This window comes from Hordeum vulgare, chromosome 5H (genome assembly GCF_904849725.1).
Source record: "Hordeum vulgare subsp. vulgare chromosome 5H, MorexV3_pseudomolecules_assembly, whole genome shotgun sequence".
In the NCBI taxonomy this organism is placed as follows: domain Eukaryota; kingdom Viridiplantae; phylum Streptophyta; class Magnoliopsida; order Poales; family Poaceae; genus Hordeum; species Hordeum vulgare.
The window spans coordinates 66,375,073-66,519,251 of NC_058522.1; the positions used below are offsets into that span (position 1 = coordinate 66,375,073).

The following is a 144,179-nucleotide window of genomic DNA, read 5'->3' on the forward strand; positions in this document are numbered from 1 at the left end:
ATGAAAATGCCATAGTAGGTAGGTATGGTGGGTGTTTTGAGGAAGGAATTTGGTAGGTTTGTGCACCGGCGAGAATTGCGTGGCACTAGAGAGGCTAGAAATGGTGGAAGGTGAAAGTGCATATATACCATGGACTCACATTAGTCATGAAGGACTCACATACTTGTTGCGAAAGTTTTTATTAGTAATCGAAACAAAGTGCTAAACGCATACTCCGAGGGGATGGGTTGGTAGGTGTTAACCATCGCGCGATCCCGACCTCAACACGTAGGATGACAAACAATAGATCAATTATGCTCCGACTTCCTAACATAGCGGTTCACCATACGTGCATGCTACGGGAATCACTAACTTCAACACAAGTATTTCTAGATTCACAACACCCTACTAACATAACTCTTAATATTACCGAGTTCACGTCTCAAAACTATTTGAGAGGAATCAAAACTTCTCTTTCAACTCAATGCACATGAAGATGGAGGTTTTTGCATCCTCTTTGGGTACCTATCACATTTGGGACTACTTTCATAGCATAAGCCAACTACCAACTCATGCACCGCCGTGCTCTAAAGATATAACTGAAGCACAAGATCAAAAGTATCTAGCTCAAAAGATATAAGTGAAGCACTAGAGCAAAAGTATCTAGCAAAATCACGATGAGTGCATGTCTCTCTCTCTCTCAAAAAGGTGTGCAGCAAGGATGATTGTGACATCACAAAAAAAGACTCCTATGATACAAGACGCTCCAAACAAAACACATATCATGTGGTGAATAAAAATATAGCTCCAAGTAATGTTACCGATGGATTGAAGACGAAAGAGGGGATGCCTTCCCGGGGCATCCCCAAGTTTAGGATTTTTGGTGTCCTTGAATTTGGCTTGGGATGCCTTGGGCATCCCCAAGCTTGAGCTCTTTCCACTCCTTATCTCTTTTTCCATGAGAACATCACCCAAAACTTGAAAACTTCACAACACAAAACTTAAGCAGAAACTTGTGATAACATTAGTACAAGAAAACAAACTACCACTTCTTTTGGTACTGTAGCAAACTTGAATTATATCTATATTGATGATGGGCTACTTTATTCTCACTTTTCCATGGCTAGTACCCCCCGATACTAACCATATTTTCATCAAAACAAGCAACCAACTCAAGAAAAACAGAATCTGTCAAAAACAGACCAGTCTGTAGCAATATGTATACTTCGTATACTTATAGTACCTCAAAAAATCTGAACAATTACGACGGCCTGGGAAAAAAGCATATTAATCAGCAGGAAAACGAATCAACTCGAAATCTCTTTCTGAATAAAAATGAAAAATCATCTCGTGAGCGAAAAGTTTCTGTCTTTTTCCAGCAGGATCAAACAACCATTACCAAGACTAGTCATAAAGGTTTTGCTTGGCTCAAACACAAAAAGAAACACAAAAGACACAATCACAACAGAATTATGAAAGTGTGGACGCAACAAAACAAAAATAAAAATATAAATTCGTTGGGTTGCCTCCCAACAAGCGCTATTGTTTAACGCCCTTAGCTAGGCATAGAAGCGATAGAATCACGTATCGTCGGCTTTGCTGCTCATACCATAAGTGGCCCTCATCATGGATTCATAAGGCAATCTTATTTTATTTCTAGGAAAGTGTTCCATGACCTTCCTTAAAGGAAACTGAAATCTAATATTCCCTTCCTTCATATCGAGTGTGAGAATCGCAGCCCTGCGGTGGAGCTTTTCATGGCCGGCTCACACGAGGGCCTGCCAATGACCAATCGGGAAAAGCGGGAAACCGGGGAGACTTCGGGTGCGCGTCATCATCCACACCCTCCAGCATCCGGTCGACGTTCTCATCATGACAACATCGAGGTATTCCGCACGCCTATCCTCAACTTGGCTGCGGCCGCAAGGATTGCAGTCTCCATCTAGCCATCAAATTCATCAGCGGACAGAGGAGTGCAACAGATCCGTGCCATGTTGCTGGCGGCACGTTATTAGAATTCCGCTGTATCTGAGTCTCACAACAGACTGCACAACAATTCCGTCCAAGCAGACACAATTTGGTCGATTTACAGCCCAGGTTCTCCCCAGCGTCACCGAGGAGGAGATCACCGAGAAGATCGGTACAGAGACCAGGGGCGGAATCCACTTCCCCCCCCCAGTTCAATCATGAAGATCGCCATCGCTCATGCTCTCCTCTGTGAAGTGGTTCGTACGCGCCTCGGCGCAACGACGAAAGGCGATCAGTGGGCAACGACCGCGACCAAAGGCATGATGTAAGGGACTATCTCACTCAGAAAAGAATTGATAGAGGCAGAGCCCATCGTGATGGATACGATGGTGATCGTCCGAGTGGAAGTAGCTCTGTCATCTCCGGACTCGAGTGTTTCAGCCGAGCAATCCGCTCTGCTGATATTCCCCCCAACTTCAGATTGGCGGCCGAAATAAGCAAGTTCACTGGAGAATCGAAGCTAGAGACGTGGCTAGATGATTACCGAGTGGCAGTTCAGATCGGCGGCAGCAATGACAACGTCGCAATGAAGCACTTGCCTCTGATGCTGGATGGTTCGGCCCGTGCCTGGCTGAATCAACCAGCTCCATCAAGCATATCTGGGCAGATTTGGCCCGAGTGTTCATCAAGATCTTCAAGGGCACCTGCAAGCGCCCTACTGGTCTCTCAGATCTACATCATTGTATCTAGAAGTTGAGTGAGTCTTTGAGCGATTATATCCAGCGTTGGACCACTCTTCACCACACTGTGGAGAACGTCACCGAGCATCAAGCAGTCTGCGCTTTCAAGGCAGGTGTCACGTACTGGGAGTTGTACTTGAAGTTCGGTCGGACAGGAGATATGTCTATGAGCAAGATGATGGAGATAGCGACCCGCTATGCCAATGGAGAAGAAGAAGACCGCCTCCGCAGCGGCAAAGGCAAAGCAGTCGACGGAGATGCCAATTCCAATCGAAAGCAGAAGTAGAAGGTGGAGCGTACACCGCCGGCAGAAGCAGCCGCTCTGGAAGCGGGAAAGTTCAAGGGAAAGGGAAAGAGCCAATTCCCCCCAAAGAAATTCAAGAAGCAGTCGGGACCAGATGTCCTTGATCAGCTATGTGCAATTCACACGAAGATAGATGAAGAAGGCAACACCATCGTACCTAAACATACCACTGGGAAGTGTAGGCTGTTGATCTAGAGATTTGAAGAGGATCAGTCGAGTGAGAAAGACTAAGAGAAATAGGACAAAGAACAAGAAGATCCCTTCCCAAAGGTCCATGCCACTCTGAAGATCTTCGCTGATGTCGAAAGCAAGAGTAGACTGAAAGTGGTCAACCGAGAGGTCAACATGGCAGCTCCTTCCCCCCCAAAGTATCTCAAGTGGTCACAAACTGTCATCACCTTCGACCAGTCGGATCACCCGATCCATGTCCCCACTTCGGGACATCAAGCTCTTGTTGTCGATCCAGTGGTAGAAGGAGTTCGACTCCGCAAGGTGTTGATGGATGGCTGGAGTGGTTTGAACATCATGTACTCTGACACTCTCAAAGGGATGGGCATTCCGATGTCCAAGCTCAGCGACAACAATATGCAATTTCATGGAGTGATCCTAGGGAAGAAGGCCAAGTCACTCGGCCAGATCGCGTTAGATGTCGTCTTCGGCTCTGACAAGAACTTCCGCAAGGAGAAACTCACGTCCGAGGTGGTGGACTTCCAGAGTGCCTACCACGCCATACTCGGTCGACCAGCGTATGTACGTTTCATGGCCCGACAAATGTTACGTTTATTTAAGATGAAGATGCCAGGGATCATCGTAAAAGGTTACGTCGACGCAAGTTTATGGAGGTGGACGGCGGTCAAAAATATTCTAAAGTACCTGAAAAGGACTAAGGAAACGTTTCTCATTTATGGAGATGACAAAGAGCTCATCGTAAAAGGTTATGTCAATGCAAGTTTTGACACCGATCCGGATGACTCTTAAGTCGCAAACCGGATACGTATTTATTCTTAATGGGGGTGCAGTAAGCTGGTGCAGTTCCAAGCAGAGCGTCGTAGAAGATTCCACATGTGAAGCGGAGTACATGGTTGCCTCGGAGGCAGCAAAGGAAGGTGTCTGGATGAAGCAGTTCATGACAGATCTTGGAGTTGTGCCGAGCGCACTAGATCCATTAACTCTGTTATGTGACAACACTGGTGCCATTGCCTTAGCAAAGGAATCAAGGTTTCACAAGAAGACCAGACACATCAAACGACGCTTCAACCTCATCCGCGACTATGTCGAAGGAGAGGACGTGAATATTTGCAAAGTGCACATGAATATGAATGTAGCAGACCCGCTGACTAAACCTCTTCCACGGGCAAAACATGATCAACACCAAAACTGTATGGGTGTTCGATTTATTACAATGTAAATCGCATGGCGATGTGAGGACTAGATTATTGACTCTAGTGCAAGTGGGAGACTGTTGGAAATATGCCCTAGAGGCAATGAAAAATAGTTATTATTATATTTCATGTTTAAAGATAATAGTTTATTATCCATGCTATAATTGTATTGAATGAAAACATAGATACATGTGTGGATACATAGACAAAATAATGTCCCTAGCAAGCCACTAGTTGGCTAGCCAGTTGATCAATGATAGTCAAGGTTTTCTGGCTATGTGCAAGTGTTGTCACTTGATAATTGGATCACATCATTAGGAGAATCATGTGATGGACTAACCCAAACTATGAACGTAGCATATTGATCGTGTTGTTTTATTGCTATTGATTTATGCGTGTCAAGTATTTGTTCCTATGACCATGAGATCATATAACTCAGTGGCACCGTAGGAATACCTTGTGTGCATCAAACCTCATAACGTAACTGGGTGACTATAAAGGTGTTCTACAGGTATCTCCGAAGGTGTCCGTTGAGTTAGTATGGATCAAGACTGGGATTTGTCACTCCGTGTCACAGAGAGGTATCTCGGGGCCCACTCGGTAATACAACATTACACATAAGCCATGCAAGCAATGTGACTAAGTGTAAGTGAGGGGATCTTGTATTACGGAACAAGTAAAGACACTTGCCAGTAATGAGATTGAAATAGGTATGCGGATACCGACGATCGAATCTCGGGTGATGGGGTTGTGGTCCCAGGGTAGGGTCATAGTTCTGCCCTATAGGTCTTACCCAAGGACTACTCTTCATAGAGGACAAGGCCCTTAGAGAGATCCGACTGAACTAAGGATGCCCCCATCATCCAGTCGGCGACGATCCACTCGGAGCATATATAAGATACCGACTAGAATCCACTTGGTAAGTCGTAACCTCCCAGGAGGGCAACGGTCATACGTTTTCATACACCATAACTAGCATTTAAGGCTTACGTTACCAGTAACGCCAGCCTTTAATCGCCACTATTCCACCCCTGTCCACCGGACCATTATGAAGGGCAGCGCACTCTATATAAGCCTCCCTTCACCACTAGTACAGAGGTTGGCACTTGCTGTAATCCCACAATTCACTCGACACAAAAATCCCAAGAGCACTGAGACGTAGGGCTTTTACCTCCACCGTAGAGGGGCCTGAACTCATACAACCTCGCCGTAGCTAAGGCTCTGCCCATATACTTTCGTACCCCATACTTCTACTGTCAGACTTATACCCACGACAGTTGGCGCCCACCGTGGGGCACGCGTCTAAGCGACTTCCGGCGAGTTTGCGATTTCATCTTTTTCGTCATGTCATCCGCCGGAGATCTGTGCATGGGTCATGAGATCCTCTTCGGTGCACTCTCCTTCATCGCCAATGATTCGGCATGGCTTCAGGATGCGCCCCTCGACATCGAGACGCTTTCGAGTCGCGGCGCTACGCACTTCCGTGCCAGTTCCTGCGGCGTTCTTCTTCTCCAGCCATCGACCCCGGTGTCAATCTTCGCCCCCGTCACGCGCCGCAACAAGCGATCCGGTCGTTCGCGGCTCCAGCGTTGGGTGCGACACGCCCTAGCGCGACAAAACATGTCCTCTCAAGTGGTGGTGCTCGAATCGGTTGTGCTCCCGCCGTCATCCCAGTGCTTGGAGTCAGTTCCGACTGGACTACCTTCCGAGTATCAGGGTCACGGGCCTGCAGCTGAAGTACTCATGGCCGATTCCCACGAAAGTCCCCTCGGGACTGGTCGGAACGAGCGTGAGTTCGGAGAATCATCCGGCGCTCGTCGTCAGCACCTTCGTTCTTCCAGTCGACGCACTCACCAGAGCAACGTCGAGGTGTTCCGCACACCCATCCTCAAATTGGCTGCAGCCGCCAGGATAGCTGATTCTCTCCAGCCGACTGATTCGGAGGCTGGTAGAGGAATCAAGCAGATCTGTGCCTTGTTGCATACGGCGTAGCAGCAAAACTCTGCGGTCTCCCAGTCACACAACAAGATCCAGAACAGTTCCATTCAAGCGAACACACATCGGTCGGTTTTCAGTCCCGACTCTCACCCGCGACGCAGAGGGGGTAGCCGTTCCACGGACCCGAGTCGGAATCCGCTTTCCATTCGGTGTCATCTTGAAGATCGTCGCCGTTCGTGTACTCCTCCATGGAGTGGGCGTTACGGACCCCGGCATTACGATGATCATCGTTCGGGCGGTGGCGCGCATGATCCAAGGCCTGATGCAAGAGGGTATATCACTCAGAAGAAGGTCGATAAAAGTCGAGCCCACCGTGATGGTCATGATAGGGACCGTCCGAGTGGAAGCAGGACCGTTGTTTCTGGTCCTGAGTGCTTCAGTCGGGCCATCCGCTCGGCTGACATCCCTCCCAATTTCCGATTGGCGACGGGAATCAGCAAATTCACATGAGAGTCCAAACCAGAAACTTGGTTAGACGACTACAGAGTGGCGGTCCAGATCGATGGCGGAGATGACCATGTCGCCATGAAACATCTCCCACTGATGCTCGACGGTTCTGCTCGAGCTTGGCTAAACCAGTTAGCTCCATCAAGCATTTACAGTTGGGCAGATCTATCCCGAGTCTTCATCAGGACCTTCGAGGGTACGTGCAAACGCCCCGCTGGTCTCATAGAGCTTCAACACGGTGTCCAGAAGAAAAACGAGCCCTTGCACGATTTCATCCAGCGCTGGACGGCCCTCTACCACACGGTGGAGAATGTGACAGAGCACCAAGCAGTCTGTGCCTTCAAGGCAAGCTTTCGGTACAGAGATCTATACCTGAAGTTTGGTCGGACATGCAACATCTCCATGAGCAAGATGATGGAGATAGCCACGCGCTATGCAAATGGCGAAGAGGAGGACCGCATACGTAGCGGCAAGCATAAGTCAGTCGCCGATGGAGATGGGAATAGCAGTCGGAAGCAGAAACAGAAAGCTCAATCCACTTCGCAAGCAGAGGCGGCAGTCATTACAAACGCTAAGTTCAAAGGCAAGGGGAAACAACAGTACACCCCCAAGAAGAAACAGTCAGGAAATTCCATCCTAGATCAACCGTGTCCATTCTACACGAAGACGGATGAAGAAGGCAATGTCATATTGCCGAAACATACCACTCGGCAGTGTCGTCTCCTGATCCAAGGATTCGGTGAAGGACAACCGTGTGAGAAAGACTCCGAGCAAGATGATGAGGACAAGGAAGATCCGCTCCCTCAAGTCCATGCAACGTTAATGATTTTTGCTGATGTAGAAAGCAAAAGTCGACTGAAGCTGGTCAACAGGGAGGTAAACATGGCAACCCCATCCACTCCCACGTTCCTCAAGTGGTCACAGACTGCAATCACTTTTGATCAGTCAGACCACCCAGCACATGTACCCACCCTAGGGAGGCAAGCTCTGGTCGTCGACCCGGTGGTGGAAGGAGTTAGGCTGCGCAAAGTTCTCATGGACGGCGGCAAGGGCTTGAATATCATGTACGCCGATACTCTCAAGGGGATGGGTATTCCGATGTCCAGACTCAGCGAGAGCAGTATGCAGTTCCATGGAGTCGTCCCAGGAAGAAAGGCCAAATCACTCGGCCAGATTACGTTGGATGTCGTTTTCGGCTCTGACAAGAACTTCCGCAAAGAGAAGTTAACATTCGAGGTGGTAGACTTTCAGAGTGCATACCATGCCATTCTGGGTCGTCCGGCATACGTACGTTTCATGGCACGTCCATGTTATGTATATTTGAAGCTGAAGATGCCTGGTCCCAAAGGTGTGATTACTGTCACCGGCATTCGGCAGCGGGCCGAGGAGTGTCTGCAACAGGGGTCGAGAACTGCAGACCATCAGATGGTTGTACTCGAGTTGGATGAGTACAAGAAGACTGCCAACCCCGCTGACCTGATGCGTTCAAAGAAGCCAGCTTCCGAGTCCGCATTCCAGTCGGCGGGAGACACGAAGAAAGTAAGCATCCACCCGACGGATGACACCGCCGCCCCAACAAACATCTCCACCACCCTTGATCCAAAATAGGAAGTCGAGCTCATCCAATTCCTCTGTGAGAACTGGGACATTTTTGCATGGAAGCCTGCTGACATGCCAGGTGTACCCAGGGAGTTGGCTGAGCACCGACTGCATGTGGACCCTGCTGCTCGGCCCGTCCGAGAACGCCTGCGTCGGTCCACCGCGCACAAGAGGAAAGCAATCGGAGAGGAGGTGGCTAAACTTCTGGCAGCCAACTGCATTCGCGAGGTACACCACTCCGAGTGGCTCGCTAATGTTGTCTTGGTGCCCAAGAAGGACAAGTCTCTCCGTATGTGCATCGATTTCAAGCACCTTAATAAGGTCTGTCCGAAAGACCACTTCCCGCTCACCCGCATTGATCAAATCGTTGATTCGACTGCGGTTGCGAGCGCTTATCCTTCATTGATGCCTATTCGGGCTATCATCACATCCGTATGTATGGTCCAGATGAATTAAAGACCTCCTTCATCACCCCATTCGGGTGCTTCTTTTACATCACTATGCCATTCGGTTTGAAAAATGCGGGAGCAACTTTTATGCGAATGATCCAAAAATGCCTCCTACACCAGATTGGTCAAAATGTGGAGGCATACATGGACGATATCGTAGTCAAGTCACGCAAAGGTTCTGACCTGCTGACTGACTTGGCAGAAACATTCGCCAACCTACGTAGGTACGATATCAAGCTCAACCCAGCCAAGTGTTCATTCGGCGTTCCCAGTGGGAAGTTACTCGGTTTCTTCATTTCCGAACGAGGGATCGATGTCAACCCTGAAAAGATCGGGACCATTGTTCGAATGGAGCAGCCGGTAAGAGTACATGACGTACAAAAGCTCACAGGTTGCCTAGCGGCTTTGAGCAGGTTTATCGCTCGACTCGGCGAGAAGCCATTACCTCTGTACCGACTCATGAAGAAATCCGATACCTTCGAGTGGACAGACGAAGCCCAAACCGCATTCAACGACCTCAAAGCCCTGCTTTCCACCCAGCCGGTTCTTATTGCCCCGCTGAGTAAAGTACCCCTTCTTCTGTACATCACGGCTACAAATCAAGTCGTCAACACCGTTCTGACAGTCGAACGCGAAGAAGAAGGCAAAGCGTACAAGTTTCAGCGGCCAGTATATTATGTTTCCGAAGTCGTGACTCCTTCCAAGCAGGGGTATCCCCATTATCAGAAGCTTATTTATGGGATCTACATGACTGGAAAGAAGGTGGCTCATTATTTCCAAGACCACTCGGTATCTGATGCTCCGTTGTCGCAAATTCTCCACAATCGGGATGCATCAGGCCGAGTGGCAAAGTGGGCAATGGAGATGCTATACTGCGACATCAAGTTCGAAGCCAAGAAAGCTATAAAGTCTCAAGCTCTTGCTGACTTCATAGGAGAATGGGTAGAACAACAGCAACCGACTCACATCTACTCGGCTCATTGGACCATGTTCTTCGATGGGTCCAAGATGTTGAATGGCTCCGGCGCCGGCGTAGTGCTCATATCCCCGAAAGGTGTAAACTCAAGTATGTGTTGTAGATCCATTTTGATTCTTCCAACAACGAAGCAGAGTACAAAGCTCTCCTTTATGGGTTGCGCATGGCCATCACACTCGGCGTTCGTCACCTGATGGTCTATGGCGACTCAGATCTAGTGGTTAATCAAGTAATGAAGGAGTGGGATGTAAGGAACCCCACCATGACTGCATACTGCAACGCAATAAGGAAGCTCGACAAGAAGTTCGAAGGTCTGGAACTTCGCCATGTTCCCCGACTGAAAAACCAAGCAGCAGATGAATTGGCAAAACTTGGATCGACACGGAGACCTGTCCCGAGTGATGTCTGCCTCGAGCACCTACACCTCCCCTCGGTAAAAGAAGATCCTTTTGCAGAGGAACCTGTACAACCGAAGAGCTCAATAGATCAGACTAAAGTCGAGGTTCCCACTGTGGTTGACTTGGTCATGGAGATTCTAGCTGTCATTCCCGAATGGATTGTGCCATTCATTGCGTACATCCTGAGGCAAGAGTTACCCGAAGACGAAGTCCAAGCTAGGCAGATCATTCGCAGGTCGAAGTCCTTCACCGTCATTGATGACCAGTTATACAGGGAAAGTGTTTCAGGCGTCCTTCAGCGGTGTATCTCTTCTGAGGAGGGGCAGTTAATTTTGGAAGAAATTCACTCGGGACCTGTGACCATCATGCCTCCTCAAGGGCAATCGTCGCCAAAGCATTCAGAGCTGGTTTCTTCTGGTTGCAGGCGAATGAAATGGCAAAAGATATAGTCGACCGTTGCGAAGGTTGTCAGTTCTATTCAAACAAGTCCCACAAGCCTACGTCCGCGCTGAAGACAATTCCCCTTTCTTGGCCATTCGCCGTGTCGGGATTAGATACGGTCGGACCATTCAAAACAGGCCAAGGAGGATTCACCCATCTGCTAGTAGCAGTCGACAAATTTACCAAGTGGATTGAATCCAAGCCAATCAAGAAGTTTGATGGCCTTACGACCATCAAATTTATCAGAGACATCATCGCCAGATACGAGGTTCCACACAGCATAATCACCGACAATGGCACAAACTTTGACTCGGACTGGTTCAAAGGTTTTTGCGCAGGCCAAGGTATCCGAGTGGATTTTGCATCCGTTGCGCAACCCCAAACAAATGGACAAGCGGAACGAGCGAATGGACTCATTCTTCAAGGGTTGAAGCCGCGACTCCTGCGGGAAGTTGGACATGCCACCGGCGCATGGGTCACCGAGCTACCTTCGGTGTTGTGGGGCCTCCGAACAACTCCGAATAGATCGACGGGACGATCCCCGTTTTTCCTCGTTTATGGAGCAGAGGCAGTCCTTCCGAGTGACTTGCTTCACAACTCTCCACGAGTCGAACTTTTCTCCAAAGCCGAAGCAGAGCAAGCCAGGCAAGACGGAGTGGACCTTTTAGAAGAGGAGCGCGAGATGGCATTGATCCGTTCAACAATTTATCAACAAGATCTGCGGCGATTTCATGCGCGGCACGTCAGGAGCCGCACGTTCCAAGCAGGCGACCTGGTGCTCCGAGTGGATCAACAGAGACCACACAAGTTGGCTCCCGCCTAGGAAGGACCATTCATCATTTCTAAGGTGCTGAACAACGGAGCGTATCGACTCTACAACCTCGATAGGGAGACGGACGAGCCGCGAGCATGGAATGGAGATCTACTAAAGCGCTTCTACACATAACCACCGACACAGACAATGTAAAGAAAAAATGTCATCGAAGTAATACAAAGCGGATTAATTTCTTGTTAATTCAAAATTCTTCCGCGCTTGCAGACTCCGGTCTAAAAAACTTGCTCCGAGTGTGCACCAAGAGTCACACTCGGGGACTTAGCTGCGACCCAGAGTCACCTAAGTAAACAACTTGCTCCGAGTGTGCACCAAAAGCCACACTCGGGGACTTAGCCGCGACCCAGAGTCGCCTAAGTAAAAAAATCGCTCCGAGTGTACACCAAAAGTCACACTCGGGGACTTAGCTGCGACCCAGAGTCGCCTAAGTAAACAACTTGCTCCGAGTGTGCACCAAAAGCCACACTCGGGGACTTAGCCGTGACCCAGAGTCGCCTAAGTAAAAAAACTCGCTCCGAGTGTGCACCAAAAGTCACACTCGGGGACTTAGCTGCGACCCAGAGTCGCCTAAGTAAACAACTTGGTCCGAGTGTGCACCAAAAGCCACACTCGGGGACTTAGCCGCGACCCAGAGTCGCCTAAGTACAAAACTCGCTCCGAGTGTGCACCAAAAGTCACACTCGGGGACTTAGCTGCGACCCAGAGTCGCCTAAGTAAAAAAAACTTGCTCCGAGTGCGCACCAAAAGTCACACTCGGGGACTTAGTTGCGCCCAGAGTCGCCTAAGTAAAAAACTTGCTCCGAGTGCGCACCGAAAGTCACACTCGGAGACTTAGCTGCGACCCAGAGTCGCCTAAGTAAAAAAAACTCGCTCCGAGTGTGTACCAAAAGCCACACTCGGAGACTTAGCTGCGACCCAGAGTCGCCTAAGTAAAAAACTTGCTCCGAGTGCGCACCAAAAGTCACACTCGGAGACTTAGCTATGACCCAGAGTCGCCTAAGTAAAAAACTTGCTCCGAGTGTGCACCAATAGTCACACTTGGGGACTTAGCTGCGACCCAGAGTCGCCTAAGTAAAAACTCGCTCCGAGTGTGCACCAGAAGTCACACTCGGGGACTTAGTTGTGACCCAGAGTCGCCTAAGTAAAAACTCGCTCCGAGTGTGCACCAAAAGTCACACTCGAAGACTTAGCTATGACCCAGAATCGCCTAAGTAAAAAACTTGCTCCAAGTGTGCACCAAAAGTCACACTCGGAGACTTAGCTGCGACCCAGAGTCGCCTAAGTAAAGAGCTTCCTCCGAGTGGGCACTCGAGTTACACTCGGAGGCTTAGCTGAGTCGCCTAAACAAAAACCACGAGCCAAAATCGTGTAAAAAAACTCAGCGAAAGAAGAGCAAAAGATACGGTTCGAATTCAAATTGAGTTCTACGATCAGTCGGCTCGGTGTGAATCAAGTTTATCCACACTGAGCCACGAATGTACCGGCCAACAACAGTTGCCAAAGTTTAATACAAACTCCACTCGGCATACCGAGGTGAATGTGCGTTCAGCATAAAGTCAATCAAGCATCGACGGGGCTGGCAGGCTCCACGAAGGTGTCGAGGTCGATTCCATCTGCAATCCGAGTGGGCGTGTCGAGGAAGGTCTCCATGAAGTCTTCAAATCGAAGCTTCTTGGTGTTGGCGACCTGCAACGTCTTCAGCTTGTCATCGCGGGCTTCCTTACAATGCACTCGGACCAGAGACAGCGCCACGTCCGCGCCACACCGAGCGACAGACTTCTTGCATGCCTGTACTCTGCTTGGAACATCCTCCAGTCGAGTCATCAACCCCTCTATCTCATTCCGGGAGTCATCTTCAGGCCACAACTCTTTGTCAATTCGGCCGACAACTCCCCTCAGACGACCAATGAAAGGACCCGGCTTGTTAAGGCGGGAATTCACTCGGAACATGTCCCGGTTAGCTTCATCACCGAGTGGAACATTCGGTTGCCCAAGCGACCGTTCAATTTCGGCAGTTTCGGCTTCAATGTCCCGACAGAAATCTGCAAAGAAAATACAGGGAGAAAATAAGCGCGGAGTGAACCCCAAAGTCAAAGAGAACTGAGCAAGCAACTTACCACCAAGCAGTGCGACCATCTTCTTCGCCCAGTCGCCGACTTAGTTCTCCCGCGCTCTACACCGAGTGTTCATTAACTTCAGCTGGCCCATCCATTCAGATCTCTCCTTCTTCATTTTTTCAACCTCGGCTAGTAGTGCCTTGTCAGTCTCCCGAGATTCCTCCAAAGATTTTTCTCGTTCATCGAGAGCCTTCTTCATAACAGCCAGATCATTCGCAGCTACCTCCAAGTCAGCAGCAAGTTGAGTCTTCTCAGCCTTCAGAGCATTATAGGCCGATCCCATTTCACAAGTCTTCTGTCAAAGAGACACAAAGGGAGGATCAGCCAGATTCAACAAGGAAAAATTCTCGACAGATATGACAAAACAATCAAAACTCAAGATTCTTCAGACCCCTGCCGATGCAAGCAATCGACAGCGGTCTCGGGGACTACACCCAGTGGGTTCACTGAGAGTGACCCCACTGGTATGAAGCTCGAATAGGTCGGTCCCATTGAGCTCCATAGCAAACCAACAACACTATGAGATTACTATTACTCAACCCGAGTAACACTACTCTTGGGGACTACACCCAGTGGGTGCACTCGGCGTGCCCCCACTGGTACCATTCGGGCAGATTAGCTCTGATCTGTAGAGATTATGGGAAATACATATAAAGACAAGTGCCGGTGCAAGCACTCGGCAGAAGTCTCGGGGACTATGCCCACTGGGTTCACTCGGAGTGAACCCACTGGAAAAACAACCTACTGTATCCGAGTATCTCGCTGAAACCTCCAGTGGGCACCAACAAGAATGTAAACACTTCCTAGCGCACTTACTCGGATATCATCCCGAAGCTCCAAGCTCTTCTTGTACAGGGACGCAACGGAGTCATATGCTCCCTTGGCATTGCCCACCATCAGCTCCACTTGTACCATGGCGTCCTTGGCGGCTCCTACTTGATCTTCCGGGAGGCGTCGGGCATCATATTGAACAGCTGACGGACCCGGCGTGGCAGAAAGCGCCCTAGGTATCCCGGGCTCCCTGGGCATCCCGAGCTATGCTCCAGTCGATTCCGCCATGAGGGCCACCGTCTCTGTCGGTGACACGTTCATGGCGGGATTGGCAGCAGGTTGGATAACCCCAGGGACAGGCGCCAAAGCTGGTTCCGACCTCCTTTGGTCGTCGTCGTCTAGATGGATCAGCTCCGAAGGAAGCCCGACTGAACAAAATAAAAATATAGAAAAAGGTCAAGATCAAAGACAGCACTCGCGAAACGGTAATACAGCTCTCGGAGTCGTGACGACGTACCTTGCTGGGACCTCGCGACGTTATCAGTGTCCATGGGATCATCATCCTGACGCGGCAAAGAGGTGGCGGAGGTAGCGGGTCTGTTGAGTGAAATCCACTCGACGGGTAAACTTGAATTCCCAAAAAGAAGAGTCCAATCGGATAATAAAGGAAGATGGAAGAGCAAAGACACATACGCTGAGGTGACCGTAACAGCGATCCTCATCCGGGGCAAAGTTTTCCGAGGTTTAGACCCGCTGGGTTTAGCCACCTTGGACGGCTGATCCACGGGCTCGACAGAAGCACCCCTGGTTCTCTTCACACTGCGAGCCCTCGGAGCCACGGTAGGAGCCGGCGGGACAGCGGGGTCATGACAGTGCTTGGTTCGGTGTTCTAGTGGTGAGGGTGACGAGATCTGCTCTTCACTCTCCCCCTCCTCCTCTTTTGTTTCATCCTCCGTCTCCCTACTGTCAGAGACGTACTCGGCACTACCCGCGCTACCCTCCATGCTGCCTTCTTCTTCCTCGACCGGATTTCCATTTGAGACTGCAGAATGCCAGTTCGTCCACTCCTACACAAAACACACTCGGCAATGTCAGTCAACGAGACAGCAAAAGCAATAAAACTGAGAAGGTTAAAAGCACTCGACAACATGTACTCACCTCATTCGGAGGAGGATTTTCGGCGCGGAAGGCCTTCACCCGCCGAGCTCCCACGGGGTTATCACATATGCCCGTGATGCTGCGGACCCACGCACTCACGATCTCCTCGCTCACGTCTTCAGGATGGGACCGAGTGGTGTCCGAAGGCCCCGTGTAATGCCACATTGCGTGGTCTCGGGCCTGGACCGGCTGGATGCGTCGACCCAGAAAGGTCTCCAACAGGTCCATGCCGGTGACTCCCTTCCGGACGACGGCTATCAGCGCGTCGACCAAAGGCTGGATCTGAGTTCTTTCTCCCTTAGAGAGCGCCAGCTTCCTGGGAGGGCCCGGATGGTCTAAACTGAAGGATGGTAACCCACTCGAAGCATTCGGGCAGGCAATGTCCTGACAATAGAACCAAGACGATTGCCAGTTCCTAACCGACTTGGATAGCTGAAGGGAGGGATAACTACTTTCCGTTTTCTTCTGAAATCCTAAACCCCCGCAGAGCTGGAGGATGTGTGTCTTATCATCAGACTGGCTAAGCTTCTTAACAGTTTGAGATCTAGCGGAGAAAACATATTTGAAGAGCCCCCAATGGGGAGGACAACCTATGAAGCACTTGAAGAGGGTGATGAATGCGGAAAGATGAGCTATCGCATTCGGCGGAAAGTGATAGAGCTGCGCCCCGAAGTAATTCATGATACCTCGGAAGAAAGGATGGGGAGGCAAGGAGAAACCTCTAGCCACGTGGCTGAGCAGGAGAACGCGCTCCCCCTCCTTCGGCGCCGGCTCCGTCTCGCCTTCCGGCAGCCTCCAAGACTTGTTGACGACCATGCCGTGCTCCACCAGCTCCAGCACGTCGTGACCCGTCACCATGGAGGGGAGGATATCCCCCTGGATCCAGCTCGCCGGCAACGCCCGCTGCCGCCGCTGAGTGGAGGCTGCCCCCTTCTTCTTCTTCTTCGCCTCGAGCTTGCTGGTCAACCCCTTCGTCATGGCGAGGGCGACGGATCCGTAGAGGAGGAGAGGAAGGAGGTGGCTATAGGTGTGCAGGGAGTTGCGGGGAGGCGAGATCGATGGGAGGAAAACGAGCAGCACAACAGGAAGGACCGCCGGGAAAGCTTTAATAGGCCTCCGACTGAGTCACCTACAGGTGGGCCCAGGATCTTATCCTCCCAACCGGCCGCTGCAAGATTAGTGGAGAAGATCGCGGCGCGGTAATCGAGGAGGCGAAATCTACTCGATGGCGATGTCGTCATCCCCGCTGAGCGCGCGGCAACCAAAATTTGAGGATCCCGAAAAATTCGGCGCTGTCAGTATGACCGATCACGTCGAAAGATTCCGCGGAAGCAATCGGTCCCTCACGGTTCGTTTCGCTTGTATTTTCACTCGGATCACTTGCCGCAAAGATAAAATAGATCGAGACAGACAACGCTAAGATCACCTCAATACCAGTCGGCTCCAAACTCCGGACTTCACTTCATCGTTCCAACCCCGATCCATTCGGGGACTAATGATGGGGTTGTGGTCCCAGGGTAGGGTCATAGGTCTGCCCTATAGGTCCTACCCAAGGACTACCCTTCATAGAGGACAAGGCCCTTAGACAAATCTGACTGAACTAAGGACGCCCCCATCATCCAGTCGGCGACGATCCACTCGGAGCATATATAACGTAACGACTGGAATCCACTCGGTACATCGTAACCTCCCAGGAGGGCAACGTTCATACGTTTTCATACACCATAACTAGCATTTAAGGCTTACGTTAGCAGTAACACCAGCCTTTAATCACCACTATTCCACCCCTGTCCACCGGGCCATTATGAAGGACAGCGCACTCTATATAAGCCGACCTTCACCACTGGTACAGGGGTTGGCACTTGCTATAATCCCACAATTCACTCGACACAAAGCTCCCAAGAGCACTGAGACGTATGGCTTTTACCTCCACCATAGAGGGGCCTGAACTCATAAATCATCGCCGTAGCTAAGGCTCTACCCATATACTTTCGTACCCCATACTTCTACTCTCAGACTTATACCCACGACATCAGGCAAGTAACATATCGAAGGATAAAGGGAATGACATACGGGATTATATGAATCCTTGACACTGAGGTTCAACCGATAAGATCTTCGGAGAATATGTAGGATCCAATATGGGCATCCAGGTCCCGCTATTGGATATTGACCAAGGAGTGCCTCGGGGCATGTCTAAATAGTTCTCGAACCCGTAGGGACTGCACACTTAAGGTTCGATGATGTTTTAGTATAGTTGAGTTGTATGTGTGGTTACCGAATGTTGTTCGGGGTCTCGAATGAGATCATGGACATCACGAGGGTTTCCGTAATGGTCCAGAAACGAAGATTGATATATAGGATGGTTCCATTTGGTTACCGGAAGGTTTTCGGGCATTACCGGCATTGTACCGGGAGTGACGAATGGGCTCTGGAAGTTCACCGGGAGGGGGGCAACCCACCCGGGGGAAGCCCAATGGCCTTAGGGGTGGCGCACCAGCCCTTAGTGGGCTGGTGGGACAACCCAAGAGGGCCTTGGCGCCAAGAGAAGAAAACCAAAGAAAAAAAAGGGGAGGTGGGAAGGAAGAGAAGGACTCCACTTTCCAATCCTAATTGGAGTAGGATTCCTCCTCTCCTCCCTGGCCGGTGCACCCTTGAGGGATTGGCCCTCAAGGCAAGCCTCCTCCCCCTCCCTCCTATATATAGTGGTGATTTAAGACTGATTTGAGACAACTTTTGCCACGTGCAACTCAGATCTAGACACCATAGTTCTTCCTCTAGATCGTATTTCTACGGAGCTCGGGCGGAGCCTTGCAGGAGTAGATCATCAACACCACCGGAGCGCCATCACGCTGCCGGAGAACTCATCTACTTCTCCATCTTGCTTGCTGGATGAAGAAGGCCGAGATCATTGTCGAGCTATACGTGTGCTGAACACGGAGGTGCCGTCTGTTCGGCGCTAGATCGGATCGGATCGTGGGACGGATCACGGGACGGTTTGTGGGACGGTTCGTGGGGCGGATCGAGGGACGTGAGGACATTCCACTACATCAAACGCGTTTCTTAATGCTTCCTGTTGTGTGATCTACAAGGGTACATAGATCCAAAATTCCTCTCGTAGATGGACATCACCATGATAGGTCTTCGTGTGCATAGGAAATTTTTTGTTTTCCATGCAACGTTCCCCAACAGTGGCATCATGAGCTAGGTTCATGCGTAGATGTTATCTCAAGTAGAACACAAAGGGTTTTGTGGATTGTGATATTCGATTTCCTGCCCTCCTTAGTCTTTTCTCTATTCAGCGGTATTGTTGGATTGAAGCGGCCGAGACCGACATTATTCGTACGCTTACGAAAGACTGGTTTCATCGATTGACATGCAACCTCGTTGCATAAAGATGACTGGCGGGTGTAGGTTTCTTCAACTTTAGTTGAATTTGTTTTGACCGAGGCGGTCCTTGGAGAGGTAAATAGCAATTTGAACATCTCCGTTGTGGTTTTTGCGTAAGTAAGATGCGATCATACTAGATACCCATAACAGCCAGGTAAAACATGCAACAACAAATTAGAGGATGTCTGACTTGTTTTTGCAGGGTATGCTTGTGATATGATATGGCCAATGACGTGATGTGATATATTGGATGTATGAGATGATCATGTTGTAATAGTTAATATCGACTTGCACGTCGATGGTACGGCAACTGGCAGGAGCCATAGGGTTAAACTAACATTTGTGTTTGCAGATGCGTTTACTATATTGCTAGGATGCAACTTTAGTAGTAATAGCATAAGTAGCACGACAAACCGGATGGCGACACGTTGATGGAGATCTTGGTGTGGCGCCGGTGACAAGAAGATCGTGTCGGTGCTTTGGTGATGGAGATCAAGAAGCACATGATGATGGCCATATCATGTCACTTATGAATTGCATGTGATGTTAATCCTTTCATGCACCTTATTTTGCTTAGAACGACGGTAGCATTATGAGGTGATCTCTCACTAAAATTTCAAGACGAAATTGTGTTCTCCCCGACTGTGCGCTGTTGCTACAGTTCGTCATTTCGAGACACCATGTGATGATCGGGTGTGATAGACTCAACGTTCACATACAACGGGTGTAAAACAGTTGCACACGTGGAACACTCGGGTTAAGCTTGACGAGCCTAGCATGTGTAGACATGGCCTCGGAACACATGAGACCGAAAGGTCGAGCATGAATCGTATAGTTGATATGATTAGCATAGAGATGCTTACCACTGAAACTATTCTCAACTCACGTGATTATAGGACTTGAGTTAGTGAATTTGGATCATGTACCACTCAAATGACTAGAGAGATGTACTTTTTGAGTGGGAGTTTAGCAAGTAATTTGATTAGTTAAACTCTAATTATCTTGAACATAGTCTAAGTCTACTTTGAAATATTTGTGTTGTAGATCAACGGCTCACGCGACAGCCACCCTGAATTTTAATACGTTCCTAGAGAAAGCTAAGTTGAAAGATGATGGAAGCAACTTTGTAGACTGGGCTCGTAATCTTAAGTTGCTCCTGCAAGCTAGGAAGAAGGATTATGTCCTTAATGCTGCGCTAGGAGATGAACCACCCGCTACGGCTGACCAAGATGTTAAGAACGCTTGGTTAACAAGTAAGGAGGACTACTCAGTAGTTCAATGTGCAGTCTTGTATGACTTAGAGCCGGGACTTCAACGTCGCTTTGAGCGTCATGGAGCATTTTAGATGTTCCAGGAGTCGAAGTTTATCTTTCAAAAGAACGCCTGGATCGAGAGGTATGAGACCTCCGATAAATTCTATGCTTGCAAGATGGAGGAGAATTCGTGTGTCAGTGAACATGTGCTCAAAATGTATGGGTACTCAAACCGTCTAGCTGAGCTGGGGATTGAACTCCCGCAAGAGGCTATCACTGACAAAATTCTTCAATCACTGCCACCAAGCTACAAGAGCTTTGTGTTCAACTATAACATGCAAGGGATGAACAAGTCGCCCGGCGAGTTAGTCGCGATGGTGGAAGTCGCAGAGTCAGAACTCCGTAAGGAGCATCAAGTGTTGATGGTGAATAAGACCACTAGTTTCAAGAGAAACGGCAAAGGAAAGAAGGGTAATTCCAAGAAAAGCGTCAAGCCTGTTGCCAATCCGACGAATAAACCCAAAGCTGGACCTAAGCCTGAAACAGAGTGTTATTATTGCAAGGGTATGGGTCACTGGAAGCGCAATTGCCCCAAGTATCTGGGTGATAAGAAGGCGGCCAAGGAAAAATCAGGTATATTCGATATACATGTTATTGATGTATACTTAACTAGCTCTCGTAGTAGTGCATGGGTATTCGATATTGGTTCTGTTGCTCATATTTGCAACTCGAAACAAGAACTGCGGAATAAGCGAAGGCTGGCGAAGGATGAAGTGAACATGTGCGTGGGAAATGGTTCCAAGGTTGATGCAATCGCCATCGGCACAGTTTCACTTCAGTTACCATCAAGATTAGTTATGAATTTAAATAATTGTTATTTAGTGCATCCGTTAAGCATGAACATTATATCTGGATCTTGTTTATTGCGAGACGGTTTCTCATTTAAGTCAGAGAATAATGGTTGTTCTATTTCTATGAGTAATATCTTTTATGGTCATGCACCCAATGTGAGAGGATTGTTCATATTGAATCTTGATAGCGATGATACACATATACATAACATTGAGACCAAAAGAGTTAGAGTTAACAATGATAGTGCCATGTTTTTATGGCACTGCCGCTTAGGTCATATTGGTGTAAAGCGCATGAAGAAACTCCATTCCGATGGACTTTTGGAGTCACTTGACTTTGATTCACTTGACACGTGTGAACCATGCCTCATGGGAAAGATGACTAAAACTCCGTTCTCCGGAACAATGGAGCGTGCAAGTGACTTGTTGGAAATCATACATACCGATGTATGCGGTCCAATGAGTGTGGAGGCGCGCGGCGGATATCATTATTTTCTTACCTTCACTGACGATTTTAGTAGATATGGTTATGTCTAGTTGACGAAGCACAAGTATGAAACGTTTGAGAAGTTCAAGCAATTTCAGAGTGAAGTTGAAAATCATCGTAACAAGAAGATCAAGTTCCTACGATTTGATCGTGGGGGTGAATATCTGAGTTTCGAGTTTAGTGCTCACTTAAGACAATGTGGAATTGTTTCACAGTTAAGACCGCGTGGAACACCACAGCGTAATGGTGTGTTCGAACGTCGTAATCGTACTTTATTAGAGATGGTGCGATCTATGATGTCTCTTACCGATTTGTCGTTATCATTTTGGGGTTATGCATTAGAGACAGTTGCATTCACTTTAAATATGGCACCATCAAAATCCGTTGAGACGACACCATACGAACTGTGGTATGGCAAAAAAACCAAAATTGTCGTTTCTTAAAGTCTGGGGATGTGATGCTTATGTCAAAAAGCTTCAACCTAAAAAGCTGGAACCCAAAGCGGAAAAGTGTGTCTTCATAGGTTACCCAAAAGAGACAGTTGGGTATACCTTCTATCTCAAATCCGAGGGCAAAGTGTTTGTTGCTAAAAATGGAGCTTTTCTTGAGAAGGAGTTTCTCTTGAAAGAATTGAGTGGGAGGAAGATAAAACTTGATGAGGTTGTTGAACCTCTAATCCCTCTAGATGGTGGCGCAGGGCAAGGGGAAACCCGTGTCGTTGCGACGCCGGTTGCGGATGAAGTTAATGATGATGATCATGAAACTTCGGATCAAGCTCCTATCAAACCTCGCAGGGCGACCAGATCACGTACTGCTCGTGAGTGGTACGGTAATCCTGTCTTATCAATTTTGTTGTTGGACAACAATGAACCTCCGAATTATGAAGAAGCAATGGTGGGCCCGGATTCGAACAAATGGCTGGAGGCCATGAAGTCCGAGATAGGATCCATGTACGAGAACAAAGTGTGGACTTTGGAAGTACTACCTGAAGGCCGCAAGTCTATTCAGAACAAATGGATCTTTAAGAAGATGACGGACCCACACAGTAATGTGACCGTTTATAAAGCTTGACTTGTGGCAAAGGGTTTTTCACAAGTTCGAGGAATTGACTATGATGGGACATTCTCACCGGTAACGATGCTTAAGTCCGTTCGAATCATGTTCGCAATAGCTGCCTTTCACGATTATGAAATCTGGCAGATGGATGCCAAAACGGCGTTCCTTAACGGTTTTCTTAAGGAAGAGTTGTATATGATGCAACCCGAAGGTTTTGTCGATCCAAAGAATGCTAACAAAGTATGCAAGCTCCAGTGATCCATTTATGGACTGGTGCAAGCATCTCGGAGTTGGAATAAGTGCTTTGCTGAGGTGATCAAAGCATTTGGGTTTATACAAGTGGTTGGAGAATCTTGTATTTACAAGAAAGTGAGTGGGAGTTCTGTGGCGTTTCTAATATTATATGTGGATGACATATTACTGATTGGAAACAACGTGGAGCTTTTGTAGAGCATAAAGGATTACTTGAATAAAAGTTTCTCTATGAAGGACCTAGGAGAAGCTGCTTACATTCTAGGCATTAAGATCTATAGGGATAGATCGAGACGCGTGATAGGACATTCACAAAGCACATACCTTGATAAAGTTTTGAAGAAGTTCAAAATGGATCAGTCCAAGAAAGGCTTCTTGCGAGTATTACAAGGTATAAAATTGAGTAAGACTCAGTGCCCAGCAAATGTGGAAGATAGAGAACAAATGAGTTCCATCCCCTACGCTTCAGTCATAGGTTCTATCATGTATGCAATGTTGTGCACTAGACCAGACGTCAGCTTGGCCATAAGTATGGCAGGAAGGTTTCAGAGTAATCCAGGAGTGGATCACTGGACGGCGGTCAAGAATATTCTAAAGTACCTGAAAAGGACTAAGGAAATGTTTCTCGTTTATGGAGGTGACAAAGAGCTCGTCGTAAAAGGTTACGTAGACGCAAGTTTTGACACCGAACCGGATGACTCTAAGTCGCAAACCAGATACGTATTTATTCTTAATGGGGGTGCAGTAAGCTGGTGCAGTTCCAAGCAGAGCGTCCTAGCAGATTCGACATGTGGAGCGGAGTACATGGCTGCCTTGGAGGCAGCAAAGGAAGGTGTCTGGATGAAGCAGTTCATGACAGATCATGGAGTTGTTCCGAGCGCACTAGATCCATTAACTTTGTTATGTGACAACACTAGTGCCATTGCCTTAGCAAAGGAACCAAGGTTTCACAAGAAGACTAGACACATTAAACGATGCTTCAACCTCATCCGTGACTGTGTCGAAGGAGAGGACGTGAATATTTGGAAGTGCACACAGATCTGAATGTAGCAGATCCGCTGACTAAACCTCTTCCACGGGCGAAACATGATCGACACCAGAACTGTATGTGTGTTCGATTTATTACAATTCAAATCGCATGGCGATGTGAGGACTAGATTGTTGACTCTAGTGCAAGTGGAGACGGTTGGAAATATGCCCTAGAGGCAATGATAAATAGTTATTATTATATTTCTTGCTTAAAATAATCGTTTATTATCCATGTTATAATTGTATTCGATGAAAACATATATACATGTGTGGATACATAGACAAAACAATGTCCCTAGCAAGCCTCTAGTTGGCTATCCAGTTGATCAATGATAGTCAAGGTTTTCTGGCTATGTGCAAGTGTTTTCACTTGGTAACTGGATCACATCATTAGGAGAATCATGTGATGGACTAAACCCAAACTATGAACATAACATATTGATCGTGTCGTTTTATTGCTATTGTTTTCTGCGTGTCAAGTATTTGTTCCTATGACCATGAGATCATATAACTGACTGGCACCGAAGGAATACCTTGTGTGCGTCGAACGTCACAACGTAACTGGGTGACTATAAAGGTGTTCTGCACGTATCTCTGAAGGTGTCCGTTGAGTTAGTATGGATCAAGACTGGGATTTGTCACTCCGTGTGATGGAGAGGTATCTCGGGGCCCACTCGGTAATACAACATCACACACAAGCCTTGAAAGCAATGTGACTAAGTGTAAGTCACGGGATCTTGTATTACGGAACAAGTTAAGAGACTTGTCGATAACGAGATTGAAATAGGTATGCGGATACCGACAATCGAATCTCGGGCAAATAACATACCGAAGGACAAAGGGAATGACATACGGGATTATATGAATCCTTGACACTGAGGTTCAACCGATAAGATCTTCGGAGAATATGTAGGATCCAATATGGGCATCCAGGTCCCGCTATTGGATATTGACCAAGGAGTGCCTCGGAGCATGTCTAAATAGTTCTCGAACCCGTAGGGACTGCACACTTAAGGTTCGATGATGTTTTAGTATAGTTGAGTTGTATGTGTGGTTACCGAATGTTGTTCGGGGTCCCGAATGAGATCATGGACATCACGAGGGTTTCTGGAATGGTCCGGAAACGAAGATTGATATATAGGTTGGTTCCATTTGGTTACCGGAAGGTTTTCGGGCATTACCGGCATTGTACCGGGAGTGACGAATGGGTTCCGAAAGTTCACCGGGAGGGGGGCAACCCACCCGGGGGAAGCCCAATGGCCTTAGGGGTGGCGCACCAGACCTTAGTGGGACAGCCCAAGAGGCCCTTGGCGCCAAGAGAAGAAAACCCAAAAAAAAGGTGGAGGTGGGAAGGAAGAGAAGGACTCCACTTTCCAATCCTAATTGGAGTAGGATTCCTCCTCTCCTCCATGGCCAGCACACCCTTGAGGGCTTGTCCCTCAAGGCAAGCCTCCTCCCCATCCCTCCTATATATAGTGGTGATTTAGAACTAATTTGAGACAACTTTTGCCACGTGCAACTCAGATCTAGACACCATAGTTCTTCCTCTAGATCGTATTTCCGCGAAGCTCGGGCGGAGCCGTGCAGGAGTACATCATCACCACCACCGGAGCACCATCACGCTGCCAGAGAACTCATCTACTTCTCTGTCTTGCTTGCTGGATCAAGAAGGCCAAGATCATCGTCGAGCTGTACGTGTGCTGAACGCGGAGGTGTCGTCCGTTCGGTGCTAGATCAGATCGGATCATGGGACGGTTCGTGGGGCGGATCGAGGGACATGAGGACGTTCCACTACATCAACCGCGTTTCTTAACACTTCCTGTTGTGGGATATACAATGGTACATAGAGCCAAATCTCCTCTCATAGATGGACATCACCATGATAGGTCTTCTGTGCGTAGGAATTTATTTGTTTCCCATGCAACGTTCCCCAACAAAGGCCTTACCATTGTACCGACTCATGAAGAAGTCAGATACCTTCGAGTGGTCTCCCGAAGCAGAAGTTGCATTCGTTGAGTTAAAGACTCCGCTATCCACCCAGCCGGTTCTTGCTGCTCCGTACAGCAAAGAGCCACTCCTCTTATACATAGCGGCTACAAATCAAGTTGTCAGCACAGTCCTGACAGTCGAGTGAGAGGAGGAAGGCAAGGCTTAGAAGATTCAGCGCCCTGTATATTATGTTTTTGAGTTATTGACTCCTACACGACAAAGATATCCCTACTATCAGAAGCTCCTTTATGGGATTTATATGACTGCAAAGAAGGTAGCTCATTATTTTCAAGATCACTCGGTGTCTGTGCTCAATGATGCCTCATTGTCTGAAATCCTTCACAATCGGGATGCATCGGGCTGAGTGGCGAAATGGGCAATGGAGCTATTATATTGTGACATAAAGTCGAAGCCAAGAAAAGCCATCAAATCTCAAGCTCTGGCGGATTTCATGGCTGAATAGGTGGAACAACATCAACCAGCTCCAACTCACTCGGCACATTGGACTATGTTCTTTGACGACTCGGAGATGCTGAGTGGTTCTGGTGCACGCGTAGTTCTTATATCCCGGAAGGGTGACAAGCTCAGTTATGTATTGCAAATTCACTTTGATCCTTCTATCAATGAAGCAGAGTATGAAGCTCTCCTTTATGGGTTGCGTATGGCCATTTCACTCGGGTGTCCGTCGCTTGATGGTATACGGTGACTTAGATCTAGTAGTTAATCAAGTAATGAAAGAGTGGGATGTGAGAAACCCTGCCATGACTGGATACTGCAACGTAGTAAGAAAACTTGAGAAAAGGTTTGAAGGTTAGGAACTTCATCACGTTCCTCGACTGAAGAATCAAGCTGCTGATGAGTTGGCAAAAATCGGGCCCACTCGGAAAATTGTGCCTAGTGATGTTTGTGTGGAGCACATACATACCCCTTCAGTCCAACAAGATCCATTCACTGAAGAACCTCCTCAACCTACAAGTGCAGTTGATCCGACTGAAGTTGAAATGCCGGCAGTTGTCGACCTGATCATGGAGATTCGAGTGATGAAGTTCTGAGGCAAAACATATATTCTGAGGCAAGAACTACCGAAAGACGAAGATGAAGCTAGACAGATTGTTCGCAAATCAAAATCTTTCACAGTCATGAGAGATCAGCTCTATAAGGAAAGTGTGTCTGGCGTAGCTCAAAGGTGCATTTCCCCTGAAGAAGGCGGACTGATTATGGAGGAAATTCATTCGGGAATCTGTGGTCATCATGCATCCTCTAAAGCCATCGTTGCTAAAGCATTCCGAGCTGGATTCTTCTGGCCACGTGGAGGTGAAATAGCCAAAGAGCTTGTAGACCGCTGTGAAGCATGTCAATTCTACTCCAACAAATCACATAAGCCGTCATCTGCTCTAAAGACAATCCCCCTCATATGGCATTTTGTCGTGTGGGGCTTGGACATGGTTGGACCCTTCCGTACAGGGCAAGGCGGATTCACTCATTTGCTAGTTGCTGCCGACAAATTCTCTAAGTGGATAGAAGCCAAGCCAATCAAAAAGTTAGATGCTCGCATTGCAATCAAATTCATGAGAGAAATCACTGTCAGATTTGGAGTCCCACACAACATCATCACTCACAATGGATCAAACTTTGACTCGGGCGAATTCAAGAGTTTTTACTCCAACCAAGGAACCCGAGTGGATTACGTATCTGTTGCTCATCCCCAAACAAATGGCTAGGCTGAACGAGCGAATGGACTCATACTTCACGGGTTAAAACCTCGTCTCATGAGGGAGAATGGACACGCTGCAGGTGCTTGGGTCATTGAGTTACTCTCTGTGCTCTGGGGGCTCAAAACGACCCCGAACAGGCCGACTAGGTGGTCTCCATTCTTTCTCATGTACGGTGTGGAAGTTGTCCTTCCGAGTGATTTGCTTCACAATTCCCCCAGAGTTGAGCTCTTCTCAGAAGTCAAAGCTGAACAAGCCCGATAGGACGGAGTAGATCTCTTGGAGGAGGAGCGCTAGATGGCTCTGATTCGATCAACGATCTACCAGTAAGACTTGCGACTATTCCATTCAAGACACGTCAGGAGTCGGACGTTTCAAGCAGGCTATTTGGTGCTCCGAGTGCATCAGGAGAGACTGCACAAGCTGGCCCCCGCCTGGGAAGGATCCTTCATCTTCTCCAAGGTGCTGAACAACAGAGCATACAGACTGTACAATTTGGAGAAGAGGATCGACGAGCTGTGATCATGGAACGGAGACTTACTTAAGTGTTTTTATGCCTAATTTACGACTGTTCTGATGTAACTAACAAGATTCCCTAAAGCAATTTACTTGCCATAAATTTTGATTACCACAATATATCTGTCGACTCCGGTCTAGCAAACTTCTTCGAGTGAAGAGCTACCCCCTCACTCGGGGGCTTAGCTGCGAACCAGATTCACCTAAGTTAAAAAAAACTTCTTCGAGTGAAGAGCTACCCTCTCACTCGGGGGCTTAGCCGCGAACCAGATTCGCCTAAGTTAGAAAACTTCTCTGAGTGAAGAGCTACCCTCTCACCCGGGGGCTTAGCCGCGAACGAGATTCACCTAAGTTAAAAAAACTTCTCCGAGTGAAGAGCTACCCTCTCACTCGGGGGCTTAGCCGCGAACCAGATTCGCCTAAGTTAAAAAACTTCTCCGATTGAAGAGCTACCCTCTCACTCGGGGGCTTAGACGCGAACCAGATTCGCCTAAGTTAAAAAACTTCTTCGAGTGAAGAGCTAACCTCTCACTCGGGGGCTTAGCCGCGAACCAGATTCGCCTAAGTTAAAAAACTTCTCCGAGTGAAGAGCTACCCTCTCACTCGGGGGCTTAGCCGCGAACCAGATTCACCTAAGTTAAAAAACTTCTCTGAGTGAAGAGATACCTTCTCACTCGAGGGCTTAGCTGCGAACCAGATTCACCTAAGTTAGAAAACATCTCCGAGTGAAGAGCTAACCTCTCACCCGGGAGCTTAGCTGCGAACCGGATTCACCTAAGTTAAAAAACTTCTCCGAGTGAAGAGCTAACCTCTCACTCGGGGGCTTAGCCGCGAACCAGATTCGCCTAAGTTAAAAAACTTCTCCGAGTGAAGAGATAACCTCTCACTCGAGGGCTTAGCCGTGAACCAGATTCGCCTAAGTTAAAAAAAACTTCTCCGAGTGAAGAGCTACCCTCTTACTCGGGGGCTTAGCCGCAAAAAAGATTCGCCTAAGTTAAAACAAACTTCTCTGAGTGAAGAGCTAACCTCTCACTAGGGGTCTTAACCGCGAACCAGATCCGCCTAAGTTAAAAAACTTCTCCGAGTGAAGAGCTAACCTCTCACTCGGGGGCTTAGCCGCGAACCAGATTCGCCTAAGTTCAAAAACTTCTCCGAGTGAAGAGCTATCCTCTCACTCGGGGGCTTAGACGCGAACCAGATTCGTCTAAGTTAGAAAACTTCTCCGAGTGAAGAGCTACCCTCTCACTCGGAGGCTTAGCCACGAACCAGATTCGACTAAGTGACGAAATCCCTGCCAAATTGCGAATCAAGCTTCGCTTAGGTGGGAAGACTTTGCGTATGTCAAGAGCATCCCCGAAAAGAAAAAGTTCATTCGACAAAGATAAACTCAGAGTTAGTCGAAGCGAGCAAATAAATAATACCTGACGCAGATCAAGGTTATCCACACAGGACAAAAGCACTCGGGTTATTACCCGAACGGAGTTTCAAGTGTTTACATAAACCACTCGGCATACCGAAGCAAATCAATGTATTTTCTCACGATTAGTCATCCTTTCACGCCTCACCTGGATTGGCCGGCTCTACGAAGGTGTCGAGGTCGATGACATCGGTGATGCGGGTTGTAGTATCAATGAAGGTCTCCATGAAGTCTTCAAACCGAAGCTTCTTCGTATTTGCAACATGCAGTGCCTTCAATTTCTCCTCCCGAGTCTCCTTACGGTGGACCCTGACGAGAGACAGAGCAGCCACATCAGCCCCACACCGAACAGCTGATTTCTTCCATGCTTGGACTCTCTAAGGGACACGACAAAGGCGCTCCATCACATCATCCAGATCGACGAGAAACGTGTCTTCAGGCCATAGCTCTTTGTTGATTCTTCCCACAGAAGCTCGAAGACCAGTGACGTATCCTTGGACTTTAACGAGGCGGGAGTTGAGGCAATACATATCTACGACCAGGTCATCGGGAACATGAAACTTGATGGGATCCAAGTATGGCTCCACCTCGAACGTAATCAGGCAGAATTTTGCAGCAGAAGACCAACGAAATATCAGCTGCACGTCAGTTGACAAAAAATGCAAATACTCACTCGGTAAAGGGAACATACCAATGAGAGACTCAAGTATCTTTTCTAGGAAGTCTCTTACAAAATTTCTAAGGTATTTCCTCTTTTCGAAATGGAGTGGAGTTTCTTCGCCTATTCGTCTCTTTCGGTCTTCATCTGTTCATTTTCTGCCTTCAACTTGTCAACGTCTGCAAGCCTCAATTCCTCAGCTTCGGACTTCTTCTTCAGATCAGCAAGGACTACATCCTTGTCTTCCAGCAACTTTTTCATGGCATCACACTCCAGCTTTAACTTGTTCTTCTCAGATTCCACCTGGGCGTATTGCGACCCAATATCGCAAGCCTTCTACAAAGAACATCCGAGTGAAAAAATTACTTTCACTCAACAAGAGTATTCTTCTACTTCCAAATAGGGAAATACAAGTCATTCGACAAATAATGCAAGCATTCAAATCCCAACTCCTGATGATGCAAGCATTCAACAGTAGTCTCCGGGACTACACCCAGTGGGTTCACTCGGCATGACCCCACTGGTTTAACACTCGACAAGGTCTGCCCTGCCGAGTCAAATACACTATACAAGTACTTCAGATTATTATCACTCACTCCCGACTAATAATAGTCTCGGGGACTACACCTAGTGGGTTCACTTAGCGTGCCCCCACTAGATTCAGAACTCAACTAGATTAGCTCTGGTTGATTTTGAACGGCAAAAAAGTCTCTACTGATTAAGACCACTGCCAGTGCAAGCACTCGACATCGGTCTCGGGGACTACACCTAGTGGGTTCACTCAGAGTGACCCCACTGGAACACAAATGAAACAAAGACAATTCTACAGAAAAGTAACACCGAGTGGGTGTCAGTTGGAATTCAAACTTACGGTTGAACTTAATCATACGTTTTCGTGCAGCACCACGCTGTTGTTGTACACAGAGACGATGGCGTCATAGGCTCCTTTTGCTAGTTGCATCATCAGTCTTGCCTGGATCATAGCATCCTTGGTGGCACTAGTCTGATCTTCAGGGACACGATGCGTGGTGTACACGGTCGCGGGGGACATCAATCCTAAAGCCACAACAGAAACAACTGGAACGCTCGACTGCAATCGAGTCGGAGTCGAGGTGACAACGACTGAACTAACAGGTGGAGCACTCACAACAACAATTGTCGCCACAGGCACCTCGGACACAACGGGTTCTACTGCAGCAGCTCGTTGCCTTTGATCATCGTCGTCCACCTGGATTACTTCTCTCGTGGCAGGCACGGCTGGCAGACAGAAACATCAGAAGTTACAGTCAGGAAAACGTACATGCGGAAGAGTGACACGGAATGAGAAATCAACTTCATACCTAGTTGTGAGGTGGCTGCATTCGCGGTGTCAACTTCCATGAGATCTTTGTCTGCTCGCGGCGGCGATGTGACAGAAGTGGTAGCTCTGTCAAGACAGTCTCAGTCAGTCGCCAACAACCAAAATGTTCACTCGGATAAGAGCATAAGATCAAGCACTTACGCGGAGGCGACTAGAATGACAATCCTCATCGTAGGAAGGGCCTTCCGAGGCATGGGTCCGCTGGGCTTGGACACCTTTGCGCGTTGTTCCACTGGTTCCCCAGACTATCTCCTGACAGGCTTGGCAATCCTGCCACTCGGTGCCAAAGATTTACTTGGAGTGCCTATGAGGTCATGACGCTGCTTGGTCTGAGGCTCAGGGAAAGAAGGAGACGAATCTTCCTCCTCACTCTCCTCTGACTCCTCCTCCTCCATCTCTTCGTTGTTGTTGATGTAGTCCTCACTCTCCGCACTGTCCTCCATGCTCCCCTCGTCAAGGTCGAGTGTGTTGCCACTCGGGACTAGAGAACGTAGGTTCGTCCACTCCTGCAAGATACAATCCACAACTCAGTCGACAAGGAAATCACAAGCACTCGGTTCGAACGCAACAATGTTTAACAGAGCAGAGCTAAACTTGTTGGTCGGCGGATTGTCAGTTGAGAAGGGTAGGACCCTTTTCGCCCCCATTGGATTATCGCAAGGACCAGCTATTCCGCGGATCCACTTTGCCACTGTGTCTTCACTCACTTACTCGGGATGAGACCGAGTGGAGTCGTCAGGACCAGTGTAATGCCACATGGTGTGGTCCCGAGCCTGGAGAGGCTGGATGCGTCTACCCAGGAAGGTCTCTAGTAGATCCATTCCTGTCACTCTGTTGCGGACCAGGCCAATCAGTGCTTTGACCAAGGGATCAACCAGAGTTTTCTCCTCCTTCGTGAACGCTAACGTCCTCGGAGCACTCGGTCGCTCTAGAGTAAAGGGAGGGAGTCCACTCGACATGTTCGGGCAAGCTACATCATTGCAGTAGAACCAAGTAGATTGCCAATTACGAACCAAGTAGCTACATCATGGCAGGATAGCTACTTTTGGCTCTTTTTTGAAGCCCTAAACCCCCCCCCACACACACAACTGGATGACATTAGTCTTGTCATCAGTCGAATTAACTTTATTCATTGACTGAGATCGCACGGTGAAGATGGATTTGAAGAGTCCCAAGTGAGGAGGACACCCCAAGAAACATTCACACAAGGTGATAAAACAAGAAAGGTGGGCAATAGCATTCGGCGGAAAGTGATGCAACTGCGCCCCAAAGAAGTTCAGAAAATCACGAATGAAAGGATGGGGTGGCAGAGAGAAACCTCTTTCTACATGAGTCAGGAGGAGGACCTATTCTCCCTCCCGTGGCTCAGGCTCAGCCTCATCTCCAGGAAGGCACCAAGATTTGTCCACCAGCATGCCGTGCTCGACAAGGTTGAGGAGATCCTCCTTCCGCACAGTGGAGGGGAGGAAATCCCCCCTGGATCTAGCCCGGCGGCAGAGCTTGCTTCTTCGACTTGGCGACGCCCTTGGTGATGCCCTTCGTCTTTGCCTTCTCCAGCTTGCCGGTCTGCCCTTTCTTCATAGTGGCAGCGGCGAGATTGGTCGCTTCAGTTTGCGCTGGTGGCTAAGGAGGAGGAAGAATAGGAGAGGAAGAAGACGATGTCGTTCCAAACCCTAGCGCTGAAGGCCTTTATAACCAGCCGACTGAGTCTCTAGCAAGTGGACCCTTGCCCTATCTCTTCGCGAGCTACCGCAAGATATGTGGCGGAGATTGAGGCGCAAGAATCGAGGCGATGGGATCAGCTTGATGGCGAAGATGTCACCACCGCGTACCGCGCGGCAACTGAAATTTTCAAATCCCAGAAAATCCGGAACTGACAGGGTGATTGGTCACATCAAAGATCATGTCAGACGCGTCGTTTCGTTTTCTCACTCGGATCTTTGAATCCACTCGGATATTTTATGTCAAGCAGAATTGATCAAGGCGAATGATGAAGATTGCAATCGACATGCAATTCGGCGAAACTTTGAAGAACATTAGACTACTGTAGCTAATGTCAGTTATAGCATATGTTACTTGTAGCGTATGCATTCAATCCCACTTATTGCACCCTTGAAGGTTGTACACTTATGAGGGGCAGCGCACTCTATATAAGCCACTCCTCCCCTCTGGCACAAAGGTTCGCATTCTGTAACATTCATATTCCACTCGACATTAAAGCTCCAGAGCACTAAGAGGTAGGGTTGTTACCTCCCCCGCAGAGGGGCCTGAACTCATACAACCTTGTCGTAGCTAGGACTCTGCCCTCTACTTTCGTACCCTACACATCTATTGTCAGGCTTATATCCACGATGGATTATGCTAACTTTTTTGTTGTAAAGTTTTTTCCTCCAGGTTTAACATTCTAGCAGCGAAAGAAGTTCTTCCACGACTTGAGGTATTACTTTTGGGATGACCCACATCTTTTTAGAGAAGGTGCAGATGGAATTGTGAGGAGATGCATACCAGAGCATCAACAAAAGGAGATTTTGAGACAATGTCATAGTAGTCCTTATGGAGGACATCATGCCGGTGAGAGGACCGCACACAAGTTTCTCCAATCATGTTTTTATTGGCCTACTCTCTTTAAAGATGCTAGAAATTATGTTTTATCCTGTGATAAGTGCCAGAGAGTTGGTAATATTAGTAGGAGGAATGAAATGCCTATGAATTATTCGCTAGCCATTGACCTTTTGATTGCTGGGGTTTTGACTTTATGGGTCCTTTCCCTCCTTCACACAAGTACACTCACATCTTAGTAGTTGTAGATTATGTGACCAAGTGGGTTGAAGCAATCCCCACCGAGAGTTCTGATCACAAGACATCTTTGAAAATGCTCAAGGATGTAATATTCCCTAGGTTTGGTGTGCCTAGGTACCTCTTGACCGACGGAGGATCACATTTTACACACTGCGCTTTTAGAAAAGGTTTAGCCAAATATGATGTTAATCATAGAATTGCTTCACCTTACCATCCTCAAACAAGTGGGCAAGTTGAGCTCACAAATAGATAGATCAAGTTGATCTTGCAAAGGACAGTGAAAAATTCTAGAAAGGATTGGTTCAGTAAGCTAGGAGATGCCTTGTGGGCGTATAGAACTGCTTACAAAAATCCCATGGGGATGTCTGCGTATAAGATGGTTTATGGCAAGGCATGCCATCTACCTCTAGAGTTAGAGCACAAAGCTTTCTGGGCTATTAGAGAGCATAATGTTGATCGAAAGCTTGCTGGTGAAAAGCGTCTCATGACCTCGACTTCTCTAGATGAGTGGAGAAGTGAAGCTTACGAGAGCGCAAAAATGTTCAAAGAAAAGGTAAAGAAGTGGCATTGTCGTGGTTTTGTCACGGCAGATGTCCTTGTGCAAGGACTTAGGTGTGAGGCCATCACAACTATGAGGCGGCTTGAGAGGGGTTGGTCAGAATCGAGAGACGCGAGTTTACCCAGGTTCGGCCCCTCCGATGGAGGTAAAAGCCTACGTCCTGCTTGTGTTTCATTGATGAAGATGACGATCTTGATTATAAGGGTGCAGACTCGCCACCTCTAATCTCGTAGGTGTCTAATATGTCTATCTCTGGATTTGTCTTGTCTAGACCTAGGTTGTGAATCTTGTCCCTCTTGGGGCGCCTTACCCCTCCTTATATAGGTGGAAGGGGTAGGTTTACATGTAGAGTCCTACTAGGAGTAGGAATAGGACTAGTCTCTCTTGAATCCTAATACAGGTCTTGTTTCCTTCTTATGGGAGTCTTTCCTCTTCTTGGTCCTTCTGTGTGAGTCGGCCCTCCTGGCCTCTCTATGAGTCGCCTTATGCCAGGGTGCACGCTGGGCCTGGGGCCTTTGTCGTTTCTGTGAGTTGCCTGCCGGGTCATGTATGACCCGCCCGCCAGGTTACTGCTGAGTCGCCGGTGAGTTGCCAAGTCTTGGCGGGTCATACTTCAAGTCGGGTCACACCATGGGGTATATCCCCAACAGGCATGAGAAGAGAATTTTAAAACGTGAATTTAATGTTGGTGACAAAGTTTTGTTGTATAGATCTCGGTTCAGGTTTTCTCGAGGTAAATTACTTTCCAAGTGGGAAGGACCATACCATATCGAATAAGTCACCACTCCGGTGCAATCAAGATTAATAATTTGAAGGCACAAAATGACATGTTGTGAATGGGCAAAGACTAAAGCATTGCATGGCTGGAGACCCCATCAATGTAGAGGTGCATGTGATACAGGTAGCCACTCACGAAGAACATATTGCAACACTGTATTAGACACCAGTAGAAGAAGAATAAGAAAAGGTATGAAATATGGTAAGGAAACTTCGCGAACATCAATAAAAGTTCTATATTATGTGTTTTTGCAAAATTTGGAAAATTCCGAGCCGAAGCGGAGCCGGAGAGGATCTCTAGGTCACCCAGTCGACCTGCTGGTGCGGGCTAGGCCCTGGCCGTGCCAGGAGGCCGCCTGGACAACCCGGAGTTTGTCTCCGAACCCACTTTGGCTTGTTACCTTCCTTTTGGTGCAGAATGTTTTCCTATATATTTTCCCAGATCGTCCCGGCTTTGTATCTTGCGATTCCATGCATTTTCTTTTCGATATGTTTGTGCGAGGAGAACTTTCAGCAAACTTAGGTGCCATGGTGTAATGGCCCAAGAGTGTATCTTGCCATATTTGGAACCTTCTCTATGTGGATCCACCTTGTCATTGATATGCGAGCTCAATGCATATGATTGCATGTGATGTCACCTTGATTTGTTTTCATTTGCATGCATGCATCACTATCATTCCATGCCTATTGTGTTGGTTGCTATGTGATCATATGTGGTGTGTGATGACAAGAGTTGTGATGTGCTGATGATATGTGTTGATAAGTGGAGTGAACCGGATGTGGTTGGATAGTAGGGAGAACTATGTAGTGTGCATGGGTTTCAAAAACAACTCCCTCTCTATTTATCTCAAGCCAATATTCTCTTGCCCCATCCCTATTTCAAAAATACCTATATTTTAGCATGTATTATTGGTGTTTGTGAGGATGTGATTTGCTGATTTGAAAATATGTTTTAAAGGTGCTAATATTCACAAAACAGGTCCGATAAATTCGGTTTTGTTAATATTTAATTGCTCCAAATATTTCTTTTCCAATTTATTTAAATAGGTCATAAATCCTTATGACCAGGGGCATTTTTGTTTTGTTTTTAGTCTTAACAGATTTGCCCTTGCTTTATTTTCTCTCTTTGGTTATTTTGTAATTAGAAAACCCCGGGGGGTTTATTTTCTGCTATCTGGCGCCAACTAGTGGGCCTCCTCCCACTAGCAGGCCCAGCTCCCCTCGTGTGTGGCTTACTCCTATAAACGCCATTTCCCCTATCTCCTTCCTCCGTCGGGCTTCTTCAGAGAGCAAGAGGCAGAGCGACGGTAGCAGACGCTGTCACGGACGTCGAGGTGCGTCCCTCGCCTCCTCCTCCTTTTAAGTTCCCCCCTTGGCGTCCGTGCAGCCTAGGGTTCCTCCCCTTGCGCCGCCACCTCTCTCCCATCTCCTTCTCCCTCTGTGCGTCGACAACAGGTAAGGGGATCGACCTCCTCCGCCATGGCCACGAGCTGACGAGGTCCTCGTCGTCGCGCCCGTACACCTGCGGCCTCTCCAACACCTCGGCGAGCATGCGGGATCTTCCAGGAGTCCATTCCTGCAACTACCTTGACGAGATCAGCCCTGCTACAACTACCTCGACGACGGCGGCCTTCCTCCCCGACGATCTTCCCCGAGCGGCTTCTTCCCCTTCTTCCTCTACATCCTCTCCGGCCGACGCGACCACCTCGTCCAGTGGGTGAGCGAGTACCTTCCCCTCTCTTCCCTGGCACCAGATCTAGCGCTAGGAGCCGTAGCCTCGCCGTGTTTCCCCTTCAGTCGCCGGCGCCGCCGTGCCTCGACAAGCCGTTGTTGTAGGCCCTCTCGAGTAGGTTTAGTTAGCGAAATGGAACCGTGGGAGCCTGGGCTTCCTTCCATCAACTAGTCGTAGCTTAATTTTCCGTGTAACGCCGGCGAGCACCTTCCCCTGTTCCGGCCACCTCGGGCAGAGGAGATGGATGAGGGCGTTGCTCAAGAGGGTTAACTCCCCTCCTGTGTTAAGTATCGATGCAGTAGCAGAGTGGTAGTGGTATTTTGGTGCAGTGGCTAGTCGTGGGTTCGAATCCCCCTCGGCACACCCCTTTTGATTTCCTTTTTCAGCACAATAGCTTCAGCAGTGGGCATATACTGCTTACCCTGCTCCTTCTGTCGAACAAACACATTCGATTCTTATAACTATAAATAGATTGATCCACATGCTTTAAATGGATAAGAGAGATATGGATTTTCCGCTCAGCTCAAATTGTATCCTTTTACTTCTGCTTGGACACGAAGAGATATGAAATATTTGACTAAGACTTGATTTCATTCCACTTTCCTATTTCTGAACAACAACTTGAAAGTTAGATGTGCTCCTCCTAAGATCAATATGGATGAAACTTTGAAAGCTATGTGTGTTTCCATGATTGAGAGAAAAGAAAGAACCGCCCAAATTCGTGCTAGACATGAATGGCTTAAAAAGCGTGTTCTCATGATAAGAATCATGAAGATCTTAAAGTGCTTGGTGTGACTCCCATTGAATCGTTGTTTTCTTGTGACAAACCTAATGATTATGGGGCTAGATATGAATCCACTTTGGTTGAAAAGTGCCCCAATGATTCGAAGTCCATCTATCTTGATGCTAAAAGCATTGAAAGTGGAGTAGAAGATATTAAAACTTTAAGTAGTAATGAAATTACTACCTTGGATTTCAAGGAATTCAATTATGATAGTTGCTCCTTGATTGAATGCATTTCCTTGATGCAATCCATGTTAAACTCTCCACACGCTTATAGCCAAAACAAGGCCTTTACCGATCATATCGTCGAAGCTATGATAAAATCTCTTGAAGAGAAACTTGAATTGGAAGTCTATATCCCTAGAAAGCATCATGATGAGTGGGAACCAACCATCAAAATCAAAATCAAAAACTATGAATGCAATGCTTTGTGTGATTTGGGTGATAGTGTTTACGCGATTCCAAAGTCTTTATGTGATGTTCTGGATTTTAATGAGATTGAAGAGTGTTCTCTTAATTTGCATCTTGCGGATTCTACTGTCAAGAAACCCATGGGAAGGATCAATGATGTTCTTATTATTGCAAATAGGAACTATGTACCCGTGGATTTCATTGTGCTTGACATTGATTGCAATCCTACATGCCCTATTATTCTTAGTAGACCTTTCCTAAGGACTATCGATGCTATCATCGATATGAAGGAAGGGAATATTAGATTTCAATTTCGTTTAAAGAAGGGCAAGGAGCACTTTCCTAGAAAGGAAATAAGATTGCCTTATGAATCCATGATGAGGGCCACTTATGGTTTGAGCACCAAAGATGACGATACATGATTCTATCGCTTTTATGCCTAGCTAAGGGCGTTAAACAATAGCGCTTGTTGGGAGGCAACCCAATGAATTTATTTCCTTTCTGTTTTGTTGCATCCACACCATCATAATTCTGTTGTGATTGTGTTTTTTGTGTTTCTTTTTGTGTTTGAGCCAAGCAAAACCTTTATGATTAGTCTTGGTAATGTTTGTTTGATCCTGCTGGAAAAAGACACAAACTTTTCGCTCACGAGATGATTTTTCATTTTTATTCAGAAAGAGATTTTGAGTTGATTCTTTTTGCTTCTGGTTGATATGCCTTTTTCCCAGGCATTAGTAATTTTTCAGAATTTTTGAGGTACCAGAAGTATACGAAGTATACAGATTGCTACAGACTGGTCTGTTTTTGACAGATTCTGTTTTTGTTGAGTTGGTTGCTTGTTTTGATGAAACTATGGATAGTATCGGGGGTTACTAGCCATGGAAAAGTGAGAATACAGTAGGCCAACACCAATATAGATAGAATTCAAGTTTGCTACAGTACCAAAAGAGGTGGTAGTTTGTTTTCTTGTGCTAATGTTATCACGAGTTTCTGTTTAAGTTTTGTATTGTGAAGTTTTCAAGTTTTGGGTAATGTTCTCATGGACAAAGAGATAAGGATTGGAAAGAGCTCAAGCTTGGGGATGCCCAAGGCATCCCAAGACAAATTCAAGGACACCAAAAATCCTATGCTTGGGGATGCGCCGGGAAGGCATCCCCTCTTTCGTCTTCAATCCATCGGTAACATTACTTGGAGCTATATTTTTATTCACCACATGGTATGTGTTTTGCTTGGAGCGTCTTGTATTGTAGGAGTCTTTTCTTTTTGTTGTGTCACAATCACCCTTGCTGCACACCTTTTTGAGAGAGAGATGCATGCACTCATCGTGATTTTGCTAGAATGCTCATAGTGCTTCACTTATATCTTTTGAGCTAGATAATTTTGCTCTATGTGCTTCACTTATATCTTTTAGAGCATGGCGGTGCGTGACTTGGTATTTGGCTTATGCGATGAAAGTAGTCCCAAAGGTGATAGGTACCCAAAGAGGATACAAAAACCTCCATCTTCATGTGCATTGAGTAGAAAGAGAAGTCTTGATTCCTCTCAATTAGTTTTGAGACGTGGATTTGGTAATATTAAGAGTTATGTTAGTAGGGTGTTGTGAATCTAGAAATACTTGTGTTGAAGTTAGTGATTGCCGTAGCATGCACGTATGGTGAACTGCTATGTTAGGAAGTCGGAGCATAATTGATCTATTGATTGTCATCCTTTGTGTTGAGGTCGGGATTGCGCGATGGTTAACACCTACCAACCCTTCCCCTAGGAGTATGCGTTTAGCACTTTGTTTCGACTACTAATAAAAACTTTCACAACGACTATGTGAGTTCTTCATGACTAATGTGACTCCATGGTATAGATGCACTTTCACCTTCCACCGATGCTAGCGTCTATAGTGTCGCGCAATTCTCGCCGGTTCACAAACCCACCACATGCCTTCCACAAAACAGCCACCATACCTACCTACTATGGCATTTTCATTGCCATTCCGAGATATATTGACATGCAACTACCACTATTCCGTCTCATGACTCGTGTTGTCACTCTCATATTGCCATTGCATGCTCGTAAGATAGCTAGCGAGATGCTTCAACGTCATACGCCAAGCTAGATCGTTGCACATCCCGGTACACTGCCGGAGGCACTTCGTATAGAGTCATTTCTAAGCTTTGAGCTGTGAGTAAATAAAAGTGTGATGATCGTCATTATTAGAGCATTGTCCCATTGATAACCCACAAGTGTAGGGGATCGCAACATTTTTCGAGGGTAGAGTATTCAACCCAAATTCATTGATTCGACTCAAGAGGAAGCGAAAGAATATTCTCAAGTATTAGCAGCTGAGTTGTCAATTCAACCACACCTGAAAGATTAGTATCTGCAAGCAAAGTATCAGTAGCAAAGTAGTATGATAGCAACGGTGCCAGAAAAATGTTTGTTGACGGCAGACTATTCTTGACTTGTCTATCAATGGCCCCAGAAAAGTCTTGCAGTAGGTAACAGCAAAGTAGCAAGTAACAGCAGTAGTGACACCAGTAGCAAGTAACAACAGTAGTGACAAAGTAGCAAGTAACAACAGTAGCAGCAAACTAACATAGCAAGGACCAGTAGTAAAAGACTCATAGGCATTGGATCGGTGATGGATGATTATGCCGGATGTGATTCATCATGTAACAGCTATAACACTGAGAGATAAGTAACTACCTCCCGTCCGTCAATCTAATGTAGGCATGTATTCCGTATGTAGTCATACGTGCTTAGGGAAAAGAACTTGCATGACATCTACTGTCCATCCCTCCCGTGGCAGCGGGGTCCTAATGGAAACTATGGGATATTAAGGTTCTCCTTTTAATAAAGAACCGGACCAACGCATTTAACACTTGGTGAATACATGAACTCCTCATACTATGGTCATCTCCGGGAGTGGTTCCGGCTATTGTCACTCCGGGGTTGCCGGGTCATAACACATAGTAGGTGACTACAACTTGCAAGATAGGATCTAAAACACACATATATTGGCGACAACATAATAGGTTCAGATCTGAAATCATGGCACTCGGGCCCTAGTGACAAGCATTAAGCATGGCAAAGTAGTAGCAACATCAATCTCAGAAAATAGTGGATACTAGGGATCAATCCCCGTCAAAACTAACTCGATTACATGATAGATCTCATCCAACTCATCACCGTCCAACAAGCCTACGATGAGATTATTCACGAACGGTGAAGAGCATCATGGAATTGGCGATGGAGGAAGGTTGATGATGACGTTGGCGACGATTTCCCCTCTCCGGAGCCCAGAACGGACTCGAGATGTGCCCTCCAGATGAATAACAGGAGGTGGTGGCGCCGCCGTATCATAAAACGCGATGAATCCTTCTCCCTGATTTTTTTCTGGGCGAAACGGAATATATAGAGCTGAGATTGGAGGCGGTGGAGCCACGTGAGCCCCACAAGCCTGGTTGGTGCGGCCTGGGGAGGGCGGTCACGCCCCCTGGGCTTGTGGCCCACTGGCTCACCTCCTCCGGTGGATCTTTGCGCATGTATTTTTCATTAATTCCAGAAAAATTCTCCGTAAATTTTCAGGTCATTCCGAGAACTTTTATTTCTGTACAAAAACAACACCATGGCAATTCTGCTGAAAACAGCGTTAGTCCGGGTTAGTTCCATTCAAATCATGCAAATTAGAGTCCAAAACAAGGGCAAAAGAGTTCGGAAAAGTAGATACGACGGAGACGTATCAACTCCCCCAAGCTTAAAGCCTTGCTTTTCCTCAAGCAATTCAGTTGACAAAGTGAAAGAGACAAAAGAAAAACTTCGACGAACTCTGTTTGATCTTGTGGTTGCAACTATGTCTAACTCATATCCAGAGTTTCAGCAAGATCACAAGCAAACCACATAAGAAAATGACATCTAGGTCTCACGGTAAACTCATATCAATGGCATAATCAACTAGCAAGCAAATAATAATAAGCCTCAAATGTCAACACTTCAATCAAAACAACATGAAGCAGTGCGAACACATGGTATCTCGCTAGCTCTTTCTGAGACCACAAAACATAAATGCAGAGCACCTTCAAAGACCAAAGGCTGACTAAACATTGTAATTCATGGCAAAGAAGATCCAGTCACAGTCATACTCAACACAGTTAAAAGAAAAGCATAAAAATGACAGAGGTGCTCTCTAATTGGTGCTTTTATAAGAGGAGGATAACTCAAGAGGAACATAAATAGACAGGCCCTTCACAGAGGGAAGCATTGATTTGCAGAGGTGCCAGAGCTCAAGCTTTGAAAACAGAGATAATAATTTTGGGTGGCATGCTTTCATTGTCAACGCAATGACTAAGAGTTCTCAACATCTTCCACGCTACACATGCTATAGGCGGTTCCCAAACAGAAAAGTAAAGTTTTGACTCCCCCACCACCAATCAATCACACTCCACGGCTAGCCGAATCCTCGAGCACCGTCCATACCAACATCAATCATGGGGGAGTTTTGTTTGCAATTATCTTTTCGATTTGGGCATGGAACTGGGAATTCCAATTACCGACCCCTTTCTCGTGAATGATAGTGAATAAACACATATTGAGGATAACACGCCTATCATAGAAGATACTAATAGCCCCCTGTCACCACATGAGCGGTTCGGGCATGCAAAACAGATTATTTCTTGAAGATTTAGAGAGTGGCACATGCAAATTTACTTGGAACGGCATGTAGATACCGCACATAGGTAGGTAAGGTGGACTCATATGGAACAACTTTGGGTTTATGGAAGTGGATGCACAAGCAGTATTCCCGCTTAGTACAAGTGAAGGCTAGCAAAAGACTGGGAAGCGACCAACTTGAGAGCGACAACAGTCATCAAAATGCATTGCGATTAACTAACTTTGAGTGCAAGCATGAGTAGGACATAAATCACCATGAATATGAATACCATAGAGGCTATGTTGATTTTGTTTCAACTACATGCATGAACATGCGCCAAGTCAAGCCACTTGAATCATTCAAAGGAGGATACCATCCTATCATACTACATCATAGTCATCTCAACATTCATGTTGGCAACCAAGGCAAACCATTATAAGCTCCTAGCTAAGTAAGCATGGCATCAGCAACTATGATCTCTAGGTTGTCATTGTAAACATGTTTCTCTCACAACAAAGCTAAACTAGGAACAGTGAGCTAGTCATATTTAAAAAAACAAAATAGATCGAGTTCATACCAGCTTTTCCAGGCTCAGTCACTTCATCATATATCGTCATTATTGCCTTTCACTTGCACGACTGAACGATGTGAAGAATAATAAGCGTGCTCTTGCATTGGACTAAAGCTGGAATCTGGAGGCAAACACAAAGGAGAAGACAAAGTAATATGGCTCTTTGAAAGCTAAACAAGTATGCATGCAAGAGCCACTAAACATTGTAACCATTATCTTCTACCTTGACCCAAAGAAAAAGAAAACTATTTACAAGGGAAAGCTCCCAACAAGCAAAAGAAGAAAAGAAAATATTTTTGGGTTTTCTCAAACTAGACAGACACACGAAAAGAAAACGAGAAAAAGAAAATAAACTAGCATGGATGATACAGTGGAAAAGTGTGAACACCGACGAACAAAGTGAAAGCATAAGCAAGAATGTAAAGTCGGTGAGGAACACGTACTCCCCCAAGCTTAGGCTTTTGGCCTAAGTTGGTCTACTCCCAAGGATGGTCCTGGCGACACCCAAAATCATAATGGGGGTTATACGGGAGCGCTGCAGCCACTGCCTGAATAGCTGCCTCACGGAGACGAGCATCCTTTGCCTCCCTCTCATACTCCTCTTCCTCTCCTCTGGTTATGTAATATCTCCGTTTTACCTGAAAATCAAAGAAGGCAGGAGCAGGAAGGGTAATATGGAAAACACGCTGCTGGTTAAATATAAAACGGTATAGGAGGGATTCATCATCCCTCTCAAGGAACTGGTAGCGTGTCAAAGCGACGCGGTCAAGGAAAGTTGTATGGAGCGGGGGATCTCCTTCGCGGATGGGTACTCCAAGAAAACTTGCTATGCGAGTGGCATAGATACCACCAAAGAAATCCCCTTCATTAGCATTCTTATTCAGCCTCCTTGCTATTATAGCTCCCTTGTTGAAACTCTTGTCACCTGTCACTGCGCTCTTAAGGATACTAAGGTCGGATGCGCAGAGGTGACAATGCTCAATCTTGCCATTAATGCATCTGCCTATGAAGAGGGCAAAGTAATGCAAGGCAGGAAAATGAATACTCCCCATGGTAGCTTGCATAATGTCTCTAGTTTCTCCAACAGTAATACCAGAGAAAAAATCTCTAACCGAGGATTTAGGAGGATCATTGAGGCTACCCCAAGTAGGTATTTTGCAAATTCTATTAAAATCCTCTAAATCCATAGTATACGATTTATCATAGAGATCAAACAGTACCGAAGTGTCACGGCCAACTGAAAATTTGAATCTACGAACAAAAGAGAGAGTGAGAGCAACATATTGTTCACATTTATCGGAGATGAATTCTTCGAGTCAGACGTTGCGAACAAGTGCATCAAACTCATCTTTGAAACCTGCCTCAATCATAAATTCCTCAGAAGGCCATTCACATGGTTGTACCTACGCGTCCCTTGGTTGGTAAGGATGAGGCTCCCGAATCGCAAGACGGGGACCTCACTTGCTTGAGGAACCGCCATGATAGTTTCTCCTGAACATCTTCCTTCTCTGAAATTTTCAGTGACCCAAAGGAAAAATGAACAAGGCACAACTAAACTAGTAGAAACTACTCCCACAAGTGCCTAGAGGCCATATTACGCATCAAAACTACTTGGGACCAGCTAAAATCAACATTCAAAGCTCAAGAACATGGTCACCAAGGCAGCAAAAATACACGGAGTATGAGGCACTAGAGCAAAAACTAATTGGACCAATGTAGGAGTCACTTACCAAGGAGTAATTTCCCCAAAACAGTTCGAAGAATGGTGCTTTGAGCAAAGAGATCAAAAATCCTAGCAAGAGGAGCAAGAACACAGGTTTGAGCTGCGAAACGATATTTTCTGGACGTAGAAGAACCAGATGAGAGCAAGAATGAGTGGAGGGGGTGCCTGTGGGCCCCACAAGCCTAGGTGGCGCGGCCCGGGGGGTGCCCGTGCCCCCTGGGCTTGTGGCCCACTGGTGCAGCCCCCAGACAAGCTCTTCGTCTCAGTATTTTTCAAAAAAATCCAGAAAAAATCATACTTGATTTTCAGGACGTTCGGAGAACTTTTATTTTCGGGGTACTTTTCCACAGGACGCTGAAACAGAAAACAGGGAAAACTAAACTAAATCTATCATTTTTCTTCTAAGCAACCAAAGGTGAAAGCTTAAAACAGAGGTTTGTGACTCCTTGATTCATCCATCTCATGGTCATCGAAAGAAATCTGTCAATGGGGTTGATCAAATCCCCTCGACAAAACTTTTTTGAACCGCAAAAGAAGAGGGAGAATTTTCGAAGAGTCAGTAGGTTACTTCAATGGGGATGTGTATCTCCCCAACAAGAAAATCATACTTCATCTTAACAGGAGGAATAGGGCATTCAAAGCTCCCAATAAGAATCGATGAAGTCTTTTCGATAGCATTGATGCAATGTACTCGATATTGTTTCTTCGGAAAGTGCACTGTATGCTCATTACCGTTGACATGGAATGTGACATTGCCTTTGTTGCAATCTGTAACAGCCCCTGAAGTGTTTAAAAAGGGTCTTCCGAGGATGACAGCCATGGCATCGTCCTCGGGAATATACAGAATAACAAAGTCTGTTAAGATAGTGGTGTTAGCAACCACAACATGCACATCCTCGCAAATGCCGATAGGGAAAGCAGTTGATTTGTCGACCATTTGCAGAGAGATTTCAGTGGGTGTCAACTTATCCAGTTCAAGTCTACGATAAAGAGAGAGAGGCATAACACTAACACCGGCTCCAAGGTCGCATAACGCAGTTCTAACATAGTTGCCTTTAATGGAGCAAGGTATAGTGGGCACACCGGGATCACCTAGTTTCTTAGGAGTTCCACCCTTGAAGGTATAATTAGCGAGCATGGTGGAAATCTCAACCTCAGGTATCCTCCTCTTATTAGTCACAATATCTTTCATGTACTTAGCATACGGAGACATCTTGAGCATACCCGTCAAACGCATTAGTAGAAAGACGGGTCTCATCATTTCAACAAATCGCTCAAAGTCCTCATCATCCTTTTTCTTGATGGTTTTGGAGGAAAGGGCATAGGTTTTTGACCCCATGGTTCCATTTCTTTACCGTGCTTCCTAGCAGCGAAGCCATTCTTATCGTATCTTCTATTCTTAGGCTGTGGGCTATCAAGATCAACAGGTCCAATCTGTTGGAAATATGCCCTAGAGGCAATAATAAATTAGTTATTATTATATTTCTTAGTTCATGATAATCGTTTATTATCCATGCTATAATTGTATTGATTGGAAACACAATACTTGTGTGGATACATAGACAAAACACTGTCCCTAGTAAGCCTCTAGTTGACTAGCTCGTTGATCAAAGATGGTCAAGGTTTCCTGGCCATAGGCAAGTGTTGTCACTTGATAACGGGATCACATCATTAGGAGAATCATGTGATGGACTAGACCCAAACTAATAGACGTAGCATGTTGATCGTGTCATTTTGTTGCTACTGTTTTCTGCGTGTCAAGTATTTATTCCTATGACCATGAGATCATATAACTCACTGACACCGGAGGAATGCTTTGTGTGTATCAAACGTCGCAACGTAACTGGGTGACTATAAAGATGCTCTACAGGTATCTCCGAAGGTGTTAGTTGAGTTAGTATGGATCAAGACTGGGATTTGTCACTCCGTGTGACGGAGAGGTATCTCGGGGCCCACTCGGTAATACAACATCACACACAAGCCTTGCAAGCAATGTAACTTAGTGTAAGTTGCGGGATCTTGTATTACGGAACGAGTAAAGAGACTTGCCGGTAAACGAGATTGAAATAGGTATGCGGATACTGACGATCGAATCTCGGGCAAGTAACATACCGAAGGACAAAGGGAATGACATACGGGATTATACGAATCCTTGGCACTGAGGTTCAAACGATAAGATCTTCGTAGAATGTAGGATCCAATATGGGCATCCAGGTCCCGCTATTGGATATTGACCGAGGAGTCTCTCGGGTCATGTCTACATAGTTCTCGAACCCGCAGGGTCTGCACACTTAAGGTTCGACGTTGTTTTATGCGTATTTGAGTTATATGGTTGGTTACCGAATGTTGTTCGGAGTCCCGGATGAGATCACGGACGTCACGAGGGTTTCCGGAATGGTCCGGAAACGAAGATTGATATATAGGATGACCTCATTTGGTTACCGGAAGGTTTTCGTGCATTACCGGAAAAGTTTCGGGCTCATCGGTAGTGTACCGGGAGTGCCGGGAGGGGTGCCGGGGACCATCGGGAGGGGTGTCACGCCCCAAGGGGTCTCATGGGCTATGGGAAGAGATAAACCAGCCCCTAGTGGGCTGGAATAAGTTCCCACTAAGGCCCATAAGGTTTGAGAAGGAAAAAACACAAGGTGGAAAGAGTTTCCAAGTGGGAAGGTGGAATCCTACTCCAAGTAGGATTGGAGTAGGACTCCTCCACCTCCAATTTCGGCCAACCCTTGAGGGTTTGAGGCTGCCTCTTCCCTCCCCCTCCATCCTATATATACTAAGGTATTAGGGCTGATTTGAGACAACTTTTTGCCACGGCAGCCCGACCACATACCTCCATAGTTTTTCCTCTAGATCGCGTTTCTGCGGAGCTCGGGCGGAGCCCTGCTGAGACGAGATCATCACCAACCTCCGGAGCGCCGTCACGCTGCCGGAGAACTCTTCTACCTCTCCGTCTCTCTTGCTGGATCAAGAAGGCCGAGATCATCGTCGAGCTGTACGTGTGCTGAACGCGGAGGTGCCGTCCGTTCGGTACTAGATCGTGGGACTGATCGCGGGATTGTTCGCGGGGCGGATCGAGGGACGTGAGGACGTTCCACTACATCAACCGCGTTCACTAACGCTTCTGCTGTACGATCTACAAGGGTACGTAGATCACTCATCCCCTCTCGTAGATGGACATCACCATGATAGGTCTTCGTGCGCGTAGGAAATTTTTTGTTTCCCATGCGACGTTCCCCAACAGTGGCATCATGAGCTAGGTTCATGCGTAGATGTCTTCTCGAGTAGAACACAAAAGTTTTTGTGGGCGGTTATGTGCGTTTTGCTGCCCTCCTTAGTCTTTTCTTGATTCCGCGGTATTGTTGGATTGAAGCGGCTTGGACCGACATTACTCGTACGCTTACGAGAGACTGGTTTCATCGTTACGAGTAACCCCCTTTGCTCAAAGATGACTGGCAAGTGACGGTTTCTCCAACTTTAGTTGAATCGGATTTGACCGAGGAGGTCCTTGGATGAGGTTAAATAGCAACTCATATATCTCCGTTGTGGTGTTTGCGTAAGTAAGATGCGATCCTACTAGATACCCTTGGTCACCACGTAAAACATGCAACAACAAAATTAGAGGACGTCTAACTTGTTTTTGGAGGGTATGATTGTGATGTGATATGGCCAACGATGTGATGTGATATATTGGATGTATGAGATGATCATGTTGTAATAGAAATATCGACTTGCACGTCGATGGTACGGCAACCGGCAGGAGCCATAGGGTTGTCTTTATACTAACATATGTGCTTGCAGATGCGTTTACTATTTTGCTAGGATGTAGTTTTAGTAGTAATAGCATAAGTAGCACGACAACCCCGATGGCAACACGTTGATGGATGATCATGGTGTGGCGCCGGTGACAAGAAGATCGTGCCGGTGCTTTGGTGATGGAGATCAAGAAGCACGTGATGATGGCCATATCATGTCACTTATGAATTGCATGTGATGTTAATCCTTTTATGCACCTTATTTTGCTTAGAACGACGGTAGCATTATGAGGTGATCTCTCACTAAAATTTCAAGACGAAATTGTGTTCTCCCCGACTGTGCACCGTTGCGACAGTTCTTCGTTTCGAGACACCACGTGATGATCGGGTGTGATAGACTCAACGTTCACATACAACGGGTGCAAAACAGTTGCACACGCAGAACACTCGGGTTAAGCTTGACGAGCCTAGCATGTGCAGACATGGCCTCGGAACACGTGAGACCGAAAGGTCGAGCATGAATCGTATAGTTGATATGATTAGCATAGGGATGCTTACCACTGAAACTATTCTCGACTCACGTGATGATCGGACTTGAGATAGTGGATTTGGATCATGTACCACTCAAATGACTAGAGAGATGTACTTTTTGAGTGGGAGTTCTTAAGTAATATGATTAATTGAACTAATTGTCATGAACATAGTCTAATGGTCTTTGTGAATTACGATGTAGCTTGCGCTATAGCTCTACTGTTTTTTTATGTTCCTAGAGAAAATTTAGTTGAAAATTGATAGTAGCAACCTTTGCAGACTGAGTCTGTAAAACCGAGGATTGTCCTCGTTGCTGCGCAGAAGGCTTATGTTCTTAATGCACCACTCGGTGTGCTGCACCTCGAGCGTCGTCTGTGGATGCTGTGAACATCCGACATACACGTTTCTGATGACTACACGATAGTTCAGTGCAAAGTACTTAATGGCTTAGAAGCAAGGCACCGAAAACGTTTTAAAACGTCACGGAACATAAGTGATGTTCTAAAGAGATGAAATTGTGATTTCATGCTTGTGCCCTTGTTAAGAGGTACGAGACCTCCAACAAGATTCTTTGACCACAAAGTAAAGGAGAAAAGCTCAATCGTTGAGCGTGTGCTCAGATTATCTGAGTACGACAATCACTCGAATCGAGTGGGAGCTAATCTTCCAGATGAGATAGTGATGGTTCTCCAAAATCACTGCCACCAAGCTTTGAGAGCTTCGTGATGAACTATAACATATCAAGGATAGATACAATGATCCTTGAGCGATTCGCGACGTTTGACACTGCGAAAGTAGAAATCAAGAAGGAGCATCAATAGTTGATGGTTTGAAAAACCACTAAGTTTCAAGAAAGGGGAGGGCTAGAAGGGATACTTCGTGAAACGGCAAAACAGTTGCTGCGCTAATGAAGAGACCCAAGATTGAACCCAAACCCGAGACTAAGTGCTTCTGTAATAAGGGGAACAGTCACTTAGGCGGAGCAACTCTAGATACTTGGGAGATAAGAAGGCTGGCAAAAGTCGAGAGAAGTATATTTGATATACATAATGTTGATCTGTACTTTACTAGTACTCCTAGTAGCACGAGGGTATTGGATACCGGTTCGGTTGCTAAGTGATTAGTAATGCGAAATGAAAGCTACGGCATAAGCGGAGACTAGCTAAAGGCGAGGTGACGATACGTGTTGGAAGTGTTTCCAAGGTTGATATGATCAAACGTCACACGCCCCCTCTACCATCGGGATTGGTGTTGAACCTAAATAATTGTTATTTGGTGCTTGCGTTAAGCATGAACATGATTGGATCGTGTTTATTGCAATACGATCATTCATTCAAAGAGAATAATGGTTACTCTATTTGCTTGAATAATCACCTTCAATGGTTTATTGAATCTCGATTGTAGTGTTACACATTGGTGCCAAAAGATACGAGTTAAATGATGATAGTACCACTTACTTGTGGCACTGCCGCTTGAGTCATGTTAGTATATAAATTGCATGAAGAGGCTCCATGCTGATGGATCTTTACTCACCTGATTTCGAATCACTAGTGACATGCAAATCATACCACATGAGCAAGGCCTTGTTTTCATTGAGATGAAACAAGATAGTAACTTGTTGGAAGTGATACATTTTGATGTATGCAGTCCAGTGAGTGCTGAGGCACGCAGTGGATATCATTATGTTCTTACTTCACTGACGACATGAGTAGATACAGGAGTATTTACTTAATGAATCACAAGTCTGAAATATTGAAAAGTTCAATTCTGTTTCAGAGTGAAGTTCGTCGTAACAAGAGGATAAACTGTCTACGATATGATCATAGAAATGAATATCTGAGTTGCGAGTTTTTGGTACACAGTTAAGACAATGTGGAAATTGTTTCACAGTTCGTGCCACCTGGAACATCATGGTGTGATGATGTGTCTGAACGTCATAGCCACGCACTATTTAGTATGGTGCATGCTGTGATGTCTCTTATTGAATTACCACTATCGTTTATGGGTTATGCATTAGAGACAACCACATTCACTTTAAATAGGGCACCGCGTATTTCCGTTGAGATGACACAGTATAGACTGAGGTTTAGAGAAATCTAAACTGTCGTTTCTTGAAAGTTTGGGGTTTCGAAACTTATGTGAAAAAGTTTTAGTCTGATAAGCTCGAACCCAAAGCGGATAAATGCATCTTCATAGGATATCCAAAACAGTTGGGTACATCTCCTATCTCAGATCCAAAAGCAAAGTGTTTGCTTCTAGAAACGGATCCTTTCTCGAGAAAAGGTTTCTCTCGAAAGAATTGAGTGGGAGGGTAGTAGAACTTGATGAGGTTATTAAAACCATCACTTCAACCAGTGTGTAGCAGGGCATAGGAAGTTGTTCCTGTGGCGCCTACACTAATTGAAGTGGAAGCTGATGATGGTGATCATTGAGCTTCGAATCAAGTTACTACAAACCTCGTAGGTCGACAAGGTCGCGTACTGCTGCAGAGTAGTACGGTAACCCTGTCTTGGAGGTCATGTTGTTGAGCAACAGTGAACCTACGAGTTATGGAGAAAGCGATGGTGGGCCCAGATTCCGACAAATGGCTGGAAGCCATGAAATCCGAGAGAGGATCCATGTGTGAAAACAAAGTGTAGACTTTGGTAGAACTACTTGATGGTCATGGGACTATTGGGTAAAATGGATCTTTAAAAGAAGACAGACGATGATGGTGATAAGTCACTATTAAGAAAAGCTCGACTTGTCGCAAAGATGTTTTCGACAAGATCAAACAGTTGACTATGATGAGTCTTTCTTACTCGTAGCGATGCTAAAGGTCTATTAGAATTGTGTTAGTAGTTGCTGCATTATTTATGAAATATTGCACGTAGGATGTCAAAACGTTGTTTCCTCGACGGTTTCCTTGAGCAAACATTGTATGTGATACAGCCAGAAGGTTTTGTCGATCCTAAAGATACTAGCAAGTATGCAAGCTCCAGTGATCCTTCAATGGACTGGTGCAAGCATCTCGGAGTTGGAATAAGCACTTTGATGAGATGATCAAAGATTTTGGGTGTGTACAAGGTTTATGAGAAACTTGTATTTCCAAAGAAGTAAGTGGGAGCACTATAGAATTTCTGATAGGTATATATGGTTGACATATTGTGGATCAGAAGTAATGTAGAATTTCTGTAAAGCATACAAGGTTGTTTGAAAGAAGTTTTCAAAGGAGTACCTGGATTACGCTACTTGAACGTTGAGCATCAAAGATCTATGGAGATAGATCGAAAGCGCTTAATAGAAGTTTCAACAAGATGCATGCCTTGACAAGTTTTTTGAAAGAGTTCAAAATAGACCAGCAAAGAAGGAGTTCTTGGTTGCGTTGTGAGGTGTGAATTTGAGTAAGACTCAAAACCCGACCACGGCAGAATAAAGAGAATAGACGAAGGTCGTCTTCTATGCCTTAGCCGTAGAATCTAAAGTATGCCATGCTGTGTACCGCACCTGATGTGTGCCTTGACTCAAAGTCTGTTGAGGGTACAGAGAGTGATCCATGATTGAATCACTAGCAGCGGTCAAAATTTATCCTTAGTAACAAATGGACTAAGGAATTTTTCTCGATTATGGAGGTGGTTAAAGAGTTCGTCGTAAAGGGTTACGTCGATGCAAGCTTTGACACTAATCTGAATAACTATGAGTAGTGAAACGGATTCATATAGTAGAGTGAATATTTGGAGCATTTCCGAATAGCACGTAGTAGCAGCATCTATAAGATGACATAAAGATTTGTAAAGAACGCACGGATCTGAAAGTTTCAGAACCGTTGACTAAAACCTCTCTCACAAGCAAGACATGATCAGACCCCATAACTATATGGGTGTTGGATTCGTTGGAATCACATGGTGATGTGAACTAGATTATTGACTCTAGTGCAAGTGGGAGACTGTTGGAAATATGCCCTAGAGGCAATAATAAATTAGTTATTATTATATTTCTTAGTTCATGATAATCGTTTATTATCCATGCTATAATTGTATTGATTGGAAACACAATACTTGTGTGGATACATAGACAAAACACTGTCCCTAGTAAGCCTCTAGTTGACTAGCTCGTTGATCAAAGATGGTCAAGGTTTCCTGGCCATAGGCAAGTGTTGTCACTTGATAACGGGATCACATCATTAGGAGAATCATGTGATGGACTAGACCCAAACTAATAGACGTAGCATGTTGATCGTGTCATTTTGTTGCTACTGTTTTCTGCGTGTCAAGTATTTATTCCTATGACCATGAGATCATATAACTCACTGACACCGGAGGAATGCTTTGTGTGTATCAAACGTCGCAACGTAACTGGGTGACTATAAAGATGCTCTACAGGTATCTCCGAAGGTGTTAGTTGAGTTAGTATGGATCAAGACTGGGATTTGTCACTCCGTGTGACGGAGAGGTATCTCGGGGCCCACTCGGTAATACAACATCACACACAAGCCTTGCAAGCAATGTAACTTAGTGTAAGTTGCGGGATCTTGTATTACGGAACGAGTAAAGAGACTTGCCGGTAAACGAGATTGAAATAGGTATGCGGATACTGACGATCGAATCTCGGGCAAGTAACATACCGAAGGACAAAGGGAATGACATACGGGATTATACGAATCCTTGGCACTGAGGTTCAAACGATAAGATCTTCGTAGAATGTAGGATCCAATATGGGCATCCAGGTCCCGCTATTGGATATTGACCGAGGAGTCTCTCGGGTCATGTCTACATAGTTCTCGAACCCGCAGGGTCTGCACACTTAAGGTTCGACGTTGTTTTATGCGTATTTGAGTTATATGGTTGGTTACCGAATGTTGTTCGGAGTCCCGGATGAGATCACGGACGTCACGAGGGTTTCCGGAATGGTCCGGAAACGAAGATTGATATATAGGATGACCTCATTTGGTTACCGGAAGGTTTTCGTGCATTACCGGAAAAGTTTCGGGCTCATCGGTAGTGTACCGGGAGTGCCGGGAGGGGTGCCGGGGACCATCGGGAGGGGTGTCACGCCCCAAGGGGTCTCATGGGCTATGGGAAGAGATAAACCAGCCCCTAGTGGGCTGGAATAAGTTCCCACTAAGGCCCATAAGGTTTGAGAAGGAAAAAACACAAGGTGGAAAGAGTTTCCAAGTGGGAAGGTGGAATCCTACTCCAAGTAGGATTGGAGTAGGACTCCTCCACCTCCAATTTCGGCCAACCCTTGAGGGTTTGAGGCTGCCTCTTCCCTCCCCCTCCATCCTATATATACTAAGGTATTAGGGCTGATTTGAGACAACTTTTTGCCACGGCAGCCCGACCACATACCTCCATAGTTTTTCCTCTAGATCGCGTTTCTGCGGAGCTCGGGCGGAGCCCTGCTGAGACGAGATCATCACCAACCTCCGGAGCGCCGTCACGCTGCCGGAGAACTCTTCTACCTCTCCGTCTCTCTTGCTGGATCAAGAAGGCCGAGATCATCGTCGAGCTGTACGTGTGCTGAACGCGGAGGTGCCGTCCGTTCGGTACTAGATCGTGGGACTGATCGCGGGATTGTTCGCGGGGCGGATCGAGGGACGTGAGGACGTTCCACTACATCAACCGCGTTCACTAACGCTTCTGCTGTACGATCTACAAGGGTACGTAGATCACTCATCCCCTCTCGTAGATGGACATCACCATGATAGGTCTTCGTGCGCGTAGGAAATTTTTTGTTTCCCATGCGACGTTCCCCAACACAATCTCCACATCCTTTTCATTGCTAGGTTGAGCATCTTCATGAACATCACTATTGATATTATCATTAGGCTCATGTTCATCACCAGATTGTGTTTCAGCATCAGAGACAGAGACATCGTTTGGACTCTTAGGTGTAGCAGCAAGAGGGTTGCTAGTGTGCAGGTTCCTATCATCTTTCTTCTTCTCCCTAGGATGACTAGGTGCATCAGTGCTAACTCCTTGAGAATCTTGTTCAATTCTCTTCGGATGACCCTCAGGATACAAAGGTTCCTGGGTCATTCTACCGCCTCTAGTGACGACTCTGATAGAATTGTCATTCAACTCATTGGGCATGTCATTCTGAGCTTGAAGTACTTGTTCTACCTGAGTAGTAACCATAGAGGCATGTTTACTCAGAAGCTTAAGATCATTGACGTTTTTGTCTGCACAAGCACTTAAATGACTAAGCATACGAGCACTCTTTTCCAATTGTCTGCTAACATAATCATTGAACCTCTGTTGTTTGGCAACAAACTTATCAAATTCATCTAGGCATAAGCTAGCATGTTTATCAAAAGGAATATCACTATCATCAAACCTACGCATAGAATTTACTTCTACTACCTGTATCGGGTTATCAAGACCATGGATCTCTTCGATAGGTGGTAGGTTTTTGACATCTTCAGATTTAATGCCTTTCTCTTGCATAGATTTCTTGGCTTCTTGCATATCTTCAGGACTGAGGAATAGAATACCTCTTTTCTTCGGAGTTGGCTTAGGAGGTGGTTTGGGAATACTCCAAGCATTCTCATTGCACAAAATGTTATTCAACAGAATCTCAGCTTGTTCTACAGTTCGTTCCCTAAAAACACTACCGGCACAACTATCTAGGTGGTCTTTGGAAGCATCAGTAAGTTCATTATAAAAGATATCAAGTATTTCATTCTTCTGAAGAGGGTGATCAGGCAATGCATTCAGTAGCTGGATGAGCCTCCCCCAAGCTTGTGGGAGACTCTCTTCTTCAGCTTAAGCAAACTTGTATATTTCCTGCAAGGCGGCTTGCTTCTTATGGGCAGGGAAATACTTTTCAAAGAAGTAGTAGAACATATCCTGGGGGCTACACACACAACAAGGAGCAAGAGAAGTGAACCAGGTCTTAGCATCATCCTTTAGCGAGAAAGGAAACATCTTGAGGATATAGTAGTGGCTGATCTTTTCCTCACTAGTGAATAGGGTGGCTATATCGTGTAGTTTGGTAAGATGGGCTACAACCATTTCAGACTCATAACCGTGAAAAGGATCAGATTCGACCAGAGTGATTAACTCAGGGTCGATAGAGAATTCTAATACTTATCGGTCACAAAATAGGCGAAGTGGCAAACTTCGGGTCGTATTTCATCCTAGCGTTCAAAGATTTTTCTTTCCACTTGCGCAGTAATTTCTCAACATCATAGCTATCCTTACACGCAAGAAAATACTCAGCTATTTCATAACATAACACGTATCAGGCATATCAGACAATTCAGGCATATCAGGAGAGCTAGTTCTAGCCGACAAAATAGCAGGTTCTACTTCAATAGTATCACCAGTTTCAGAAGTATCATCACATCTAGCAGCAACTCTAGCAATTTGTGCATCAAGGAATGCACCTAGTGGCAAAGCAGTATCAAGCATAGCATCATGAGGCGTAGTATCAAGCATAGCATCATCATAAGCATCATGGGCAGCAGAAGTAGCATCATCAAGCACAGGCGACATATCAAGATTTCGAGCAGAAGGTGGTGTCGCAAACTTACTCATAACTGAAGGTGAATCAAGTGCAGAGCTAGATGGCAGTTCCTTACCTGTCCTCGTAGTGGAAGGAAAGACTTTAGTTCTTGGATCTATCGGATTCCTCATAGTGATCAGCAGACGTAAATCCCAAGTGACTCAGAGAATATAGTTGTCCTTCCCCGGCAACGGCGCTAGAAAATAGTATTGATAACCCACAAGTGTAGGGGATCGCAACAGTTTTCGAGGGTAGAGTATTCAACCCAAATTTATTGATTCGACTCAAGGGGAAGCGAAAGAATATTCTCAAGTATTAGTGATACGTCTCCAACGTATCTACAATTTTTTATGGTTTCATGCTATTATCTTGTCAAACTTTGGATGTTTTGCATGCCTTTTATATATTTTTTGCGACTAACTTATTAACTCAGTGCCAAGTGCGAGTTCCTATTTTTTCCATGTTTTTGACCCCTTTCAGAGAAGGATTTTCAACGGAGTCCAAACGGAATGAATCTGCCAAAAAGATTTTTTCCGGAACAGACAAAGATCGGAGAGCCGGAGAATCTGGGCAGGGGGGCACCAGGACCCCACAAGCCCTCATGGCGCGGCCAAGGGGGCCGCGGCCCCCTGGCTTGTGGGCTCCCTTAGGCCCCTTTGCCCTAGGTTTTGCGCCTATATATCTGTAGCGACCCGACTCAAGACGAGTCAAGCCTCTCTGTATCTGTGCCATCCCTGGATCAGTATGCTGGCACACACAGTACATAAATGTATATATCAAAGTGCAATCACATGTAAATAGCGTAAAACTGATATATACCTTAAATATCTCAGCGGAAGCAGTCAAGGGAGTGGAGTCCCAATAAACACCAACGGCAAGTTGAGTGTAGACCGTAACCCTGAATCGTACTCTTACTCGTCGAACAAAAATATCTGCAACATAAGACGTTGCAGCCGTGTAGGTCAGCATATTGAATATGCCGGCAAGTCACATAAGAGAGGGGTGAAAAGTAATCATCTATAATATATGCATATATGGCAGGTGGGGCTATAAGTTTTTAGCGAAAAAGCAAGTTTTCTCCTACATCAAGAGAGGGCTAAAAGCAAAATGTTACTACTTTGTTGGTTGTTAACGAGATGGTTCCGCCAACCAGTTCTCGTACCCGAGTTGTCAATAATTACCCTCATCAAATATATTTAATGGTGTTGAGAAATCCAGATAACTTCAGTTCCTTTGGCTCAAGTTGTCCATGACCGTGGACACGGCTAATCGATTAGGTTTGAGTACTCTGCAGAGTTTTGCACACGTTCCCCACAAGATTTGATCGCCTCCGTGTATGTCCTCGCACTTCAGGGTGTTTGAAGACCGGATGATCAAAACATGGTCTTTCAACGGGTCCCTCTGAATCCCTGTTGCTGCCCATCCATTCATACCGTTATTCTACATCTGCTAGCACCGCCTGTCCAGAGTCGTCGCGTTGTCCAACCAAGCCAGAGCCCATAATGACTTGTGGTTGTGCAGGTAAGCCTTGGGTCTTGAAAATATCTGTCCGTCTCTTTGAGCCTGGGTGAAGCTTTCCGCAGGATGACATGGCCTCTCCAGCATCCCGGGCATCCACTGGGTTTTCCAGGGAGCCGATCAACCGTCCTTCACCCAGTGTTGCATTGCGTCCGAGGTCTTGAAAATCTTGTCTTAGTCCGGTCTTGATTATTATATCAACCTCTCATCACTCGTGGTATACACTCAACCGATAACCCGTCTACTCAAGCATAGCAAATATAACTTTGTCGTCCCGGGGCCAAATATCGGGGTTGATGTGTTCCTACCACATGATACTACAACTTACACTAAAGTTTCCAAGTACCTAGGCAGCATGCAAATTGGGCAAATAAGGTGATCTACCATGCATCAAAAACATAGGTAATTGTATGATCAAAGTGACTTGCCTGTGATGTTGACGAAGAAGAATTCCTCGAGAAAATAACTTGATAGACTACTCGTCACTCTCCGATGAAATCTATATAGCAAACATATCATTCACATAAGCACTCATACTAGCAATCATTCTAACAATCAAAACAAAAGAGAGAGCGAATAGGAAACCGAAAGAAACTTCAGATAAGACTAGGGAGTCTTCTACTACGTCAAACACTAAATAGTATTTTGTTTAACAGAAAAATAATAACAAGGAACTAAGATATAAGTGTAACTAAGGTAAAATGAAGTATTTTTTCACAAAACTATTTGAAAGTATTCCCAAACGGGATTTGAAACAGTGGTGAAAACGATTGCACGTTACTACGGGACTATAATTGATTTCATGAAAACAAATAAAACTAAAATAAAAACTTGTTAAAAAACTACTGTTTTAACTAACAGAAACAAAACATAATATTTCTGAATTGATAAAGAAAATATTTTAAAACAAAGATAGAAAAGGAAATTAGCCGAAATCTTAAAAGAGGTGAAACAGAAATTGTTTCACATGAAACAGTGAGCTAAAATCCTCAAACAAATCTGAATTTTTTACCACTGATAAATAAGATCACTAGTGATCAGTAGCAAAAAGAATCAAATTAAAAGCTATTTTTAAACTCCTGGAATAGGCAGAACAAGGTTTAAACTAAATCTGATCTAACTTATTTCTGAAAATATCAAACATGGACAAATTATATGTTTTTAAAAACTACAGGAAATTTGTGAGCTACTGGAAAAAGAATCAAAGTCATTGGACTTCGGGATAAAAAGTTGTGGTCAAAACAGAAAAACTGCTACTACTAGTACTAACACGTGGCAAGCTGCGGTGGCTGTGTGTTTCTTGGTTTGGAGCAAACGTCCTATGGCTAGCAAAACCACTGGCTAAATCTTAAGTGAACAAAAGAACCGTTGGTTTTCTGGACTAAACCGAAAGGGTATAGATGATCTAATCCTGGCCGTTGCATGAAGATCTAAGGGCTAAAAGAGATAACATGCAATTAACAGAGAGTTGGAGGGAGAGACTACCTTCTGGCAGAGGGTGCACCGGCGATGGAGAAGATGGTGTCGCCGGCGAGGGGGAGAGGGGAGCTCCGGGGTGGCAGTGGCGTCGGGGAGGCGACGGCGGTGTCCTTCTCCTCCGCGGGGGAGGGGCGATCGGTGAAGAGAGGGCTCCGGTGGGTGGCTCCTGGAGGCGAGGCCGAAGGATGGCCGGCGAGGTGAGATGGTGCTGGCGGCGGCGGTGTTCGTCCTCCGCGGTATGGACGGGGTGCTTCTCCTCCTCGGGGGGGGGGGGGGTAGATCTCGGGGGGAGGGCTCTCCAGGCGGTGCCGAAGGGTGGCAGAAAACTTGCACCGGCGGGCGGCAGTGGCGAGGTGGCTAGGGGCGGCGGCGGCTCGGGGTAGGATTGGGAAAGGGGTCACGGCGGTGGAGGGGCACTTATATAGGCCATGGGGGAGGCAGCTTAAGGAAGGGAGAGGGAGAAACGGGGAGAGTATCCCGTGGGAGAAGGGGTCGGTCTCGGCATTGGGGCAGAGAAGGAAGGAGGAGGGAGGCGGCGAAGGAAGGTGACGGGGGTGGCTCGGGCAGAGAGGAGGGAGGGAGAGTCAAGGGAGGAGGGGGAGTACTGGAGCCGTGGGGGAGGGGTACTAAGAAAAGGAGAGGGAGGCAGGATACGGGAATCGCTGGGTGTTCCTGGGAGGGCTGCGGGCTTGGTTTCGGTACTGGTTCAGAAAGGAAGGAGCGAGGGAAGAGGAAGGAGACGACGTGGGGAGAGGTGTCCGCCAGGGTGGGGGGTCCACAGGTAGAGAGAGGAGGGAGAGTTAAGGCAGGGGGAGGGCCGGTTCGGCCCAGGGCCAATTAGCGCCCAGGCGGTGGCAAGAAAAAGAAAAAAAATATTACCTAATCTCAAACCTTTTTTCCAAAACAGAAAATAAAGACGACAAAAAATAAAGTAAATTAAAATATTAATATATGGTATAATATATAAAAAAATCAGAAAAAGAATCTCTACCCGTATAACATTTTTCTAAAGCCAAAATAAAAACTTTAGAAAAATTATTTTTTTCCAAAATCCCTAAAAGTATTATTTCTTTTTGTAAATAATTTTCAAATGATCCTCTAAGTTTGAGGTTGCAAATAACATTCAAAATGCCCGGGTATTTGAGGGTCATGTTCCTCCGCTCTTTTCTGTTTGACAGAGTGCATTTCCCGGCATTTTGTTGCACGAAGAAAAACGAATGGAAATGCAAGAGAATTCAACTGCAAACATCTCCGTTCAAATTATTCATAGTTGAAGAAGTCATGTCATCTTCTCTCGTTGCTTTTAAAAGCTTGAATTTGAATTTACCGGAGAAGGGGAAAGTCATTTTATTCCCTCTCATTCAAAAGTTTCGAAAAGTTTCAAATTTCACACGAGTTTCAATCACTCAGCAAACAAACAAACAATCAATCTAATAATAATTATATTAACATTCCAAAATTTATAATTTTGGGATGTTACAAACTACCACTCTTAAAATGAATCTCGTCCTCGAGATTCGAAGAGGCTAGAAAGAAAGGTTAGGGTTTGGGGGTCTTCTAACAATTCCAATCTCCGGCAAGGTGGGGTGCTACCACACTTAAAATGAGAGATACTGGTCCCTCAGAAATGCGTTAACGATCCTCTGGGGTTTTGGCAACTGACATCGCACAGTCTTCATATTAAATCCTTTGGTGACGCTCTCCCGTTGATATAAGCTTCTTCCATCACTGGGTCTTCTTAACTGACAGTCTCGTGGTCAATTCTAAATAGCATATAGATGATTCTCATGGTGGTCTACCATTTGTGGTTATCCTGCAGAGAGAGGGGACTTGGTTTTTTATCCTCACCGTAAAATTTCCTACGCGTGACAACAAATGCCATGTACATGGGCTTTCCTTGTACCACTCTAAGGCTTAAACAAAGCTTCAAAGAACGTCGTCTCTCTCTATGGGTAAGTCTCTCAGATTTACCATTCCTAATAGCAAGATAAATGATAAGAGTAAGTCTTCATGGTGATCAATCCATTCCGCACCCAAATCATTTCTCTGTATAAGGTTTAGCGAATCTCGCATTCTAACACTCGGGCATCCTCACAAGCGTTGCAGAATTTTCCTTGTCCACGAACGAAGTTCGGATAATCCATTGGTTCTGCAAGCTGAACGAAACATCTATCGTATCTTCACAACTCTCAGGTTGTCGTATGCTCCTAAGAAAACGTTTGCTGATCCATCATAGCTTCTTCCATAAATCATATCCATTTCGTAATCAATCCTTTATTACATCCTTAATTTATCCTCAAAAACTTCAATTCAAAAGTACCCTATTACAATGCTGCCATCCACATGGTTCGGTATGGTCGAGCATTTCTGCCAACTTTATTCATCTGCCTCTCTTGGAGGTACTTTAGTTCCACTCAAACTTTCCGAGGTGCTCCTTGAAATCATCCATCTTTTGCTTCATCATGGTGGTCATGAGCTTCATCTCCATCATCTCCGCACGTACTTCACTCAGGTATTCCTGGGTATGACGGAGTCTTGCTTCAAGTATTTCTCCGATCTGACGTATGGCTTCCATGGCAGCTTCACGAACAGCATCAAAGAAGGTTGCTCGTGGTACACGTGAAATGAAAAGGTATTGCCCCATAGTCTTTGGACAAACTCCTTTCACATGGTGGAGGTGTACTTCCACATACCAAAGTTCCACTCCATTTTCCACAAATGGGTAGCCTTTGTAGACTGCATCTCCTTCAAGACGAATGTGCTTCATCATGTCCTTCAGGATTTTTCGGTAATCATGATCACTGGTCAGGGTCATGATCGTTTCTGGGCCCTTGAGGTATGACTCGTAGAGAGTTGTCATCTGCAGGTGTCCGTAAATAGGTACTCAGAGGAATGTATATGTATCCTTGGTAATCATGGTACATTCCTACTCAGTGGATCCTGTGGGGTTTACCGATTACTACCACACTTAAATGAATTATACTCATGCCTGCATAGACCATATTTTCTCATATCCTCATAATGTTCAGAGATCTTTGTTCGATGAGAAACAACGCATACAGTTTCAACATAGACAATCATGAGACAATAAATTCCATTTATTCATGATGTTATTACAATCTGAGGGACTTCTGTTACAAAAATTTCACTCCATGATCTCATGAAAACAAGAGTTCTTCATATTACACTAATTGCCGCGGTCAAAACTTAACTACTCCTTTCTAGCTTTCTTCCTTTGCGGACAATCGCTAGCAAAATGTCCTGCTTCCTTGCAACGAAAGCAAATGAGTTCTGACAAGTCTCGAGGCTTCTTAGCTTTTGCTTTTGCTCCTTGGATTTCCGGCTTCCTTCCTGAGCACATGTATTTGTGGTGGCCAAATTCCATGCACTTGTAACATCTGACATGACTCAGGTCTATATCTACACAGATTTGGCTCTTCTGAGGGTACTTTTTCTTCTTTCCGGACTCCTTTATTTTGGCCAGTTCTTCTATTTCAAGTGGATCAAACTCCACTTTTTCCGTCGAGAAGTTTCCCAGATACTCTTGGCTTCTCTTCGTGCAATCATGTGAATAATGTCCTTCTTCTCCACATGAGTAGCATGCATTGGAGAAAAATCTGGTCAGACCTTCTCCATCAGGGTCTTCAATATTTTCGTTCATCACCGGTCCTTCTAGAATCTTCTTCTTGAGGGTTTCCTTCACTGCATCTTTCTGCTGCTTGACAACTTGTTGCACCTTGGTGTAAATGTGACACTGAGCTGGGTAGTGGGTGGTTCCCTCACAAAGGAAACAAGTCACCTGACTACTTGGGCACTCCTTAGCTGGGTGATTTTCATCACAATGAGTGCATCCATCCTTGTGTTCTTCCTGGGTGTGTCCTATTTCTCCACAGATCTTGCATGCACAAGTCTTCTCCTTCGGATTATCATAGCCCTTCTGAATGAGACGGGATCTTAACAGAGTCTTCTTGAATTCGTCCCAAGTTTCTGCTCCACTAAATCCTTGTATGGCATGATGCATTTTCCACCAGATTGCAACACTTTGTGTAAAGTACTGAAGAGCGTGTTCCACTTCACACTTCCTTGAGATCAAGTTACTCCCGAAGTGGTTCTCCATGTTCTGAATCCATATTTCAGCCTCCAGCTGGGTCATTGGTCCAGAGACTACAAGTCCAGCTTCATACTCCATCTGGTAGGGTTGGGGTTTTGGGGATGAGACGGGTAAGAGAGGGAGGGAGATACACACAATACAAACAATATTTTTGAGAATAGATTTTAGTAGTGGCCGTCGGAAAACACACACCAATGACGGCTCACAAATCATCGTAACTAACGTGGGTATATAACAGGGGTTTGGACTTCTAATGGTCATATAAATATTCGAACGCTTCACGGTCTTCGAATTCTTCGGGTCTTGAGAGTCTTCAATGGGTGTAGCTCCAATTCTTCAAATGCATGGTGAAATCCTCCTTACTTTGAAGTAGAACTTCGTTGATTCTTCATGTGGTCAAAGGGGTAAGGGGATTGTATAACTATTTGAGGTGAGAGAGAATATTTGATGAAATCAAAAGAGATGAGAAGTGAAAGGTGTTCTTGAAAAATAGAATTTTTGAGAGATCCTTCCCTAAGAAATTTCCAGTCTCTAGGGTCACGTCCTACAGTCAACATGTGCTCTGATACCATCTCTGTAGCGACCCGACTCAAGACGAGTCAAGCCTCTCTGTATCTGTGCCATCCCTGGATCAGTATGCTGGCACACACAGTACATAAATGTATATATCAAAGTGCAATCACATGTAAATAGCGTAAAACTGATATATACCTTAAATATCTCGGCGGAAGCAGTCAAGGGAGTGGAGTCCCAATAAACACCAACGGCAATTTGAGTGTAGACCGTAACCCTGAATCGTACTCTTACTCATCGAAGAAAAATATCTGCAACATAAGACGTTGCAGCCCTGTAGGTCAGCATATTGAATATGCCGACAAGTCACATAAGAGAGGGGTGAAAAGTAATCATCTATACTATATGCATATACGGCAGGTGGGGCTATAAGTTTTTAGCGAAAAAGCAAGTTTTCTCCTACATCAAGAGTGGGCTAAAAGCAAAATGCTACTACTTTGTTGGTTGTTAACGAGATGGTTCCGCCAACCAGTTCTCGTACCCGAGTTGTCAATAATTACCCTCATCAAATATATTTAATGGTGTTGAGAAATCCAGATAACTTCAGTTCCTTTGGCTCAAGTTGTCCATGACCGTGGACACGGCTAATCGATTAGGTTTGAGTACTCTGCAGAGTTTTGCACACGTTCCCCACAAGATTTGATCGCCTCCGTGTATGTCCTCGCACTTCACGGTGTTTGAAGACCGGATGATCAAAACATGGTCTTCCAACGGGTCCCTCTGAATCCCTGTTGGTGCCCATCCATTCATACCGTTCTTCTACATCTGCTAGCACCGCCTGTCCAGAGTCGTCGCGTTGTCCAACCAAGCCAGAGCCCATAATGACTTGTGGTTGTGCAGGTAAGCCTTGGGTCTTGAAAATATCTGTCCGTCTCTTTGAGCCTGGGTGAAGCTTTCCGCAGGATGACATGGCCTCTCCAGCATCCCGGGCATCCACTGGGTTTTCCAGGGAGCCGATCAACCGTCCTTCACCCAGTGTTGCATTGCGTCCGAGGTCTTGAAAATCTTGTCTTAGTCCGGTCTTGATTATTATATCAACCTCGCATCACTCGTGGTATACACTCAACCGATAACCCGTCTACTCAAGCATAGCAAATATAACTTTGTCGTCCCGGGGCCAAATATCGGGGTTGATGTGTTCCTACCACATGATACTACAACTTACACTAAAGTTTCCAAGTACCTAGGCAGCATGCAAATTGGGCAAAGAAGGTGATCTACCATGCATCGAAAACATAGGTAATTGTATGATCAAAGTGACTTGCCTGTGATGTTGACGAAGAAGAATTCCTCGAGAAAATAACTTGATAGACTACTTGTCACTCTCCGATGAAATCTATATAGCAAACATATCATTCACATAAGCACTCATACTAGCAATCATTCTAACAATCAAAACAAAAGAGAGAGCGAATAGGAAACCGAAAGAAACTTCAAATAAGACTAGGGAGTCTTCTACTACGTCAAACACTAAATAGTGTTTTGTTTAACAGAAAAATAATAACAAGGAACTAAGATATAAGTGTAACTAAGGTAAAATGAAGTATTTTTTCACAAAACTATTTGAAAGTATTCCCAAACGGGATTTGAAACAGTGGTGAAAACGATTGCACGTTACTACGGGACTATAATTGATTTCATGAAAACAAATAAAACTAAAATAAAAACTTGTTAAAAAACTACTGTTTTAACTAACAGAAACAAAACATAATATTTCTGAATTGATAAAGAAAATATTTTAAAACAAAGATAGAAAAGGAAATTAGCCGAAATCTTAAAAGAGGTGAAACAGAAATTGTTTCACATGAAACAGTGAGCTAAAATCCTCAAACAAATCTGAATTTTTTACCACTGATAAATAAGATCACTAGTGATCAGTAGCAAAAAGAATCAAATTAAAAGCTATTTTTAAACTCCTGGAATAGGCAGAACAAGGTTTAAACTAAATCTGATCTAACTTATTTCTGAAAATATCAAACATGGACAAATTATATGTTTTTAAAAACTACAGGAAATTTGTGAGCTACTGGAAAAAGAATCAAAGTCATTGCACTTCGGGATAAAAAGTTGTGGTCAAAACAGAAAAACTGCTGCTACTAGTACTAACACGTGGCAAGCTGCGGTGGCTGTGTGTTTCTTGGTTTGGAGCAAACATCCTATGGCTAGCAAAACCACTGGCTAAATCTTAAGTGAACAAAAGAACCGTTGGTTTTCTGGACTAAACCGAAAGGGTATAGATGATCTAATCCTGGCCGTTGCATGAAGATCTAAGGGCTAAAAGAGATAACATGCAATTAACAGAGAGTTGGAGGGAGAGACTACCTTCTGGCAGAGGGTGCACCAGCGATGGAGAAGATGGTGTCGCCGGCGAGGGGGAGAGGGGAGCTCCGGGGTGGCAGTGGCGTCGGGGAGGCGACGGCGGTGTCCTTCTCCTCCGCAGGGGAGGGGCGCTCGGTGAAGAGAGGGCTCCGGTGGGTGGCTCCTCGAGGCGAGGCCGAAGGATGGTCGGCGAGGTGAGATGGTGCTGGCGGCGGGGGGGTTCATCCTCCGCGGGATGGATGGGGTGCTTCTCCTCCTCGGGGGGGGAGCTCGGGGGGAGGGCTCTTCAGGCGGTGCCGAAGGGTGGCAGAAAACTTGCACCGGCGGGCGGCAGTGGCGAGGTGGCTAGGGGCGGCGGCCGCTCGGGGTAGGATTGGAAACGGGGTCGCGGCGGTGGAGGGGCACTTATATAGGCCATGGGGGGGAAGCTTAAGGAATGGAGAGGGAGAAACGGGGAGAGTATCCCGTGGGAGAAGGGGTCGGTCTCGGCATTGGGGCAGAGAAGGAAGGAGGAGGGAGGCGGCGAAGGAAGGTGACGGGGGTGGCTCGGGCAGAGAGGAGGGAGGGAGAGTCAAGGGAGGAGAGGGAGTACTGGAGCCGTGGGGAGGGGTACTAAGGAAAGGAGAGGGAGGCAGGATACGGGAATCGTTGGTGTTCCTGGGAGGGCTGCGGGCTTGGTTTCGGTACTGGTTCAGAAAGGAAGGAGCGAGGGAAGAGGAAGGAGACGACATGGGGAGAGGTGTCCGCCAGGGTGGGGGGTCCACAGGTAGAGAGAGGAGGGAGAGTTAAGGCAGGGGGAGGGCCGGTTCGGCCCAGGGCCAATTAGCGCCCAGGCGGTGGCAAGAAAAAGAAAAAAAAAATATTACCTAATCTCTAACCTTTTTTCCAAAACAGAAAATAAGGACGACAAAAAAGAAAGTAAATTAAAATATTAATATATGGTATAATATATAAGAAAATCAGAAAAAGAATCTCTACCCGTATAACATTTTTCTAAAGCCAAAATAAAAACTTTGGAAAAATTATTTTTTTCCAAAATCCCTAAAAGTATTATTTATTTTTGTAAATAATTTTCAAATGATCCCCTAAGGTTGAGGTTGCAAATAACATTCAAAATGCCCGGGTATTTGAGGGTCATGTTCCTACGCTCTTTTCTATTTGACAGAATGCATTTCCCGGCATTTTGTTGCACGAAGAAAAACGAATGGAAATGCAAGAGAATTCAACTGCGAACATCTCCGTTCAAATTATTCATAGTTGAAGAAGTCATGTCATCTTCTCTCGTTGCTTTTAAAATCTTGAATTTGAATTTACCGGAGAAGGGGAAAGTCATTTTATTCCCTCTCATTCGAAAGTTTCGAAAAGTTTAAATTTCACACGAGTTTCAATCACTCAGCAAACAAACAAACAATCAATCTAATAATAATTATATTAACATTCCAAAATTTATAATTTTGGGATGTTACAAACCCAAAAATTCCACAAAAAATCAGGAGATCATCGAATGTACTTTTCCGCCGCCGCAAGCTTCTGTCTCCGCAAGATCCCATCTGGGGCACGTTCTGGTGCCCTGCCGGAGGGGGATTCGGATACGGAGGGCTTCTTCATCAACACCATGACCTCTCCGATGATGTGTGAGTAGTTCACCATAGACCTACGGGTCCATAGCTAGTAACTAGATGGCCTCTTCTCTCTCTTGGATCTTCAATACAAAGTTCTCCACGATCTTCATGGAGATCTATCCGATGTAATCTTCTTTTTCGGTGTGTTTGTCGAGATCCGAGGAATTGCGGATTTATGATCAGATTATCTATGAATCTTATTTGAGTTTCTTCTGATCTCTCTTATGCATGATTTCATATCCTTGTAATTCTCTTCGAGTTGTGGGTTTTTTTTGGCCAACTAGATCTATGATTCTTGCAATGGGAGAAGTGTTTGGTTTTGGGTTCATACCGTGCGGTGACCTCACCCAGTGACAGAAGGGGTAGCGAGGCACGCATCGTGTTGTTGCCATCAAGGGTAAAAAGATGGGGTTTTCACCATTGGTTTGAGATTATCCCTCTACATCATCTCATCTTGCTTAAGGCGTTACTCTGTTCGTCATGAACTCAATACACTAGATGCATGCTGGATAGCGGTCGATGTGTGGAGTAATAGTAGTAGATGCAGAAAGTATCGGTCTACTTGTCTCGGACGTGATGCCTATATGTATGATCATTGCCTTAGATATCTTCTTGGCTTTGCACGGTTCTATCAATTGCTCGACAGTAATTTGTTCACCCACCATGATATTTGCTATTTTGAGAGAAGCCTCTAGTGAACACTATGGCCCCTGGGTCTACTCCACACCATATTTTCAGCCTTACACTTTTTACTTCGTTGCACTTTCCGCCTTCATATCTCACTTTGCAAACAATCTTGAAGGGATTGACAACCCCTTTGAAGCGTTGGGTGCAAGCTCGTTTGTGTTTGCGCATGTACTCTGGACTTGACGAGACCCTCCTACTGGATCGATACCTTGGTTCCCAAACTGAGGGGAAATACTTACTGCTGCTTTGCTGCATCACCCTTTCCTCTTCAAGGGAAAAACCAACACAAGATCAAGAGATGACAGAAGGATCTCTGGCACTATTAACACAGAAGGACTTTTGTTGTCGTAGCATGAAGAGTTTCAATATCAGAACATCTCCGGTTTGCGCTGAAATTTTAAGGGAAGGAGTTTCCAAACAAATCAAGAAGACATGCCGAAGAAGGGCCGGAGGGGGCCACCAGGCACTCAGGCGACCTGGTGGCGCGGGTCACCCCTAGGCCGTGCCAAGTGGCTGCCTGGGTGGTGGATCCCGCCTTTGGTGCTCTCCTTTGGCCTATATGACCCTCGTGACCTAAAAATCCCGGCGAGAGAAGAGTTTTCGCAGTTCCGACTCCGCTCCATGGTGGAAACCTACAAAGAAGAAAAGACCTTTCCGACGGGCAGATTCCGTCGGGGAGAACTGTTGGGTAACGTAGCATAAATTCAAAAAAAATCCTACGCATATTCAGATCATCCTATGGATAGACCAGCAACGAGAGAGCGGTGAGTGCATCTTCATACCTTTGAAGATTTCTAAGAGGAAGTGTTACTAGAACGCGGTTGATGGAGTCGTACTCGCGGCGATTCAGATCGCGGTGTGATTCCGATCTAGTGCCGAACTACGGCACCTCCACGTTCAACACACGTGCAGTCCGGTGACGTCTCCCGCACCTTGATCCAGCAAGGAGGAGGGAGAGGTTGTGGAAGATCTCCGGCAGCACGATGGCGTGGTGTCGATGGAGAGACGAGGTCTCCCGGTAGGGCTTCACCAAGCACCGGTAGAGAGGAGGAAGAAGGGGGGCAGGGCTGCGCCGAGGGAGATGGGAAAACTGTGTCTGAAGCAGCCCCAAAACCCCCACTATATATAGGAGGAGGGGAGGGGGGTGCGCCACCCCTAGGGTTCCCACCCTAGGTGGTGCGGCAACCCAGATGGGAGAGGGGGCGGCGGCCAGGGTAGGGAAAGGGGGGCGGCGCCCTAGGTGGGACTTGGGCCTCCCCTCCGCCTAGGGTTTCCCCTCCCTCCCTCTCTGGTGCACATGGGCTGGGTGTGGGGGGCGCACCAGCCCACCTAGGGGTTGGTTCCCTCCGCACTTGGCCCATGTAGCCCTCCGGGGCTTGTGGCCCCTCCCGGTGGGCCTCCGGAACCCTTCCAGTGGTCCCGGCACTTGGCCGGTGGTGCCCGAAACATTTCCGGCGTCCAAACCCATCCATCCTATATATCAATCTTTACCTCCGGACCATTCCGGAGCTCCTCGTGATGTCCGGGATCTCATCCGGGACTCCTAACATCCTTCGGTAACCTCGTATAACAATTCCCTATAACCCTAGCGTCATCGAACCTTAAGTGTGTAGACCCTACCGGTTCGGGAAGCATGCAGACATGACCGAGACACTCTCCGGCCAATAACCATCAGCGGGATCTGTAGACCCATGGTGGCTCCCACACGTTTCATGATGATCTCATTGGATGAACCAAGATGTCAATGATTCAATCAATCCCGTATACAATTCCCTTTGTCTGTGGGTATATAACTTGCCCGACATTCGATCGTCGGTATACCTATACCTTGTTCAATCTCGTTACCGGTAAGTCTCTTTACTCGTTCCGTAGCACGTCATCGTGTGACTAACTCCTTAGTCACACTGAGCTCATGATGATGTTCTATCGAGTGGGCCCAGAGATACCTCTCCGTCACGCGGAGTGACAAATCCCGATCTCGATTCGTACCAACCCAACAGACACTTTCAGAGGTACCCGTAGTGCACCTTTATAGTCACCCAGTTACGTTGTGACGTTTGATACACCCAAAGCACGCCTACTGTATCCAGGAGTTGCACAATCTCACGGTCGAAGGAAAGGACACTTGACATTAGAAAAGCTTTAGCATACGAACAATACGATCTAGTGCTACGCTTAGGATTGGGTCTTGTCCATAACATCATTCTCCCAATGATGTGATCCCGTTATCAATGACATCTAATGCCCATGACCAGGAAACCATGATTATCTATTGACTAACGAGCTAGCCAACTAGAGGCTTGCTAGGGACACATTATGATCTATTTATTCACACATGTATTACTGTTTCCTGTTAATACAATTATAGCATGAACAATAGACGATTATCATGAACAAGGAAATATGATAATAACCATTTTATTATTGCCTCTAGGGCATATTTCCAACAGTCTCCCACTTGCACTAGAGTCAATAATCTAGTTACATTGTGATGTATCGAACACCCATAGCATTATGGTGTTGATCATGTTTTTCTCGTGGAAGAGGTTTAGTCAACGGGTCTGCAACATTCACATCCGTATGTACTTTACAAATCTCTATTACTCCACTCTGGACATGGTCCTGGATGGAGTTGTAGCGGCATTTGATGTGCTTCATCTTCCGGTGAAACCTGGGCTCCTTGGCTATGGCAATGGCCCCAGTGTTATCACAGAAGAGTGTCATTGGACCCGACGAGCTTGGAACCACTCCAAGGTCGGTGATGAGCTCCTTCATCCAAATTCCTTCATGAGCTGCTTCTGAAGCAGCTATGTACTCCGCTTCACATGTAGATGCTGCCACGACTTCTTGCTTGCTGCTGCACCAGCTCACTTCCCCACCATTCAAAACATATACGTATCCGGTCTGTGACTTAGAGTCATCCGGATCTGTGTCGAAGCTAGCGTCGACGTAACCCTTTACGACGAGCTCTTCGTCACCTCCATAAACAAGAAACATTTCCTTAGTCCTTTTCAGGTACTTAAGGATATTTTTTACCGTTGTCCAGTGTTCCATACCGGGATCACTTTGGTACCTCCCTACCAAACTTATGGCAAGGTTTATATGAGGTCTGGTACACAACATGGCATACATAAGAGAGCCTATGGCTGAAGCGTAGGGGACATAACTCATCTTCTCTCTATCTGCTGCCGTCGTCGACGACTGAGTCTGACTCAATCTCATACCTTGCAAAACTGGCAAGAACCCTTTCTTTGAGTTTTCCATATTGAACTTCTTCAATATCTTGTCAAGGTATGTACTTTGCGAAAGACCTATGAGGCGTCTTGATCTATCTCTATAGATCTTGATGCCTAATATGTCTGCAGCTTCTCCAAGGTCCTTCATTGAAAAACTCTTGTTCAAATAGGCCTTTATGCTCTCCAACATCTCTATATTATTCCCCATCAATAATATGTCATCCACATACAGTATGAGGAAAGCTACAGAGCTCCCACTCACTTTCTTGTACAAACATGCTTCTCCATAAACCTGTATGAACCCAAACGCTTTAATCACCTCATTAAAGCGAATGTTCCAACTCCGAGATGCTTGCACCGGCCCATAGATGGAGCGCTGAAGCTTGCACACTTTGTTAGCACCCTTAGGGTCGACAAAACCTTCTGGTTGCATCATATACAACTCTTCCTTAAGGTTCCCGTTAAGGAACGTTGTTTTGACGTCCATTTGCCAAATTTCATAATCATAAAAGGCGGCAATTGCTAACATGATTCGGACTGATTTTGGCTTCGTTACGGGAGAGAAAGTCTCTTCGTAGTCAATTCCTCGAATTTGTCGAAAACCCTTTGCGACAAGTCGAGCTTTATAAACGGTTACATTACCGTTTGCATCAGTCTTCTTCTTGAAGATCCATTTATTTTATATGGCTCGCCGGTCATCGGGCAAGTCCACCAAAGTCCATACTTTGTTCTCATACATGGATCCTATCTCGGATTTCAGAGCTTCAAGCCATTTGTTGGAATCCGGGCCCGCCGTCGCTTCTTCATAGTTTGAAGGTTCACTGTTGTCTAACAACATGATTTTCATCACACGGTTGCCGTACCACTCTGGTGCGGAGCGTGCCCTTGTGGACCTTCGCGGTTCAGTAGTAACTTGATCTGAAGCTTCATGATCATTATCATTAACTTCCTCTTTAGTTGGTGCAAGCGCCACAGGAACAACTTCCCGCGTTGCGCTACTTTCCTGTTCGAGAGGGGGTGTAATTACCCCATCAAGTTCTACCTTCCTCCCACTTACTTCTTTCGAGAGAAACTCTTTCTCTAGAAAGGATCCATTCTTGGCAACAAAGGTTTTACCTTCGGATCTAAGATAGAAGGTATACCCAATAGTTTCCTTAGGGTATCATATGAATACGCATTTCTCCGCTTTGGGTTCGAGCTTCTCTGGTTGAAGTTTCTTCACATAAGCATCGCAGCCCAAAACTTTAAGAAATGACAACTTAGGTTTCTTGCCAAACCATAGTTCATATGGTGTCGTCTCAATGGACTTACACGGTGCCCTATTTAAAGTGAATGCTGCAGTTTCTAATGTGTATCCCCAAAATGATAGCGATAAGTCGGTAAGAGACATCATAGATCGTACCATATCTAATAAAGTGCGATTACGACGTTCACACACTCCGTTGCGTTGCGGTGTGCTAGGCGGCGCCAGTTGTGAAACGATTCCACACTTCCTTAGGTGTGTGCCAAACTTGTGACTCAAATATTCTCCTCCACGATCAGATCATAGACACTTAATTTTTCCGTCACGTTGATTCTCGACCTCACTCTGAAATTCCTTGAACTTTTCAAATGTCTCAGATTTGTGCTTCATCAAGTAGATATACCCATACCTACTCAAATCATCGGTGAGAGTGAGAACATAACGATAGCCACCGCGAGCTTCAACTTTCATTGGACCACACACATCAGTATGTATTATTTCCAATAAGTCGGTTGCTCTCTCCATTATACCTGAGAATGGAGTCTTAGTCATCTTGCCCATGAGGTACGGTTCGCATGTGTCAAATGATTCAAATTCAAGAGACTCTAATAGTCCATCGGTAGGGAGCTTCTTCATGCGCTTAACGCCGATATGACCAAGGCGACAGTGCCACAAGTATGTGGGACTATCATTATCAACTTTACATCTTTTGGTACTCACACTATGAATATGCATAGCATCACGATTGAGATTCATGAAGAATAAACCATTCACCAGTGGAGCATGACCATAAAACATATCACTCATATAAATAGAACAACCATTATTCTCTGACTTAAATGAGTAGCCGTCTCACATTAAGCAAGACCCTGATACAATATTCATGCTCAAAGCTGGTACTAAATAACAATTATTAAGGTTTAAAACTAATCCCGACGGTAGATGTAGAGGTAGCGTGCCGACGGCGATCACATCGACCTTGGAGTCATTCCCGACGCGCATGGTCACCTCGTCCTTTGCTAGTCTCCGCTTATTCCGCAGTTCCTACTTTGAGTTGCAAATGTGAGCAACAGCACCGGTCTCAAATACCCAGGAGCTACTACGAGCACTGGTAAGGTACACATCAATAACATGTATATCACATATACCTTTAACGTTGTCGGCCTTCTTGTCCGCTAAGTATTTGGGGCAGTTCCGTTTCCAGTGGCCTTTTCCCTTGCAATAGAATCACTCAGTCTTAGTCTTGGGTCCATTCTTTTTCTTCTTCCCGGCATCTAGCTCACCGGGCGCGGCAATGGATTTGCCGTCTTTCTTGAAGTTCTTCTTACCCTTGCCCTTCTTGAAACTAGTGGTCTTGTTGACCATCAACACTTGATGCTCTTTCTTGATTTCTACTTCTGCAGACTTGAGCATCGAGTACAACTCGGGAATGGTCTTCTCCATCCCTTGCATGTTGTAGTTCAGCACAAAACCTTTGTAGCTTGGTGGGAGAGACTGGAGGATTCTGTCAATTATAGCATCATCCGGAAGTTCGACTCCAAGTGAAGTCAGACGACCGTGTAACCCAGACATTTTGAGTATGTGCTCACTGACAGAACTATTCTCCTCCATCTTACAGCTAAAGAACTTGTCGGAGACTTCATATCTCTCGACACGGGCATGAGCTTGAAAACTAGCTTCAGCTCTTGGAACATCTCAGATGCACCGTGTTGCTCAAAACGCATTTGGAGCCCCGTTTCTAAACTGCATAACATGCCACACCTAACCAGAGAGTAGTCATCACTCCGCATTTGCCAGACTTTCAGAATGTCCTGGGCTGCTGCGGGAGCGGGAGGGTCACTTAGCGGTGCATCAAGGACATAAGCCTTTTTAGCTGCTTCAAGGATGAGCTTCAAGTTGCGAACCTAGTCCGCATAGGTGCTACCATCATCTTTCAGCTTGTTTTTTTCTAGGAATGCGTTGAAATTGAGGTTGACGTTGGCCATCTACAATATTTACAAAGACATCTTTTAGACTAAGTTCATGACAATTAAGTTCATTTAATCAAATTAAGTATGAACTCCCACTTAAATCGTATCCCTCTAGTCATCTAAGTGATACATGATCCATGTTGACTAACCCGTGTCCGATCATCACGTGAGACGGACTAGTCACCATGGTGAGCAACTTCATGCTGATCGTATTCAACCATACGACTCATGTTCGACCTTTCGGTCTCTTGTATTCGAGGTCATGTTTGTACATGCTAAGCTCGTCGAGTCAACCTAGGTGTTTCGCGTGTGTAAATCTGGCTTACACCCGTTGTATGCGAACGTTAGAATCTATCACACCCGATCATCACGTGGTGCTTCGAGATAACGATCCTTCGCAACGGTGCACACTTAGGGGAGTACGTTCTCAAAATTTTAAGAGGGATCATCTTATTATGCTACCGTCGTTCTAAGCAATAAGATGAAAAACATGATAAACATCACAATGCAATCATATAGTGACATGATATGGCCATTATCATCTTTGCTCTTTCGATCTCCATCTTCAGGCATCGCATGATCATCATCGAAATGCAAGTCGTGAAAGCTATTACAATAACATGATCATCTCATACATCATACATGCAACATCACAACTTTGGTCGTATCACATCACATGTCAAACCCTGCAAAAACAAGTTAGACGTCCTCTAATTGTTGTTGCAAGTTTTACGTGGCTGATTTGGGTTTCTAGGAAGAACGCCTTCTTACCTACGTGACAGCCACAATGAAGATATGCCAAAGCTATTTACCCTTTGTAAGAACCCTTTTCATAAAATCCAATCCGACTAGAGTGGGAGAGACAGACACCCGCTAGCCACCTTTATGCACGGTGTGCATGTCTGTCGGTGGAACCAGTCTCACGTAAGCATACGTGTAAGGTCGGTCCGGGCCGCTTCATCCCACAATACCGCCGGAAAAGAATAAGACTAGTAGCGGCAAGCAATTGACAAATCATCACCCACAACCTTTTGTGTTCTACTCGTGCATAGAATCTACGCATAGAAAACCTGGCTCGGATGCCACTGTTGGGCAACGTAGCATAAATTCAAAAACTTTCCTACGCATATTCAGATCTTCCTATGAGAGACCAGCAACGAGAGAGGGGTGAGTGCATCTTCATACCTTTGAAGATCGCTAAGCGGAAGTGTTACTAGAACGCGGTTGATGGAGTCGTACTTGCGGCGATTCAGATCGCGGTGTGATTCCGATCTAGTGCCGAACTACGGCACCTCCACGTTCAACACACGTGCAGCCCGGTGACGTCTCCCGCACCTTGATCCAGCAAGGAGGAGGGAGAGGTTGGGGAAGATCTCTGGCAGCACGACGGTGTGGTGTCGATGGAGAGACGAGGTCTCCCGGCAGGGCTTCGCCAAGCACCGGCACAGAGGAGGAAGAAGGGGGCAGGCCTGCGCCGAGGGAGATGGGAAAACTGTGTCTGAAACAGCCCCAAAACCCCCACTATTTATAGGAGGAGGGGAGGGGGGTGCGCCACCCCTAGGGTTCCCACCCTAGGTGGTGCGGCAGCCTAGATGCGAGAGGGGGCGGCGGCCACGACAGGGAAAGGGGGGGTGGCGACCTAGGTGGGCCTTGGGCCTCCCCTGCGCCTAGGGTTTCCCCTCCCTCCCTCTCCGGTGCGCATGGGCTGGGTGTGGGGGGCGCACCAGCCCACCTAGGGGCTGGTTCCCTCCCGCACTTGGCCCATGTAGCCCTCCGGGGCTTGTGGCCCCTCCCGGTTGCCCTCCGGAACCCTTCCGGTGGTCCCGGCACTTGGCCGGTGGTGCCCGAAACATTTCTGGCGTCCAAACCCATACATCCTATATATCAATCTTTACCTCCGGACCATTCTGGAGCTCCTCGTGACGTCCGGGATCTCATCCGGGACTCTGAACATCCTTCGCTAACCTCATATAACAATTCCCTATAAACCTAGTGTCATCGAACCTTAAGTGTGTAGACCCTACGGGTTCGGGAAGCATGCACACATGACCGAGACGCTCTCCGGCCAATAACCATCAGCGGGATCTGGATACCCATGGTGGCTCCCACACGTTTCACGATGATCTCATCGGATGAACCACGATGTCAAGGATTCAATCAATCCCGTATACAATTCCCTTTATCTGTCGGTATAGAACTTGCCCGAGATTCTTTCGTCGGTATACCTATACCTTGTTCAATCTCGTTACCGGTAAGTCTCTTTACTCGTTCCGTAGAACGTCATTGTGTGACTAACTCCTTAGTCACATTGAGCTCATGATGATGTTCTACCGAGTGGGCCCAGAGATACCTCTCCGTCACGCGGAGTGAAAAATCCCGATCTCGATTCATACCAACCCAACAGACACTTTCAGAGGTACCCGTCGTGCACCTTTATAGTCACCTAGTTACGTTGTGACGTTTGATACACCCAAAGCACTCCTACGGTATCCGGGAGTTGCACAATCTCACGGTCAAAGGAAAAGACACTTGACATTAGAAAAGCTTTAGGATACGAACAATACGATCTAGTGCTACGCTTAGGATTGGGTCTTGTCCATCACATCATTCTCCCAATGATGTGATTCTGTTATCAATGACATCTAATGCCCATGACCAGGAAACCATGATCATCTATTGACTAACGAGCTAGCCAACCAGAGGCTTGCTAGGGACACATTGTGATCTATTTATTCACACATGTATTACTGTTTCCTGTTAATACAATTATAGCATGAACAATAGACGATTATCATGACCAAGGAAATATGATAATAACCATTTTATTATTTCCTCTAGGGCATATTTCCAACAAGAACTCCTCCCAGAAGGGGAGATCGTCCTCATCTTCATCACCATCACCCTCAGCACTAGCACCATCTCAATATTCAGGCCATCTCACTTTACCATTGCAATCGGAGTTGTACCTTGCACTATTCATCCCCTTTACTCTACCGGTGTTGATTACTCTTTTGTGGTGAATGCTATTGAGTATTGTTGGAGAATTGTTGGTATGACCAGATTGTTCATCATATTTTCATCCCCTCTAATCATGATCTCTTTTATGTCTTGTGAGTAGTTACTTTAGTTCTTGAGGACATGGGAGAAGTCTAGTTGCTAGTAGTCATATGATGTTGAAGTAATATGTGTTGATTGGTATTTAAGTTATGGTGTTATTCTTCTAGTGGTGTTATGTGAATGTCGACTACATAACACTTCGCCTTTTAAGGAGCTAGGGGAATGCATCGTGTTTCGTGTATAAAGAATGCTTATGGTGGGTTGCCGGAGTGACAGAAACCTGAACCCCAGTTCGCATGCTTTTGCATGAGGGAGTGTTGGATCCTAAAGTTTATTGCTATGGTTAGGCTTTTCCTTAATTTCACTCTTGTTTTTGCGGATGCTTGCAAGGGGTTTAACCATAAGAGTGTAATTGTCTTAGCCTAGATGGTGCACTAGTAAATATCCACCCACATAACACTTATCAATACAAAACATAGTACTAGACGGAATATGGCGAAAGCACTTGACTATCTCTCCCATGTGTCCTCAGGAATGCCTTGGTATTTATTAGTTTAGTCTCCCGGCTTATCGTTTGTGTTCAAAAGGATTGGGCCACTTGCTGCACCTCGGCACCATTTACTTTCCTTTCATTTATTTCCTTGTTGCTTATACTAAAAAAACATAAAAAACTTACCTTTTAGTGCTTGCAGTTATTCCTTGCTCAAGATCGCTTGTCAGTACCTTCTGCTCCTCGTTGGGTTCGACACAATTACTTATCGAAAAGGCTATGATAGATCCCCTACACATCTGGGTCATCAAGACCATTTTCTTGCACCGTTGCCGGGGAGTGTAGCGTTATTGGTAAGTGAAATTGGTAAGAAAACCTTTACACTATACGTGCTGTTTTTATTGTGATGTTTCCGCTTTTTGTCCCTGCTACCTCTTGAGCTTGCGTTGCTTTTTCCCTTCAAGAGGAAAGGGTGATGCAGCACAGTAGCTGTAAGTATTTCCCTCAGTTTGAGAACCAAGGTATCCATCGAGTAGGAGTATAAAGACAAGTCACCAATGTACCTGCACAAAAACAAACAAACTTGCACCCAACACTATAAAGGGGTTGTCAATCCCTTCACGGTTAATTGCAAGGTGAGATCTGAAGGTGGAAAGTGCAACAAAGTAAAAGTGTAGAGCTGAAAATATGAAGTGAAGTAGACCCGGGGGCCATAGTGTTCACTAGAGGCTTCTCTCATGATACCAAGCATTATGGTGGGTGAACGAATTAATGTCGAGCAATAGATAGAATCGCGCAAAGTCATGATGATACCTAAGGCAATGATCATACATATAGGCATCACGTCCGAGACAAGTAGACCGATAGTGCCTGCATTTACTACTATTACTCCACACATCGACCGCTATCCACCATGCATCTAATGTATTGAGTTCATAACAAATAGAGTAACGCCTTACACAAGATGACATGATGTAGAGGGATAAATTCATGCAATAGATATAAACCCCATCTTTTTACCCTTGATGGCAACAACACGATGCGTGCCTCGCTACCCCTTCTGTCCCTGGGTGAGGACACCGCACGGTATGAACCCAAAACCAAGCACTTCTCCCATTGCAAGAATTATAGATCAAGTTGGCCAAACGAAACCCACAATTCGAAGAGAATTACGAGGATACGAAATCATGCATATAAGATATCAGAGGAGACTCAAATAATATTCATAGATAATACGATCATAAATCCACAATTCATCGGATCTCGACAAACACACCGCAAAAGAAGATTACATCGGATAGATCTCCATGAAGATCATGGAGAACTTTGTATTGAAGATCCAAGAGAGAGAAGAAGCCATCTAGCTACTAGCTATGGACCCGAAGGTCTGTGGTGAACTACTCACGCATCATCGGAGAGGCAATGGTGTTGATGAAGAAGCCCTCCGTGTCCGAATCCCCCCTCCGGCAGGGCACCAGAACGTGCCCCAGATGAGATCTTGCAGAGACACAAGCTTGTGGCGGCGGAAAAGTATTTTCGTGGCTCTCTCTGGCAGTTTCAGATTTTTAGAGAATTTATAGGCGGAAGAAGTAGGGCAAAGGAGCCATGAGGGCCCACAAGCCTGCTAGGCGCGTCCCCCCAGGCCGCGGCTAGGGGGATTGTGACCTCCCCCGGGGTCCTTTGTCTTGGTTCTCAAGTCCCCTGCGTATCTTCTGTTATGGAAAAAATCATTCCGGAGGTTTTATTCCGTTTGGACTCCATTTAATATTCTCCTCTGAAAAAGGTCAAAAACATAGAAAAAATAGAAACTGGCACTTGGCACTGAGTTAATAGGTTAGTCCCAAAAAAGATATAAAATAGCATATTCATGCATACAAAACATCCAAAGTTGACAAGATAATAGTATGGAACCATCAAAAATTATAGATACGTTGGAGACGTATCAAGCATCCCCAAGCTTAACTCCTGCTCATCCTCGAGTAGGGAGTGATAAAGACTAAATTTTTGATGTGGAATGCTACCTAACATATTTGTTCTTTGTAACTTCTTTTTTGTGACATGAATGTTCAGATCCGTAAGATTCAAAACAATAGTTTACTATTGACATGAAAACAATAATACTTCAAGCAAACTAAAGGCAATCATGAAATTTCAAAATAACAAGGCCAAAGAAAGTTATCCCTACAAAAGCATATAGTATGGCTATGCTCCATCATCCCCACGCAACGAATTTAAATCATGCACAACCCCGGTATTGGCCAAGTAATTGTTTTCGCACTCTTACTTTCTCAAACTTTTTCAACTCTCACGCAATACATGAGCGTGAGCCATGGATATAGCACTATAGGTGGAATAGAGTGTGGTGGAGGTTGTGAGGAAAAAAGTAGGAGATGGACACATCGACTCGGCGCATCAACGGGCTATGGAGATGCCCATCAATAGATATCAATGTGAATGAGTAGGGATTACCATGCAACAGATGCACTTAGAGCTATAAGTGGGTGAAAGCTCAAAAGGAGAACTAGTGGTTGTGCACCCAACTTGCTTGCTCACGAAGACCTAGGGAAATTTTGAGGAAGCCCATCATTGGAATATACAAGCCAAGTTATATAATGAAAATTCCCACTAGTATAAGGAAGTGTCAAAACAAGAGACTCTCTATCATGAAGAACATGGTGTTATTTTGAAGCACAAGTGTGGAAAAAGATAGTAGCGTTGTCCCTTCTCTCTTTTTCTCTTTTTTTGTTTGGGCTCTTTGGCCTCTTTTCATTTTTTGGTGGGCATCTTTAGCCTTTTTTTATTTCCTCACATGGCACAATGCTCTAATAATGATGATCATCACACTTTTATTTACTCACAGCTCAATGCTTAGAACAATGATGACTCTATAGGAAATGCCTCCAGCAGTGTACGGGGATGTGCAAAGATCTAGCTTAGCATATGACATTGAAACATATCGCTATCTATCTTACGATCATGCAATGGCAATATGTAAGCGACGACACAAGTCATGAGACAGAACGGTGGGACTTGCATGGCAATATATCTTGGAATGGCTATGAAAATGCCATAATAGGTAGGTATGGTGGCTGTTTTGAGGAAGGTATATGGTGGGTTTGTGCACCGGTGAAAGTTGCGCGGTACTAGAGAGGCTAGCAATGGTGGAAGGTGAAAGTGCATCTATACCATGGACTCACATTAGTCATGAAGAACTCATATACTTATTGCGAAAGTTTTATTAGTAATCGAAACAAAGTGCTAAACGCATACTCCTACGGGAAGGGTTGGTAGGTGTTAACCATCACGCGATCCCGACCGCCACACAAAGGATGACAATCAATAAATCAATTATGCTCTGACTTCCTAACATAGCGGTTCACCATACGTGCATGCTACGGAAATCAGTAACTTCAACGCAAGTATTTCTAGATTCACAACACCCTACTAACATAGCTCTAATATCACCAAATCCATATCTCAAAACTAAATTGTGAGGAATCAAACTTCTCTTACTAATCAATGCACTTGAATATGGAAGTTTTTATTATATCCTCTTTGGATGCCTATCATCTTTAGGACTACTTTCATAGCACAAGCCAATTACCAAGTTACTGAGAGAGCACTCTCAAAAAGATATAAGTGAAGATCGAGAGTTTTTATTTCTTCAAAATATGACACCGCCGTGCTCTAAAAAGATCTAAGTGAAGCACTAGAGAAAAGTTATCTAGCTCAAAAGATATAAGTGAGGCACATGCGAGCTAAATTGCCTAACTCAAAAGATATAAGTGAAGCTCAATGAGTATTCTAGTAAATTCACGATGAGTGCATGTCTCTCTCAAAAAGGTGTGCATCAAGGATGATTGTGACACAACAAAAAAGAAAAGACTCCTATAATACACAGCGCTCCAAGCAAAACACATATCTTGTGGTGAATAAAAATATAGCTCCAAGTAATGTTACCGATGGATTGAAGACGAAAGAGAGGATGCCTTCCCGGGGCATCCCCAAGCTTAGGCTTTTTGGTGTCCTTGAATTTAGCTTGGGATGCCTTGGGCATCCCCAATCTTGAGCTCTTTCCACTCTTTATCCCATTGTCCATGAGAACATCACCCAAAACTTGAAAACTTCACAACACAAAACTTAAACAGAAACTCGTGATATCATTAGCATAAGAAAACAAACTACCAACTCTTTAGGTACTGTAGTAAACTTGATTTATATTTATATTGATGTTAGATTAATGTATTCTCACTTCCCCATGGCTAGTACCCCCCGATACTATCCATGGTTTCATCAAAATAAGCAATCGACACAATAAAAACAAAATCTGTCAAAAACAGACCATTCTGTAGCAATCTGTATACTTCGTATACTTATGGTATCTCAAAACTTCTGAAAAATGATGACAATTAGGGAAATTGGCATATCAACCAGAAGCAAAAATAATCAACTCAAAAGCTCTTTCTGGATAGGAATTAAAAATAATTTCGTGAGCGCAAAGTTTCTGTCTTTTTCAGCAAGATCAAACAACCATCACCAAAACTAGTCATAAAAGTTTTACTTGGCACAAACACTAAATGAAACATTAAAAAACACAATCATAACAGAATTATGATGGTGTGGACACAACAAAATAGAAAGTAGAAAGCAAAAAATAAATTTATTCATTGGGTTGCCTCCCAACAAGCGCTATTGTTTAACGCCCTTAGCTAGGCATTGATAATTCAATGATGCTCACACAAAAGACAAGGATTGAAGCACAACAAGAGCATCATAAAGCATGTGAAAATCACATCTAAGTCTAACATACTTCCTATGCATAGGCGTTTTATAGGAAAACAAATTGTCAAAACAAATTTTCCTCTCTCATAACAATTACATGTGAGATCATATTCAAATTCAACAATATAGCTATCACAAAGGATATTCTTTTCATGATCCACGTGCATGCAAAGTTGACGCTCTTCAAAAATAGTGGGATTATCATCAACTAAAGTCATGACTTCTCCAAACCCACTTTCAATATTATTGCAAATATCATATTCATCATGAGGCTTAAAAAAAATTTCAAGATCATAAGAAAAATCATTACCCCAATCATGATCATTGCAAGAAGTAGTGGACATAGCAAAACTAGCATCCCCAAGCTTAGGGTTTTGCATATTTTTAGCATGATTGACACTAATAGGATTTATAGTGAAACCATTGCAATCATGATTTTCATTCAAGGAGCCCTCATGAATCACTTCATAAATTTCTTCATCACAATTTTCAGACTCACGCATCTCAAGCAAAACTTCATAAAGATAGTCAACTGCACTCAACTCACTAGCAATTGGATCTCTTAAAGAGATTAGCAAGTGGATGAGGATCCATATCAATAGATTTTCAGCAAGCAAAGATGCAAGCATATTGAAGGCACATAGCCCACAAGCAAAGGAAAGGCAAAAAAAAGGCAAATATTTTTGTAATTTTTTGTTTATCAGAAGTGGGGGAGAGGAAAACGAGAGGCAAAAGGAAAAAAAGTAAATGCAAGAGATGAATTTGCGATAGTTACTTGGATAAGCTTCACTTAGAATAGTCCACGGTGCCAGAAATTGACACGTTCAAGGGAGACTATTCTTGACTTGATACTCCCCGACAATGGCGCCAGAAATTGGCACGTTGACGGGAGACTATTCTTGACTTGATCCTCCCCGCCAACGGCGCCAGAAATTCTTCTTGCTACCTCTTGAGCTTGCGTTGGTTTTTCCCTTGAAGAGGAAATGGTGATGCAGCATAGTAGCAGTAAGTATTTCCCTTAGTTTGAGAAGCAAGGTATCAATCCAGTACGACAACCAAGACAAGTCACCAATGTACCTGCGCAAAAACAAACAAACTTGCACCCAACGCTATAAAGGGGTTGTCAATCCCTTCATGATTAATTGCCAGGTGAGATCTGAAGGTGGAAAGTGCAACAAAGTAAAAGTGTAGAGCTGAAAATATGATATGAAGTAGACCCGGGGGCCATAGTGTTCACTAGAGGCTTATCTCATGATAGCAAGTATTATGGTGCGTGAACGAATTACTGTCGAGCAATTGATAGAATCGCGCAAAGTCATGATGATATCTAAGGCAATGATCATACATATAGGCATCACGTCCTACACAAGTAGACCGATACTGTCTGCATCTACTACTATTACTCCACACATCGACCGCTATCCAGCATGCATCTAGTGTATTGAGTTCATAACAAAAAGAGTAACGCCTTAAGCAAGATGAAATGATGTAGAGGGATAAATTCATGCAATAGATATAAACCCCATCTTTTTACCCTTGATGGCAACAACACGATGCGTGCCTCGCTACCCCTTCTGTCACTGGGTGAGGACACCGCACGGTATGAACCCAAAACCAAGCACTTCTCCCATTGCAAGAATTATAGATCAAGTTGGCCAAACAAAACCCACAACTCAAACAGAATTACAAGGATACGAAATCATGCATATAAGAGATCAGAGGAGACTCAAATAATATTCATAGATAATCTGATCATAAATCCACAATTCATTGGATCTCGACAAACACACCGCAAAAGAAGAATACATCGGATAGATCTCCATGAAGATCATGGAGAACTTTGTATTGGAGATCCAAGAGAGAGAAGAAGCCATCTAGCTACTAGCTATGGACCCGAAGGTCCGTGGTGAACTACTCACGCATCTGTTGGAATTATGACCTAGAGGCAATAATAAATATAGTTATTATGATAATTCCTGTATCAAGATAATCGTTTATTATCCATGCTATAATTGTATTGAATGAAGACTTATATACATGTGTGGATACATAGACAAAACACTGTCCCTAGCAAGCCTCTAGTTGGCTAGCCAGTTGATCAACGATAGTCAGTGTCTTCTGATTATGAACAAGGTGTTGTTGCTTGATAACTGGATCACGTCATTAGGAGAATCACGTGATGGACTAGACCCAAACTAATAGACGTAGCATGTTGATCGTGTCATTTTATTGCTACTGTTTTCTGCGTGTCAAGTATTTATTCCTATGACCATGAGATCATATAACTTACTAACACCGGAGGAATACTTTGTGTGTATCAAACGTCGCAACGTAACTGGGTGACTATAAAGATGCTCTACAGGTATCTCCGAAGGTGTTCGTTAAGTTAGTATGGATCGAGACTAGGATTTGTCACTCCGTGTGATGGAGAGGTATCTCGGGGCCCACTCGGTAATACAACATGACACACAAGCCTTGCAAGCAATGTGACTTCGTGTAAGTTGTGGAATCTCGTATTACGGAACGAGTAAAGAGACTTGCCGGTAAACTAGATTGAAATAGGTATACGGATACTGACGATCGAATCTCGGGCAAGTAACATACCGAAGGACAAAGGGAATGACATACGGGATTATATGAATCCTTGGCACTGAGGTTCAAACGATAAGATATTCGTAGAATATGTAGGATCCAATATGGGCATCCAGGTCCCGCTATTGGATATTGACCGAGGAGTCTCTCGGGTCATGTCTACATAGTTCTCGAACCCGCAGGGTCTGCACACTTAAGGTTCGACGTTGTTTTATGCGTATTTGAGTTATATGGTTGGTTACCGAATGTTGTTCGGAGTCCCGGATGAGATCACGGACGTCACGAGGGTTTCCGGAATGGTCCGGAAACGAAGATTGATATATAGGATAACCTCATTTGATTACCGGAAGGTTTTCGGAGTTACCGGGAATGACGAATGGGTTCCAGGAGTTCACCGGGGGGGCCACCCACCCCGGGGAAGCCCATAGGTATCGGGGGTGCCGCACCAGCCCTTAGTGGGCTGGTGGGACAGCCCAAAAGGGGCCTATGCGCATTGGGAAGAAAATCAAAGAGAAAAATAAAAAAAAGGAGGAGGTGGGAAAGGGAAGAAGGACTCCACCTTCCAAACCAAGTAGGACTCGGTTTGGGAGGGGAGACCTTCCCCCCCTTGGCTCGACCGACCCCTTGGGGGTTCTTGGACCCCAAGGCAAGGCTCCCCCCTCTCCTTCCTATATATAGTGGGGTTTTAGGGCTGATTTGAGACAACTTTTGCCACGGCAGCCCGACCACATATCTCCACGGTTTTACCTCTAGATCGCGTTTCTGCGGAGCTCGGGCGGAGCCCTGCTGAGACGAGATCATCACCAACCTCCAGAGCATTGTCACGCTGCCGGAGAACTCTTCTACCTCTCCGTATCTCTTGCTGGATCAAGAAGGCCGAGATCATCGTCGAGCTGTACGTGTGCTGAACGCGGAGGTGCCGTCCGTTCGGCACTAGATCGTGGGACTGATCGCGGGATAGTTCGCGGGGCGGATCGAGGGACGTGAGGACGTTCCACTACATCAACCGCGTTCACTAACGCTTCTGCTGTACGGTCTACAAGGGTACTTAGATCACACATCCCCTCTCGTAGATCGACATCACCATGATAGGTCTTCGTGCGCGTAGGAAATTTTTTGTTTCCCATGCGACGTTCCCCAACAGTGGCATCATGAGCTAGGTTCAAGCGTAGATGTCTTCTCGAGTAGAACACAAAAGTTTTTGTGGGCGGTGATGTGCGTTTTGCTTCCCTCCTTAGTCTTTTCTTGATTCCGCGGTGTTGTTGGATCGAAGCGGCTCGGACCGACATTACTCGTACGCTTACGAGAGACTGGTTTCATCGCTACGAGTAACTCCGTTGCTCAAAGATGACTGGCGGGTGTCAGTTTCTCCAACTTTAGTTGAATCGGATTTGACCGAGGAGATCCTTGGATGAGGTTAAATAGCAACTCATATATCTCCGTTGTGGTGTTTGCGTAAGTAACATGCGATCCTACTAGATACCCATGGTCACCACGTAAAACATGCAACAACAAAATTAGAGGACGTCTAACTTGTTTTTGCACGGTATGCTTGTGATGTGATATGGCCAACGATGTAATGTGATATATTGGATGTATGAGATGATCATGTTGTAATAGATAATATCGACTTGCACGTCGATGGTACGGCAACCGGCAGGAGCCATAGGGTTGTCTTTATAACTAACGTTTGTGCTTGCAGATGCGTTTACTATTTTGCTAGGATGTAGCTTTAGTAGTAATAGCATGAGTAGCACGACAACCCCGATGGCGACACGTTGATGGCGATCATGGTGTGGCACCGGTGACAAGAAGATTGTGCCGGTGCTTTGGTGATGGAGATCAAGGAGCACGTAATGATGGCCATATCATGTGACTTATGAATTGCATGTGATGTTAATCCTTTTATGCACCTTATTTTGCTTAGAACGACGGTAGCATTATGAGGTGATCTCTCACTAAAATTTCAAGACGAAATTGTGTTCTCCCCGACTGTGCACCGTTGCTACAGTTCGTCGTTTCGAGACACCACGTGATGATCGGGTGTGATAGACTCAACGTTCACATACAACGGGTGCAAAACAGTTGCGCACGCGGAACACTCGGGTTAAGCTTGACGAGCCTAGCATGTGCAGACATGGCCTCGGAACACATGAGACCGAAAGGTCGATCATGAATCATATAGATGATATGATTAGCATAGGGATGCTTACCACTGAAACTATACTCAACTCACGTGATGATCGGACTTGAGCTAGTGTAAGTGGATCATGAACCACTCAAATGACTAGAGAGATGTACTTTTTGAGTGGGAGTTTAGCGTATAATTTGATTAAGTTAAACTCTAATTATCTTGAACATAGTCTAAGTCCACTTTGAATATATTTATGTTGTAGATCATGGCTCACGCGACAGTCACCCTGAATTTTAATACGTTCCTAGAGAAAGCTAAGTTGAAAGATGATGGAAGCAACTTTGTAGACTGGGCTCGTAATCTTAAGCTAACCTTACAAGCTGGGAAGAAGGATTATGTCCTTTATGCTGCGCTAGGAGATGAACCACCCGCTACGGCTGATCAGGATGTTAAGAACGCTTGGTTAGCACGTAAGGAGGACTACTCAATAGTTCAATGTGCAATCTTGTATGGCTTAGAACCGGGACTTCAACGTCGCTTTGAGCGTCATGGAGCATTTGAGATGTTCCAGGAGTTGAAGTTTATCTTTTAGAAGAACGCCCGGATCGAGAGGTATGAGACCTCCAATAAATTCTATGCTTGCAAGATGGAGGAGAACTCGTCTGTCAGTGAACATGTGCTCAAAATGTCTGGGTACTCAAACCGTCTAGCTGAGCTGGGGATTGAACTCCCACAAGAAGCTATCACTGACAGAATCCTTCAATCACTGCCGCCAAGCTATAAAGGCTTTGTGTTGAACTACAACATGCAAGGGATGAACAAGTCTCCCGGCGAGTTGTTTGCGATGCTGAAAGTCGCAGAGTCTGAACTCCGTAAAGAGCATCAAGTGTTGATGGTGAATAAGACCACTAGTTTCAAGAGAAACGTCAAAGGCAAGAAGGGTAATTCAAAGAAGAGCGGCAAGCCTGTTGCCAATCCGACGAAGAAACCCAAAGCTGGACCTAAGCCTGAAACAGAGTGTTACTATTGCAAGGGTATGGGTCACTGGAAGCGCAATTGCCCCAAGTATCTGGCTGATAAGAAGGCGGCCAAAGAAAAACCAGGTATATTTGATATACATGTTATTGATGTGTCCTTAACCGGCTCTCGTAGTAGTGCCTGGGTATTCAATACCGGTTCTGTTGCTCATATTTGCAACTCGAAACAGGAACTGCGGAATAGACGAAGGCTCGCGAAAGATGAAGTGATGATGCGCGTAGGAAATGGTTCCAAGGTTGATGCAATCGCCGTCGGCACAGTTTCACTTCAGTTACCTTCAGGATTAGTTATGAACTTGAATCATTGTTATTTAGTGCATGCGTTGAGCATGAACATTATATCTGGATCTTGTTTATTGCGAGACGGTTACTCTTTTAAGTCAGAGAATAATGGTTGTTCTATTTCTATGAGTAACATCTTTTATGGTCATGCACCCAATGTGAGAGGATTGTTCATATTGAATCTTGATAGTGATACACACATACATAACATTGAGACCAAAAGAGTTAGAGTTAACAATGATAGCGCCATATTTTTGTGGCACTGCCGCTTAGGTCATATTGGTGTAAAGCGCATGAAGAAACTCCATGCCTATGGACTTTTGGAGTCACTTGACTTTGATTCACTTGACACGTGTGAACCATGCCTCATGGGCAAGATGACTAAAACTCCGTTCTACGGAACAATGGAGCATGCAAGTGACTTGTTGGAAATCATGCATACCGATGTGTGTGGTCCGAGGAGCGTAGAGGCACGCGGCGGATATCGTTATTTTCTCACCTTCACTGACGATTTGAGTAGATATGGTTATGTCTATTTAATGAAGCACAAGTCTGAAACATTTGAAAAGGTCAAGCAATTTCAGAGTGAAGTTGAAAATCATCGTAATAAGAAGATCAAGTTCCTACGGTCTGATCGTGGGGGTGAATATCTGAGTTTCGAGTTTAGTGCTCACTTAAGACAATGTGGAATTGTTTCACAATTGACACCGCCTGGAACACCACAGTGTAATGGTGTGTCCGAACGTCGTAATCGTACTTTATTAGAGATGGTGCGATCTATGATGTCTCTTACCGATTTGCCATTATCATTTTGGGGTTATGCATTAGAAACAGCTGCATTCACTTTAAATAGGGCACCATCAAAATCCGTTGAGACGACACCATACGAACTGTGGTATGGCAAAAGGCCAAAGTTGTCGTTTCTTAAGGTTTGGGGATGTGATGCTTATGTCAAAAAGCTTCAGCGTGAAAAGCTGGAACCCAAAGCGGAAAAGTGCATCTTCATAGGTTACCCAAAAGAGACAGTTGGGTACACCTTCTATCTCAAATCCGAGGGCAAAGTGTTTGTTGCTAAAAACGGAGCTTTTCTCGAGAAGGAGTTTCTCTCGAGAGAATTGAGTGGGAGGAAGATAGAACTTGACGAGGTTGTCGAACCTCTCATCCCTCTGGATGGTGGCGTAGGGCAAGGGGAAACCTCTGTCGTTGCGACGCCGGTTGAGGAGGAAGTTAATGATGATGATCATGAAACTCCGGTTCAAGTTTCTGTCGAACCACGCAGGTCGACGAGACCATGTGCTTCTCCAGAGTGGTACGGTAATCCCGTCTTGTCAATCATGTTGTTAGACAACAATGAACCTGCAAATTATGAAGAAGCAATGGTGGGCCCAGATTCCAACAAATGGCTAGAAGCCATGATGTCCGAGATAGGATCCATGTATGAGAACAAAGTGTGGACTTTGGAGGTACTACCTGAGGGCCGCAAGGCTATTCAGAACAAATGGATCTTTAAGAGGAAGACGGACGCTGACGGCAATGTGACCGTTTATAAAGCTCGACTTGTGGCAAAGGGTTTTTCACAAGTTCAAGGAGTTGACTACGATGAGACATTCTCACCCGTAGCGATGCTTAAGTCCGTCAGAATCATGTTAGCAATAGCTGCATTTTTCGATTATGAAATCTCGCAGATGGATGTCAAAACGGCGTTCCTTAACGGTTTCCTTAAGGAAGAGTTGTATATGATGCCACCCGAAGGTTTTGTCAATCCTAAGAATGCTAACAAGGTGTGCAAGCTCCAGCAATCCATTTATGGACTGGTGCAAGCATCTCAGAGTTGGAACAAGCGCTTTGATGAGGTGATCAAAGCATTTGGGTTTATACAAGTGGTTGGAGAATCTTGTATTTACAAGAAAGTGAGTGGGAGCTCTGTGGCGTTTCTAATATTATATGTGGATGACATATTGCTGATTGGAAACAACGTAGAGTTTTTGGAGAGCATAAAGGATTACTTGAATAAAAGTTTCTCTATGAAGGACCTAGGAGAAGCTGCTCACATTCTAGGCATTAAGATCTACAGGGATAGATCAAAACGCTTGATAGGACTTTCACAAAGCACATACCTTGATAAAGTTTTGAAGAGGTTCAAAATGGAACAGTCCAAGAAAGGGTTCTTGCCAGTTTTACAAGGTACGACATTGAGTAAGACTCAGGGCCCAGCAACTGATGAAGATAGAGAGCATATGCGCTCCGTCCCCTATGCTTCAGCCATAGGTTCTATCATGTATGCAATGTTGTGCACTAGACCGTACGTTAGCCTGGCCATAAGTATGGCAGGTAGGTTCCACAGTAATCCAGGAGTGGATCACTGGACGGCGGTCAAGAATATCCTGAAGTACCTGAAAAGGACTAAGGAGATGTTTCTCGTGTATGGAGGTGACGAAGACCTCGCCGTAAAAGGTTACGTCGATGCAAGCTTTGACACAGATTCGGACGACTCTAAGTCGCAAACCGGATACGTATTTATTCTTAATGGGGGTGCGGTAAGCTGGTGCAGTTCCAAACAGAGCGTCGTAGCAGATTCTACATGTGAAGCGGAGTACATGGCTGCCTCGGAGGCGGCTAAGGAGGGTGTCTGGATGAAGCAATTCATGACGGATCTTGGAGTGGTGCCAAGTGCACTGAATCCAATAACCTTGTTCTGTGACAACACGGGTGCCATTGCCCTAACAAAGGAACCACGGTTTCACAAGAAGTCCAGACACATCAAACGACGCTTCAACCTCATCCGCGACTACGTCGAAGGGGAGGACGTAAATATATGCAAAGTGCACTCGGATCTGAATGTAGCAGACCCGCTGACTAAACCTCTTCCACGGGCAAAGCATGATCAACACCAGAACTGTATGGGTGTTAGATTTATTACAATGTAATTCGCATGATGATGTGAGGGCTAGATTATTGACTCTAGTGCAAGTGGGAGACTGTTGGAATTATGCCCTAGAGGCAATAACAAATATAGTTATTATTATAATTCCTGTATCAAGATAATCGTTTATTACCCATGCTATAATTGTATTGAATGAAGACTTATATACATGTGTGGATACATAGACAAAACACTGTCCCTAGCAAGCCTCTAGTTGGCTAGCCAGTTGATCAACGATAGTCAGTGTCTTCTGATTATGAACAAGGTGTTGTTGCTTGATAACTGGATCACGTCATTAGGAGAATCACGTGATGGACTAGACCCAAACTAATAGACGTAGCATGTTGATCGTGTCATTTTATTGCTACTGTTTTCTGCGTGTCAAGTATTTATTCCTATGACCATGAGATCATATAGCTTACTAACACCGGAGGAATACTTTGTGTGTATCAACGTCGCAACGTAACTAGGTGACTACAAAGATGCTCTACAGGTATCTCCGAAGGTGTTCGTTAAGTTAGTATGGATCGAGACTGGGATTTGTCACTCCGTGTGACGGAGAGGTATCTCGGGGCCCACTAGGTAATACAACATCACACACAAGCCTTGCAAGCAATGTGACTTAGTGTAAGTTGCGGGATCTTGTATTACGGAACGAGTAAAGAGACTTGCCGGTAAACGAGATTGAAATAGGTATATGGATACTGACGATCGAATCTCGGGCAAGTAACATACCGAAGGACAAAGGGAATGACATACGGGATTATATGAATCATTGGCACTGAGGTTCAAACGATAAGACATTCGTAGAATATGTAGGATCCAATATGGGCATCCAGGTCCCGCTATTGGATATTGACCGAGGAGTCTCTCGGGTCATGTCTACATAGTTCTCGAACCCGCAGGGTCTGCACACTTAAGGTTCGACGTTGTTTTATGCGTATTTGAGTTATATGGTTGGTTACCGAATGTTGTTCGGAGTCCCGGATGAGATCACGGACGTCACGAGGGTTTCCGGAATGGTCCGGAAACGAAGGTTGATATATAGGATGACCTCATTTGATTACCGGAAGGTTTTCGGAGTTACCGGGAATGTACCGGGAATGACGAATGGGTTCCGGGAGTTCACCGGGGGGGGCCACCCACCCCGGGGAAGCCCATAGGTATTGGGGGTGCCGCACCAGCCCTTAGTGGGCTGGAGGGACAGCCCAAAAGGGGCCTATGCGCATTGGGAAGAAAATCAAAGAGAAAAAGAAAAAAAGGAGGAGGTGGAAAGGGAAGAAGGACTCCACCTTCCAAACCAAGTAGAACTCGGTTTGGGAGGGGAGACCTTCCCCCCCCTTGGCTCGGCCGACCCCTTGGGGGTTCTTGGACCCCAAGGCAAGGCTCCCCCCTCTCCCTCCTATATATAGTGGGGTTTTAGGGCTGATTTGAGACAACTTTTGCCACGGCAGCCCGACCACATATCTCCACGTTTTACCTCTAGATCGCGTTTCTGCGGAGCTCGGGCGGAGCCATGCTGAGACGAGATCATCACCAACCTCCGGAGCGCCATCACGCTGCCGGAGAACTCTTCTATCTCTCCGTCTCTCTTGCTAGATCAGGAAGGCCGAGATCATCGTCGAGATGTACGTGTGCTGAACGCGGAGGTGCCGTCCGTTCGGCACTAGATCGTGGGACTGATCGCGGGATAATTCGCGGGGCGGATCGAGGGACGTGAGAACGTTCCACTACATCAACCGTGTTCACTAACGCTTCTGCTGTACGGTCTACAAGGGTACGTAGATCACACATCCCCTCTCGTAGATGGACATCACCATGATAGGTCTTCGTGCACGTAGGAAATTTTTTGTTTCCCATGTGACGTTCCCCAACAGCATCATCGGAGAGGCAATGGTGTTGATGAAGAAGCCCTCCGTGTCCGAATCCCCCTCCGGCACGGCACGAGAACGTGCCCCAGATGGGATCTTGCGGAGACAGAAGCTTGCGGCGGCGGAAAAGTATTTTCGTGGCTCTCTCTCGCAGTATCGGATTTTTTAGAGAATTTATAGGCGGAAGAAGTAGGGCAAAGGAGCCACTAGAGGCCCACAAGCCTGCTAGTCGCCCCCCAGGCCGCGGCTAGGGGGCTTGTGACCTCCCCCGGGGTCCTTTGCCTTGGTTCTCAAGTCTCGTGCGTATCTTCTGTTATGGAAAAAATCATTCCGCAGGTTTTATTCCGTTTGAACTCCGTTTAATATTCTCCTGTGAAAAAGGTCAAAACATGGAAAAAACAGAAACTCGCACTTGGCACTGAGTTAATAGGTTAGTCCCAAAAAAGATATAAAATAGCATATTCATGCATACAAAACATCCAAAGTTGACAAGATAATAGCATGGAACCATCACAAATTATAGATCCGTTGGAGACATATCAGTCCCTATGGACAACTCTACTCTTCGTTTGTTGCTTGTGGGGAACCGGCCCACCGCTATTGTGGTGGAGCAGCCTTCCACACCTACTGAAATTGTGCCCTTTAAAATAGCAACTGGTATTATTGATTGTGTCTTGGCTAATCGATATGCAGGAGATAGACATACAGGCGAACATTTGCTATATCTTTCACAATTATGCTCCTTATTTAAGCTTGCAGGTATATCGATGGTTTTTATTATGATAAAGCTATTCTCTCTATCATTAAAAGATAAGGCTTTGGATTGGCATAGGCTTCTTGATAACTCTCATTTGCTAAACTGGCAAGATCTTATGCATCTCTTTTTGTAACATCCTAATTTTCCTAATTGGAAATGTTTTACATTGTAGCTAAGCATCTATGCATATTGATTGAAATAAAGTTGGCATTTGAATTCTTTCACCTTTTGATTTTGCATTTTCATTTTTCCCCACACAAGAAATGCCGGGAAAATACTCTCTTGCACGCAAGAGAGAGAGCGGAGGAAAATGACCCTTCAAAGTGCGGGCATTTCTGAAATATTTGGAGCCAAGAAATCCAAAGTTTTATCGTGAGAATATTTGCAAAAATAAAATAAAGTATTTAGGGAATTTCTGAAAAAAAAACATTTTTTAAAGTTTTTATTTTTGCTTTGGAAAAATGTTATTCCAATAGAGGATATTTTTCTGATTTTTTGGGTATATAATACCCCATATTAAATATTTTATTTCTTTCCTTTTATTCACTTTTATTTTTCTGTTTCGAAAAAAGATTAAATAGGAAAGCGTTTTTTTCTTAAGAAACCGCCGCCTGGGCACTTAATAGCAGTGGGCCGCCTCCCCACAGCCCGGGATTCCCGAATCCCCTCGATCTCGGCCGCCCGCACCCTCGCCCGCACCCTCCCTCTCCATGCCGCGTGGGGCCCCAGCCCGACCTGCCCCTCCCACCGGTCATCTCCCTCCTCCCCTTTCCTAAACACACCAACCACCCCGAGCCCGAGTCCCCCACCGCCGGGATCCCCTCCGCAGCCCCTGCCCCTTCCTTCCCCAGCTCGTCCCCCCGCCTATAAAAGCCGCCGCCCCGCCCGCACCCCGTTCCTCCCACCGCCACGCCGAGCCGCCGCCCCCAAGCCCCTGCTGCAGACCTCGCCGGCGAGCCACCCGAGCTCCAACTTCGGCCGCACCCAAGGCACCGCCTCCAGCCACCCCCGACTCCGCCCGACGCCGCCATCACGCTCCCCGTCCTCGCCCGCATCCTCTGGAGCTCTCACCGTTGCCGGAGCCCCTCTGCACCATCGTCCCCGACCTCGCCCGAGCCGCCGCTGCCGTCGACCTCCTGCCGGAGTTCATCCCGCCGGTGAGCACCCCACCCCTCCTCTGTAGCCGTTGGATCTAATACGTACGCGTTAGATTAGTTCTTAGATACTTGTTCGGTTTAGCTCAGAATACCGCTCGGGTTTTATTTCACTTAACTATTAGCTAGTAAGTTTCCGTTAGATCTCGGCCGTTTGCTCCTAACGTTAGCAACATACACCCCGCAGCCACTCACAGCGCGCCACGTGTACCCCCCTGTCTGTTAACAAATTAGTTTCTTTTTTCTGCCTAGTTTCAAAAACAGCAAAGTTTCAGTTTTGTTTTGGCCATAACTTTTGATCCCGAAGTCCAATGATGTTGATTCTTGTTCCAGTAGATCCCAAATGTTCTGTAGTTTTTAAAAAGATATAATTTGTCTATGTTTGAAATTTTCAAATATAAGTTAGATCAGATTTAGTTTAAACCTTGTTTTGCCTATTCCAGGATTTTAAAAAATGATTTTGAGTTGATTCTTTTTGCTATTGTTTCCTAGTGATTATATCTTACTGTGGTAGAAGTTTCAAAAACTTTAAAGTATTTTTACTGGGGTTTTTAACATAAACAAGTTTCTGCCTTAGTGACGCATATTGAATTCTTCCACTTAGGCGTTAGCAAATTTTACTTGTGATGTTATTTTCCTTGTTGCTTGATTGTAGTGCTTATTTTGTGTATTGTGTTTGTATCGGTAGATCACCCCGAGTGCGAAGTGTGTTACTTAGAAGCGCTCGATCAAGACAACTATCATCAAGGCAAGTCATTTTGATCATGTTATTTTCCTATGTTTTCGATGCATGGTAGTTCACCTCTCTTTGCCAAATTGCATGCTGCCTAGGTACTTGGAAATTTTAGTATAAGTTGTAGTATCATGTGGTAGGCACACAACAACCCCGATACTTGGCCCCGGGACGACACTTTTATATTTGTTATGCTTGAGTAGACGGGTTTTTCGGTTGAGTGCATAACACGAGTGATGCGAGGTTGATTAAATAATCAAGACCGGTCAAGACAAGATTTTCAAGACCTCGGACGCAATGCAACTCTGGGTGAAGGACGGTTGATCGGCCCCCTAGAGAAGCCAGTGGATGGTCCGGGATGCTGGAGACGGCCATGACATCCTGCGGAAAGCTTCACCCAGGCTCGAAGAGACGGACGGGGACTTCAAGACTCAAGGCTTACCTGCACAGCCACGAGTCATTATGGGCTCTGGCTTGGTTGGACAACGCGACGACTCTGGACAAGCGGTGCTAGCAGATGTAGAAGAACGGTAGGAATGGATGGGCACCGACAGGGATTCAGAGGGACCCGTTGAAAGACCATGTTTTGATCATCTGGTCTTCAAACACCCTGAAGTGCGAGGACAAACAGGGAGGCGATCAAATCTTGTGGGGAACGTGTGCAAAACTCTGCAGAGTGCCCAACCTAATCGATTAGCCGTGTCCATGGTCATGGACAACTTGAGCCGAAGGCATTGAAATTCCCCTAAACTCTCGACACAACTTAATAATGATGTGGGTGTTAACAACTATTCGGGTACGAGAATTGGTTGGCGGAACCATCTCGTTAACAACAAACAATGTAGTAATATTTTGCTTCCAGCCCCTCTTGTTGTAGGATAAAATTGGCTTTATGCAAAACTTATGGCCCCACCTGCCAAATATGCATGTAGAGATAGTTGATTATTATTTTACTCCTCTCTTTGATGACTTGTCGGCATATTCCATATGCTTACCTACACGGCTGCAACGTATCATGTTGCAGAGTACTTTTCCGACGAGGAGTGAGGCTACGATCTACGCTCAGTGACATGCCCTGGAGTCGGATGGACTCGTCTACCTGATGCTTCCGCTAGTCTTCGTTAGATATCTCATGAGATGGCCTTCAGCCACTTTATTGTAATCCTTTATTGTAATAAAGTACTCTTTATGAGATTTCGATTAATAAAGCTGTGTGATTGAACTCTTGAATATATACATTATGTATTGAGTGTGTACCAGCAGGATCTTGGGATGGTACGGAAACACCAGAGGCTTGACTCGTCTTGAGTCGGGTCGCTACAGAAATGGTATTCAGAGCACACGCTGACCATAGGACGTAACCTCTAGGAATGGAAAAGCCTTAGGAAGAAAACTATTTTCTTTTGTCTATAATCCTCTATTTTCTCTTCTGATCATTTCTGACTTCTCTCCGATTTTCCAATGTTTTAGATGACCACCTTCATCCCTGTTAAGTTCACGGAGTTTTGCCAGGCCGACGCCACTATGCCTTTCGGAAAAGAGCTGGTGCAGATCACCAAGGACTTGAGGATTGCTCTGCCGACTATCACAGCGAAGCGAACTTCGTCTTACCCGGAGGATTCACGCTACAGGATCGAGGTGCACGTTCCCGGAAGGACATTCGAGCCGCGCACTGAGCCGGTGGATTTCAAGTTCATCGCACCCAACTGGATTCTCGGAAGGTACATGGCGATCCATTGTGCACTCGGACGTATCAAGGAAGAGTACAAAGGCTGCCCTATTTCACCAGACCTATTCACGGTATCCTGGAGAAGCGAAGACGGAGAAATCATCTCAAGCAAGACCAAGGACGCTCTCCTGTGTTATGCCCAGACCTTGGAGAAGCACAGCGGGACTCTGGAGCATCGTGTGATCAAGGACGCCAGGAAGATCAAGCAACTGTCGCTTCGCGAACTCGAACTCGAAGAAGCAGCCCGGGAAGCCCACTATGAGCACGAACTGGAGGTGAAGGACTTTCTGGAGCGGATCGAGAAGCTGAAGACTCGAGTTGCATACCTGGAGGAGGAACTGGACATGGGCGAGAACCTTCATCCCGAAGATGACGTAGCCCCCTTGATCGGCAACGACGAGGACTATGAAGAAAGCTCCACCGAAGGACCCATCACCATGCTTTTCTGAGGAGGACACTTAGACTAGACCACCAAATTTACTTTATCATTATACGCTTAGGCCGATGTTTAGGATTATCGAATTTTGTATCCTCGTGTGAACCTTGTGATGGTATTGAATAAAATGTGTGGAGTGATACTTGTTTGTTGCATTCATATGGGTAGTGTAATTACTCTTAGACCATTGTTCTATGCTAATCTCACCCCTCGACAAACATCAGATGCCTCCGAGATGCGCCCCTGAGTCCAACTTTCCGCTGGAGCTCACCCAGTTGATCCAGCAACAGAACACCCTGATGCAGCTGATCATCCAGAACCAGAACAATAACAACAACCATCATCCACCCCAGGTCGACAATCTCACCCGTTTCCTGAGGTTGAACCCTCGACTTTCTCCAGCAGCATTGAGCCCATTGTGGCAAATGATTGGCTCCGCAAGATGGAGCGTGAACTTATCACTGTTGGTTGTACTGAAGCTGAGAAGGTGTGCTTTGCCGCGCATCAACTTGAAGGCCCTGCAGCTGCATGGTGGGAGAACTACACCACCACATACCCCATTGCTGGTGTCACTTGGGAGCAATTCAAGCAAGCCTTCCACACCGCACATGTCTCAGCTGGTGCAATGAGTTTGAAGAAGCGTGAGTTTCGCAACTTACGCCAGGGGAATCGCTCTGTGGCACAGTATGTCGATGAATTCAGCATGCTCGCCCGTTATGCACCTGGAGATGTGGCCGATGATGCGGCCAAGTAGGAAAAGTTCTTGGAGGGACTCAATGATGAGCTAAGCATTCAGTTGACTGTAGCCACCTTCAGCAACTATCAGGATCTGGTGGATAAGGCCCTCATCTTGGAGGGGAAACACCAACAGATGGAGAACTGCAAGAGGAAGTATGGGATTGGAAAGTTCAACTCCGGCACTCAGGAGAAGCCTCGCTACACCCCCTATTCAGGGAATACCGGGACTGGATCCGGTAAGTTTGGAGGACACGTCCAGCATAACCACCCAGTGCACAACCATGGAGGCCACAACCATGGAGGAAATGGGAACCACCGCAACAACAACAACAACTTCAAGAATGGCGGTACTGGCACTCAGCAGCATTCAGCTCCAGCTCAGAAGGATCTGAACCACATCACCTGCTTCAAGTGTCAGAAGACGGGACACTATGCCACTGAATGTCCCTAGAACAAGCAGGGAAATGGAAACGGCAACGGCAACTCTGCAGCAAAGAAGCCCAATCCTTTTCCTCGAGCTCAGGTGAACCACATTGATGTTGAAGAGGTCTATGATCACCCCAATACTGTGTTTGGTAAGTTTTTGCTAAATTCACGCCCAGTATTGGTACTTTTTGATTCTGGTGCAACACATTCATTCATATCAAGGGTAGTTGTGGAAAAGTATAGTTTGCCAACTAGAACCCTCAGCCAGCCTATTAAGGTCAGTTCCCCAGGAGGCATGATGACAGCCGGGATAGGATGCCATGCTTTGAATCTCAACATCGGGAACCATAATTTTCCCACCGACCTCATCGTATTAGAGTCCCACGGATTGGATGTAATCCTAGGCATGGATTGGTTGGCCAAGTATGAAGGGAATATTGATTGTGCCCTTAAGTCTATTTTTCTCACCACCCCCGAGCAGAAGCGGATTAAGTACATGTCTCAGCGCCCGACACGGAGTAAGCGAGTGAACTCTCTCACGGGAGTAGTCCAGGAGGAAGTACAGATTGTACAGGAATACCCAGATGTATTTTCGAAGGAATTGCCGGGCATGCCACCTGATAGAGAGATTGAGTTCTTGATTGAGCTATTACCCGGAACAGCCCCGATATCCAAGAGACCCTATCGGATGCCCGCAAATGACTTGGTAGAAATCAAGAAGCAAATTAAGGAGTTGTTGGACAAAGGGTATATTCGCCCAAGTTCTTCACCTTGGGGAGCCCCAGTGCTCTTGGTTGAAAAGAAGGATAAGTCCTTGAGAATGGTTTTCGATTATCGTGCATTGAACGAGGTGACCATCAAGAACAAGTACCCCTTGCCGATGATCAATGATTTGTTTGATCAGTTAGTTGGAGCCCGCGTATTCTCAAAGATCGATCTTCGATCCGGGTATCTTCAGTTGAAGATTCGTGAACAGGATATACCCAAGACAGCCTTCACCACTTTGTACGGCTTCTATGAGTACACGGTCATGTCATTTGGACTGACTAATGCTCCAGCATATTTTATGAATTTGATGAACAAGGTATTTATGGAATACTTGGACAAGTTTGTCGTGGTGTTCATCGATGACATACTGATACTCTCCAAGAACAAAGAGGAACACAAGGAACATCTGCGTCTAGTTCTGGAGAAGCTTCGAGAGCATAAGCTATATGCAAAGTTTAGCAAATGTGAGTTTTGGTTGAAGGAAGTCGGATTCCTCGGACACGTCATCTCAGGAGAAGGAATAGCAGTGGACCCTGCCAAGGTCGCAGCAGTCACCGAATGGGTAACACCCACTTCAGTCAAGGAGATCCGCAGTTTCCTCAGACTTGCCGGATGTTACCCGAGGTTCATTGAGAATTTCTCAAAAATCGCCAAGCCCATGACAGAGTTATTGAAGAAGGAATCCAAGTATGTTTGGATTGAGGAATGTGAAACCAGTTTTCAAGAGCTGAAGAAACGTCTTGTTACCGCCCCAGTGCTGATATTGTCGAACATTCGGAAGGATTTCCAGGTTTACTGTGACGCTTCTCGTCAAGGGCTCGGAGGAGTGCTCATGCAAGAAGGTAAAGTTGTAGCCTATGCATCCAGACAGCTCAGACCTCATGAGTTGAATTATGCCACGCATGACTTGGAACTAGCAGCCGTAGTGCACGCTCTCAAGACCTGGAGACATTTCCTGATCGGAAATAGTTGTGATGTTTACACTGATCACAAGAGTCTGAAATATATCTTCACGCAGAAGGAGTTGAACCTCAGACAGAGACGATGGCTAGAGTTGATCAAGGACTATGACATGAGATTACATTATCACCCAGGCAAGGCAAATGTTGTAGCCGATGCGTTGAGCCGCAAGAGTTATGTGAACACACTCATAGCAGGAGGATTACACCAGGAGTTAGTCGATGACCTCCGAGAGCTCAAATTGGAAATAGTTCCAAGAGGATTTGTTGCCACACTGGAAATTCAGTCCACTTTGACAGAAAAGATCCGTGAAGCACAGAAATCAGACAAGGAGATAGCTGAGATTAAGCAGAAAATGAAAGACGGGAAGGCTAAAGGTTTTCGTGAGGATGAACACGGAAATTTATGGTTTGAGGATCGCATCTATGTGCCCAATGATCTCGAACTCAGGAAGTTGATACTTCAGGAGGCCCATGATTCCCCGTACTTGATACACCCCGGCAACACCAAGATGTATCTGGATCTGAAAGAAAGTTTCTGGTGGACAGGAATGAAGAAAGACATTGCCGAGTTTGTAGCAATATGCGATGTTTGTCAGCGAGTAAAAGCCGAGCATCAGAAGCCAGCCGGTTTGCTCCAACCTCTGCCGATACCCGAGTGGAAATGGGAAAAGCTTGGTATGGATTTCATCATAGGATTACCCAGGACCCGTTCTGGCTATGATTCTATTTGGGTTGTGGTCGATCGTTTGACCAAGGTAGCTCACTTCATTCCGGTGAAGACTAATTACACGAGTGCCAAGCTGGCCAAGATATATATGACGAGGATCGTATGTCTGCACGGAGTACCGAAGAGCATTGTGTCAGATAGAGGGACTCAGTTCACATCCAAATTTTGGCACCAACTGCATGAAACCTTGGGAACGAGATTGGAGTTCAGTACAGCTTTTCACCCACAGACAGATGGACAGACCGAGAGAGTCAATTAGATTCTGGAGGACATGTTGAGAGCTTGCGCACTAGACTATGGGTCTAGTTGGGATGACAATTTGCCTTATGCCGAGTTCTCATACAACAATAGCTACCAGACCAGTCTGAAGATGGCCCCTTTCGAAGCTCTATACGAAAGGAGGTGCAGAACACCGTTGATGTGGGATGGAGTTGGAGACCGACAACTTTTTGGTCCCGACCTTATCCGAGATTCTGAAGAGAAGGTCAAGCAAATCCATGACCGACTCAAGATAGCTCAGTCCAGGCAGAAAAGTTATGCTGACAGCAAACGCAAGGAAGTAACGTACGAAGTGGGAGACCGAGCATATCTTCGGGTGTCTCCACTTCGAGGAATCAAGAGATTCGGTGTGAAAGGAAAGTTAGCACCCCGTTTCATTGGCCCCTACAAAATTCTAGAACGTAGAGGCGAAGTTGCATATAAACTGGAACTGTCGGAAGGATTGTCCGGAGTTCATGATGTCTTCCATGTTTCCCAGTTGAAGAAATGCCACGCTGAGATGGCCGATGTTCCGTTGAGAGATACAGTGCCCCTAGAGGCCATACAGCTTGACATCCATCTGACGTATGAGGAGAAACCCGTCAGGATTCTCGAGACTGCCAACAGAGTTACCCGCAGCAAGATCATCAAGTTCTGCAAGGTGTTGTGGAGCCATCACACTGAGGAAGAAGCCACCTGGGAACGAGAAGAGGATCTTTGTCGAGACCACCCGCACCTATTTTCTAGCCAACCCGAATCTCGAGGGCGAGATTCATCTTAAGGTGGTTAGGTTTGTAACATCCCAATTTTCCTAATTGGGAATGTTTTACATTGTAGCTAAGCATCTATGCATATTGATTGAAATAAAGTTGGCATTTGAATTCTTTCGCCTTTTGATTTTGCATTTTCATTTTTCCCCACACAAGAAATGCCGGGAAAATACTCTCTTGCACGCAAGAGAGAGAGCGGAGGAAAATGACCCTTCAAAGTGCGGGCATTTCTGAAATATTTGGAGCCAAGAAATCCAAAGTTTTATCGTGAGAATATTTGCAAAAATAAAATAAAGTATTTAGGGAATTTCTGAAAAAAAACATTTTTTAAAGTTTTTATTTTTGCTTTGGAAAAATGTTATTCGAATAGAGGATATTTTCTGATTTTTTGGGTATATAATACCCCATATTAAATATTTTATTTGTTTCCTTTTATTCACTTTTATTTTTCTGTTTCGAAAAAAGATTAAATAGGAAAGCGTTTTTTTCTTAGGAAACCGCCGCCTGGGCACTTAATAGCAGTGGGCCGCCTCCCCACAGCCCGGGATTCCCGAATCCCCTCGATCTCGGCCGCCCGCACCCTCCCTCTCCCTGCCACGTGGGGCCCCCGCCCGACCTGCCCCTCCCACCGGTCATCTCCCTCCTCCCCTTTCCTAAACAGGGCAACCACCCCGAGCCCGAGTCCCCCACCGCCGGGATCCCCTCCGGAGCCCCTGCCCCTTCCTTCCCCAGCTCCTCCCCCCGCCTATAAAAGCCGCCGCCCCGCCCGCACCCCGTTCCTCCCACCGCCACGCCGAGCCGCTGCCCCAAGCCCCTGCCGCAGACCTCGCCGGCGAGCCACCCGAGCTCCAACTTCGGCCGCGCCCAAGGCACCGCCTCCAGCCACCCCCGACTCCGCCCGACACCGCCATCACGCTCCCCGTCCTCGCCCGCATCCTGTGGAGCTCTCACCATCGCCGGAGCCCCTCTGCACCGCCGTCCCCGACCTCGCCCGAGCCGCCGCCGTCGTCGACCTCCTGCCGGAGTTCATCCCGCCGGTGAGCACCCCACCCCTCCTCTGTAGTCGTTGGATCTAATACGTACGCGTTAGATTAGTTCTTAGATACCTGTTCGGTTTAGCTCAGAAAACCGCTCGGGTTTTATTTCACTTAACTATTAGCCAGTAAGTTTCCGTTAGATCTCGGCCGTTTGCTCCTAACGTTAGCAACATACACCCCGCAGCCACTCACAGCGCGCCACGTGTACCCCCCCCCCCCCCCCCGTCTGTAAGCAAATTAGTTTCTTTTTTCTGTCTAGTTCCAAAAACAGCAAAGTTTCAGTTTTGTTTTGGCCATAACTTTTGATCCCGAAGTCCAATGATGTTGATTCTTGTTCCAGTAGATCCCAAATGTTCTGTAGTTTTTAAAAACATATAATTTGTCTATGTTTGAAATTTTCAAATATAAGTTAGATCAGATTTAGTTTAAACCTTGTTTTGCCTATTCCAGGAGTTTAAAAAATGATTTGGAGTTGATTCTTTTTCCTACTGTTTCCTAGTGATTATATCTTACTGTGGTAGAAGTTTCAAAAACTTTAAAGTATTTTTACTGGGGTTTTTAACATAAGCAAGTTTCTGCCTTAGTGACGCGTATTGAATTCTTCCACTTAGGCCTTAGCAAATTTTACTTGTGATGTTATTTTACTTGTTTCTTGATTGTATTGCTTATGTTGTGTATTGTGTTTGTATCGGTAGATCACCCGGAGTGCGAAGCGTGTTACTTAGAAGCGCTCGATCAAGACAACTATCATCAAGGCAAGTCATTTTGATCATGTTATTTTCCTATGTTTTCGATGCATGGTAGTTCACCTCTCTTTGCCAAATTGCATGATGCCTAGGTACTTGGAAATTTTAGTATAAGTTGTAGTATCATGTGGTAGGCACACAACAACCCCGATACTTGGCCCCGGGACGACACTTTTATATTTGCTATGCTTGAGTAGACGGGTTTTTCGGTTGAGTGCATAACACGAGTGATGCGAGGTTGATTAAATAATCAAGACCGGTCAAGACAAGATTTTCAAGACCTCGGACGCAATGCAACTCTGGGTGAAGGACGGTTGATCGGCCCCCTGGAGAAGCCAGTGGATGGTCCGGGATGCTGGAGACGGCCATGACATCCTGCGGAAAGCTTCACCCAGGCTCGAAGAGACGGACGGGGACTTCAAGACTCAAGGCTTACCTGCACAGCCACAAGTCATTATGGGCTCTGGCTTGGTTGGACAACGCGGCGACTCTGGACAGGCGGTGCTAGCAGATGTAGAAGAACGGTAGGAATGGATGGGCACCGACAGGGATTCAGAGGGACCCGTTGAAAGACCATGTTTTGATCATCCGGTCTTCAAACACCCTGAAGTGCGAGGACAAACACGGAGGCATCAAATCTTGTGGGGAACGTGTGCAAAACTCTGCAGAGTGCCCAACCTAATCGATTAGTCGTGTCCACGGTCATGGACAACTTGAGCCGAAGGCATTGAAATTCCCGTGAACTCTCGACACAAATTAATAATGATGTGGGTGTTAACAACTATTCGGGTACGAGAATTGGTTGGCGGAACCATCTCGTTAACAACAAACAATGTAGTAATATTTTGCTTCCAGCCCCTCTTGTTGTAGGATAAAATTGGCTTTATGCAAAACTTATAGCCCCACCTGCCAAATATGCATGTAGAGATAGTTGATTATTATTTTACTCCTCTCTTTGATGACTTGCGAGCATATTCCATATGCTGACCTACACGGCTGCAACGTATCATGTTGCAGAGTACTTTTCCGACCAGGAGTGAGGCTACGATCTATGCTCAGTGACATGCCCTGGAGTCGGATGGACTCGTCTACCTGATGCTTCCGCTAGTCTTCGTTAGATATCTCATGAGATGGCCTTCAGCCACTTTATTGTAATCCTTTATTGTAATAAAGTACTCTTTATGAGATTTTGATTAATAAAGTTGTGTGATTGAACTCTTGAATATATACATTATGTATTGAGTGTGTACCAGCATGATCTTGGGATGGTACGGAAACACCAGAGGCTTGACTCATCTTGAGTCGGGTCGCTACACTTTTATGCAAAGTTTTATCCTCTTCATGAAATACATCAAGACATGAACTATATTTATAACTTTTGGTCTCGTGACGGAGAAATCATCGCTCAATCTTGGGGGAGATTGAAGTCCCTAATGCTCAAATGTCCCAATCTTGAGCTCCCCAAGGAAATTATCCTTACAAATTTTTATGCAAGACTTTCTCGTCAAGATAAAGAGATGCTTGATGCCTCCTCTAGTGGGGCATTCTCCAACAACAGAACTGAAGCTAGGTGGGATCTTATTGAAAGGATCCACAAGAACACTGAAGATTGGAAGATTGATAAAGGTATTAAACCCATTATAAATTATGAGCATGATTACATTGAGAGCTATGTGAAAACTGATTATTTCAATACCTTTTGTGCTAAGATTGGTCTTGATTCCCAGCTTCTAATTGATTTTTGCAAAGACTTTGCACATATTGATTCTTCTAAGAAGAAGGATGATCAGCACCATAAACCTTTTAAGGAATTACCTGTTGATATCAATGTTGCTGACCCTTTCTTGCCTGCAGTTTTATATGAAAATCCCCCTTTCCCCGCAAGGATGAGGGAGCATTATTTTGTCACAGGCATACTGAATAAAAGTGAAAGAACGACTGATGAGCATGACGACCTGATTAAGGTCTATCCTCAAGTTGCATTAGTCAAGGATCTTGTTACTAGTAATATTGAGGATTCCAATATAAATTTTTGTGCTGTTTCGACTAACCTTGTTACAGCCAAGAATAAAGGCCCAATTTCAGGTACTCCGGTTGTATCTGTTAAAATAGGAGATCATAATTATTGCGGGCTATGTGATTTGGGATCCAGTGCTAGTGCTATTCCTTTTTCACTTTATCAAGAGATCATGGATGAGATTCTACCATGTGAAATTGAAGAGGTTGATGTTACTATTCATCTTGCAAATAAAGAAACTATCTGTCCTATTGGAATTGTGCGAGATGTTGAAGTCCTATGTGGAAAGGTAAAATATCCTACCGACTTTCTAGTACTCGGTTCAGTGCAAGATAGTTCTTGCCCTATTATCTTTGGTAGGCCTTTTCTCAAAACTTGTGGAGCTATTATAGATTGCACGAACGGAAAAGTATCTGTTGAATTTAATGGTGGGCCATATGAATTTAACTTTTCTAAATTCTCGAAGCAAACTCGTGGTACTGATTTGCCTAGTAATGATAAAATTATTGAAGAGATTGCTTCTATTGTTATTCCTCCTAACGATCCTTTGTAACAATTTATGGAGGACCACGAGAATGATATGCATATGCAGGAAAGGAATGAGCTAGATGACATATTCTTGAGACAACCTGCTATCCTGAAGCACAACCTTCCAGTTGAGCCTTTGGGAATTCTATCGAGGCCAAAAGTAGACCCGGTGTTTGATCTTAAACCTCTTCCCAATACGCTCAAGTATGCTTATTTAGATGAAAAGAAAGTATATCATGTTATTATCAATGCTAACCTTTTAGGATATGAAGAAGAGCGATCATTGGAAGTCCTTGGTAAATACTAAGGCGCTATTGGCTATACCCTTGATTATCTTAAGGGGATTAGTCCATCTATTTGTCCGCATACTATCAATCTTGAGCCTGATGCTAAACCAGTTGTTGATCATCAACGATGGTTGAACCCGGAGAAGAAGGATGTTGTGAGGACCGAAATCCTCAAGCTTCTATCCATAAGTATTATCTACCCTATAGCTGATAGTAAGTGGGTAAGTCCGGTACATTGTGTTCCTAAGAAAGGAGGTACGACTATGGTTCCTAATGATAAGAATGAACTAATACCTCAAAGAATTATTATTGGATATAAAATGTGTATTGATTACAGGAAGCTGAACAAAGCAACCAGGAAGGACCACTACCCGCTGTCGTTCATCGACCAAATGCTTGCAAGGTGATTGATACGTCCCAAACGTATCTATAACTTCTGTTTGTTCCATGATCTTTTGGGTGACATTTTTATATGTTTTGCTACACTTTTATATATTTACACATATTTGGACTAACCTACTAACTTAGTGCACCCAGTGCGAGTTTCTGTCTGTTGATGTCTATTTTGCATGGGCTTTTATCCAATTTTTTGAAGCCCAAAAAATTCCAGGAAAAATATATAAAAAATCAGAGAAACAGAAGCTTCCAGATCATCGAAGATGGGCCAGAGGGGGGCCAAGGGCTGCCCAAGCGACCTGCTAGCGCGGCCAGGCCCTAGGTTGCGCCAGGAGGCCGCCTGGGTGGGCCCCACCTCCTCTGGTGCCCTCCTTTGGCCTATATTTAGAGTCCCAAGAGGAAACCCTTTCGGAACTTCCAGAATCGCAAATTTCTCCATCGTTCCGCCGCCGCAGCGCTACCGAGATTGAGAGCGTGAGGAGACCTCTTCCCGGCACCCTGCCGGAGGGAGGATTGACCTCCGGGAGCTTCTCCACCGCCATGGACGCTTCCCAGATGTGTCGTGAGTAGTCCTTCTTGGACCATGGGTCCATGACCAGTATCTATGTGATGTCTTCTCTCTGATCTTGTGCTTCAATGGTTAGTCCTTGTGAGCTGCCCTATATGATCAAGGCATCTATGTAATTCTCTTGCTATTGCTATGCTCAGTTTGTTGGGATCTGATGGATTATGAGATTATGTTCAGATTGTTATGAGTTATATATTAGATTATCCTTTTATGTTATGTTCCTTAGTGATTCATGCATGTTCTCCGTTGCTATTTATTGCTTTGGACGAGTAGTAGATTGGAACTCCAAGACGGAGCGTTATGCATGATTGTGGGTTCATACCCCTCGATGTCTAGCTTGAGTGACAGAAACATGAGACTAGGGGATGTGTTGTTGCCACGAGGGAGAAAACAACGGTGCTTGTGACCACGGCTGCAAGGATTGTTTACCTTACGCATAGTTCGTTAATGCAGTTACCCGTTGCTTTGAGTTTACACTTTGGGTTGGGCTCGCAACTTAATACCACCGAGATGTTCTGGATAGATATATCAAGGTGGATGACTAGTAAGTAGATGCTGATGAATAAACTATCTACTTGTCTTGGCGTACTGCCCATTACTATTGAACCTCTAACTATCAAGTAGCATAATTAGCATTGCGGTGCGTTCATAATTCTGTCAATTTCCCAATTGTGATTTGTTTACCCAAGCATAGTTGTTTATCGTCTTTTGGGAGATAGACATCACTAGGGAACATCATGTGACTCCGGTCCATATCACCATCATTGTTTACACCTCCATCATTTACCGCTTTCATTTACTTTTCTGTTGCAATCACTATTACCTTTCTGCTTGTGTTTTGATCCTTTGCAAACTACAAGGCCGGAGAGATTGACAACCTCTCTATACTCGTTGGGAGCAAAGTTATTTGTTGTGTGTGCAGGTCCACGTCTTCTCCTGACCAGGACATGAGACGCCTACCTGTTGGTCCTATGAGTCCTCTTGGTTCGATAAACCTTACAGTTCCTGTGTGAGGGAAAACATGTTGCTGACTTCATCTCAACCTTCCACTTGGGGTAACCAACGAGGTGTGAGAAGTATATACATCATCTCGTCATGAGTTATCCAAAAACACTCACTTTTGCTATCTTGATGGGTATTCTGGCTTCTCTCAAATTCATGTTAACACTTCCAATCAAGAGAAGACCACTTTTACGTGTCCCTTTGGTACTTATGCTTATAGACGTATGCCCTTTGGTTTATCCAATGCTCCTACTACTTTTCAAAGGTGTATGTCTGCTATCTTTCATGGTTTTTGTGAGGAATTTGTGGAGGTTTTCATGGACTATTTCTCCGTCTATGGAACCTCTTTTGACCATTGTCGCCGCAACCTTAATAAAGTTTTGCAGAGATGTGAGGAGACGAACTTGGTACTCAATTGGGAGAAGTGCCTCTTCATGGTCAATGAGGGAATTGTTCTTGGCCACAAGATTTCTGAAAGGGAATCGAGGTGGACATGGAAAAGGTCGAAGCAATCGAGAGGATGCCTTATCCAAAGGACGTCATAGGTACTCGTTGTTTCCTCGGTCATGCGGGTTTCTATAGAAGATTTATTAAAGACTTTTCTAAGACTTTGAAACCCCTCACTAATCTTCTCCAGAAGGATATTCCTTTTGTGTTTGATGAAGATTGTAAGGAAGCCTTCGAAGTTCTTAAGAAAGCTTTAATAACCGCCCCTATGGTCCAACCACCTTATTGGAATTTGCCTTTTGAAATCATGTGTGATGCTAGTGATTTTACTGTTGGAGTTGTGTTAGGACAAAGGGTTCATAAGAAATTGAATGTTATACATTATGCTAGCAAAACCCTTGATAGTGCTCAAAAGAATTGCGCTACTACTGAGGAAGTGTTTTTAGCGGTACTGTTTGCTTGTGATAAGTTTAGGCCTTACATTGTTGATTCAAAAGTCATCATTCATACTGATCATGCTGCTATTAAGTATCTTATAGAAAAGAAGGATGCCAAACCAAGGCTTGTCATATGGGTACTTCTTCTTAAAGAATTTGATTTGCAGATTGTTGATAGGAAGGGCGCAGACAACATTTCGAGGATGGTGGACATACCACATGATCCTATTCCGGTCAACGATAGTTTTCCTGATGAACAGTTAGCTATTTTGAGGGTACAATCTAATTCCGATCCATGGTTTGCATATTATGCTAACTTTATTGTTGCAGAGTTTTTGCCTCCAGGTTTAACATTCCAGCAAAGGAAGAAATTCTTCCACGACTTGAGGTATTACTTTTGGGATTACCCACATCTTTTTAGAGAAGGTTTGGATGGGATCGTGAGGAGATGCATAACAGAGCATGAGCAGAAGGATATCTTGATACAATGTCATAGCAGTCCTTATGGAGGACATGATGCTGGTGAGAGGACCGCACACAAGGTTCTCCAATCAGGTTTTTATTGGCCTACTCTCTTTAAAGACGCTAGAAATTATGTTTTATCTTGTGATAAGTGTGAGAGAGTTGGTAATATTAGTAGGAGAAATGAGATGCCTATGAATTATTCTCTAGTCATTGAGCCTTTTGATTGATGGCGTTTTGATTTTATGGGTCCTTTTCCTCCTTCACACAAGTACATTCACATCTTAGTGGTTGTTGATTATGTTACCAAGTGGGTTGAAGCAATCCCCACTGAAAGTGTTGATCACAAGACATCTTTGAAAATTCTCAAGGATGTAATCTTCCCTAGGTTTGGTGTACCTAGGTACCTCATGACTGACGGCGGATCACATTTTACACATGGTGCTTTTAGAAAAGCTCTAGCCAAATATGATGTTAATCATAGAATTGCTTCACCTTACCACCCTCAAACAAGTGGGCAAGTTGAGCTCACAAATAGAGAGATCAAGTTGATCTTGCAAAAGACAGTGAACAGTTCTAGGAAGGATTGGTCCAAAAAGTTAGGAGATGCCTTGTGGGTGTATATAAATTCTTACAAAAATCCCATGGGAACGTATCCGTATAAGATGGTCTATGGAAAAGCATGCCATCTACCTTTAGAATTAGAGCACAAAGCTTTCTGGGCTGTAAGAGAGCTTAATGTTGACCCAAAGCTTGCTGGTGAAAAGCGTCTCATGAACTTGACTTCTCTAGATGAGTGGAGAAGTGAAGCTTACGAGAGTGCAAAAATGTTCAAAGAAAAAGGTAAAGAAGTGGCATGACAAGAGAATTTTGAAACGTCAATTTAATGTTGGTGATAAAGTTTTGCTGTATAGATCTTGTTTCTGGTTTTCTCTAGGTAAATTACTTGCCAAGTGGGAAGGACCGTACCATATCGAAGAAGTCTACCGCTACGGCACAATCAAGATTAACAATTTTGAAGGCACCAAACCACATGTTGTGAATGAGAAAAGACTCAAGCATTACAGGGCTGGAGACCCCATCAATGTAGAGGTGGATGTGATACAGGTAGCGACTCATGAAGAACATATTGCAATACTGTGTCAGACACCAGCAGAAGCACAACAAGCATATGTACGATATACGGTTAAGAAACTTTGAGAACATCAATAAAAGTTCAGTATTATGTGTTTTTGCAAAATTAGAAAAATTCCAAGCCAAAGTGGAGCCGGAGAGGAGCTCCAAGCACCCTCGTGGCGCGGGCTACCTTCTGGCCGCACCAGGAGGCCGCCTAGGCCACCCGGAGTCCGTCTCCAACCCCACTCTGGCTTGTTACCTTCCTTTTGATGCAGAAAGTTTTGCTATATATTTTCCCGGATCGTCCCGGCTTTGTATCTTGCGATTCCATGCGTTTTCTTTTCGATCTGTTTGTGTTAGGAGAACTTTCAGCAAACCTAGGTGCCATGGTGCCCCCAAAGTCCCCCAAGGACAAGTTCTTCATCAACGTCATCAACACTTACCTCGCAGAGGGAAAGAGACACCCTCAAACACTTTGGGTGGAGGATGGTTTCCTCGACAAAGAAGATCTGAAGGGACCTGTCAAGGAGGGGAGCACCAAGTCTAGGATGGAAGAAGTGGAGCAAGAAGTCTTCAAGTACAAGTTGATGATCGAGCGTGGTGTCGAGGCCAACTTCGATATCATCGTCGAGCTGAAGAAGCAACATGAGGAGGAGATGAAGGAAGTGCGATCAAACATATCCACACTAGAAACCAAAGTGATCGAGCTTCAAGGGCACATCTATGACCTCCAAAACGAGAACTGTCACTATGAAATAAAGTTTTTGCGCATGGGCTTATCTTCCAAAAGCAGGATCCTGGAGACTGAAGAATCCTATGTGGAGGGAGGACCCTTGCCATGGAAGCTTTTCGCTAAGAATTACCTGAGGAACAAGAACAAGGATGAAGAGTGAAATCTTCATGGGTAATGGCATTCCCTTAGCTTGTTCCAAGCTTGGGGGAGTGCCCGATATCTTTATCTTTGTCCTTTATCTTTTATGGTCAATTCTAGTGTCGTATCATGTCTAGGGAAGTTATCTTATGAAATAGGTGTTTGCATTGAGGTCTATCACTCCTTTGTGGATAGTCTTGTATCCGTGAGTGTGCAGTTGTCTATGATGGAATATTAATGAGAAGTCTATTGGTTTCTTCGCTGCACCTGGTATTCTCTTCCTGCAATCGACCTTATATGTTGATTCTTATGGGAGTATTGATCTTATATATCAGGTATGGCTTTTAAAACTTTATTTAATCTTGGAAAACATAGCATTGGCCATAGCAACAAGCATGAGTTTTTCTAGCAGCGACATAGCCAAAACTTTTATGTTATTATGCTTGAAGTGATATGCTGACAAGGAAGACAACTTGATGTTTCATGCCAATTCTTTATGTTAAACTTTATATTGTTTTGCATCCAAGTCAACATCATTTGTCTGCTTTCAAAAGCCTTTGCTAGCCAACCCTTGTACTAAGCAGGAATACTGCTTGTGCACCCATACCTTGAAACCTCAACCTTCCCAAGAGTCCACCATACCTTCCCTATATGTGGTATTTCACCGCCACTCCTAAAGTATATTACTCATGTGCTATCTTTAAACCTTCAAAATATTATTCCTAAAGTAGTAGATAATTTATGATCTTCTCATACTGGACAAGCTTTCTCCTGGGTTTGCATGTCTAATCTGCGAACCCCTAATACAAGGAGGGGCTAGCATGAGTGCGCCCAGCTCGTAAAAGATAATAACAACAAACAAAACTCCCTTCATGCTTTGTTTATGAGAAATCAGAAAACTTTGGTAGTGATAAACAAAGGAGACTAAGGGGATGTGATCGTCCCCACTTTGGGATCCATTCCTCAAAACTTGTCGAGCATGAGAAGTATTGGGCTATCTGCTAGCATTCGTTGACGAATTATGCACCTCCCAAAAGCTTGTTTTACAATCTTATTGATTTCAAAATTTCTAAAAGCTCCAGCACATAAGTTTTCCTTACTTCCCTCTGCGAAGGGCTAATCATTTACTTTTATGTTGAGTCAGTAAACCTACTACTTTTTATCCTATAAAAGAGCAGACACCTTATGTTGACAAAGATGCATGCATTTATATTGTTTCATTGAGAATTGCCATATCACAACTTTGTTGACATTATCATTAAGATGAGTAAGTTGTTTGTTAAGGATAGCTAAAGCAAACATCTTCCTTTGTGTTACATTTTCACTTCTTGACTAATAACATGTTCTTTCAAAAAGCTTCAATTGATCTCATCAAAATATAAGAGGGAGAGCAAAAGTTATTAGTTGTTCTTTGACCAAGGACATATTTGCCATGGTTTGATGAGATTCCTTAGCCCTACTTTTGATTGTAATTGATATTACTCTTTCATATGGGCCTTATGAGTTGAGATTGTTGTTGAGGATGGTTGAGTTTAGTAGACAAATTATGATGCTTCTTGTCCGTATTCTTATTTATCGACACTTCACTCTCTAAACTTGTGGACATGTTTACCGAGCTAAGTATTCGCTTGGGGACAAGCGAGGTCTAAGTTTGCGGGAGTTGATACGTTCAAAATGCATCACTATTTTGTATCATGATTTGTCTCTATTCATTGATATATTTCACAATATGATGTTGTTCTTATAGTGTTTTGGCTTATTTTACACAATTTACAACTTTCCGGTGCCGAAACAGCAGGCACATGATCCAGCGGAGAAAATAGCATGAAGAGTTGTCATATCAGAACATCTCCAACTGAGCTAAAATTTACGGGGAATGAGTTTCTTAACAAATCACGAAGACAGGCTGAAGAAGGCCCGGAGGGGGGCCACCACGCACCCAGGCGACCTGGTGGCGTGGGTCGCCCCTAGGCCGCACCAATTGGCCGCCTGGGTGGTGGGTCCAACCTCCGGTGCTCCCCTTTGGCCAATATGACCCTCGTGACCTAAAAATCCCGGAGAGCGAAGAGTTTTCGTAGTTCCGCCGCCGCTCCGCAGCGGAAACCTACAGAGAAGAAAAGACCTTTCCAGCGGACAGATTCCGCGTGGGAGAACTCCTCCCGGAAGGGGAGATCGTCCTCGTCGTCATCACCATCGTCACGGGCATCATCGAGATCATCATCACCATCACCCTCAACACGAGCACCATCTCCATCTTCACCCCATCTCACTTTACCATTGCAATCGGAGTTGTACCTTGCACTATTCATCCCCTTTACTCTATGAGTGTTGATTACTCTTTTGTGGTGAATGATATTGATTATTGTTGGAGAATTATTGTTATGACCAGATTGTTCATCATGTTTTCATCCCCTCTGATCATGATCTCTTTTATGTCTTGTGAGCAGTTACTTTTTCTTGAGTGTAAATGTGAGTAGTTACTTTAGTTCTTGAGGACATGGGAGAAGTCTAGTTGCTAGTAGTCATGTGACGTTGAAGTAATATGTGTTGATTGATATTTAAGTTATGGTGTTATTCTTGTAGTGGTGTTATGTGAACGTCGACTACATAACACTTCGCCTTTTAAGGACCTAGGGGAATGCATCGTGTATAAAGAATTCTTATGGTGGGTTGCCGGAGTGACAGAAACCTGAACCCCAGTTTGCATGCTTTTGCACGAGGGAGTGTTGGATCCTAAAGTTTATTGCTATGGTTAGGCTTTGCCTTAATTTCTCTCTTGTATTTGTGGATTCTTGCAAGGGGTTTAACCATAAGAGTGTACTTGTCTTAGCCTAGACGGTGCACTAGTAAAGATCCACCCACAAAGCACTTATCAATACAAAACATAGTACTAGACGGAATATGGCGAAAGCACTTGACTATCTGTCCCATGTGTCCTCAAGAACGCCTTAGTCTTTATAAGTTTAGTCTCTCGGCTTATCCTTTGTGTTCAAAAGGATTGGGCCACTTGCTGCACCTCGGCACCATTTACTTTCCTTGCATTTATTTCTTGTTGCTTATACTAAAAAAACCCATAAAAAGTTATCTTTGAGTGCTTGCAGTTATTCCTTGCTCAAGATCGCTTGTCAGTACCTTCTGCTCCTCATTGGGTTCGACACTCTTACTTAGAGGCTACGATAGATCCCCTACACTAGTAGGTCATCACAGTGAACCCAAGAAATTACGTTGCATAACTTCCTCGCGCCTGAGGGGCGCCTCGTGAGATCCGACCCTCGGCGCCCAGACCAGCTCCGTAGTTGCCGCGGGTGACCCGCGCCACTTGCGTCTCATTGCTTTATCTCCCTCATTCTCCTCAGGCCGGGGATCCGGTTCTTCGCAGTCTCTCCGCGGGGGCGATGGCTGGCGTCGTGCCCCGCGGCTTGGGGACGCCTTGCTTCTAGTTTCTCAACAATTAGCAATTGTCTTGCAATGGCCCACTAGCGTGTGGGATCGCGGCAGTTTTCGAGGGTAGAGTATTCAACCCGAATTTGTTGGTTCGACACGATGGGAGTGAAAGGATATTCTCCAGTATTAGCAGTTGAGTTGTCGGCTCAACCACACCTAAAAGATTAGTATCTGCAAGCAGGATATAAGCAGCAAAGGTAGTGTGATAGCAACGGTGCTAGGGAAGAATCTGTTGACGGCAGATTATTCCTAACTGAAGTATCAATGGCGCCAGAAAAGTATTGTAGCACGTAGCAGCAGGGTAACGAGTAACAGCAGTGGCAAGGAACAGCAGTAGTGACAGCAGTAGCAAGTAGCAACAGTAGCAAGTAACAGCAACAACAAGTAACAGTAGTGGCAGCAGAAGCAGGACAAAGCAAGTAACAGTAGCAGCAAGTAACAGTAGCAGCAACAGCAAGTAACAGTAGTAGCAACAGTAGTAGCAGCAGCAGCAGGACAAAGCAAGTAACAGTAGCAGTGGGACAAACTCGTAGGCAATGGATCGGTGATTTGTCGGATGACATTCATCATGCAACAGTTATAACACGGAGAGATATGTGGCTAGGTCCCGTTCATCAATGTGATGTAGGCATGCATTCCGTGTGTAGTCATACGTGCTTAGGGAAAAGAACTTGCATGACATCTATTGTCCATCCCTCCCGTGGCAGCGGGGTCCAAATGGATACTACGGGATATTAAGGTTCTCCTTTTAATAAAGAACCGGACCAACACATTAGCACTTGGTGAACACATGAACTCCTCAAACTATGGTCATCACCGGGAGTGGTTCTGGTTATTGTCACTCCGGGGTTGCCGGATCATAACACATAGTAGGTAACTACAACTTGCAAGATCGGATCTAAAACACACATATATTGTTGACAACATAATAAGTTCACATCTGAAATCATGGCACTCGGGCCCTAGTGACAAGCATTAAGCATGGCAAAGTAGTAGCAACATCAATCTCAGAATATAGTGGATACTAGGGATCAATCCCCGTCAAAACTAACTCAATTACATGATAGATCTCATCCTACTCATCACCACCCAGCAAGCCTATGAATAGATTACTCACGAACGATGAAGAGCTTCATGGAATTGGAGAGGGAAGAAGGTTGATGATGACGATGGCGACGATCTCCTTGACCGGAAGCCCAAAACGGACTCCAGATCTGCCCTCCAGGGCAAGAACGGGATGTGGCGGCGCCTCTGGATCGTGAAACACGATGAACTCTCCTCTCTTGATTTTTTCCGGGACGAAAGAGAATAAATAGCGCTGGAATTGGGGGCGGCAGAGCCACGTGGGCCCCACAAGCCTGGTAGTCGCGGCCAGGGGGGAGGCCACGGCTACAGGGCTTGTGGCCCACTGGCCCGTCCCCTCCGGTGGATCTTTGCGCAGGTATTTTTCATATTTTCCAGAAATATTCTTCGTAAATTTTTAGGACGTTCCGAGAACTTTCATTTGTGCACAAAAACAACACCATGGCAATTCTGCTGGAAATAGCGTCAGTCCGGGTTAGTTCCATTCAAATCATGCAAATTAGAGTCCAAAACAAGGGCAAAAGAGTTTGGAAAAGTAGATACGATGGAGACGTATCAACTCCCCCAAGCTTAAAACCTTGCTTGTCCTCAAGCAACTCAGTTGACAAACTGAAAGAGAAATAAAAACTTTGACAAACTCTGTTTGATCTTGTTGTTGAAACTATGTCTAACTCATAACCAGAATTTCAGCAAGATCACAAGTTAACCACATAAGCAAGTGACACAAAGGTCTCACGGTAAACTAATATCAATGGCATAATCAGCTAGCGAGCAAATAATAATGAATTTCAGATACCAACAATTCAATCAAAACAAGCATGAAGCAATATGAATAGGTGGTATCTCGCTAGCTCTTTCTGAGACCGCAAAACATAAATGCACAGCACTTTCAAAGATCAAGGGCTGACTAAACATTGTAATTCATAGCAACAAAGATCAAGTCATAGTCATACTCAATATCAATCAAAAGCAAAGCATAAAAATGGCAGAGGTGCTCTCTAATTGGTGCTTAAATAAGAAGAGGATGACTCAAGAGGAAAATAAATAGGCAGGCCCTTCGCAGAGGGAAGCATTGATTTGCAGAGGTGCCAGAGCTCAAGCTTTGAAAACAGAGATAATAATTTTGGGTGGCATGCTTTCATTGTCAACGCAATGACCAAGAGTTCTCAATATCTTCCATGCTACTCATGCTATAGGCGGTTCCCAAACAGAAAAGTAAAGTTTTAACTCCCCCACCACCAATCAATCACACTCCACGGCTAGTCGAATCCTCGGGTACCGTCCATACTAACATCAATCCGGGGGGAGTCTTGTTTTACAGTTATGTTTTCGATTTAAGCGTGGAACTGAGCATTCCAATTACCGGCCCCTTTCTCGTGAATGATAATGAATAAACACATGTCGAGGATAACACGCCTAACATGGAAGATACCAATAGCCCCCTGTCACCACATGAGCGGTTCGGGCATGCAAAACAGATTATTTCTTGAAGGTTTAGAGAATGGCACATGCAAATTTACTTGGAACGGCAGGTAGATACCGCAAATAGGTAGGTATGGTGGACTCTCATGGAAAAACTTTTGGGTTTATGGAAGTGAATGCACAAGCAGTATTCCGCTTAGTACAAGTGAAGGCTATCAAAAGAGTGGGAAGCAACCAACTAGAGAGCGACAACAGTCATCAAGATGCAATGAGTTTGACTAATATTGAGTGCAAGCATGAGCAGGATATAAATCACCATGAACACGAACATCATAGAGGCTATGTTGATTTTGTTTCAACTACATGCATGAACATGCGCCAAGTCAAGCCACTTGAATCATTCAAAGGAGAATACCATCCTATCATACTACATCATAGTCATCTCAAAATCTATGTTGGCATTCAAGACAAACCATTATAAGCTCCTAGCTAATTAACCATGGCATCAGAAACTATGATCTCTAAGTTGTCATTGCAAACATGGTTCTCTCTCAACAAAGTTGAATCTGGGACGACAAGTTAGTCATATTTACAAAAACAAAATAGATAGAGTTCATACCAGCTTTTCCAGTCTCAGTCACTTCATCATATATCGTCATTATTGCATTTCACTTGCACGATTGAACGATGTGAACAATAATAAGAGTGCTCGTGCATTGGACTAGGCTGAATCTGCAGGTAAACACAAAGGAGAAGACAAAGTAATATGGCTCTTTGACAAATGAACAGGTATGCATGCGAGAGCCACTAAACATTGTAACCATGGTCTTCTACCTCGACTCAAAGAAAAAGAAAACTATTTACACGGGAAATCTCCCAACAAGCAAAAGAAGAAAGGAAAATCTTTTTGGGTTTTCTCAAAAGGACACAAAACAAGAAAACAAGAAGACAAAAATAAACTAGCATGGATAATACAGTGGCAAAGTGTAAACACCGACTAACAAAGTGAAAGCATAAGCATGAATGTAAAGTTGGTGCAAACACGTACTCCCCCAAGCTTAGGCTTTTGGCCTAGCTTGGTCTACTCCCAAGGTGAGTAGTAAGCATCTGGAACCTCCGGAGTGGACTGAGGGTGCCACTGCTGTGCGAGCTCCTCCGGCTCCCACCGATAAACTGGTGCCTGGTACTCGACTGGTGGCTCAGGTGCGAGCACCTGTGGTTGGGCTAGGTCCTAATACGCGTAGATGTCCGAGGGCATAATAATGTACCTGCCTGCATAAAGGTTGACCAAAGAAGGAGCAGGCAAAGTAATAGTCTCTCGAGTACCCTGACTAAATACCAAGTTATAAATCATCCGTCTACTAGCATCTCTATCCAGAAAATCATGGCGAACCATGCTGTCATAATCCAGATATTTCTCAGGAAGAAGCATTTCTCCTTCCTAGTGAAGTCTAATAGGTATCTCAAAGTCTCTAGCAAGACGAGTAGCATATATACCTCCATAGACGACACCTTTGGAACGGTTTGTGTTCAACCGCTGAGCTACTATAGCACCTAGGCTATAAGTCTTATTATTAAAAAGGCCTTTCGTGCAAAACCGCAAGGTCTGGAGAGCTAACTGATCCAGCCTCCCCACGGCCAATCAAACATTTTCCCACAAATAATGAGAAGTACCGAAGCACAAGAAAATGTATGCTAGCAATTCTAGCACGAGACACTCCTCTCTCCTCTCCAACAGCAATAGTATCTATGAAAGCCTCCAAGTCCTGTGGACGAGGATCATGAATATCCCCAACATAAGGTAATTTGCAATCATTGCAAAAACCTGTAGTGTCATGCGCTGGGGGATATCGTATAACATGAACTCAACCATAGGAGGATTCTTCCTCGGATAAAAGTTGAAGATTTGAACGAAAATATTGGTGAGGAGAGGTATTGTGGGCACTTATCTTCAACGAACGCGGTAAGACCTGCGTTCTCCACCAAGTAATAAAAGTCTTCATAAAGCCGAGAGGCGCGCAAAAATTCATCACTTGGTCACTCGCACGCTCGAACTTCTGTGACTCGAGGAACCACGTACTTGGGGTGGTTCTTCTCATCCTCCTTGGGGTTACGGCTTGAAGAGACTCTCAGGAACCTCCTCATCTTTTCCCTTTTCTAACTCTGAAAAATTCTGAATTTTTTAGAGACTTCGAAAGAAAAGTGAGTAAGGATTAACCTAACTCGTAGCAACTACTCCTACTAGTGCCTAGAGACCGTATCACGCACTAAAACTACTTGGGACCAGCTAAAATCAACATTTCAAGCTCAAGAACAGGGTCACCAAGGTAGCAAGAATACGCGAAGGATAAAGCACTAGAGTAGAAACTAATTGGACCAATGGAGGAGTCACTTACCAAGGAGTAATTTCCCCAAAACGGTTCGGAGAATGGTGCTTTGAGCAAGGAGATCGAAAATCATAGCCAAATGAGCAAGAACACGGGTTTGAGCTGCGAAACAATTTTTTCTGGAGGTAGAAGAAGAGGATGGGAGCTGGAATGAGTGGAGGGGGTCCCTGTGGGCCCCACATGCTTGGTAGCCGCTGCCAGGGGGAGGCCGCGGCTACAAGGCTTGTGGCCCACTGGTGTGGCCCCCCAGGTTAGCTCTCAGTCCAAGTATTTTTCAAAAAATCCAGAAAAAAACATATTTGATTTTTAGGACCATCGGAGAACTTTTATTTTCGGGATACTTTTCTCCGGGACGCTAAAACAGAAAACAGGAAAAACTAAACTAAATATATCATTTTCCTTCTAAGAAACAGAAAGTGAAAGCTTAAAACAGAGGTATGTGACTCTTTGATTCATCCAATTCATGGTCATTGAAAGAAATCCGTCAATGGGGTTGATCAAATCCTCATGACAAAACCTTTTCAAATCGCAAAAGGAAACGGAGAATTGTCGAATAGCCACTAAGTCACCTCAATGAGGATATGAATCTCCCCAACAAGCAAATCATACTTCATCTTAACACGAGGAATAGGGCATTCAAAGCTCCCAGTAAGAATCGATGAAGTTTTTTCGATAGCATTGATGCAATGTAATGATATCGTTTCTTCGGAAAGTGCACTGCATGCTCATTACTGTTGACATGGAAGGTGACATTGCCTTTGCTGCAATCTATAACAGCCCTTGCGGTGTTTAAGAACGGTCTTCCAAGAATGATCGCCATGGCATCATCCTCAGAAATATCCAGGATAACAAAGTTCGTCAAGATAGTAACGTTAGCAACCACAACAGGCACATCCTCGCAAATGCCGACAGGGAAAGCAGTTGATTTGTCGGCCATTTGCAGAGAAATTTCAGTGGGTGTCAACTTATCCAGTTCAAGTCTATGATAAAGAGAGAGAGACATAACACTAACACCGGCTCCAAGGTCACATAAGGCAGTTCTTACGTAGTTTCCTTTAATGGAGCAAGGTATAGTGAGCACTCTGGGATCACCAAGTTTCTTAGGAGTTCCACCTTTGAAAGTGTAATTGGCGAGCATGGTGGATATCTCAAGATCTGGTATCTTCCGTTTATTGGTCACGATATCTTTCATGTACTTGGCATATGGAGACATTTTGAGCTTAACAATTAACCGCATCTGCAGAAAGACGGGTCTCAACATTTCAATAAAGCGCTCAAAATCCTCATCATCCTTTTTCTTGGATGGCTTAGGAGGAAGGGGCATGGGTCTCTGAACCCATGGCTCCCTTTCTTTACCATGCTTCCTAGTAGTGAAGTCATTCTTATCGTATCTCTTAGGTTGTGGGTTATCAGGATTAACCGTAGGTTCAATCTCCACATCCTTATCATTGCTAGGTTGAGCATTATTATGAACATCGCTATCCATATTGTCACCACATTCATGTTCATCACCAGATTGTGTTTCTGCATCAGACGTAGAAATATCATTTGGTTCTTCAGGTGTGATAGTATTTGGTGAACTGACATGTAGGTTTTTATCATCCTTTTTCTTAGGATGACTGGGTGTATCAGCATTAATTCCTTGAGAATCTTGATCAATTCTCTTAGGATGGCCTTCAGGATAAAAAGGTTCCTGAGTCATTTTGCCTCCTCTAGTAATGACTCTGACAGAGTTGTCATTTAATTCATTGAGCAAGTCATTCTGAGCTTTAAGTACTTGTTTTACCTGAGTAGTAATCATAGAGGCATGTTTACTCAGAAGCTTTAGATCATTGACATTTCTGTCTACACAAGCACTTAAATGACTAAGCATACGAGTACTTTGTTCCAATTGTCCGCTAACATAATCATTGAAACTCTGTTGTTTGGTAACAAAGTTGTCAAATTCATCAAAGCAAAGGCTAGAAGGTTTGTCAAAAGGAATATCACTCTCATTGAATCTATGCAGAGAATTCACCTCTACTACTTGTATCGGGTTATCGAGACCATGGATCTCTTCGATAGGCGGTAGATTTTTGACTTCTTCAGATCTAATGCCTTTCTCTTACATAGATTTCTTGGCTTCTTGCATATCTTCGGGACTGGGGAATAGAATACCTCTTTTCTTAGGAGTTGGCTTAGGAGGTGGTTCGGGAATAGTCCAAGCATTATCGTTGATCAAGATGTTATTCAGTAGAATCTCAGCTTGTTCTATAGTTCGTTCCCTAAAAACACAACCGGCACAACTATCTAGGTGGTCTCTAGAAGCATCGGTAAGTCCGTTATATAAGATATCAAGTATATCGTTCTTCTTAAGAGGGTGATCAGGCAAAGCATTCCGTAGTTGGATGAGCCTCCCCCAAGCTTGTGGGAGACTCTCTTCTTTGAGTTGAGCAAAGTTGTATATTTCCTGCAAGGCAGCTTGCTTCTTATGGGCAGGGAAATATTTCTCACAAAAGTAATATACCATATCCTGGGGACTACTCACACATCCAGGAGCAAGAGAAGTGAACCAGGCTTTAGCGTCATCCTTTAGAGAGAAAGGAAACAGCTTAAGGATATAGTAGTAGCGGATCTTCTCTTCACTAGTGAAAAGGGTGGCTATATCGTGTAGTTTGGTAAGATGAGCTACGATCATCTCACACTCATAACCTTGGAAAGGATCAGATTCGACTAGAGAGATTATCTCAGGGTCGACAAAGAATTCATAATCCTCATCGGTGATAAAGATAGGTGAAATGGCAAACTTCGGGTCGTATGTCATCCTAACTTTCAGAGATTTTTCCTTCCACTTGAGAAGTAATTTCTCAGCGTCATAAGCATCCTTACATGCAAGAAAATCCTCAGGTATCTCTCCCTCCATAACATAACCCTCAGGTATATCAGGCAATTCATATCTAGGGGAGCTAGATCTAGCAGGAGCAAAAGCAGGTTCTATCTCAATAGTATCGGCAGTTTCAGAAGCATCACGAGCATTGGCGGTAACTCTAGCAATATGACCGTCAAGGAATACCCCTAGTGGCAGATCAGGCAAAGTAGTATCTCTAGCAGTATCAAGCATAGCATCATCAGGCAAAATAGCATCTCTAGCATCATCAGGCAAAGCAGTATCAAGCATAGCATCATCAGGCAAAATAGCATCTCTAGCATCATCAGGCAAAGCAGTATCACGCATAGCATCTCTAGCAGTATCTGGCATAGTATCATCAAGCATAGTAGCATCATAAACATCATCAATAGCAGTAGCATCTCTAGAATCATCTAGCACAAGCGACATATCAAGATTTCTAGCACGAGGTGGTGTCGCAAACTTACTCAAAACTGAAGGTGAATCAAGTGCAGAGCTAGATGGCAGTTCCTTACCTCCCCTCGTAGTTGAGGGCAAGACTTTGGTTCTTGGATCTTTCAGATTCTTCATAGTGATCAGCAGGTATAAATCCCAGGTGACTCAGAAAATATAGCTATCCTCCCCGGCAACGGCGCCAGAAAAGAGCTGCTTCCAATTGCTCGACAATTAGCAATTGTCTTGCAATGGCCCACCAGCGTGTGGGATCGTGGCAGTTTTTGAGGGTAGAGTATTCAACCCAAATTTGTTTGTTCGACACGATGGGAGTGAAAGGATATTCTCCAGTATTAGCAGTTGAGTTGTCAGCTCAACCACACGTGAAAGATTAGTATCTGCAAGCAGGATATAAGCAGCAAAGGTAGTATGATAGCAACGGTGCTAGGAAAGAATCTGTTGATGGCAGATCATTCCTAACTGAAGTATCAATGGTGCCAGAAAAGTATGGTAGCAGGTAGCAGCAGGGTAACGAGTAACAACAATGGCAAGGAACAACAGTAGTGACAGCAGTAGCAAGTAGCAATAGTAGCAAGTAACAGCACCAACAAGTAACAGTAGTAGCAACAGTAGTGGCAGCAGAAGCAGGACAAAGCAAGTAACAGTAGCAGCAAGTAACAGTAGCAGCAAGTAACAGTAGCAGCAACACCAAGTAATAGTAGTAGCAACAGTAGTGGCAGCAACAGGAGGACAAAGCAAGTAACAGTAGTAGTGGGACAAACTCGTAGGCAATGGATCGGTGATCTGTCGGATGACATTCATCATGCAACACTTATAACATGGAGAGATATGTGGCTAGCTCCCGTTCGTCAATGTGATGTAGGCATGCATTCCGTGTGTAGTCATACGTGCTTAGGGAAAAGAACTTGCATGACAATTATTGTCCATCCCTCCCGTGGCAGCGGGTCCAAATGGATACGATGGGATATTAAGGTTCTCCTTTTAATAAAGAACCGGACCAACGCATTAGCACTAGGTGAACACATGAACTCCTCAAACAATGGTCATCACCGGGAGTGGTTCCAGTTATTGTCACTCCGGGGTTGCCGGATCATAACACATAGTAGGTAACTACAACTTGCAAGATCGGATCTAAAACACACATATATTGGTGACAACATAATAAGTTCACATCTGAAATCATGGCACTCGGGCCCTAGTGACAAGCATTAAGCATGGCAAAGTAGTAGCAACATCAATCTCAGAACATAGTGGATACTAGGGATCAATCCCCGTCAAAACTAACTCGATTACATGATAGATCTCATCCTACTCATCACCGCCCAGCGAGCCTACGAATAGATTACTCATGAACGATGAAGAGCTTCATGGAATTGGAGAGGGAAGAAGGTTGATGATGACGATGGCGACGATCTCCTTGACCCGGAGCCCAAAACGGACTCCAGATCTGCCCTCCAGGGCAAGAACGGGATATGGCGGCGCCTATGGATCGTGAAACGCGGTGAACTCTCCTCTCTTCATTTTTTCCGGGACGAAAGGGGATAAATAGCGCTGGAATTGGGGGCGGCAGAGCCACGTGGCCCCACAAGCCTGGTAGCCGCGGCCAGGGAGGAGGTCGCGGCTACAGGGCTTGTGGCCCACTGGCCCATCCCCTCCGGTGGATCTTTGCGCAGATATTTTTCATATTTTTCAGAAATGTTCTCCGTAAATTTTCAGGACGTTCCGAGAACTTTCAATTTTGCACAAAAACAACACCATGGCAATTCTGCTGAAAACAGCGTCAGTCCGGGTTAGTTCCATTCAAATCATGCAAATTAGAGTCCAAAACAAGGGCAAAAGAGTTTGGAAAAGTAGATACGATGGAGACGTACCACACCTCTATGCCCGTTTCTCTTGAGCACAGTGCTCCGCCAGCGGGGGCCCTAAGGGCCGGCTCAAGGGGTACCCCCAGAGCGTTCCTTACTCCTCAGGTGGAAATACGCCTCGGGTGGACGCTTGAGGTTCTTCCTCAACGGGAGGGTCAGGTGGTATTATATAATCCGGTACGTAAGGCTCCACGTAGGTGTTTGATCTGCCTCCAAAGCCATTCATCAACGCGACGGTGGCGGTCCCTCTATGCAGCGGGAGGCGGGGGAGGGGATCCCCTCGGTGGCGTTGCTCTAATATATTCTTGCGATGGACCTTAGCACAAAGTCGCTTGTTCCTGTTACCGTCGTTGGGTGGTCCTGGCATCGCCCGGTGCAAACTCCCCCTTGGTACCCTGGCGCGTCTCCGTCGCCGTAGTTCGCCGGCAACGATGCCTCCGCCTTCTGCTGGCTACGCCTGAGGGAGCGCTCCCGCCTAGCCGCCCCGGGTTGTTGGGGGCTGGCCTGGTCTTGATGTCGTGCGTTGGTGTGCGCATCGAATGTCCTGCCCTTCTCTTCGCGCCCCTGGTGGTTGCCGGCATGCTGCGCCTCGAGGCCGGCCGCCGGGATCTAGAAGAGGAGGAGAGTAGCATGCGACGCATCTCTCTCGGCCCCGCCTAGCGCAGGAGGGGCCCCGTCGCTTGCAGGCCCGGGGACCAATGCGTGCGACCTTGAAGAAGAGTGGGGCCGGATGGCCTTCTGAGCGATGGCGATCAGCTCCGTGATGTGGTCCGCCTAGGCGTCGAAGCCCCCCTGCGACGGTCCATAGCGGAGCATATCGCTCACCATCTGCAACGCATCGTGCGTGCCGAGGTCCTCCAAGTTGATGCGGCGCGCCGTGGACGCCGGGGGCGCCGCCCAACCGCCGTGCGTCTGGGTGGCGCGGGTGGTTGCGACGGTGCAGGTGATGTTGATGATCTGGTACGAGCCGCCTGGTACCTCAACGCCGGTACATGTTGCGGCCATTGTGGTATGGCGGTTGGAAGCCAGCTCGACGAGGCTCAAAGAAGCTTGTCGGGCACCGGTCATCGGAGCAGCGGGGCTTAGGGAAGACGAAGCTCGAAGAAGACCTTGACAGGCCCCCTACTTGGCGCGCCAAATGTTGGATTTTGGGCTCCGCAAAACCCTAACGATTCGAACTCAGGGGCGTGAACGAAGATCTCTCGCGGGCTCACCTCACCTAACTCGCTGGGAATGGCAAAGAAGTCACTCGATGGTGAGGAAGACACAGAACACGACAGTTTAACAAGGTTCGGGCCGCTGGGAAGCGTAATACCCTACTCCTGCTTTGGTGGATTGCCTCTCGTGGAGGTTGGTGGATGAACTGGTATAGTGTTTCGGGGGCCTCCGGAGCCTGGGTGTCCTTTGCGTGGTATCGGTGGGCGAACGAATGAATCGGATCCCCCCTACGAAGTAACCTACTCTCTCTATATATATAGTGGCGGCCCTGGTCCTCCTCCCTTATCGTTTCGGCGGGAAGGGATCCAACAACGGCCAATTTTGAAGCGGAACAAGGGAAGATGCTCCCCTGCCCAAAGGTTGTCTTCGCCTGCAAAGTGGCTGCCAACGTTGCAGGGATGGGTCCACGGATGACGTTTGTCCTGCCGGCAGGCGGCGATGGCCTTGTTGCACCAGAATGGAAACCTTTGGGAGATGCCTTGGAGACCTGCGTGCGTCCTTGCCCCCTTTGCACTAAAGGGGAAATTGCTCTGTCCTGCTGTCTGCTGCTCGCCTGTCCTTTCCCTACGTCATCCTTGACTCCTGAGGTTGGGCCTCGCCTCGGAATATACGCCGCTCCGGAGGGGTCTTGGGGAGGCCCCCAGCGGGTCTTGATGTTGTTCCCCCTTGCGAGGGCCTTGCCTTGAGTAGGGTCGGGCCTGTTGGTTTGTTTGATGAAGTGGGTCAGTCCTGGGTCGTAGGCAGACAAGTCTGGGTACCCCCATACCCAGAACGCCGACATAAACACTACTTTTTCATCGTACGTTTATTTTTGTTGCTACTTCCTTCCGAGCCCTAGCATCTCTAGGGTTTGGCTGATCTTTGCCATTTTGCGTTGAAAAACAGTCATCTTTCCTCTACGAAAGCGAGGATATCTTTGTTGCTTTGTTTGTAAATCAATCGTTCGTTCTCACGAAAGTACGACAGTTATCATGTTGTTGCGGTGCAATTTCGCGTGGCAACACGGACAACATCTCTGCTTAAATAACCTACTTAGAACACATTAAGATATACATCAACCTGCCATCCAGATTAGGAGAGTATTGCATATTCGTGGATTGATATTGTTAATAGTAAAGATACTCTCCTGTGAATTGGCCAACAACTTGTTTTTCAATTCTAATTCATGGGATCTCCGATCATATAGAATTGGCTGACACTATAAACAACTCATATTTGTGGGTCTCAAACACATTGCCTTCAATGCATTATCTATCACATTACGTGACAGACCCTTAGTAAATGTATCTATCAGATTTTTCGATGTTTGGATATTATCCAATGCAACTACTCTGGAGTTTCTCATTTTCTAACACACTTGAATCTTTTTTGTACATGTCTTAATGACTTCATGCTAATTATCATTTGAACTACTCGTTGTGGCAATTACAATTTGATTGTCGCATTACATAAGGATACCCGGTATAGATTTCTCAATTACCGACAAGTCATTTAAGAGTCGACAAAGCCAATCTGCTTCGGCAAGTCATCCAAGAGTGTAGTTGTTTGGTGCATGGTTATGGTGTCTTTATACGTTTGGGTTTTGGTGTGAGCTGGTTGGTGGTTGTTTGAGCCTCTGTAGAGCTCCTATTCCACAATAAAACCGCGGAATTACTCCTATAACACTTACATGGGCCGTCCCATGAAGCTCTCACTCGTTCAGCTTAGCTTTGTGTTTCTCTCTCGCGCTTATTTTTTTCCACTCGCCCCACTTCTTGCTTAGAAAAAATGGGTATATTTTTTATTGAAATTATAGTTTCACTAAAAGGTGTTCAAGGATTTTTAAAATGTAGCAAATCTAAAAATGATGTATTTTAGAAAACATTAATGAATTTTAAATATGTTCATGAATTTTAAAAATAACCATACATAAAATAAGTTTTCAAATTGAAAAAATGTTTGTAACTACAAAAATGTTCTTGAACTTTAAAATATGCATGGAATTTAATGTTAATAAGTCCAAGAAAAAAGTGAATTTAAATAAATTTTCGTTCACAAAATTTAATAAACACACATGAATTAAAATATGGAAGAAAATAAGAAATAAAAAAGAGAAATGAACTAAAGAACACACAAACTTACAAGCGGGGCACCACGACCCCACAATCCCCAAAGCACTATAACGCTTCACATCATAGGAGCTTAATAGTGAGAGGGCACATCCTGAACCCATGGGCGTATGAACTTGTTTTTTCAAAAAATGCATTTTAAGCACATTTTAAAATGCGAAAAGATTCAAATAAAAATTCCACACATACATGTTTGCAAATATGGGTGCACGCCACAAACTTTTGTGAAAAATTATCCTATTGTTTTGTCTCGGCAATAAAGTCAAATTCCAGTTCTTCGAAATAGCGTTTCACCGACACAATTGTTTGTCTTTTTGTACATGCCACAAAAAAAGTTATTTTCTCGTGAAACTTTATGCACAGAAATAAAACATGAAGATGTTTGCAAATATGGGTGCACGCCACAAACTTTTGTGAAAAAATATCCTATTGTTTTGTCTCCGCAATAAAGTCAAATTCCAGTTCTTCGAAATAGCGTTTCACCGACACAATTGTTTGTCTTTTTGTACATGCCACAAAAAAGTTATTTTCTCGTGAAACTTTATGCACAAAAATAAAACATGAAGATGTACCCGTGCAACGTTTTTCAGATGATTTTAGCATTAGGAAATGGATAATCGAAGGCTCTGCTGCCACATGGAAAATTCACAGTTTTCGTTTTCACATAAAAATTCAATTTTTATTTTCATTTTGCGAATTTCCATTTTCGTTTTCATATTTTCTCTCTGTTTTCAATTTTTCTCCGAAGAAAAAGCGGAAAATTTCCACCTCATTTTTCATCCCTAACAGAGCGCACGCACGACAGGTTGTCACCCAAATTTTAACCGAAGGTTGTATACAATGTTAATAACATAGCTCATATCTCTAATACAGTGTAACCCAAGGACTCACGTCAGTTCAGTTAACTATCAGCACATTCCACGTCAAAAAGAACACACCTCTCAATCTCAGAATCTCTCATCCACTATACACAAAGAAGAAGAAAAGCCTCAACCCCGAACCCTCAGTGGTGTGTTGCTGTGCAGCGTGCCTCTGAAAATTCCACACATGTGTTTCTTAGTGTTCAAGACGACGACGAGGCCTTGGTGCCGTTCTGCTGCATCTCCCAGCCGTAGCTCGCCGACTTGCCGTCCTCCTCCTCGTTCTCCTCGCCGCCGTCACAGCTGTCTCCGATGGTCACCGACATCCCCCGGCTCGACACGGTGAGCTGCAGCGGCCCCTGAGGCGAGCCGGACTGCGATGAGCTGTGCTGCGACGTCGTGTACTGCTGATCCGGCCGTGGCCACTGCCCGGCCGACGCCGACTGCTGCTGGTCGCCGTCGGATGCTCGCCGTGTGTGTAGCCTGTATTTCTGCAGGAAGAGAATTGTATTTCTGGTAAATGTTCTGATGCACATGTGGTTGGAAACATGGAAAATTGTAGATTAGATTGATGAATGAACAGACAGAAGTTAATAAGAACAAACCTGCAGGTGGCTCTTGACCTCATCATTCGTGAGCCCATCCACCTTCATCATCTCCCTGATTTGCTTAGGAGTGGCGACTGCATCCATCAACAGCAAAGCAAAATTTCAGCACACCAACCACGAAGGAGGAAGAACATATACTGCTCAAAGCATTTCAACAATAAATGTGATTAACAAACTGCCCAACACCCACCTTGCGGGCCCCCGAGGTGCTGGAGCGCGGCGACGAACCGGCGGTGCAGCTCCGGCGACCAGCACCGCCTGGCCTTCCGCTGCGCCGACTGCTGCTGGCTTTGAGCTCCGGCGTCCGTGACAGCGCTGCTGTCGGCACTCGGGGCGGCCATGCAGGGGGCGTCGATTGCTGGAGATGAGAGGGACAGCTCCGGGACTGCCATGGCTGCCGCCTCTGGCCTCTCCAATGATTTTGCTAAGTTTGGCAAGCCATTCAGTGGCATGAACGCATTGGCCACCTGATGCAGTTGAGATTGACAACACAAGTTAGAAACAAGAAACAGGTTGACAGATATGGTATCTGAAATTGACTTCTTCCGAGTATGAGCCAAAGAGATTAGGATTGTCCTTATGAGATGGGATGCAAAATCTGGTGGATAAACTGACGTCTTCTTTTTAGAAAAGAATGACACATCAAAACCGCCCCGAAAAAAGTATGATCTGAAGATAGCAAGACAAAGCCATCTTGGAATATCTGTGATGCAAAAAATCCCTAAAATGAAAACTGCAAATGAGCTGAAAGAGCTACTTATCTTTCTTTTTTCTACTCCGATCCAAAATAAGTGTCGTGGCTTTAGTTCAAGTTTGAACTAAAACTGAACGAAAGTCAGAACAATAGCCTGCTAGCACAAAATTTCCCACTTGACGAGCTGTAAAGTTTCCTAGTTTTTCAGTGTCACATAATTTAACAACTCGCCATCATTCTTGAACATTATACAGCTTTTAGTATCTTTCGTTCTTGACATTATGCTATTCCCTCCATCCCGAATCTTAATTAAATTATCTAGTTAGCATGATTAATTAAGCACAGGTTTTAAATTAAACCCCAAAAAAATTCCACCTCGTTTTCATATTTGATATAATTTGAACTGACCCATCTCCTTTCAGTAGTGTTCCAAGGTTCTCGTCTCATGGCTCTACCTTTTGGGCGTGTTTCTTGGCGCTGTCGCCATTGCTGTTGCTGGTGCTGCTGTGGCTCCCGCAGGTCCACAGCTGCGCGGAGCTCATCCAGCTCCGCTTGTCGCTCGCGTCCGCTTCCGTCTTGACGCCCTCCGCCTTCCTCTTCGCCAGCGGTGCAGGCGACGGCGACGGCGCCGGTGCGAGCAGCTGATCCGGCGCCGGTCTCCGGTGCTGCGCCACCTCATCTTTCAGCCACTCGATCACTGCACTCAACACGACCGAAATATTAAAACCCAGCCAAACAATCCAATAAACCTGGAACACAAGCGGGGCGGAAGGACGGACGGACGGACGCACCGTCGGCGATGAGGTGGACGCTGATGGGGAGCTCGCGGCGGAAGACCTCCATCTTGGCCTTCTCGGCCTCGAGGCTCCGGGCGCAGTCCTCGAGCCTGGCCACCTTCTCCGCCGAGCTGGACCTGGCGACGGCCGCCCTTAGCGAGTCCGTCATCGTCCTGGCCGCCAGCGCCCGCAGCCGGTGGTCCTCCCCGGCCCCTCCGCCGCCGCCGAGGACGACGGCCTCCTTCTGCACCGCAGACGACGACCCCATCGCCGCCGCAGCCGGCCCAGAGCTCCCTCCCCCCGCGACGCCTCGCCCGCGCAGATCCACGACGGCGACGGAGCGGAGGAGGTGGCAGGAGTGGGAATGGGAATGAGAATGGTGGTGCCGTTTGCGTGCTGGCGCCGCGTTTATACCGGACGAGGGGACGGTTCAGGTGGCCGGGGCGGGGGGCACGACGGTCATTTCGGGATGGAATCGTCCACGAAGATACTGCCTTGCCTTCTTTCTTTCACCTCGGTTGGATTGCATTTATGGGGGCGGCAGGGGCAGGATGGTAAAAAAGCGGAGGTAGCCGGAGAAAAGAAGATGCTGCCCGCATGCGGTGTGGATGGATGCGGTTGGCAGGCGGGGGCGGAGGCAGAGGCGTTTCGTCGCGTAACACGGAAGAGGCGTCCAGATACCGCCTCCTCCCACGCGCCCGCGGTGCCCCGTCCCACGGAATCTTTTCCGCCCTTTTATGCCGTGGCCCCTACAGATACCCATAATAACGCACAGGGCCCTCCCGCGCTGTTGTTGAGAGAAGCTTTTCTTGGGTACTCGAGGAGCGTGCAATATTGGGAGAGATGGAGGGGCGGGATGACGGTTGATGGCCGGAAGATTCCCTTTGGCTGTCACGCGTATTCCGTGGTCCATTCGGCCAAGGAATCGCGGTGTCTCGGCTCGGCTCGGCTGCTGCTGCTGCTGCTGCGTGTTGAAGATCCGGGTGGTGGAGTAGGTGAGACGTAGGTATCCAGCCGGGATAAACAACGGGATAGACTAGACGCAGGGCCACGTGGCTACCGCCATTGTGTAGCTCCTATCCGAGCTTGCTACTACTAGACAAGTTGGTGCTGGCCTGCTGGATTAACCCAACAAAAGTTTCCATCGTCTCTTTTTTCCTTTCAAAATTGTACTTCAGAGTATGTACTATCATATTTTTGCAACATTATTTGTGTTGTAATTTTTTCCTGAAACAACACCCATGTTACAAAAAAAATATCCGCAGCACAATCACAGTTGTGAAAAATTCCGCAACATAACCTCCGTTGCACAAAAAATCTGCAACATAATTTATATTGTAAATTTTTCGCAACACGACCTTTGTTGCAAAGTAAATAAAATGTTCATGCCACTAGATCCAACGGCTCGTGAGAGGGCAGATCTTTAAAAAGATCCGCCAGTCGACGCGTAGATGTCCCCTTATTTCTATCGTATCTTGTAATTCAATTTAATCATGTATATTTATATATATATATATATGGCAACGAGGCTCATGCAATACATTAACAAGTCAATGAATCTCTTCTCTATTCTTGTTGCATGGTATCAGCTTAACCCCGATTCAAACCCTAGTCGTTGTCGTTGTTTCCGCACCGCGCCACGACTCGGGTAGTCGACCTCCATGATCGCCATCGGGGGCCGCATCGTCTGTATATAGAATTCGTCCGTCGGTTGTGTTGATCGGGTGTCCAAGAAAGTCTTTTTCCCGATCCTTTCATTCGGGTTTCTCTCTCTCTCTCTCGCTAGTCGCATTGATCGGTGTTTTCTTTTGGTTTTCAATCTAAGACCGGTTTAGGTCGCCCGTCGTCGTCGTCGAGCCTGTGTGCCTCTAGCCCAACATCGATCTGACCATCCTGTCATTGTCATCGTCCACGCGTCTACGTGCACGTCGCTCTGTGTCGACCATCACCTCATGTCCCGGAGTACAACACACTCTCCACCGATCGAGCAATGGGTTGTTGATGCATCGTCCCGTCGAGCCACAACGTCGCCGCCCCATAGTTCTCCACGCGGCTGCAACGACCCTCGCCATCGCCGATCCCTCTCTATGCCTTCTACAAACATGTCTACGGTTTTACTCTGTTTTGTTGATTTTTAGTGGAATGGTAAATACATTACCAAGCTTCGATGAGAATTTAAAGCATCAAAGGTGGTTTATTACATTGCCAAAAACCTTTGACTTTCGTAAAATTTACATTGATAACGAGGCGCGTGTGATGAATTCGTCACTTTTGAGACCAATGGTATGCACATGTTTGTGAGCCTCTATGTTGTACCGTGTTTCTATAAAAAATCTTATCATCCTAGTAAAACTTGTTAAATTTTGTTAGTTAGTGTCCTTGTTGTTAAAGTGTGAAATCTAAGCAACTACATCAAAATTGTATAAGACTATGACTCATAAGGTGGCTAGGAGCAAGTGTCTACACCTTGGCGACACCTTGGTTCGAAGAATGAGGTTCGTCCGTGGCTAGTATCATGTACTTGAAAGTGCGTTATATCGACTAGAGGGGGGATGAATAGAAGATTTTTAGAATTTCATCACTGAGGAAATTCCTTTTGAGGAAATTCCTCACTGATGACTAACTTACAGCGGAAACAGTAAAGGATCAGACGTGCAAACGTTCACACCAGCAGTATTTCAGAGTGAAGAATGTGAAAACAGATTGCACAGTAAGCAGGCACGCAGAATACAGATGATGATTAACTATTGTGAAGAATTTGGGGTTGAGGAAATTCAGAGAAAGTCTTCAGCAAATTCTTCAAACAGTCACAGTGAAAGTCATCAATACATAATACAGAGAAAGTAAAGAGTTGAGGAATTAGAACCCGATTCTCAGAGAAGACGGTCGTTGATGACCCAGTTCCAACTGTTGTGACAGTTGTACATCTGGTTTGGAGCGGCTTGGTATTGAAACCAAAGGACACCCAGTCCCGGGACACACAGTCCCTACCGTATTCTCCTTGAGCTAAGGACACACAGTCCTCGCCCAACACTCGTGGTAAGTCTTCAGGGCAGACTTCCAAACCCTCACAAACTTGGTCACTCGACGATCCACAATGAACTGCTGGAACGTTCTAGACCATGACGCCTAACCGTCTGGAGGATGCACAGTCCTCAAAGGTAAAAGGCTTCAGTCCCACACAGGAACAACTTCTTCAGTGATGCTCAATCACTAGGTTTGGTTTGTGGTTTCGGTGGGTGGTGTATTTCCTCACTGATGAATTACTCTCGAAGACTCTGAGGAATTTGGGTTGCTCTTATGACAAGTGTCGGTTTCTAACGGAGAAGCCAACCAGCTAGTGGTTGTGGGGGTGGCTATTTATAGCCTCGGAGCATCCCAACATGATTTGACACTAATGCCCTTAAATAATATGACCGTTGGAGTGGATAAGACCAGTGACTTGGCGTGGTTATCGAAACGGTCGGGACCCTCAACTGTGAGAGTCCTCATGTCACTCATATTCCTCACTTGAGGCTTTTGGTAGGATTAGGCTTGAGTTGAGCATCATGAGGAAATCCATTTCATAGTGTTACTTTGACCCCCTTTAACAGTACGGTGTTCTTATTCATCAAATGCGAAGAAAATAAAACAGAAAGTGTAAATCTTCACGCTTCAAATTCTTCAGAATGATTTTCTTCAGGAACCACCGGTCTTCTTAATATCAGTATCTTCACGAGGAATATCAATTTCAGCGCAGATTCCTCGCGTTTCATTTCTTCAGCTTCAGACCAATTTCTTCAACTGAAGATATACATTTTTAGGGATCGATATTCTTCAAATATCTCAAACTGCTTAATGACTTATAGATCCTGTGTACACTTATAAACACATTAGATACTTAACCTATAAGTCTTCAAACCACCAAAATCACTAAGGGGCACTAGATACACTTACAATCTCCCCCTTTTTGGTGGTTGATGACAATTAGGTTAAGTCTTCAACAGGGATCAAAAATATGAAGTGTAAATACTCATTTGAGGAATTTGAAAACAAGATTCAGAGAGATTCCCCCTGAAGATGTGCATACCTTGAGGATTTTGCTTTTATAGCAGATGCACATTGATGATTTATATCATGGAGATCTCCCCCTGAGTTTTGTAAATCATGCATACATATAACATATCATATGAAGAAAATGAAGATGCATGATGGCAAATGGTATCTGACGAATTCCAGCATGCGTGCATTAAAACTTGAGGAATAAGCATGCGAAGAAAAGCGTTCAAAAGCGTCAGAGTACCATCGGGCTTAAGTTACAACTCATTACATAAAAACTTCAGAAGAGCCAAGAGTTCGTAACTTAAATATAGTTCATAGGCCCCAAAAATATCCCGCTTGAAGACTAACTCTCGAGTTTCTCCCCCTTTGTCATCAAGTGACAAAAATGGACAAACTGAGGACTAACGCCCGTGAAGACTTCATTTCTTGGCGGTCGAGGAAGAGCCGTGACGCTTCTTGGGGGTAGTCTTCTTCCTTGGGCCGGTTGCTGTGTCGAGTTGTTCCTCATCAGATTCAGCGGTGCGGAATGAAGAAAAGGAGCTGTCTTCAAGATCTGGCACTGGAATGGGCCTGAACTTCCTCTTGGGAGGCCACGACCAGTCAAAGTCCCGCTCAAAGTCCATTTCTTCAAGCTCATTCTGAGTCTTCAGATGTGCAAGTGTAGCCCAGGTGCGATCGAAAACCTCATGCATATAGTGATGATTAATCTTCACAGAGTTCTGTGTTTCAGTGAGGGTTTTCACAATGGCACCAAACTGGCGTTTGACCCATTTGTGGTTGCGATCCACCTTCTGGTGAAGACTGAGGAGGAGCTCTCTGGTGTTCAGCACGCGAGGAGGAACTGGGCTTGCTGGACGAGTCTCAGTATCGTCCCATGAAGAATATGCTTCTGGCTCTTTGAACTGGCCATCAAGGGACCTGCTGCCTTCTTCAATCACAGATTTTCCTTTTCCTTCGATGGGCTCGAAAGTCTTCTTGTTGACCCGGATAGGAGGCATATAACCCATGTGGTTTTGGAAATCAGCGTGGAAGTTGATGCCTGTCCTTGTCCTGATGAATCTCATGATCCACAGGGCATATATCTTGTGATCATAGGGGCACATGGCATTGTCGGTCAAAGTCCTCAAGAAGAAATCATGGATATTAATAGGAATACCGTGAATGATGTTGAAGAGGATATTCTTCATGAGGCCTACAACATCTTCTTCATCGTCATGGCCTTTGATTGGCGCGAGCACACTGCAGAGGATTCTGTAGACAGACCGGGGTGTGTACTTGAGCTCATGGACGAGGAAGGTTGTTCTTGAGGGTTTGCCTGCAGCCAAAGGCTTTATGAGGACTTCCATCATACCATTTGGCAGCTCACGCTCACCATAAAGCTTCACTGCCCCATCTGAGGGAATTGGTACGGGCAGTTTTCTGAGGAGTTCAGAAGCAGGAGCTTTGTAGTGAGTATTTTGGGACATCCAGTCAAACACCCAAGTGTTGATGTCGTCAGCGTTGCCAGATATGTGAAGAGTGGCATAGAACTGAAGAATAAGCTCACTATTCCAGTCTGATATGTCTGAGCACATGGGGAGCAAACCTGCATCGTGGAGTACACTGAGGACTGGTTCCAGGCAGGGTATTGCTTCAAGCTCAACATGAGGAATGTGCCTGTGCTGGAATATCTTGTTGCGTCCACAGAGCACAGAAGAATAGTAGTTCATCTGAGTCCTTGTCCAAAACTTCAGATGCCTCATTTGAGGCTTGTCATAAGGGTTCTCTCCGATGAAGTACATGCGTTCCTCAAAGAAATCTTCTTTCTGAAACTTTGGACGCTTGGAGAATGGCTCGCGCTGAACTGGCTAAAGATTTTGCTGAGGAATGGGGGAGGAGACAACAATGGCAGTCTCTCGGTTGAGCACAATGAATTCATTGTCTTGGGCGGGTACATTTTCTTCAGCATTTTCCTCAGGGTGAGGAATTTCATCAGCTGGTACTTCATGCTGGGGAGATGATGCTTGCTCTGGCTGAGCTTCAGGCTGAGGAATTTCCGCTTCTTTCTCATTTGTAGGAGTTGGGTCAGCCTGTTCCTCATCTTGAGGAGTCTGCTCACAATGTATAGTTTCATCAGCATGAGGATTTTCAGCTTGTTTTTCCTCAGCTGGCTTTGTGACAGAAGCAGTTTCATCAGCTGGTGCAGCTGATGCTTGATCAGTCTCTGTTTGAGGAATAAGAGGTTGAGGACTGTCATCAATCTGAATTTCCTCATCAGTGTGTTCCTCAGAGGCGACATCCTTCATTTCCTCATCTTCCCTTGTAGCTGGGTCATCAATGACGACCATCTCATAGGAATGGGCGACATTGAGAGGCACTGGGTCCAGAGGAGCAGTCTCTTCAGTTTCTTTGAGGCGCTTTGCCTCTGTCTCTTCTACTGTTGAGGAGGCTTTTCTCTTCTTTGCTTCCTTTTCAACAGCCCTTGTTTTCTTCACGTCTGATGCAGACGGAATTATCTTCTTCACCTTTGAAGCTTTTGGTGAAGGTGTTCTTTCTTCAGATTCTTCAGCTGGTAGTGAGGAACCAGCTGGAACAGAGTCATCAGTCTGCTTTGATGAAGCAGCTGGATCAGGAGCATTCTCATCCGTGGCAGCAATTTCATCAGTTGCGGTTTCTGTGATGATTTCTTCAATGGCCGGTTCATCAACACGGCGCTCTTGGTGTTCTTCCTCAGCTTGAGGAGTTTCCTCCTCATGAGGAGATGCATCTGCTGGCTGCTCAACCAAGGGCTGAGGAGTTGGTGCTGGGGATGCGGTTCTCTTGTTGTAGTCATCAATAGCACTAGTGGCTAGCTTAATGAAATTTCTCTTGATGCTTTTGCGATCTGATAGCTTGTCATACTTGTCAGTCAATACTTGCAGCTCTGCCTGGGTTGACACCAGTGCATCAGGAGTCAGTTTGAGGAGATTCTGCCCGAGGAATTTCTCCTTTTTGGCCTTTGCAACCTTTGCCTGCCTGGCCTACTGTTCTTTCCACTTGGCTTCATTTATGAAGGTGGCCACCATGTGGCTGATGCCAGGAGGAAGTTTTAAATCATCAATGGGAGTGTTTGGGTCTTCATACCAGATATTGATGTAGTCAAGGAGGACCTTGGGGTCCATGGCGAGAGGAATAACACTGCCTGATGCTTGAGGTACCCTTTATTGCTTGTTTCTGATGATGGCTTGCAGGGTTTCATCATCATATTCATCACTTCCCTCCGATGCAGACGGGACTGCGATGATTTTGCTAGGGCTGGGCAGAGGTGCACATTCAGCAGTTGCCAAAATCTTCATAAGTGGTGTTGAAGACTTTGTCTCCGAGCTAGTTGCAGCTGGGAATGAGGAGCTGGAGCTGGCGGTCGTAGGTTTCACGACATGCTTCTGTACTGGTTTCTCTTGAGGCTTTGGAGGTGGAGCTGAGGATTTTGGTGCTGAGGGTTTTGGTGCTGATGGTTTTGGTGCTGAAGGTTTTGGTAACGAGGGTTTTGGTGCTGAGGGTTTTGTGACAGAAGCCTGAGCAGACTTCTCTTGAGGCTTTGGAGCCCTTTGCTTTGATGGCACAGACTGCGTGTGAGGAATTTCTGAGCCTGAGGTTTCTGCCGCTGAGGAATTAGCAGCGGCGGAGGCAACAGCTGAGGATTCATTAAATTTCCTCACTGCAGCTTCTGCTTGCTTCTTGAGCTTGGCAGATGTTTTTCTTTCTCATCTGGGTAGTCATCAATTGTCATGAGACTTGAGGGATGTGCTACTTGATGATTCTCAAGTGGGGCCCTTCTGCCAGGAGTCTTCAAAGCGAATTTCTTCACATATTTGGGAGTCACAAACCTGTACTCCTTCCATTCCTTTGCCCATCGGCGTTCAATCTTCTGCAGCCGTATTTTTCTCTTGGCCATTGTCTCATGTTCAATAGGCGTGCAATAGTCCAAGTAAATGTCCTCAGGGATATCAATAGCTATGTTTAGTTCAAGCTTCTTTCCTCCCTTCTGTTTTATGTCTTCCTCCATTTGCTTCAGTTGAGGATTTTTCTGATGATTTTGAACTCTTGAGGATTCTGATGAGCCTTGAAGAGTTTCTTCCAGAAACGCTGCAAATGAGTTAATGTGATGAGAACCGAGAGATTCATCAGCTGACATGTGTGTACCTGTGAACAGAGTATGGTTGCGAGGAATTTGGAGAGGTCATATGCGTTCTCAGATTTGAAGAAAATGAAAAAGTTTGACAGTTTGAGGAATATAACCAGTGGTTGAGGAATTTTCCTAAGCATACTGTTCTTGGGTTCCAGAGTTGTACAGATCCGAAAATTCGCACAATTGAGGAATCTCGTGATAATCTTAGATGCTTAGCATAGTTCATCAATGATTGTGGTGATATGTAGTGTTTGAGGAATCATGTGCGCATCGTATCTTGAGGAAAAACAGATTTCTCATAGAAGATGTAAAATTTCAGATCTAATCTGCTGTAAAAATGAGATATATTTACCCTGGCATGGTTTCCTTTCAAATTGTTGCGTCCCAATTGCTTATATATTTCCCCCTATCTAGTACTAAGACACATCAAAACCTAGTATGTGCATGTGTGTGTGTGTGTGTGTGTATTGTGTGTTGTGTTTGTAAGGGTGGTGATGCACAAAATTAGTTCCACACGTAGTCTATGCTGAAATTTTGGTAGAGTATTTAATGTAGATTTTCTACCATCGCACTAATAAAGAGTCAATATCACGGGAGTCAGACTTGTTATAGTGGAGAGTAACTTAGACTAGCAACATGCATATATGTTACTAGCCTCTCTTACAAGTACAATTGTCCTAGTTTATTGGTCCCCTTCGTATTTTATGCCGACTTTTGACATGTCATAAAATTTTGTAGCATTGGATTCGTATTTGAAGATAGTTTTCAATGATATTATTTTTGATGACATGCACTGCTATTTTTTTAGTTAAAATTATGATCAAAATCAGACATAAAATACAAAAATGACCAATAAAACAGGATGTAGATGGTATCTTTGTAGTGGGTAGCATCATAGGTGCATAGATATCTCGATTTATTAGTTTATAGAGTCATTTTACATTGGGAAATGCTATGTTATGGTTACATATTATGTTACTCTATTTATCTCTCTCATTTTTGAGTACTTGTCACATCATCATTTAGCTTACATGGCATGCATGTTACTATATCTTGTTACTCCCATTATGACCACCCTCACAGAACTTGCGTTTGACCTCAATTTGGTGCTAAAACTTTAAAAATACGAAATTGTGGTCAACTAACTTATCTCCCATTCATATATGGTCACTTCGCTAGTATCCGGCGTATCCCACGCTTACGTGGCATGCCAACGTGGCTACGGCTTGTACAACTCGATTTGACGCGCATGAGCTTTTTAGTTGCAGAAACACCTCTTGCTTTATATTTAGTTACGCAGAAGCCTCTCATTTTGTCCCACTCATATCCAAATATTTTTTTTATATTAAACCGAATTTCTTGTAACCGATGAGTTACAAATGGAAATTTTGGTGTTCCCCGAACAAATTTGTTGGGTGTCTAAACTTTTTGATTTAAACAACATGAACAATGTCAAATTTCAGCCGGAAATACGTTGCAGGTTCGATTTCGAGTGTTGCAAATTTATTTTTGTGTTATTCTGTTCATCAGATATATATTTTGGTATTGGTGCTGCAACTATAAATCAAACTCGAGAGCTTATTATATC

The 144,179-nt window shown here is 45.4% G+C and overlaps 1 protein-coding gene across 1 annotated transcript; it reads right to left on the minus strand.

Moving 5' to 3' along the window:
• Positions 1-132,283: 132,283 nt before the first annotated feature.
• LOC123398072 (transcription factor HHO6-like) lies at positions 132,284-134,902 on the minus strand. Its single transcript, XM_045092581.1, has 5 exons — positions 134,419-134,902; positions 134,083-134,324; positions 133,124-133,400; positions 132,931-133,007; positions 132,284-132,816 (listed from the first exon to the last, which is right to left on the minus strand). Exons 1-5 carry the CDS (start codon positions 134,669-134,671, stop codon positions 132,529-132,531), a joined length of 1,137 nt encoding a protein of 378 aa, XP_044948516.1. The 5' UTR covers positions 134,672-134,902; the 3' UTR covers positions 132,284-132,528.
• Between the last annotated feature and the right edge of the window lie 9,277 nt (positions 134,903-144,179).

Excerpts from the sequence above, each read along its gene's own strand:
- LOC123398072 (XM_045092581.1), bottom strand. The coding sequence starts at position 134,671 with ATGGGGTCGTCGTCTGCGGTGCAGAAGGAGGCCGTCGTCCTCGGCGGC. Across the intron at positions 134,325-134,418 it reads CGTCCACCTCATCGCCGACG|TGATCGAGTGGCTGAAAGAT; the intron begins GTGCGTCCGTCC and ends TGTTGAGTGCAG. Across the intron at positions 133,401-134,082 it reads CCAAGAAACACGCCCAAAAG|GTGGCCAATGCGTTCATGCC; the intron begins GTAGAGCCATGA and ends CAACTGCATCAG.